General features: G+C 49.2%; 4 protein-coding genes across 4 annotated transcripts; 3 read left to right on the forward strand and 1 right to left on the reverse strand.

The window, feature by feature from the left end:
• Nucleotides 1-6,907: 6,907 nt before the first annotated feature.
• LOC308040563 (cytosolic 5'-nucleotidase 1A-like) lies at nucleotides 6,908-11,126 on the reverse strand (the record flags this gene model as incomplete). Its single annotated transcript, XM_080344644.1, has 6 exons — nucleotides 6,908-7,210; nucleotides 7,761-7,939; nucleotides 9,003-9,125; nucleotides 9,691-9,820; nucleotides 10,185-10,352; nucleotides 11,082-11,126. The coding sequence occupies 6 exons, from the start codon at nucleotides 11,124-11,126 to the stop codon at nucleotides 6,908-6,910; spliced, it is 948 nt and encodes a 315-aa protein (XP_080200770.1).
• Nucleotides 11,127-14,940: 3,814 nt separating this feature from the next.
• SYT8 (synaptotagmin 8) lies at nucleotides 14,941-19,502 on the forward strand (the record flags this gene model as incomplete). Its single annotated transcript, XM_080344932.1, has 9 exons — nucleotides 14,941-15,010; nucleotides 16,618-16,752; nucleotides 17,115-17,272; nucleotides 17,417-17,512; nucleotides 17,751-17,918; nucleotides 18,134-18,301; nucleotides 18,503-18,620; nucleotides 19,046-19,179; nucleotides 19,269-19,502. 9 exons carry the CDS (start codon nucleotides 14,941-14,943, stop codon nucleotides 19,500-19,502), a joined length of 1,281 nt encoding a protein of 426 aa, XP_080201058.1.
• Nucleotides 19,503-35,172: 15,670 nt separating this feature from the next.
• TNNI2 (troponin I2, fast skeletal type) lies at nucleotides 35,173-36,857 on the forward strand (the record flags this gene model as incomplete). The annotated part of the gene is made up of 5 exons (XM_080345599.1): nucleotides 35,173-35,217; nucleotides 35,496-35,624; nucleotides 36,038-36,127; nucleotides 36,270-36,446; nucleotides 36,759-36,857. Exons 2-5 carry the CDS (start codon nucleotides 35,502-35,504, stop codon nucleotides 36,855-36,857), a joined length of 489 nt encoding a protein of 162 aa, XP_080201725.1. The 5' UTR covers nucleotides 35,173-35,217; nucleotides 35,496-35,501.
• Nucleotides 36,858-37,492: 635 nt separating this feature from the next.
• LSP1 (lymphocyte specific protein 1) lies at nucleotides 37,493-91,109 on the forward strand. Its single transcript, XM_080345921.1, has 11 exons — nucleotides 37,493-37,959; nucleotides 65,941-66,093; nucleotides 69,560-69,649; nucleotides 72,851-73,040; nucleotides 74,030-74,161; nucleotides 77,678-77,721; nucleotides 77,895-77,976; nucleotides 78,347-78,487; nucleotides 79,045-79,125; nucleotides 79,988-80,102; nucleotides 89,804-91,109. Exons 1-10 carry the CDS (start codon nucleotides 37,880-37,882, stop codon nucleotides 80,075-80,077), a joined length of 1,083 nt encoding a protein of 360 aa, XP_080202047.1. The 5' UTR covers nucleotides 37,493-37,879; the 3' UTR covers nucleotides 80,078-80,102; nucleotides 89,804-91,109.
• Nucleotides 91,110-113,232: the final 22,123 nt, after the last annotated feature.

Raw genomic sequence — 113,232 nt, forward strand, 5'->3', positions numbered from 1 at the left:
CATGGCCCTCCTCTGGACCCCCTCCAACAGGTCTGTGTTTTTCCTTGGCACTGGTGGTTTTGGAGCTGACAGTGCAGTGCCTGCACACCAGAGGACTCGTGGCCCCAGCAAGGAGCCAGGATTACTGCATCCAGGCCCCCTCAGCACCTCTGTGGTTTGTTTGCCCTGATATCAAGGCCGTGAGAGGTGCAGCAGGGATGTTTAACCAGCAGCTAGAAGCACGTCTGGGTATTTATAGACTTCAACCACGAGAGTTGCACCTTATTATCTTCAGTGGATAGACTTGGCATGAGCCTGGGCTCAGGGGGTTTTACACATTTTTCCCTGTTTGTGGAGCATGACCTGGAGTGCTGCGGCTGAGGCATCTGGAGCAGGCAGAGATGTGCGAGAGATGGCCGAGAGACCTGTCCCTCCTCACTCCTATATCTGGCAGGGTGGATGAACCCCTTTCCTTGCTGTTCTATCTCCCTGGACAGGGGGTGAGCTGGAGTGCTGGCCACAGCAGCCACAGCCATGGGTGTGGGGTGACGCGCCCGTGGGAGCGGGCGACGCTTTTGCAACCCTGATCCCTGCCGGAGAGGATTCCCAGAGGGAGGTCGGATGACTCAGCCTCGGCGGCTCCTGCAGGGAGTGCACCCCAGCCCCAGGAGATTAGGGTCCTCTCTGTAGGTGATGCCAGGGTGTGCCACTTGCCCTTTGCCATGCAGATGGGGACCTGACATCACGTAGTTTCACTTTGTTTTTTGGGGGGGCTCTTGCAGCTCCCCCTCCTGCAGTCTGACAGCACTCTGGCAGGTATGCTATGGCAGCCTCCTTCTCTTTGCATTTGGCCATGCATTTGCCTTCACCCTTTCCTCCATGTTTCTTTTTATTTATTTAATTTATTTGTCACAGTGGTAGCTAGTACCCCAGACTGTAATGACCTGAAGGGCAAGGAAAGCTCCAGCTCAGAAACACCAATTGTTTTTTTGGCCAAGAGGTGTTAAATGCAAAGCTGCAGGTTGGATTTCTAGAGGATGAATGTCGTCTTCAAGTTCAGAAAAATGTTTTCAGTATTTTGAAGCTTGTTGCTAAAGGAAAAAAGAAAACTATTCTTCAGTCTGAGCTGAGCAGAGCTTACAGGTGTGCAAGCCCAGGCAGGTCTGGTTGCAAACACCCTGACTCTGGGGCTGATGTGAAGCTGCTGGATGCCGCTAATTAGCAAGGCCTGATTCACCGGCCCCAAGCCCCCGAGCAAAGCGGTAGTAACTTTTTCCCGGCACAGTGCCAGGATCTCGCCCACTCCCAACACCATTTCCTAAACAGATGTAGTCTGCAAGGCGAGGGTGCATTTTCCAGTGGCACTGGTACATCCCAAATTACACCCTTTTTCTGGGTAATACCTGCAAAAGCAAATCTGAAGGTGCTTTAGTAACAGCTCTGGCTGATGGGAAACTTGGGAGCAGGGGAGGGATTTCACTGATCATGGCAAAGGGACTCATCCAGACTCTGACCACCATGTCCCAGTGCTGCAGGCACTGGGGGAGATGTCCTGGGAATCACGGGTGGTGGCAATTCCTGGTCTGTCGGTGCCGGCTGGCTGGGGCTGGTTTGGAGGCAGAGCTGGCTGGCAGCCTGCTTAAACATTCTTTGGCTGCCAGCATGGGCTTCCGTGACCTCAGGGAGATGCTAAGTGGAGTTGCAAAAGGCTTAGGCTGGGTGGTAATTGTTCCCTTGGTGTCTCTCCCACCACAGACCCTGATCCTAGTGGCAGGTGAGCGCAGCTCTCTGGTGGCCAGGTGTCACGGCTGTGTGTCATGATGGGCAGGAGCCCTGACCATGGCTCCATCCCCCATGCTGTTTACAGCAGCCTTTGAGCATGGGGTGCTTTCAGCCCAGTGGACCTTCTCCATCATATCCTGCTCTTCAAGCCTTTTCTCTGGCTATTTAAAAAAAACAAAAAGGCTTTCTGCAGCAAAAGGCTTATGGTCTTCAAGCCTGTGAGCTGCCTTGATGTCTTCTTTAGGGCTTATTCGTACGCTGCCGTGCCTCGCCTAGCTGCTGCCAAACACAGCACCATTTGTCCCCACATCCCACACACTCTGTGGCCCTGCCCAAATCCCCGGCACTCTCGTGCCTCTTGCCCGCACCTGACTCCACTTGGTGTCGGACATCCTTCCGCATCCCCCAGCCCATCCTCCCCCATGGCCAGCGACACACCTGGCACCCATCTCAGGGAGGAGGGGACCTGCCTCACCCCGGCTGCTGGCCCTGGCTGCTCCTCAGGGTGTTTGCCTCACCCAAGTTATTTTGCAGTAAGCTGAAATTGCTGGGGATGGGCAACAACAACGCCGGCAGGCATCAGCAGCAGGCAGCGTGACCGGCGGCTGACGGGATGGCGTGGTAAGTGGCAGTGATGACACCAATTCAACAACTCCCACGCCAGGATGTGATGAGGAGCACCGGGACCCAACTCACCTTGTCGCCCACCTTAAGCAATCCCTACCACGGGCCCCAGGGCTCCGCAAACCCAGCTTGGGGCAGGGGGTTTTGGTTTGCAGGAGGTATCCTCCATGCACAATGCCAAGAATTGCCTCCAGCCTCATCCAAGCATGCCATCCATCTCATTTTCTTCACCAGCTCTAGATGCTGTTTAATTATTTCATTTAATTTCCAGCTGAGGTTGCCTGAAGAAAACCATCATTTATGCAATTACTTCTCCTCCATGTGACAAAGCACCAAAGCAATTGAGTTTTCTGGTCCTGGGAGGAGGGTGGGCTTGGAAAGATTAAGGTTAACACCTCATGATGATCCAAGGATTAGCTTAATATTGCAATGTGTTTCCATGGAGTGGGAGCAACCACCCAGCTCCTCTTTGGTGAATGATTCCTGACCTCCTGGGGCAGGTGCTGCTCAGTTAATATGCCCATAAAGGCTTTTAAGCCCCACCTATTTATTGTCACCTTTCTCCTGAGCACTGGCTTCACCTGCTGCCGCAGCTAGCATTTTCCAACGTGCCTGCCTGGGGTTATGATCTTGAACCCATGTTTAAGCACCTTGGCAAACACAGTCTGTGGCTTTGCACACCCGCTCTCTGAGCTTCTGCGCGTAAAACACCTTGTTAATAATTATTTGCAGCATGGGACTTCGTATCTCAGCCTCTCTGGCTGTGAACCTCTGAGCTTTTCCCAAAGAGCTCTGCCACTGGGGTGGTTTACGGTTAAGTGAAAATGTGGAGATGCTTGACCCATGCTTGTGGCTGAAGGCGATTGTAGGTTATGGGTGGAGGGAGGTGCGGGAGTATCCCTGGCAGACACCACAGCTGTGCCCAGGTCCAGCAGTCTCCAGCATCCTCTCCTGCTGCAGCCAGGAGACAATAAAGCCAAACTACTTGGACATTGCCAATGCAGATGTCTCTTAACAGCTAAATATCTGACAGTCTTCCCTTCCTGCAGCGCCACCTTTTCATAAAAAATTCCTTTCTTTCTCATAGTGCTAAGTTGTTTGGGGTTTTTTTTAGCATTGCAACTCTGACTGGTGCAGTGAGTGGGGGATTAAGGGCACACTCCTGGGCAAAGGTCTCCTGCATACTCCACGGGACCAGCTAGCTGCAGACTCCAATCCCTGGGGTCACGCGTCAGCCCCGAAACAAGGGCTGCTTGTTTGGCACTGCTGGCAGGGCTGGGGACAGTGCAGGAGGCAGCCGCCTACCTGTGGCTGAGCTTCCCTCCCCACACAGGGTGGGTGTCATGGGGGTGTCCCAAGCAGTGGTGGGTCAGTGCTAGGGGGAACTCCAACCTTGTGTGTGGGGTTGCTGAAAAGCAATGGCTAGAATCAAGTGAAGGTCCTTGGGGTCCCCTTTGGACCTCTTTGCACCCCTTTGCATTCCTTTGTTTCTTTTCCCAGAGTGGAAAGCTGTGAAACCCAGCAGAGCTCAAAGGGAGCCTGTCCCTGTGGGTGACATGGTGGTGTCACCTGCTCCTGCCTTGCCCTGGTCTCCCAAACCTGAGGTAAATTTTAGAGAAGCATCCTGAAACCAGCCCTAGCACCAATCCCCCTTTGGACTCTAGCTGCAGCAGGAGACCCCTGGGCACCAGCAACCCATTGAAGGAGGGAGATTGAAATGCCAAGACCCGAGGAACATCCCAAGCATTAATTAACTTATAGATATCTCCAAGTCAGAAACAATGTTTGCCCTTGCAGCATGGGGTGAAGCTGCAGAGGTTCTTGCCAGAGGGTGTTTTTGATGCTGCATCTTTGGAGCAGGGCAATAAGGAGCAGTTTTGATGCTGCAAATTTGAGCAATGGCCGAAAGCAGCTGCACTTGGCCCCATATGATGCAACCCTGCAAACCCTGAGTTTCCTTCCTTTTTTCCCATTTTGGGCACATTTTGCCCTGTCATCCCACTGTGCTGACAGTGCTGGAGGAAGGCACGTGGTGCTTTCCCCCTGCCTCAGCAGCTCACATCCTGCAAAGGCTCACATGTGCCTGCCCCCACCACCCTTGACTCAGCAAATTCCCTCTCGGCCAAGGCATTGACTGAGATCCTGCTGGTGCTTGCCAGACAATGGCAAAAGCGATGGGCCAGAGTAGCAGAGGATGTCCAGGACTACCACCAGTGCCACCACTGCCAGGTCCATGTTGCCACCAAAGCAGCCAGCCATGCACCATGAGCAGGGCTGGAGATGGGTGCTTGGATCTTTTGCACTGAGCCTGGTGGTATCTGACCTGCATAAAAGTGGGATGAACACCTGTACTTGCTCACCGGGAATGTTTTGAGCATCACGTAATTAATGTTTGCTCAGTGATTGAGGCTGATGGGTACTTAGCGTTATTAGCGAATGATGAGTAGCTAATGTTGTTGCTGTTGTTACCTCGAGACATCTAATTTCAGCATCTGGACTGAGCGAAAAGGCCTAGGGCCAGACTGCCAGTGCCAAAACTTTGTTGGGCTTTGCATCTTTGGAGATGGCTTCCTTGCAAAACTCTGTGCATGGGCATGCCTGCCCTGCCCTACCCTGAGTTTGGCCCTGTGTGGTGGCCATGGTGGCAGGGACAGGACCAATGCCAGTAGCACAGGAGGGCCAGCAGCTCGCCTTGACAGGGTGAGATTTGCAGGGCCCCCTAAGCCCAGGGTAGCAGAAGGGCATAGGTTTGGGGATGCAAGAAACTCGGCAGGCAACTAATCCAAAGCCCACTGAAGGTTTCTTGTGTACTGAACCCAGCTCAATGCGTACATATGATAAAAGAACCAAATGTCCATAAAGGAGAACCAAGTTATCCCATCTTTTCTCCCATGCTGCTGAATGTGGGTATGAGGGACAAGTGCTCACATGGGGATGCTCATTTATTTATTTATTGGGGAGAAAAAAGCATTGGCGAGTGACACTTGTGAAGACTTTAAAGAAAAATTACTTTCTGATTGTGCTGAGATTAAAAAAACTAAGCCACCGTCCTCTTTATCTCCTCGGTCCCTAATCCCACTGCCACCCAGCAGGCACTGGCCCAAGCAGCCAGTTTGTATTTTATTATGAAGTGGCTTTGGGAAGCTCCTGGGGGTTCCGGGCTGCCCTATCCCCAGGCAGCACAGTGGCCTCTAGTGGCAACTGCTCGCGTCTAGCTCTGGGGAAAGAAACCTGCAAATGAATCCTGGGGCGCTGCTTGCTCCCCGGGAAAATTAGGAGCAGAGTCCAAACTGCTGGAGGAGAGGCACCAGTGCACAGTGCATGGCTTGGTGCCGGGCAGGGTCCTGAGCACACCCATAGACCCCATATGCCCTGAACAGTCACACAGAATCACAAAACGTTTGTGGTTGGAAGGGACCTCTGGAGGTCATCTAGTCCAACCCACCTGCTAAAGCAGGTTCACCTAGAGCAGATCACACAGGAATGCATTCAGGTGAGGTTTGAATGTCTCCAGAGGAGACTCCACAACCTGTCTGGGCAGCCTGTTCCAGTGCTCCAGGACCCCCACCCTCGCCCTCCTCCCATGGCCCTGGAGACCCACTGAAGCTCAGGCCCAGGCACCCAATCCTGCCCTGGCCCCGAGGTGCTGTTCTGCAGCCCTGGCCCCTGCACGGCTGGTGTTGCAAGCAGCCCCTCTCCTGTGCCCTCTCCTGGCAGGATGCTGGAGCTACATGGCAGCTCTGTCCCCTGGATGGAGCTCAGACTTGGGTTGCAGCCTTGTCCCTGGGCCATTTCCTGCAGGTCCAGGAGCTGAGTGTTCTACAGGTCTGGGTTTCCTAAGGGCACTCTGTGAGCAGCCTGCATGCCTAAGGAAAGGTGACATGTGCTATAATCTCAACTATAAGGGAGAACAGCTTGGGCTTTCTTTCTTCAACCTGGTCACCCATTTCTTAAAAGTTTGTAGGTCCTTTACAGCTTTGAAGTCTTTCTCCCCCTGCTGAGTTTGGCTGGAGCTGTCTGAAGGACTTGCTAGCACATCGGCCTCCAAGCTGCATATGTCTGGTGAAGCAGAGACTTGAGGGCTTCCTTTGGGCAGAGGTCCTGGGCATAAACCTTGGAGACTGTCTGCGCACAACCAAAGCTAGCATTTTTAGTGCTTGGTTTCATGCTTCCTTTAGTTCATGGGGGGCAACAGTTTCATTTATTTCTCTGCAAAAAAGTCCCTAGCTCCTACTGGATAGATAGGTGATAGTCCTCAGTGTCACAGCAAAGGTGTCCTTCCTTCCTGGAGTAGTTGCATTTTTTGGCTTTATCCTAAGGCCTAAGAGACCTCATACCAGGAGCAGAAATGAGCATCAAGTTGAGCCTGGTAGCCTGTGCTCTCATGCAATGCTCTTGTACCCTTTCTGTGAGGCTTGCTTGCTGCAGGTTAGGACATCCTTCCCTCTCCACCAGCAGGTTTGCCTTCACCTGGCCCAGTCCTTTGTGCTGCTGAGAGGGAGTTTTGCCGGCCTGCAGCCCATCAGCAACAGGAAGGGACCCAGGCAGAAGGTACACCCACATCTTGAGCTCCATGTATGTTATGAAGGCCATCGTCAAAGAAAATGTGGGGCTGGATCTGGGCGAGGATGGGGCCCTTGGGAGCCCCATCCATGAAGAAAGCCTCATCAATGGCCAGACCCCACTCCCGGAGCGTCTTGATGGCTCGGATGCCCATGTCCCGGCCACTGCGGGCAGTCACCAGGTAGGTGCGGATGGGAGATTCTTCCTGGCTGAACTTCTTGCGTATCTTCCCAAGGTGCATGGCAAAAGCCTTCAGGGGACCCTGGAAGCACAGCAAGACACTTGGGAGTAGGTGGGAAATAAAGAGACATCCTCTGTGCCTGTACAAGCTACTTGTTCCTGTTTCAGGGTTCCTCAGGGCTTTGCAGAACACAGGGACACCCGTGCAGTGCAGGATTGGGCAGTACTGGAACTAGTGCTCTGCGCTTGAGTGTTTGGGAGGAAGGTGAGTAACGTGGTATTCAGTCTAAACCCTAAGTGACCAGGAAGGTACATTGCAGTGAGCAGTGCCTCTGGGTTCGAGTTCTCTAGGCACTTGTGCAGCAAGAGGTCCCTGCCTACAAAAAGTAATCGGAGTTAACTACAACCCTGGATATTTGGGAGCTGATGCTCACTTATAGGAGACGTTGAGGCAGAGCCAACTCTAGAGGGACTCTAGATTAGCCCCACAGCAGGGACCAAGTGGTGGATGCAAAGAGAACCTGTAAGGATTTGAGCTTTTTTGGCTACTCATGCCAAATCCCACATGGCAGAGATGCTCATGGTGGGTGCAGAGCCTGGGGGTGCCCATCAAAGTGAGGTGGTTTACTCACCTCTCCCATGGGCACGGCCTCCATCGCCCGCTCGTACTGCACTGCACCCTCCAGCCCCTGCTCCCGGAAGACCTGGTCTGTCTCGTCGGAGAAGAGCACAGCGTCCCCATCAAACACCACGCGGAGAGGGGTGCTGGGGGCCTGCACATCCTGCTGGAAGACGAGCGCTGCTGAGACCCCTGTGAGACAGAGTAAGGTGAGGGTCAGGAGGGACAGCCCCTCCTGTGGGCAGCTCATGCACAGCCAGGTCTTCCCCATGCAGTACATCTGCTGTGGCCCCATCCCACACCACAAACGTTGGGGTCTCCAAGCCAGGGGGCTTTCTGTGGAAGTCAGCCCAGCCTTTCTAGGTCTGTGTTATTCCCCCATGGGGATGGGCAAGAAAGTGCTGCTGATCAGAGACTAATGTCTAGAGAGACACTGAGGTTTGCTAAAAGATGATGGATGGTGCAGGCATGAGCAGCCCACCTCCGGGTGCTTGCTCACCCTGCCAAGTCTGGCTTTAATACCCAGATTTAGCTCTTCGTGATGTGAGTAATAGGGACTGGCACCTCCACTTGATTGGGGCAATTGGCTTAATTACAGGGCTCTTCCTGCCCGTCCTCATCCATGGACCCAGGCCACTTGTCAGTGCAATGACTCTCTTCGAGGAGGCTCCAGGAATGTGCTATGTAGCAAAGGAAAGGCCAGGCTGTAGATGGCTTGCTCCTGACCTTGAAGGACCTTGGCCAGCTGATGTGCTCACACCCAAGCAAGTTAATAAGGAGGTGATTAACCCCATTAGAGCTGTTGGGGAAACTGCACTCCCTCTGATCCAGGTCAAGCATGTGCTTACATCTATCACTGAGTACATTGTAATTCTGCATGTACCAAGAACGCAAATTTCTATAACATCCTCACAAAAGTGCTGGGAATCACTGATGCACTCTCATTGATTCAGGGATCTGCAACAGGCATTTAAATGTCACGGAGGGAATGACCAGCCCATGGCAGAGCTACAGCCAGAATTATGCATCAAGCACTCGGTGACTTGTGAAGGCATCTGAGAAAGCCTGATGTGTTTGCAGGCTACTAGCGGGGACAGAAGAGAGGACTGAACTGTTCAGGACTGTGCTGGTAATCATTGTGCCATTCATCTCCTTGCCTCTGTGAAAGCACAGGCTCTGGTGGTGCCTCTTGGTACTGAGCTGCTTGGGGTAAGTGTGGTGGGTTTGGGGATGTGGGACGAAGGGGAGAACACACCTCTCTGGAGGGCATTGCAGACATCTGTCCTGTCAGCTGAGAGGAAGAGTTTGACGCTGTGAGATTTCAGGTACTGCGTGGAGTCCTCATCGCTGACGAAGCAGAACTTTGAGATCTCCAGGCCTTTGGGTCAGGGGATGCAAGCAAAGTCTGTTATGGGGCAACATCCTCCATCCTCCTCGCAGCTCCACCTTCCCTCACTGCTTTGCTGCAGAACTCAGGGCATTTCATTTCCCAGTGCTTGTGTGGAGAACCCTCCCATATTCTTGCTGCATCTTCTTGCCCTATTATTCCTACAAAACTGCAGAGTGCAGTTAAATAGTCCCTTCACTCCTCCTTTAAATGAGCCTTCCTGACAGCACTCAGGGATTTTTTTTTTTTAAGAACTCCGTTTCTTTAGGAGCTGCCTGAGGATGCCCAGGCCATGCAAAATTCTGCCAGACCCCTTGGTACAAAGGATATAGCCGAAGGGAGCCAGGTTCTGCCAAGGACCCTGTGTGCTGGGTGTGCTCTGGCACCCTGAGCAAGGTGCATGGGACTGGCAGGAATCGGGCTTGTTTCTGAAAGAACCCCTTCCTTTCGCATCCCTTGGCTCTGTACTTGCCACTGATGCTCCACTGTGATGCCTTATCTGCTTTGCAGCCTCCCAGGGAGAAGCAACTACCCCCAGCAGTGGGGTCCACCTTACCGTAGTGCTTGGCGCTGTTGACAATGCACACGCCGCTTTCTGGGCTGTTGTTTGAGAGCACCAGGATGTCAAAGAGGTTTTTCTCTGCTGGGTTGCTCTCCAGGATCTTCTCGTTCACATACTGTGCTGCCTATGAGGTGAAGATGAGACTCTTTTGGAGGGCTTTGACAGGGCTCTATTGCAATTGAGAGGGGAGTGGTTTGTGCTGCATATGTCAGCTATGGCAAGGCTAGCAAGTTATGGAGAGCCAGACAGAGCAACTATCCTGCAAAAACCATTGCCAGGAGGGCAGGAAGCAGGATACCCCACTGCAGGGAGGTGGCTATATGGCACTGGAGAGGAGCACAGGTCTCTATGCCCAGCAACAAGGCCAAGAGGCCACGACAGCCACACCTGCACCCCATGAAGGAAGCTGAGACCTAAAGCTGGGAAGGCTGAGCTTTCACCCCATCCTGCAAGTGTCTGCATGTGCCCCAGCCAGGCACGGGGCTCACCTGGATGAAGGCGAAGGCTGTGCCTGGAGGCAGGAGTTTGTCCTGGTTGTCCTGCTGATGCCTCGTGTACTCCTCCTTGCCTTTCTCCAGATAGAGCTTGTGCTCCTCCTCTAGGTTGAAGATGGCTCTGGTGGTCACTGCAATGACCAGTGCCTCGCTGGGATCTTTCTGCAGGACAGGGAGGAAAGAGGGGTTGGAGGACAGCAAAGAGCGAGCTTGGGGAGGTGGGGTGAGCAGAAGGACACAGGGCTCCACTGACCAGGATGGTGGTGTTGGGCATTGGAGACATCACCCATGTGTCATGGTTCTTGATGCCAGAGGGCCTTTAGAGAAGAGGTACCAAGCCCAATTTTCATCTTCAGGCCACCAAGGATGGGGCAAGCAGCTGTGAAACCCTAACCTGTCTGGTGAGTGCCATATGCTCTGAGGACAGCACACACCAGAGGAGGTTGTTTCATAATTTTGGTGTCTGTGGGCACAGCACAGCCACGGTTGCCTCTTTGTGCTGAACTGAGCATTGCTGGATTCCTCTGTAGGTATTAGTGGTTTTATCCTTCATTTTTGCCTGCTCTGGAGAGCCTAATAAAGTCTCTGTACATGTACAGAAGCTGCTGCTTTCTCCCTGGCTGCTCCAAAGTGTAAGTGTAAGCAAATGCACCCATCCTGTCCATGCAACTGGAGGTTCAGCCCTGCAGCCTCTTCCGATGTGGAAATCACATAGACCTCATTAGGACCAGGTACCCAGCAGCCCTGGGACACACCACTTCTGCTGAAAACTAGGCATAAACAATTTGGGCCACCACAGCTCCATGTTGTAGTGTATCCTCTCCTGCAGTGGCATTGCAAAACTTGCTTTAGAAATACAGGATGCGTGTTTTGTAATGAATAACCTTTTACCTGTTTCACGTGGGTGTTTATGACTGTGCTTTCGGGCTCTGACATCTTCGACTTTCCTCCTCAAAGAGAAAATATACAATTAAACTGATACATTATAGTACAGCCAATCTGGAGAGAAGAGTGGAAAAGAGACAGAGGACATCATACCCATCAAGTGGAGCAGCCCAAATGAATCTGCTTCTGCTGGCAACAGCTCTGCCCTGAGAAAATCTAGTCTAATATGTCCAATTAAATATGATGAAAAAGTGGCTTTTTAACCCAAGATCACTGTTTCCCTGCACCCTCCAAGAGTATTTTTCTCAGGGGCATCTGCTGAAAATAGTTGTAGAGCTCTTTTCCCAGAAAAATAAATCTGCTTTTATGCACCTAAAATGGGGATTCGAGATTGACTTGGTCTAAAAATCCGAAAATAGGTCAGGTTTTATGGGTAGGCTTCTGGTTCACATCCTCTTGCCTTTCTTGCTAATTTTTTTTGTTTGAATGGTGAATTTGTATTCACAAATATGCAAATTCACTGATGAGCAGTTCATTTGCAGCTGTTAAAGGCCTGAATAAGTAGAGACGAGTGGTGAGGGCTTGCGTGCAGGATGGGACCCTGCTGATGGGGCTGGTGTGCTCCTCCAGAGCCCTGTGAGCCAGCCAGGCCCACACTGAAGGTCTCAGTCTAGGCTGTGCTAACCCAGGTCTGGCAGATGAAAGTCACCGCGGGTTACATGGTCTGCCTGTGCTTAGCAGCTGAATAAGAAATCACATTTATTTTTGTACAGCCAGGTCCTGTGTTTTTGGTAACCATCATGCTGTACACTTTTTTTTCTATGCACTAGTCAGTGTTGGAAATGGACTTTTAGGATTCAGCCTGTGGGATGGGAACTGCTCCCATTCCCACCAAGGGGGATGCCATGGGGATTATTTCCACCCAGCAGCTCCCACAAGTACACCGTGGGGTTTCTCTGGAGAGCAGGGGCAGCAATGACTGTTCTACACAAATGTCCTGGGAATAGCAAGAGGGTTAAGACCTCATTTATGAGTCCATGCCCTACCTGATTACTGGCTTGGGGTGCTGTGCAAGCACTGATGAAATCTGGCATACAGTATAAAAGGCAAGTCAGGGTCTCTAGGAGGACCTTTCTTTTGCCCAAATTTTCTTTAAATCATTTTTGTTCTTATTCAGGGGCTATGCAAGGCATTGTCTGGGCTGGTAGGAAATGCACGTGGCTGCTGCCAGCCCCAGGAGCTGGGGCATTGCCAGGGGGCTTGATGCTTGCATGTGCACTCCCCAACTGCTCCTGGGGTGGAAAGCCCCGCTGGCAGGGCTGTGCCCCCAGCCAGGCATGCCTGGAAAGCCAGGAGAACCAGGAAAGCCAGAGCATCTCTCTGCTTCCTCCATCCACACCCCATGCTGGGAAGGGGTCTTCTCCAACAGAGCAGGGCAGATGGTGGCAACCACCAGCCAAGATGTCTCCAGACAAGGGTCTTCTGAGCAGAGAGAAGTTTACCTCTAACCGAATTTCAGCCAAGCACTCTTCTAAAAGTGAAAATGAAATGAGAGGAGGCAATGGAGCAGCCCTTCCTGGAGGGAGAACACCACCTCTAATTTCGGCTCTTGTCGTTCCAATTGCCCCTAACCCAGCCTGACTTCTCCTTTCCATCTACCTACCTCTAATAACGGCAGTATTGTTCATATACAGATATGCACACAGGCACCCATCTCCGCTGCAAGCCCCCCCATGCCCGCAGTGCGAGACGCGTAGGAAAGCGTCGCAGGCGGATGCTGGCAGGTCCGGCAGCTCCACCTGCAGCTGCGGACGCGGAGCAGCTCCCGCCCCCCGCACACACCGGCGCTTCGCTGGAGACAAAAACCCGAACTCACCGCAAGCGCTGCCTCCGCTCCCGGCGCAGCCTGTCTGGTGGCAGCAGCCAAACTTTGCCCCAGATGCCGCCGTTTATATTTCCCCCTCCCCGCGCTGGCAGGAAGCTGGAGGAGCCAGGCGGGGTGCAGCTCCGCTCCCCGGGCTGCTGGGATGTGTAGGCAGCGGCGGAGCTGGCGCCGTGCCCGGGCCAGGCTGCATCCGCCACTGGCATCGCGCCGGCGGCTCATGGCTGCCGGGGCCGGCCTAGGACACGGGCACGCTCTGGGGAAGGGGCTCAAGTTCTACTTTTTGGGCCTTTTCGGAGCTTGTGCTCAGTCGCCACTCGCCACTCACAGGCGCTGCAGCGGTGTCTATTTCTGTAGCCATGGTACTTACAGCGCGCTGAGATCTCTGTCTTCCCAGCCCTCAAATACATAATGGTTTTGACTGAAAATATAGGAGGATCTGTTCAAGAGCGGCTTGCAGATAATGCAGGTGTATGCAGGGAGCTGAGCCAGGGAGAAGGGCTGGTGCAGAGTGTGGCAGGGTGCAGTGGGGACTTGCCACATTTGTAAATTTACTGTAATGTTTTCAGGTCCCCTTTCCTGTCTTTTCTGGAGGCTGCCTGTTATGTACCACAGGGGTGATTTTTGGGCTGAGACCTTGCTCCCCTGGGCAGGCTGTGCAGCACCCAGCTGGGCAACGCTGGTGCTGGCCAGGGGCAGGGGGCTGACACAGAGGGGTGGCAGCCACCCTGCAGCTCTTCTCCTGCCCAGCCAGGGCACATCCCTGCCCCAGTGCTGGAAGATGGACCAGAGCAGCAGCCTCCTCAGCCTGGCTCCTGCCAAAGAAGCTACTGATATGCTCAGCCTTTAGCATGTATATGTAAACCCCCTTTCCCTGACTGATTTTATTGGGGATGTTCCCTTTTCCCCTGCTCCTCTACGTATTTTTCCTATATATCCTCAGGGACTGCCAGTTTAGGGCAAAAAGTGTTTTGGCATCTACACATTCCTCTTACCGAGGTTTGCTGCAGCATCATCTCCTGCTCCTGGAGATGATGCTTTTCCTCTGAGCAGCAGGAATGCAGGGTGCTTCCACACAGGGCTGTGTTTCAGGTGGCTGAGAGGCAGCCCCAGCACCTCTTCCATGGCTGGTTGCCCATTGTGACAACACCTTGGTGGTCACAGGAAAATCTGGCAGGACTGGTGAGCTGGAGTAGTTGAGCAGCACTGGGACAGGTCTGGTTTCTGGGGTCTCTCCCCTCACATCAGTGTCAGCCACTGGTCACCTGTGGCATCACTTCCTGCTTCTGGCACTACCCCAAATGCTTGGGCTGACTTTGCTGAATTGGCAGCAAGCAATGGAAGTGTGCAAACATAAATTTAATGAGACAGGGATGCCAGTGAAATTGCTCCTGGCCATGCTCCTGGTGCTGCTCTAGTTAGTGCTGGGGGACAGAGCCACCCAAGCAGCGGCATTTAATCCCATCTGTCCTCCCTGCCATGTTGGAGCTGAGCATCTCTGTTCATCCCCACTGCTGCACGCATTTCCCATGCCCTCACATGGTGCCCCTGGGAGCCAATGAGCTGGGCTTCCTGGGTGCAGAGCTCCTCTGGGATGGACCCGTACCCTTGCAAGTGTCCATCCCCTTGTGCTGAGTGTCTGCAGCCACATGGTCCAGCCCAGTATCACTGCAGAGATATAACTTGAAGAAGCAAATTTGCTGGGCTGCAGAGCCTGGCAGCGATGCCCACCAGCTTCTTGCAGGCAAGAGGGCAGGTTTTGCTTCCTGGTTTGGCAGGGAGTTCCCCGCTGGCTTTTCATATGCGTGAGCACCTCTTGGGTCAGTGGTGAGGTGGGGCTGACAGAGCTGCTGGGGCCACCTGGTTCCTGGGCTAGCAAAGCAGACTTTCCTGTTTTGGCCGTGACGCACAGACACCATCTCCACAGTGCCCTTGGCTCCGTGTCTGGCAAGGTCCCATCTCATCCCACAACATGTCCCTGCCATGCATGGCAGCTGGGCCAGGAGTCTGCACAGAGGGAAAGGGAGACTAAGGCTGAGAAGGAGACGTGACGGTAAGTCGGATTTTGGGACTCTGATCAAGAGAGGGTGGAAGCGAGCAGCAGGGATCCCCCAGCTCCTTTTGCAGGAGCTGGGAAGCTCAGGCTCCCTGCAGAGCCCATCGAGGTTGTACTGCTTTGCCTGTACTGCCTCTCCTAGACTGCAGCAGGGCTATCCCCATTGTCCCCAAAACAGTGGCTCAGGTCACCCCACGGGGCTGGGCTGAACTTTTTTTCTAAACTGGGGCAAATGACAGACTAATGTGACACAGCCCATGGGGATCTGGCAAGGAAAAAGTGATCAGACACCTAATTCTGTGCTGAGTGGGCACCTGCTCTCCTGCATTGCTGCGTTCTCCTACTGCCACAGCCTGGCACCGGTCATTAAAGCTGCTGGCAGCAAGCCTGTGAGTGGAGTTCAGGTGTACAATGGTACAGACCTCCCAAGTGGCGCTGGGCAAGCCACTTAACCTGCATACTGTTGCTCCAGAGATGATGCTGCAGGGATGATAACAATTCCCATGTCCCTCCAGCCCTATACCCACATGCAGCAAAGCCCACTGCTGAAAAAATCAAAGGCTTGTGCTGGCTTTGTGTGCTCAGGGGAGGGAAGCACAGAAGTGGTTTCTCCCCGGGAGGATCCCCATGCAAGGAGCCATGGCCCTGCAGGGTGGGCAGAACATGGGCAGAGCACAGGCACAGCAAGTCGGTTTTGGCTGCTTGAGCAGGGACCTGCTTGGACACAGTGCCCGCAGCTGGGGCAGCCAAGGCAAACAGGCACATACCTGCCAGTCTTGGTCACAGCAGTGGGTGCTGCTGGCACTGTGATGGCTGCAGACCCCTTCGCCACCCAGCCCAGCTCCTGGTGCACCTCTCCCACTGCTGCTCCTCAGCCAAAAGGAGGTGAGAAGGAAGTTTTGGCTACGAGGAAGCATTTGTTGTAGAATAAGAGTCTTGCTATGGGGAGAGCAGTAGTGAAAAACCATTCTGCTTTAAATTTGAATACTTCCCTTAGGCTGCGTCAGTGTTGCTATGTGCACAGGTTGGGCTTACGCAAAGTTTCCAAACCGACATGACCCCAGCCTGGTGGCGCCACTGCCACCTGCAATTTGGGCACCAGACCCACTGCAAGCCCAGAAGCAAACCCATGCACTCCTCAGCCCTGCAAGACTGGGGGAAATAGCCAAAAAGGGGTGTTAGCTAATGGTGGGGTTTGCCTGGGGCTTAGCAAACCCTTCAGCACATGCTGCCTGGCCAGGGAGGAGCCAGCACAAAACAGCTCTTGTCATTTTTTCCTCCTACAGCCAGGTGATTCCTCTTCTCAAAAACAAAGGAAAACTCTCACATCCATGCCCGCCTCCCCCTCCCCCCCCCTACTCCCTCCCCTTCTGAAGGCAGGCTTGCAAGGATATAAATGTAGGGCTAGCTGGCACAGAGCCCTCCCTGCCTGCTGCTCCCTCCTGCTCCATTTCACACCTCATGGCCAAAGTGACCAAGCCCTAAATACCTACACAGGGCTCTATGTTTTAATTGTGTTTGCTCTCACTAGAGCCCTGGGCCACTGGCAGCACACGCGACTGGAAAGGAAATCTCCACCCTGTTAATTTTGTTTGTGTCCCCAGGTCACTCCAGCATAGCCATGGTGGTGGCAGCCAGGAAAGGCATGATGACGGCCTCACCGCTTACCGGCAGCCCCGTGGCCATTGCCACCACGGCTCAGCCAGGCTTCCTGGATGGCTGGCTTAGCCAGATCCCATGTGAGTACAGCAACACTTGCACTGCTCTCTCACACAGAGTTATGCAGGGAGGACTCCTTGTCTCTGAGGCTATGTATCCATTATTCACCCCCTCCAAATCCCTTTTTCTAGCAGGGTCCATTGAGGTGGGGATGCAGCTTAGAGGTACCATGCTGGTCCAGGAGTGGAGGGCATCCTTGCTGCCCATTTGGGGAATGGTCTCCAGCTGCAGCCTCCCTGCATGGGCCCTGTCCAGGATTACAGGGGTGATTCTGAAAGTACAAATCCTTAATACTGAAGTGCCAGGAAGGGGTTTAAATCCACTCTGGTTTTGCTTTGGTTTAACTCTTCTGTTCATCTCTGCTCCCTGAACATTGCACCAGTACCCAAATGGGCACTCATTGCTGTGGCTGTGGCAGTGGCCGTTCTCCTCCTCCTCTTCCTCATCTGCATCATCAGGTGCTGCTGTGGCAAGAAGAAGCCCAAGAAGAAGGAGAGAGTCAGTTTGCTTCCCGTCAGTGGCTTCAGCGCGCCCTGCCTTGTGCGTCCTGTTTCCCCTCTCCCCTGCCTCCCTCCTCCCCAGAGGTTTGCTCTCACACTGCCCAGTCCTGTGGGTGGTGGGAGCACAGCATGGCCAGGGACAGGTCTGAGCATGTCCTGAGGGTTTTGCTGCTCTCTGCCACAGGTCCAGCCTGAGATGGAGGATCTGGAGCGGTGTGCGGAGCAGACAGGACGAGGAAAGCTGCAGTACTCCCTGGAGTACAACTTCCGTGTGCAGGAGGTGGGGATGCTTGTGGCTATGGCGTGGCAGGGAAAAGGCTTTGCTACTGTATGGTCTCTCTTTGCTCCCCACCAAGGTGGACCACACCCTCTTGCATGTCCCCCCTACTCACAGCCTGACAAGTCTCACACCCACATGGCTAGAGGCATCTTTCCTGCTGCACATGCTTCCCACTGAGCCCCTGGTCATCTGCCCCATCCTTCTCCACCTGGTGACTTTGACCACTGCTCCTTTCAAGCTGAAAGTCGGCGTGAAGCAGGCAGCTGAGCTGAAGGCCATGGACAGTGGAGGCACATCTGATCCATACGTGATTGTCTACCTAACATCTGATGTGAAGAAGAAGTATGAGACCAAGGTTTACCGCAAGACCCTGAACCCTGTCTTCAATGAGACCTTCACATTCCAGGTAAGAAAGTACAGCTGATGATGGTTTTATAGTCTCATCAAGAGCATTGCATGGGCACTGTTCCCCAGGCACAAACCTCTCCAGGTAGGCAGATGCATTTGCAACTGAATGGGAAAGTGTTGGAGAGAAAGACTTGTATTGCATCCACCACCCCATCCTGTGGGGCAGGGTTGCCAGTAAGCAGTGAGTCTGGGCTCTTGGGTCTTCCCTTGCAGGTACCCCAGGCAGAGGTACCTGAATCCACACTGGTGATGCAAATCTATGACTTCAATCGCTTTGCCAAGCATGACATTATCGGTGAGATCCGGCTGCCCCTGGCCAGTGTTAGCCTGCAGCACGTCATCGAGCAGTGGAGTGACCTGGTGGCAGCCAGTAAAGTGGAGGTTAGTCCTGTTGGGTTGGAAACTCTGCCGGGAAGAGTGTACTGTTGCTTTTACTGTGCTTGCCACCACCCCCAGAAGCAGACCCTTGGGGGCAAGCATGAGGGTGGGTGAGACCCGAGAAACCTGGGTTCAGCCTGATGCTCCAGACACAGGTGAGTGAGCTCCTCTGCCTGGTGCTCACCGCTGGCACCTCTCCATCAGGAAGAGCAGCTGGGTGAGATCTGCTTCTCACTGCGCTACGTCCCCAGCACTGGCAAGTTAACGGTGCTTATCCTGGAAGCCAAGAAACTGAAGCGGATGGACTCCCATGGGCTCTCAGGTCAGCAGGGACTGCTTGTGCTCAGATCTCCCTACCCCTGTCCAGGTCCTAATGAAGGCACCTGGAGCTAAAAAGCATTGAAAGCTCTTGGTGCAGGGACTTGTTTCCCTCTCCCACCACCATACCATGCCCTTGGCAGGCTCCTAGCTTTCCCCAGCACAGATAGCCCAGATTTGGGCAGAGCTGGAGGTATCTCCCAAGAGGAGGTGTCATTGCTGGATGGTACGGGAAGCTCGTGGCGGGAGGAAGCAGGAGGACGTGAGCTCTGGGGTGGCTGGCAAGAGGAAGAGAGATGGATGCTCACCATAAGGAGTGACAAGTGGGGTGCCAGGCTCTAATTTGAAATGATCCAAGGAAGCTATTTTGTGGCTGAGATCCTCAATTAAAATTGTCACTTGTGCCAGCTTTATCCTCCCTCTCCTCAGATCCTTTTGTCAAGGTGCATCTCATCCTGAACAGGAAGAAATGGAAGAAGAAGACAACAAGTGTGAAGAAAAACACCTTAAGCCCTTACTTCAACGAGGTGTTTGTTTTTGAGGTGCCTTTCAGTCAGATCCAGGTGGGTTTCCCTGCAGCACCCAGGAGTGAGCAGGTCCCCACTGCAGTGAGCCCCCTCCTGCTGACCCTCTTTCTTTTGTCACCTACCAGAACGTGGACGTGGTCATTTCCGTCTGGGATCATGACAAAGTGACCAAGAACGAGCCCATCGGCAAACTCTTTCTGGGCTGTCGGGCCACGGGCAACCAGCTGAGGCACTGGTCTGACATGCTGTCCAACCCACGCCGGCCCCTCGCCCAGTGGCACAGCCTTCAGCCCCCAGATGTGGTTGACAAAGCCCTAGGGCTGAAATCCCACCTCAAGCTGCCCCTGCCCCCCAGATAGTTGGGGGGCTTCTCTGGAGGAGAGGGTGGGAGGCGTTTGCGGACGGATGGCGGGCTTCTGCTCAGCAGCATCTGGACATGTTGGTTCAGCTCAGTGTCAGCAGATAGTGGGCTGAAGGCTCTTTGTGGCCAATAACTGAGCTGACTGCTGGTGCAGCTCATGCTCTGTGCGATGCCTGGAGCAAGGTAGCTCTGCACCCTGGAGCAAGGCTGCATGTGGAACAGAGAATACTGGGGGGGCTGGCTTGTCCCAGCTGCTTATGGGCTGGAGAGACAAATACACAGATCTTCAAGCTCGTGCAAAACCACTGAGTCTGTTTATATTTCTAAAGCAGAGGATGAATGTGCTGGCAGCATGAGGTGGGAAGTTTCTTTGATTGTGAATAACTTGGCAAGAGGCAAGTTCTTGGGAGGGCCTTATGTGTCCTGGGAATGCTTTTAAACAAGTCTGAGATCTTGAAGCATGGTAAGAGGCTTGGGAGGAGAGAAAGAGGAAAGGCTGGCAAGGGAGGTGTTTGAGATACAACACTAGCCCCTTAGTGCCTCTGTGATAACCATGCTCTGTGTCCTGACTAGAGCCTAAATGAGACAGGTAGGTCAGCCACTGGTTGTCCACACAGCTTCATTTTTAGCCTGTTCTCAGCCCATTCCGACTTGTGCACCCCAAGATGCGACTTAGAGACTGGGGCTCAGCAGTGACCATCCCCACGGATGATGCAGATGAGGCATCACTGTTGTCTCCATCCACCCCATGTGGTTCTGCTGTTCTGCTGTGCTGGTGCAGTAAGGTTTGCACTCCCAGCACCTGGGGGTGCTGCCAGGGCAGAGTGGCTGAGGCTCTCACTTTCCTGCCACGACTAGTTCACACTACCATGTTGGAGGCTGAGTTGCAGCCCTCATGTCACTTCTGGGCAGGTTTCATGTAATCTGTGAGGTTTTTGTGGGCCCATGTCCTGCCCTCCTTTGTGGGACCTTGGGGTGAGGCTACATAAGTAATGATCCTTCCTAGAAAGATGAGGATATCAGAGAGGTGCCACTGTTCCTACTTGTCCTTGAGTTCGCTGCAGTTTGGGGTGGCTCTGGAGAAGCTCCTCTGAGCCACCTGCAGAACAAAGGTCACTGTATTTGCCTGGAGAAAGGAATCGCTCTTGCTGTGAAATACTTCTGCTACAAAGCAGTCATAGCACATGGAAGATTTGGGCTCCTATAATTGTATTTCTTCTCAAAAGATAAAAGGAAAGTATAATAATAATAGCTGTTGCCTGGGCTCTGGAGGGGAGAGAGCCTGGCACATTAATGAAGAGCAATTAATATTGAAAAGCAGTTAATCTGCAATTACGCAGAGCTCCACAGAGACACCATCTGAGAGTTAAACAAACATGGTGAAGCTGACTAAGATTATGAAAACTCTTGATAGAGATTAATGACTTGGGCTCAACTAGGAAAAGCTGCTGTGTCTGCTTCTCGACAAATCTTCTCCAGGGTTTGCCATGGCCTTGAGGAGGGAAGAAATGACAAGGTGGTTTCAAGATGGCTGTAACGAATGGAGTGTGGCTTCTGCTGGGGAAACAGCATCTGCTGGCGGCTGCTAATGAGATGGAGAAGGAAATCAGTCACCTGAGGAAGGACTTATAAAGGGATTCTTTATAGTCTCAACCTTCAGCCTCAGCCTTAAGTCAGACTGGAATGGGCTATCCAGAAGGAAACATCTCTGAATTGGGTTAGGAGTGCCAAATCCATTGCCAGGTTGTTTTTTGGTGATGCCGTGTGGTGATCTAGGGCCATGCAAGACCCAGAAGAGTTTTGGAGGAATTTGGAATGGGTATTTTGTTCGGTTTTTTTTTGTTTGTTTGTTTTGTTTTGTGTTTGTTTTGTTTTTCTGTTTTGTTTTGGGTTGTTTTTTTTGTTAGTTTGGGTTTTTTTTGCTTTGTTTGTTTGTTTGTTTTTGTGTTTTGTTTTGGTTTTATTTTTCTTTTTTTTCTTTGTATGTATGTTTTTTCCAGCTCCTTTTTTGAAGTCGTGCTCTTGACGTTCACTGCAGAGTTTATGGTGGCAGGCATAAAAGCATGTGCATCTTAGCCCCAAAATGTACACAGCTGAAGAAAGTGCAGGGATATCTCCTGCTTGAGAAATGTTACCCTCAGTACCAGTTCCACCACTTCTCTGTCCAGCTTTGGCCTCTAAAGCCTGAATCACCAGCACAGTCCTGGGTGAGCAGAGCTGGTGGGGGAAGCCTGTGGTGCTTTTTGGGGTGAAGCTGGGGATCCTGGCAGTGAGCATCTGGCTGGGGCAGCTCTGGGCACTCTGGGCTGAGCCTTAGTGCTGTTAAACTCAGCAAACTGATTTGTTTGCTCAGGAGGGTGAGGTGAGTGGGTGGGGATGATCTCCATCCAGTTGCAGTTTTTAATGCAGCTTTCTTCCTCCATCATTGCTTTTCCTTCTCAATCTGCCTTGTACTCTTAAAACAAGGCTCTGAGAGCTTTCCTCTTGCAGGATCCTCCTAGTATCTGCTGGCAACTCTTTGCAGCAGGGCTGGTAGAGCTGGGCATCATTTGGTGGCTTATTTCGCCCAAGGTGATCACAGCCTGCTTGGGACACTGTTCTTGGGAAGGCACACTTGTCTCGTGCGCAAAGTATCTCCTTTTCATGTCCCCATGGCCTGGGCAAGGCTAGCTGTCCCTCATCCACCAAGGCCAGATGTATGAGCATCTTCTGTTTGACCAATGCTCCTTGTGTACTTGGAGGACCTGGAGCGGGAAGATTTCCCTGTGGAAGATGCAACAAGTAGGGAAGTTAAGGAAGGGGGAAACCAGCTCCTCCTCAGCTTGTGACTGTGCTGGATTCTCATATCTGCATCTAGAGGGCAGGGCAGGTATGTGCTTTGAGCTGGGTCTCTGTCGTCTGGTCTATGATTCCAGTTACAGCCTCACTAGGCAACATTTCTTCTTGTGGAGATGAAGTGTGTGTGCAGGAGTGAGTGGAAGCTGTGATGCTGTGATGCAAGGCTGTTACTGCTGTGCCGTGATGCTAGGGGTGTCCAGGCGGCTTTTTCCCGAGGCAGGAGCCAGCCTTTACCTGATCCTATACCACAGGGGCAAAGGGAGTTTGCTAGTGGGTTAAGAGGGACAAAAGCAGGTATCCCAAACCAGTCTGCACGGTGCAAGTTGCCACAGTGGTGAGTGGGGAGTTTGTTCTTCTGCTTCACTCAAGGGATAGTCTCTCTGAATTTAATTAGCAGCTTTGCAGGTCAGTGGCATGGTGAAAAGCAGGGCTTGGGCCAGGCAGAGGTCTGTTAACAGAGGCAAGAAGTACTGAAAATTAAGGTGTTTGATATTAAGATTTATAATCTCAATCATTTACATCCAGATCGAAGTCTTCTGACCTCCAGAAGTCCCTCCCAAACCAAATTATTCCCTTGTTCAGTTATTTTTATGTTATTTGTCCCTGCACTTCAACAAATCAAGCAGGAGAGCCACACTAGAAGGCTGAGCCTTATATGTGCTTGTCACCATTCATCTGGCATGAGACAAAAATGATTATGGACTGTCATCGTTTAGCCTGGGTATGGGCTGGCTGTTCTCCAGACACAGATTTTTTTGGCTCATCTCACAGTTTTTTGAGATTTGGAGAGTATCTAAGCTCTTCTCACCAGGAGCAAGCATGCCCGTTTTATAAATATTCATTAGCTAGCATCATTATGTCTTGCAATTTTATGGGCAAAAGGTGTACTTTGCCATGCATGGTTTTCTTTTTTTTTAAAAGCTCCACCTCCTGCTTTTGTGGGTTCTGATGCAGCTTTTTCTTTTAAACCACATTTTTATCCTTTGCTGTTGCAGGGGCGGGGAAGGGTGGTAGGGAGCAGGAATATATGAGGATGCCTCCCACCTCAAAACCCAAAGGCAAAGCCAGGACAGTTGGCTTTTGTCTGAGGCTCTTGCAAAGGAAAGGGGGTCCCGACAGCAGCTGGGCCATGCGGCCAGCCCAGGGGGAGGCTGGCAGTGCGTGGTGGCAGAGGAAGGCCCCATGCAAGTGTCATCCGTGGCCGCTGAAGTTCGTAAGGCGGTGGGAGGAAAGCTGGTGCCTCCCGGCTGGAGCAGAGGAGGGGAGGCGGGACGCGCTGCAGCCAGCCGTCCCTCACCGGATCCCCGCTGTGTACCGCTCGCTCTCGGGGGGCCCAGGGCCACGCTTCCCACTGAAACTACATCTCCCAGGCTGCCCGGCACGCTGCCCCGCTGCCGGCTCCCCAGGGGTCTGCTGGGGGGATACGGGGGGGTGAGACAAGGGGAAGCAGCCGCTTCCTCGGCTTCTGCCACCCACAGCATCCTGCCCTTGCCTACGGTAAAGCACTGAAGTGGGGGGGAAACTTTGGTGAATTGTCCTGTGCGATGCGGGGCTGGAGGGGCGGCAGCCATCCTCCAAGTGGCGTCTGGGAAACTCCGGTGGGAAAGGGGGGTGCTGGGAGAGGTGCCGGTGGGAAAAAGGTAGAGGGGAGAGGTCGTGCCGGGGTGCTGGGGTCTTTGGGGAGGGCGGGACGGGGGCTTTGTGCTGGAGCCGGGCGCGGGGAAAGGGCGGAGCAGAGGAGGCGGCGGGCTGGTGCGCTGCTCCTTGCGGGTGATTGCTTCCTCCTCTGCCCTGGCCGAGGCTGCTGTGGATGAGACTTTCAGTTTCTCAGAGAGAGGCGAGGAACCCTGCCCCTATCCTTACCCTTATCCCTACTCCTTTCCTACCTTTCCCCCTTTTCCTACTCTTTCCCCCCTTTTCCCTACCCTTCCCCCACTTTTTCCTGCCCATTTCTCCTGCCCGTTTCCTCTGCCCCTACTGCTGCTGGGGCTCTTGCACCTGGAACTGTTCCTGTGACAGACTGGGCTTGTTTTGCTTCAGTCTGGTAACACGGAGGTGTTTTTAGGACCACTTTACATCTCAGTGCACCTTTCACTGCCACGGGCAGGAAGGGAGGAGGGTTTCCCTCATGGGGGTAGCAGCCTCCTGCCCCAAACAGCCTGGTCCAAGGAACAGGACTGAAAATGGCTGTGCGGAGATGCTCCCTGATGACTCCTTCCATTTGAACTTTGTGGGCAGACCTAAAAAACCTCAATCTCCCATTTCTCCATATTTCAAGTCTCGGCAGGATGGAGCCAGGGGAAAAGCAGAACAAGGACTTCATAGCTTTCACGCTGCTGGGCAAGAAATGCCCCCCAAAGAAGCTTGGCATTACAGGTGAGTGGGTACCCATCCGTGATGACTTGTTGCATGTCAACAAGGTGGGGATTTCTCAACCAGCCTTGCAAACTTCACACAGAGGTGATGAAACTCCTGCAGGCACTTATTGCAGTTCAATTTGAGCAGAAGCAAGCACAAAGTCAATTAAGAATAGGAATTCAACAGAACTGAAATGAGTTCTCACCCTCCAAACAGCCTGACACATATCTTAAGTCCTGTGAGCAGTGTCTGGGAGGATGGTAGATTTGCAAACAAGTGTTTCATCACCCTGCTTATAAACATGGACATTGCAGATGTCTTTCTCTGAGCCAGTTGTCCAGGGGCAGCAAGCCCTCTGTGGGAAATAAGCACCTCAAGTCATGAATCACTCATAGTTAGCTTAGGTTTGGAAAAACTGCACCCTTGGAAGAGCCAGTGATGAGCCCATTGCCTGTGATGGAGGTGGCTGGCTCAGCTGGAGGCCCCTTCCCAGTTGGCATCTGGGTTTACCCTGGACGGAAAGCATTTTCCTCTTAACTTACATAAAAGTCAGAGCAGTTTAGAGATAGGAACCTGAATTTTGGCTTGAAGGCTGTAACTTTAAACAGTCCAGTTAAAACGCTTGGCCTTGGTGTTATAAAAAGCTAGTGAGAAACTTTACTTTGGATGTGACAAAGGACACGTTCGTATCTGCACAGCCTCCTTTGAAGGTCCCTCTGCATTGGTTGCACTCATCTCACACCACCCCTGACTTTTGCACATGTGCTAAACTCAGGTTTGGTTCCATAGGGGAAAATTCATGTCACAGATACCCCCTGAATTAAGCAGCATTGGGGATGTTCTTGAAAGATGGTTGGTGGGGTTGGGTGTTGAGTTTTCCTGGCTCAGCCCTCTCCTAGTCTGAGCTCATGCCATCCCTTCCCAGGCCTGATTGTGAAGCACCTCCAGAAGACCTTCCAGAGGCCCATCTCCTTGCAGCTGTCTTCTCCCATGGCTGTGTCTCAGTGTTGTGCAGGTAGGTGAGGCTGCCAAGGGTCTTCACAGCTGCCATCTTTTTTTATAAAATGTGGTGTCTGGGAGGTCGCATAGCACTTGCAAAAAGCCATTGAGCTTGAAATGGATAATTTCTGGTGGGTCATTCCCTATGTGGCTACTGGTTTGTAGGGCCATTGTTGACCTTGAGGAGAGAAAAGATTCGTGATTTATCACTTTTTCATGAGCTCTATGGCCATTTTTTTTAACTACCACAGTGTTTTTGCTGCTGCTTTGTTTTGGCACAGTGAGCCTGAAAGACCTTTTGAGAGCAGAAACATGTTGCAGTCATACTGATTTGAGCACACAGAGGTCTCAGCCTGTTCTCCAGACATGTTCTGAGTCATGTCCTGGTCTTTAGAAGGTCTGAGGGCATACAGACACATGGAGGATTGTGATCAGGTGTCAGGTCACTGTGGTAATACTATCCAGGGGCAGGCTTGGTGGGAATGCCAGAGGGATCACCTCCTGGACACATCAGTTGCTGAAGGCCTGGGCATGGACCAGCGCTGGGCAGATGTGTTGGCTGTTGCCTTTCCAGAGGACCTGACAACTCAGCCTGAGGCTGTGGAGAAAGCTGTGCTGTGGTAGTGTCCAAGGCGCCTTCTGGTCCAAGTGTTCTGGGTGGAAATGGGAAAAGCTCCTGCGATGCATGAAGTGTGTGGCTGAGGCTGAGCTGGGAACCAAGTGACCTTGATTCTGGCTGTGAAGGCAAACTCTCCATTGCTGTAGACTGAAGCCCCTGGGTGCTAACATGGTCAGAAGGGGTGTCATCCAGAGGGGTTTTCTGTTGTTTGCCCTCTTCCTGCAGCTGCTCTTTAACCCTTTGTGTTTTCAGTTTGAAATGCTGTCCTTCCTCCTGGCTTCAGCTTGCAATGAGTTGCAAATCCCTGCAGCAGCCCACACTGAAGAGTGTCCCTCTGGAGTGGAAGAGATCATTAAAATGCCTTGCTTCTCTTCAAGGCCAGTGTTTGTATCAAAAGCATCTCCTATGGGTACTTGTGCATGACTGTATGGAGTTGTTCTGTTCCTACAGGATCTTGTCCAAACTTGGTGATGAGTAAACATGAAGTGCATGAAGAGAAGGGTGGAGATGTGGTGTCTGAAGCCCTGCAACCTGGCACACACCGGACACTCTGCTTAGTACCATCAGCGGGAGGGGACGACTGCTCCAGCATGCCAGCACCCCAGGACTGGCAGGGTGCTCTGCAGGCCCAGGTGAGCCTTTAGGGTGTGGTTGTACTTGTCCCCATGGAACAAGATGACTGGGTGTTTGGGTTGGTTATATGCAAGGTCTTCAGGATCTCTAGTGTCTCCAAGCTCTGCTGTAGGCAAGGCCAACTGCCAGCTCATGTCTCCTTGCTTGTGCAGCTGGAGAGATGAGTTTCAATGGTCTCACCAGTCCTTTCCTTTTTTTTTTTTTGGCAGATGGAGGTCGCTGAGAGCAGAGGGGCAGCCCACAGCACTGGGTCTCTGGTTCAGACATCCATTTCTTGTGCCCATAGATCTCCTCCCCTGCCTTGTCCAGTGGGCTTTCCTTCCAAGACCAAGCTCACCAGCCACTTCTCCCTCTTCTCACCACTGTCGTGGGGCTCTGAGACAGATTCTAGCCCCATGCCCCCTGCCAGCTCCAAGAAATACCTCTGGGGGAGCTGGAAGAAGAACTCACATCCTGAGGAGCCCATTAGTCTGAAACCAAGGGGGCTTGCATGTTCCCTCTTCACAGGACCCATCATTGCTCGGATAACTGACTGCATCTACTTGGGGAACCTCAACGCTGCCTACAGTGGACGGGCGCTGTGCACAAACAGCATTGACAGCATCATTGATGTGAGCAGCCTGCCCAGTGACTGCAGCCTGAGTGTCATCCCCTGCACCTGCCAACGGGGAGGGTTCAGGCACAGCTGGTCACGTCTCAAGGTCGACATCCAGGCTCCACTCCATGGGGATAATCATGACATGGGGCAGCCTTGCTTCCAACACATCAACAACTGCATCGAAGCCTCACTGGAGAAAGGGAAGCGTGTCCTCCTCCACTGCAGAGATGGTTCCTCTCTAGGTCCTACTTGCGTCATTCAGTACCTGATGGTCAAGCACAGCATGAGGTTGTTGGCAGCCTATGAGTTGGTGAGGGCGCGGTACCCACTGAACATCCAGGAGTGTCATCAGGATCTGCTGGTGGGTTTGGAGATGTCCCTGCAGCCTGGGAGCATCAACATCATGTGTCTGAAGCACTCCTTGTCAAGAAAGATGGCATGGAGCTAAACAGACAGGGTGGTTGTGTTGTTTGGCAGCAGCCCTGAAGAGGAAAAGCCATCTCATGGGTGAATGAGGTGACTGTAGCTGTGGGGTATGTTGGACAGTACTGGCACAAGATGCCAAGGCATTGGCCTTCCTTTGTAGCAGTTCCTAGAGGCTGGTGTTGGCAGAAGAGTATGGTGAACTCTTTTAGGGATACACTGGGGGGAGAGGGAATGTTGTGGGCAGGATGGAAGCCATGAGCTTTGCTTTGGTCTGATATGATTTTGAGAAAGCATAGAGCAGTCAGACACTGGTTTGCTCAGCAGTCCTGTCTATGCTTTTACCATAAGCACAATTGCTGCTGAGCATAAGGCTTTTTTTTTTTTTTTTTTGCTAACAGTCTCATCCATAGAAATAAGATTTAGTGTCATCTTGGTGTCATGTCACTCCATGGTGCCTGTTCATTTAATATGCGTAGGATGTTGAAGAGGAGGCAATGTGTAAGGGTGTAAGAGATGGCCATGAGGGACAGCTTGCGTGTATCCATCAGCTTAGTCCTTCCAACATGTGGTGGTTCCCTGGAGGAGCTTGGACCGAAAGTGCCACATCTGAGACTGTCTAAAGCATAAGACAGAACCTTCTGTATGTACCAGGTCTTCCCTCTGGCCTCGCAGGATGGTGAAAGTGCTCTGGGAATGGTGGACCATACCCATGGTGTATTCCTTTAGCATGAGCAGAGGGGAACAAGGTCATATGCACCACAGGAAAGGCACCCAAGTGTGAACAATGTGTATATTCCTGGCCCCTGTGCAATACCCTCACTCATATTTCATATTGACAGTGATGAGCACTTCTCTGATGGACTTGTCTGGAGCTTTTTTATGTCTTCCTTGAGTTTTTTTGCAAGGAACTTGTTCATTTGTCACTCAATTACACTACTTCCTTTGGAAACCTCTGTCTTTCTTAATGTTAACCATAGGTCTTAAGTATGGGTTGGTTTCTGCTCACCCTGGTACTACACCTCACCATCCACTCCTTCCGTATCCTACAAACACAACTGTTAACCAAAACTTTGCTAATGGGAGTTCTTTTTTTGAACTCTCTTATTCAACTATTTCAGGCAAACATTTCCTTATCACAAGGTGATAACCAAAACCTTGAACTCAGAGCAAATCTCTTTTGCTATGCTGCATGCCTGGACTCCAGGAGGTTAGGAAAGCCTTTGTTTCACAGGGCTGAAGGAAACTCCTTGGTGTGGGGAATATTTGAATGGATACCTCTGCCAGTTTTGATTCTATCACCAAGAGCAGAGCTGCTCTCTGGAGGGCTGGTGGGCCAACAGTGGCTGGAATGTGTGTATCTGTGTAGGGAGCTAAAGAAAATGGCTGTAGAGACTTTGGAAAGAGAAATAAAGAGTTGGTTTGACTCTAGAGTTGAATGTGGCTTATGGAGTTGGCACTGAGAGGAGAAGTGAAGCGGCTAAGCTGTCTCTGAATGGGTGATTATGGCTGTTGGCTGTTGAGAGTGGCTGCTGTCTGTCTGCAAATGTGTTTGCTTTGGTCTCTTTTTTGTTGTTGTTGTTTTATGAGAAACTGGCAGAAATTCCTTCTGCCAAACTGTTTTTTGTTGAAGTCCAGATGGGAGATGGGTGCCATGTTGCCTTTACTAATGAGTCTTCTTCAGCAGCCGCAGCAAGGGTTGTTCCTGAGAGGCAGAAGCTGCTGGAGTTTAACCTCCATGTTTTCTAGGTCTGCCTGGAGCTGAAGACCCCTGTCTCCCAGAGAGCTTGCAATCTGGGGGACATGGATGTGCAGGAGGTGAGTGGGGAGGAGGGTTGGATTGGGCTGATCCTCATTACAGCTCTTCCCAAGCCTGGCTCCTTCACTATGTGCTGACCCACAGCCGTTACATGAGAGCCCAGAATAGGGCAAAACCAGCCCAAACCTCTGCTGAATCACATGTTCACTGTGCATTTCCAGGAGTCTTACAGTGGATTTGAAAGGGGATAGCTCAGGTCTACAGGCCAGCATACACTGACACCGGGATGTTCACTACCTAAACCATCTACCTCTTGACATTTCAGAGGGACAAATCCTGAACGGATCCAGCCTGGCCCATGCTAGAGTTTTCTCCATCCTCCACCTGCTGCCAGGGCAAACACCAGCAAGACACCAGCCCCACTTGCTCTTCCTTCGCTGGCATCTGCAGCATTGCTTGAATGATGCTAAAGGTGGTGAAACAGGAAGCCTGCAACAGTGGATCTGCTGCTATCTATTAAAGATCTGAGAGCCGCCTGGAAAATATTGTCAGGGCCATGTCTGAATCAGCCTAAAAAACCCCGGCTGAAAGGCGAGGGAGCGCCTGGGCTGGGGGAGGAGGGCAGGAGCTGTTTGGGTTTCTGTCTCCATGGGATCCTCACACACACACACACTACATGTGCTGTGACAGGGGCTGGTAAATATTTCCAGCTACATTTCCACCTGACTCTCTTTCAGACCCATGGAGATATGGGTCTGGGTCATCCAACAGTGGGGTTACCTTTCTTGTTGGTAATGTGGGGCTGCTCCGCCATGCTCTGTGGCCTCTCCCCAGCCCTTGTGCTGCAGTGAGCCTTGGAGCTGCCCAAGTTTGTTTTCTAAAAAACTATTTGCATTGTAATATTTCACATGGGGAGGAACTACAAATGTTTCCTGTGTGGTAAGTGAAGTTAAAAAAACATGCTAGTGATGGATGGCTTGCTCAGGTATTGCTCTTGCACATGCTATTGGCAATTGATTGTGGGGTGCAGGCTCTTTCCCCTCTTCATTCCTGAAGGGCTGAGCTGCTCCCAAGTGCTTGGAGGCAAACGGAGTTGGGCCCTTGTCTGTGTCTCCAAGGGGAAATTTTATTAGAGGCCTTACAGATGGGTGGTTGTGTGCAGGGAGCCTGGGCTCCCACCAGTCTTGAAGCCATACCTAGTGTGGCTGGTTGGTGGGAGGAAGAGGGAGGAAAGCTCCCTTCTCGGCACTCCTGAGGAAAAGCACCTCTCCGGCCCCTCTGGGTGGCTCCGCTTGCCTACCCTACGGATAGAAGATGTCCTTCCCCTCCACACGCCTCGGCTTCTGGTGGCTGCCCTCTCCTGCAGGGCTGCCTGCCTGGCCTGCCCCAGCCAAGGGAGGTGCACAGGGGACTCTTGCACATCATTGGTCTGAGAAGGTCTCCATGCCCTTAAAAGAAGGTGGATTTTCTGCTGAGCCACCCGAGAAGCCCTTTTATACCTCCTTACTCAGCCAGCTGCCTGCGGCTCGCCAGTCCGTCCTGTCCAGCCAGCGGGACTTTCTGATTTTCTCGTCCAGACTTGGGTGAGCCGTTTTGCATGTCTCTTAATGACCCAGCTTGCTCTTAGGGGGTGACGGGGGAGCAGATTCACTCACCTGAGTTTTACGGAGATAAACACCGTGTGGGGGTGACCTGCTGGGAGAAACGGGGGTGCTAATAAAACCTTCTCCACACTTTGGGTGTTGGAGAGGGTCTGTGCATTGGAAAGTCTCTCTCTGTCTTTTCCAGTGACCTTCTTTCTCTTTGGTTTCATGCCTTCCCCTCCCATGGCTGGTTCTGCTCTCCAGCTTGAGTAGCGAGGGCAAGCAAATCCGCAGGTTCCCTAACACTGACCTCCCCAGGGCCCCAGGGCATGGGACCCTTCCATGTGGCAACTCAGTGATGCTTCCTACTTACACCCCTTCCTCCAGCTCCCAACACGGTCCTTGCAGTGCCTTCTGCCCAAAAAATACCCTCAGACAGGGACTGACATCCAGATTTACAGCCTGGCGTTGTCCCCTTGCTTTCTCAGCACTTGCAGCGTCGCTGCTGCTGAAGTGGGTGCATGTATGCGTGGGGCAGGGATGTCAGTAAAAATAGCTGGCGTTCCTCGGCCGCCCTGTCCCTCAGCTGTAGCCCAGGCACCTGCGGTGGCTTTTGCTTCGTGTCGCCCCGACCTCCCTGAGTCATGGGGGCTGGCACCAGGGAAAGGCTGCCGTCCGAGGAGACAGCTGCAGCTCCTTCTGCAGCTCCCTGCCCATTTTTAGAAGCACTTTTCCCCCCTCCTCCCTAAAGTAATGTGATGGGCCTGCACATTTTCCAGGATAAAATTTCCTTGGCCCTGGAAGCTGAGCCCCCATTAACACTTCACCTCCTGACAGAGCCTCCCAGGTTTGCAGGCTGTATTTTGGGGGCTTGCCTGCTCTGCAAAGGACCAGCTTAGTTTGGGCTTAGCCAACACCCCTGCATCCTTCCATTAGAAGATACAAGCAGGAGATACTACTCTACTAGAAAAGTAAAATTCTGTTTATGGGGAAATAATTTACAACAAAACAAAGGTGCTTTTCCATCTCTTCCCTAATGTGCTGCGTTGTACCCATAACATTTCTGCTCAAAGGATATGCAAGGAACTGTCTGAGGAAACTTTGTGCCTTTGCCAATTCAACAGCTTTCAACCTTGTTCTATGTCACCTGTGCTGAGGCTGTTGCAACAGGCTACTCTGCCCCATGCAGTGGATGCAAATACTGACATCAGCATCCTCTGAAGTCCTTCCTTGTCACCTGGGGTCACTGCCAACCCTCCACAGGCTTTGGGGTATTTTTTGTTCATGAAGTGGGGCAAGACTGCACGGCAAAGTGAAGCAGTAAACTGAAAATAGCTGTTTTCTTATCCTCCTTTCTGCATAAAATGGCTTCCTGGGTGTCAAACAAGAGATATAACTGCAGGAGTTACTGTCACAAATCTCTTTTCCTGCCCCAGTACCCTTTGGTCCAGTCCAGAAGTCCCCTAATGCTGAAGTTTGTGTGGATATGAGTAGGCACATGTTTGGCTCTCGTCCACAAATTGCAGCCTAGTTCCCTATATGCTGAAAATTTGGAGAAGTTGAGAAATAAGAGCAAACCTGTTCCTCTTTTTTTTTTTTTTTCTTTTTTCTTTCTTTTCCCCTCCTCCTAATGGAATCTGGCTTTGTTTTTCAACCCAAGAAAGTCACCACCAGCATGAATAATTGTGAACCATTTTTCTTGGTTTTCATTGCAGGCTCACAACCATCTAAAGCAAGATGTCTGAGTAAGTTCCCATTTTTTCTGACTCTAATATGTTGTTGGCATTTAAAAACTTTCGTTCAACAGCCAAATTTTTGTGTGTATTAAGATTCCTCTGCTTGTTTCCAATTTAGATGCTAACTGCCTTTTTCTCCCCTTTCCCCTTTCTCTTCTTTCCCTTCCTTGTCCATTTGCTCTTCCTGAACAGTGAAGAGGTAAGTGTGTCTTGCTGGGGTTTTTCCTTTAGCGATGCTCGTGGCATCAGTCCTGGCTTCACCATTCCTCCTTATGAAGAGCAGCTGCTGGGTGTGGGGAAGGGTGGTTAATGGCAGGGCTTGCTTGCTGACTCCTGGAAAAGATGGGAAGGAGAGGAAAAATCCCTTTTGAAGGTGGCTTGGAGTTAGATGCTTTTACTTCCTGGCTTGGAGTTAGATGCTTTTTCTCCTCCTTTTCCTGCTTCCCCAGCTAGCCACGAGATGGTGCTGGGAAAGCAGTGGTCCAGAGCCGCCTTTCCTCCACCCATTCACCATCCAGTCTTTGGCTTACCATCCTCTCCCTCTTCCCCTGCCTAGCCCCATGTTTTCTGCCCACTGAGGGCTGCCGAATCATTTCTCAAAGGCGATTCAGGGAGACCTGGGTCCAGGGGAGCATGAGCAGGAGGAAGGCTGCATCCTTAGCAAGTTCTCCCTGGTTTCTGACAGGGCCAGAGCAGGACTGGGCTCAAAGCCTGGGCGTGGCTGGGGAAACACAGGGGAAAGCATAGGACAGTTGTGTGTGGCTTTGTCACTCCATATCGCCTCTTAGCAGGTTGCTCCATTCTTCATCTCTGCTTGGCATCTCCTCATATGTCCAGAACACCACAACTTCAAGTTTATCCTCACTGAAAGAAAAAAAGGATTTCAGGGACACACAGAAGCTCTACAATATGGTGCTGGTGTCCAACAAGTGCTTTTATTCCCATCAAAGCCAGTGGCCCTGGAAAAGGCTGGGAAGGCACTTTTTGCTGCAGTACCAGTTTTCAGATAAAGAATAAGCCCTGGCCTAACAATGCTCGAGGGATCTGCTCTGTTGTGGACCATGACCAGATTCATATGAGCAAAATCCTCCCAGTTAATGGTGTACTGCATCCCTGAGCTGGATGCCTTTTTTCTGCAGAGCCTTCCGGCCCTGTCAGGAGTACCTTAGCACCATTTGTATATGCAAAACATCAGATTTTGTTACATTTCACTCTGTAGGTCCTTATCCACTTCCTCCTCTATGCAACACAGACTCACACCCAAATGCTGCTTTCTACTCTTCCACCACAGCGTATCAGATGTCAGGGTGCACTTCCCCTGCCTCAACCACAGTCAGCCTTGCTGGGTCTTCTGGACAAAATGTTGAGGAAACAGCTGCAATGCAGTGGCACATCAAGGTTATGACTTCTTTTACAAATAGGAGACCTGCTGCTGCTGCTCCAGCACATCATGGGTACAGAAGGGCTGGCTTGGTCTTCCAGGCTCCCCAAATTATTTCTCACCTGGGATCCCAGGAAAGAGGGAACTGGCTTGCATCTTGCAGCCACAGCCTTGTGGCCCTCCGCCTCTCCTGGCCAGAGCAGCCTCCAGGCCTGCAGATCTTGTAGTTGTGTCTGTCCTCCAGTTGTGATGAACCTTCAGCATCACCTGTGCTGGGCTTTTTGGCTCCAAGAAATTACACAGCCTTCATGTTTTCACCTGCCTGGCCATCATTCTCACCAGGTGTGCCATGGGCTGTTCAGAAAGACATCCCACAGCTCTCGAGTGCTGTCAGGCCTGTTGGCCTGAGTGCAAAGCAAAACATGTATTTGCATGAAGAGGGAATTAATGAAAAGGTTAAAAGTACCAAGAAGCCAAGTTTGAAATGATATTTTATATTTTCTGGAGGAACTTTGTAGGTTTTAACTACCTGAGGTTAGCAAAGCTGGGTTCAGTATGAACCCTCTTATTTGAGTGACGTTGTTTTGGAGACCAGCTGTGTCTTAACCCATCCATCCCAGCTGGAGCCAGCTCCCTGGCAGGGCTGCAGGTCCTCGTCAGACTGTGGGGTTGCATGGAGAAGGGGAATGGGCAGGGGAATGGGCATCCAATAACCTGCTTTTCTCTTATTCCTCCCACTTGCAGAAAAAAAGGAGGGCAGCTACTGCCCGTCGGCAGCACCTGAAGGTATGTGGCACTGCTGGGGCTGAGTGAGATGTGTCCCAACCATCCTATCTCTCATTCTGAGCCAGCCAGCTCTTGGCACTTTCCCTCCTGTATGAGGCCTCCCATGCTCTTCCCACTCCTTATTGAGTCCTCGCCAGTATCCCTTTCTTGGAGATGCTGGTATTGATGTGGAGCTCCCCAAGCTGCCTCTCCATCAGGGCTCTCTCTCCCTTGCCAGCCCCCCCTGCCCTCCTCCCTTGCCTTCACGCTGTGCTGACCATCCTTCTGCTGCCTTCCAGAGTGCTATGCTCCAGCTTGCCGTCTCTGAAATAGAAAAAGAACAAGCTGCTAAAGAAGTGGAAAAGCAAAACTACCTGGCAGAGCATTGCCCTCCTCTGTCGCTCCCAGGATCCATGCAGGAACTTCAGGTAAAGACTTCTTTAAGTCTTTCACTGTGCCAGAGAAGAAAGGATTTGGCTCCATCAGTGAACCTGGTGGATTTAGATCTTTCCCATCTTGACCTCCTTCTCACCTTTGGGGGCCCTGGAGCTGGCTGGATGTGGAACTGGCCTGTGAGGCAGCTGGGGTGTCTCTGCAAAAAAAAAAAAACAAAGGCTCTGGCTGGCAGGAAAGCTGTGTTTCTAACAACATGTTGAGGCAGCATTTGCCTGAAGCCAGCAGCATGGAGACTAGGAGCTGGCCTGCAAGCCACACTTCACCGTCTGGTCTTGGCCCCATCTGGTCTTCTGGACTGTGGCCTTTCAGAGCCAGAGCGGTCAGAAGAGAGTAATCATGTGTGTGGGTCCTAGCAGTCAACATCCCTCTCTGCTTTTCCTCCCAGGACCTGTGCAAAAAGCTTCATGCCAAGATAGAGTCAGTGGATGAGGAAAGGTATGACACAGAAGTAAAGCTACAGAAGACTACCAAGGAGGTGAGATTCCCCCAGAGACATCCTTCAGGGGAGTCTCCAGCCCATCCTTTGTGCCTCCCTGCACCACTTGGGTCCATCTCACGAAACCCATGCCCTCTGCCCTGAAACTCCCTCTGCCCCCTCCCATTTTGCCATTTTGCAGCTGGAAGACTTGAGCCAGAAGCTCTTTGACCTGCGGGGCAAATTCAAGAGGCCACCCCTGCGCAGGGTGCGCATGTCTGCCGATGCGATGCTGCGGGCCCTGCTGGGCTCCAAGCACAAGGTCAACATGGACCTCCGAGCCAACCTGAAGCAAGTCAAGAAGGAGGACACAGAGAAGGTACCCATTCCCTCTCCTCTGTGCCCATACATGAATTGGCCTCCATTTTTTGAGGCTCATGCCTCCCTGTGTGACAGAGAGGGTTGAGGGTGAGCCTTTCTCCATAGCATTCTTCCTGCTCAGTATTTCCTCTTCTGGCAGTCATGATGTTGAAAAACAAGGGTGCAGCCCCAAAAATGTACCGCTTGGGTAGAATTGGGTTTCTCTAGCTGACACAGGGTTTTCCATGGGTGGGCGGGTAGAGGGCCCTGCCTGGGTGGATTGTCACCCTGGAGGGCACTGCTTGCACCCATGTACCCATCCCACCCCCAGGAGAAGGACCTCCGTGATGTTGGCGACTGGAGGAAGAACATCGAGGAGAAGTCTGGCATGGAGGGCAGAAAGAAGATGTTCGAGGCTGGCGAATCCTAAGCCCTGATCTCTCCACACCCATCCTCCTTCCCCACCTGTCACTGTCATCCCCCTCCCGGCTCAGTTTCACCAGCTGGATGCTGTTCCTCCCTGGTTTTGCAAAGAGCTGCATCATGGCAGCAGTGGTGTAAATAAAGCTTTGGTGGGAGAGGCGGGTGTTGCCTGCCTGGGGTCCGGACCCTCATCCATGCCATGGTGACAGCAGGGTCTGCCCCCACTGAGGGGATCCTGGTAGGGATGGGGAGGCTTTGGTGGGGGCCATGCTGCGGGGATGGGGGACCTCTCTGTTGTTGATTCCAGCAAAGCTGAGATGCTCATCCCTCTGGTTGCAGGCAGGAAAGGGTGAGGCTGTGCCACCATGCTCTGCTGGCATCCTCCTGCCAGGCTGTACCACCCACTCTTGGCCATGTCTTCCACTAGTGGCAGAGACAAAGAGATGAGTGTCCAAGCCCCAGGAGGTGTTGTAGAACCCCCACGCACAGTAGTGACAGCAGGAAGCTGTGGGGAAGGAGCAGAGCTGGGCAGGGAGGTGAGGGGTGACAGCCGCAGGGCAGGAGCAGACCCTTCGGCTCCAGCAGGCTTTGAGAGGCGCCAGGTCAGGACAGCCCCAGCAGCTCCTGCTGCAGCACCTTGGTACCAGTGCACTGTAGGGCACTGTGGTATAGAGATGTTGGCTATCCCCAAAGTGGCATGGGCAGGTGGTGGAGTAGTGAGTCACTCCTCTGTCCTTACCACAGTGGGGATGTCTGTGTCTCCTGCTTTCCCCTGGGTAAGCCCAGAACTTCCCTATTTTGAGATGTCGGCAGAGACAAAACCTTAAAATGTTCCCAACGGTTTAGAAAAAAAAAACAACAAAAAACCTCCAAATTTGCCTTCCCTCTGCCCCTCACCCATCCCCCCAAACCCTCAGCCCACGAAGTTTCCGGCACAGCTCACTTCTGCTGTGCACAGGAAAGCAAAACGACGGCAGCACCCTCGCACCAGAGCTGTCTGTGGGGCCACTGTGCTGGCCAGGGGAGAAGATGTCAGACTCGGAGGGCTGCCAGGAGGGTGCGGAAGGTGTGAACCAAGTGGGAGACGAATCCTCTGGGGAGAGTGAGAGGTGAGGTCTGGGATCCCAGTTCCCCAACATCACAACTGCCTTCCAGTCCTGGGAAACTGGGAGACTGGGAAACTGGGGAGTTGCTGGTGGGAAAGGATGATGCATGGCCAAAACCATGATGACCCATGAATCTGAAATGGGTCAGATGCTCTGGAAGGCTTTTCACAAGCTCCTCCAGCTAGGGAGAGACTTCAGCATTCTAAGGGTCTCATCCCCTTTGAATTTCAAAGCCCTTGGGAGAGGGGTGATCCAGTGGGGAACTGCAGCTCCAGCAGCAGGCAAGCTCAGCAAGGAGTCTGGTAACCTGGACCAGCTCTGCAGCTGAAATCAACCCCATCTTTAAGACCAGTGGGTGGAGATCAGCTGCCTCCTCTAGCAGCAATGGCTGGGCACATCTGATTTCTTGCTGTGTCCTCTGTGTCTCTAATGGAATTAATCTGGCAATGTTTCAGGCTGGTTGCTGTAAGGTTATATATCACCCTGTGCCTTCACTCTGCTTTGTTGCTTTATCAGCAGAGATTGTAAAATTTGGGGTCTGTTCACTCCAATGCAGACAGCTTTCCACGGGGGATAGAAGATGACAGATCAGTAGCAGAGACCATATCTGTCTGTGACGGAGGTAGACAGAGATTTGGCCAAGGTATATCACCCAGAAGTACTCAGATTTGGACTGGATTCAGGCTGAGCACCCAGGGAGCTTGGGGTTGCCTGATTTTTCACCTCCATCTTCAAAGCTCGCATTAGCATTTCTCCACAAGGCTTCTTAAAGGCAGCGCTGTTACTGTTGATAGGAAACAAAAACCCTTGAGTGACAGTGAGAGGAGAAACGTGTGTCATCTCCTGTCACCAACGGTTGAAGTAAGTGTTTTGGCTGACACATGACAGCAATTAGCCTTGGCTGAAGACTTGACTGGAAGCTTCAAAAGCTGCTGGAAGGCTCCATGCATGGCTCTCTGCTGAAACAAAGGGGAAGCCTTGGCTGCTGGGGGAGTGCAGAGGTTTCCCAGTGTGATCTATGACATTCCCAGCATTGCTCCAGCCTGGCTGTGCCTCCATTGCAGGCTCAGCTCACCTCGCAGGAGCAAGGAGCAGATGCTGGGAGCAGCCCAAGGCAATTGATTCTTCCTGCTCCCCCTTTGCTGCAGCAGGTGCAGGTGTGTTGGCACAGCCGAGGCCAGTGGTGGGGGCTGCTGGTGGGGCAGGGGCAGTTTCTCTTCTCTTCTCTTCTCTTCTCTTCTCTTCTCTTCTCTTCTCTTCTCTTCTCTTCTCTTCTCTTCTCTTCTCTTCTCTTCTCTTCTCTTCTCTTCTCTTCTCTTCTCTTCTCTTCTCTTCTCTTCTCTTCCCTTCCCTTCCCTTCCCTTCCCTTCCCTTCCCTTCCCTTCCCTTCCCTTCCCTTCCCTTCCCTTCCCTTCCCTTCCCTTCCCTTTTCTCGCTGGAGTCGCAGCTAAATAAGAGGGTCTCTGGAGGGGTCTCTTCTGTAGCACTCCAACTCTTACAGTCTTCAGAAACATGTTTAAAAATTGTGTATATGAATAACGACGGCAGGGTGGCACATCCCTTCGTCCCTACCTGCATTTTAGAATTGTAATGAAATATGAAATTTGAGGGCAAAAGTAGTGAGCAAAAATAACTTCCTTTTTGCTTTAAAAATATGGAGAATTACTTTCCCTCCCAACTTGTGTAACAGTTTCACGTGCAGGTCTAAACTTCTGCTGCTTTTACTTACACTATTTAAACGCTTGCTGGACTCTGGTGATCTCCACTCCCAAAATGGAAGAAGGAAGCATTTAGTTGCTGTTTGAGGCTACTTCTTCTCACTCTGTGGCTAGCTCAGCTCTCTGATCTCCTCTCCTTGAGGACAAAAATGTTTTCAGGCTGACCTGTGTGGATGGAGTCAGGGCAGTGTTCCTATGACAGCTTAAGGCGTGCTGGAGGTGTGAGCAGTGAGTCTTGTGATGCAACTGCAAGGAAAGTAAATCCCAAGGCTCCCTAGTATAAACGCACAGTGAGTAGATATGGGGAGAAAAAGGGTGCTGGGTTTGCTTAACCGAGAAACCTTACCTATTTAACTGTGTGCAGGGTACATGGAAGACGAGCTTGCATTAGAAAATGTCCTGAAAGTCCTAATTTAGACATAGTTTACCATTTCCCCATATAAATCAGGACATGCTGGCAAAGTCTTGCTGACACTAGTGTATCACCACCTAAACCAAACTGATGTTATGTTACTTTCCATGAACTGGAATTGCTATATAGTAAACCACTGCACTGTGGGCCTTATGTGAAGCATTCTCAAAAGAAATGAGAAAGTGGGGGATGAGAGGATGGAGAGGTGGCTGCTCGGGTTGTCCTTGATGGTGGTTCAGGATGAAGGAGTCAGCTCTCCTGCCTTGACAGAGGGAGGCTGGGAGCCTGAGGTCTGGGAGAAGCCTGCCTTATAGCAGGGCTAGATAACCCAGTATGTTACTCAGAGGATTCTTCATAGAGCTCTGCAGTCTTCAGGCAAGTTTCCCTTGCATATAGGGTCTGAGATGAGAGATTGGCTTCTCCCAAATTCCCCTGTCTCCATCCTTCTGGGGCTTCCCACCCCTTGAGCTGCAGGGAGCCCTTGGCGGCCCATGTATGGTCACTGCTTGGGGAGAGGCTCTGCTGTGCCAGCAAGCCCCAGGCTTTCCTTTGCCATGTCTGTCCCCAGCTGTCTTGAATTCTCCAGATCCTTGGAGGAGTCTCGAGGGTCCTTGCTAGGATGACTGCTGTTGCTAAGTATACCCGTGGCTGGAAGGCGGTTGTCTGGGAAAACTGATACGCAGAGAGTCTTTGGACCCCATGGTGCACTGCATTCCTTAGAGGAGGGATGGAAGGGTGACTGATCCCTGCTCAGGAGTAACGGGTCACAGTTTGACCCAGCTGGGCTCATTAAAGTGGAAAAATAGTAGGGAAATAAACAAGGGAGGGCCAGATGGATAATTTAGTGAAGTTGGGCAATACTATAGTGTCTCAAAATTGGATATAGGTGCTCTGGCAGCGGCATTAGGGATACAGACCTGTCTCTAATTATAGAGAGGTATCAGGTGCCTCCACTGCCCCTTTCTCCTTGAAAAAAAAAAAAAGCCTGGCTTGCCTTACCTCTGAACTTATTTTGCAATGTAAAACTATGGGTTTGGAGGTGTGTGTGTTAAAGTAGGGAATTGCCCAGCAGCCTTTATTTGATTTTTAATTTTAAACCACAGGAGACTCTCTGCTGGCTGGAGGGCTGACTGTTTTAAGACTCTTGGGGTGAAGAATGTCTCTGAAGCTTGTGGGAATCCCTTGTGCCTGGATTTTAGAGAGACGGCTGTGGGGAAGGCTGGGCTGGCTGTCCAGGAGACCGTCCTGGGGGCTGCTAGGAGGAGGTTTTGCCAGACTGGCATTTCTAGGGTGGGGTGAAAAAGCACTTCTGCTGGACAAGGTGGTGCTGGGACTCCAGTTCCTCTGCAGGAAGTGGTGCAGCCCAGCCTGCACCCCGGGGCACCCGGCCCTGCTGGCTCTAGGGGGCCCAGGCAGCCCAGGCATTTCCTGGCTACACCCCACGAGAGGGCGAGCTCTGCTCAGCCTGATTTGTCCAAGAGCACTGATAGATCTGCAGCAAAGGGGAAAGCGGAGATGTCCAGACAGAGTTTTGGGACATGGCAGGGCTTTACCGTTTGCATGGAGCAGGCAGGCACCCCCCAGGGTGGCAGTGTCCCCAAGGGCGAGCTGCTGTCAGGGAATACGATGGCACTTTGGGACAGGGTGGCATCCTGTCCTTGGGTCAGATCAGAGTCTGTTTGCAGCTGTGCTGCCCATGTGGGTTAAGCTGCATGGGCTTTCCCAGGTTTGCTGCAACTGAGATAGGACAAGTGCTGCTCCATAGGCATGGCTGAGTGCAAGGTGTGTGGAGGGCTGGTTTGGGAAGGTGGGAGGAAAGAGAGTTTCTTGTACCTCCGTGGTCTTGGCATCTTCCCTGCACACCTGGGTTTTGTGTGGTGTGCTGCTTCAGAGGATTTCAGGCCTTTCCCAAAATCTGAAAGCCCTTTTCCTAGCAGTAACTGGAAGGGTAGAAGGTATCACAGCTGGTGCTGTGGCAGTGAAGTGGTTAACCTCGGCATGCTGGGCCCCTCTGCTCTGACCCCAACTGACCCCCTAACCCAGCCCAGGCTGATGCTCTGCCTGCATCCTCCCTTCGCATCCGTTACCCCCGTGACCCACACGCCTGGCTGTGGGGTCTGTGTGGTGGCTGAGTGGGCTCCTTGTTACCTCAGGGCTCTCCCCAGAGCTGGGCTTGCTCCAGTTAGGCACCCATGCAGCCTAGCTGCTGCCTCCGTCGGGACACTGACTCACATCTAGGCATCCTGAGGCCTTGTCAGCGCTATGTTTGTGTTGGGAACAGCTTTTTTTTGGGGGGGGGGGAGTTGGGAATCCTAGCCTTAAGAAAGTTGTTGCCCAGACTCTAGGGTGGATTGGTGGCTGCCAGGCTCTGGGGACTGTAATCTGGCTCTGACTGGCAGTGCAAACCTGCTGTGACCCTCAGGGGCTCAGGGGAAATGATGCTTTGCTGCTCTCTCTTCATTCTTCATGTGCAGCCTTGCCAGTACAGACCAGCTATGCGAACCTGTCTGGAAGGACAGTGCCTGCTCTCCTGGCACAGGTGAGGGAGGACTCTGCTCTGCCCAAGGCAACCCAGTTTGTGCAGTAGCTTTGACCTCTCATAGCTGCAGTTCCTATTCCCTTAATATGAGTCCAACAAGCTCCTCATCAGGCTGAGTCTTTGGGCTCACTGAGGAGGTACTTTGGCATCATTTGAAGCCAAATGCATGGAGAAAGGGTTCTCATGGGGCAGTTCTGTTCTCCTCAAGCCCTTCATAAGGAGAAATCCTGAGGATGTACATCAGTGAAAGGAAGACATAGTGGTGTATCTGTATGATAGGGACTCAGGGGCCCCTTCACCCAGCTTGTGTTCTGGATCATTTTAATCTGTTATATGGGCCAAAAAAATGCCCTAGGTGGTGCTGCACATGCTGGGAAGGCAGCTGTCATGCATGGCATGACTGCAATATGATTGGTATGACAGCAGCACCTACAGCGCTCAACCAAGGCCAGGGTGTCACCATGGTGGGTGCTCTGTGGGTATCCTGATGGCCTACTGCCTCGTGGCAAAGAGGACAGGCTATCTCTACTGCAAGGCCAGACAAGTGAGGCTGAGATGTTTAGGAAGAAATGCCCTAACTGTAGGATTAGCATACTGTGGATTGGGTACCCAGAAGAAGTGGTTTCCTGTTGGACCCACGTGACATCTGCCAGGCCTTGGCAGGTGTCTTATGGAACCCAAGGCATCCTCTGTGGCACTTGACACCTGTGTTTAGGCACCTGAATTGCCCCCTGGCTTCTCAATATCACCTAGGAAGCACAGGTCACTGCTGAGATTTGAGCTGACCTCTCCTGAGGCTTGGCCAGATATCTTGCAGTCCTCAGCCTGTCTGGGTGCTCCACAGAGGCGCAGTCACAAATGGGTTAACCATCCCTGCTTGGAGCCCGTGTGTGTTTTCTTTGCCAGTGTATCCATTCTAACACACACCAGATGTGTGAGGCAGCCTCTGGAGTGTCTTAATCCCAGGTTTCGGCACTCAGAGCTGTCTTTCTCATGGGCAGGTCTGCAGCAGTTTTCTAGGGTCTCCATTGCTGCTTGTGCACAGCATGAGCAGGGAGGCTGGCAGTCCCCATCCTCTGCAGGAGAATTTGCAGCAAGGCAGGATGAAATATCTTCTGTTATTTACTGCTTTAAACAAGTCACTTGTGGGATAGGCTGCTGGAGCTGGCAGCAGAGCTGATGATGATAGCTCCATCTTGAGTCATACGGGGTGAGTGTTAAACCCAGGAGCGACTTGTGTTCACCCTCTCTCAGCAGATCAATGGTGATTCACACCAGCCTGGTGTGTCTGGTAACTGTCCAGGGAATACATGGCTAAAGAGGAAAATACACGAGCTGTCCCAGCTGAATTTATTAATGAATGGAAATAGCAATGAGTGGACTTCTATTATTAGCTTGATTTGTGACGAGCATCCAGTGGTCTAAAAACTTGAAGCTACCTGGGAGCAACCACTCTGAGATATGCAAGACTTGGTTTATTTGGAAGTCAGAATATTTGGATTTCTCTTGCTATGCCACAGATGTGTGGGCCCAAATGCTTTTGCTAGTGTACATCAGCACCATCCAACTGTCTGCCATAAGGCTGTGCTGATTTCCATCAGCTGGAGGTCTCCAGTTCTTTCACTTACATGCTCATTTTGAAAATAGATCCTTTACTAGGGATTAATTCTGCATTGCCAAGAAGTCTTTCTCCCAGCTCTAGGTATCTGTTGCTTGCTTCAGCTAAATACACAGTATGTGCAATGCCTTTTATCAAGCCCTTGCCAGACAGTTTGAAAATATGGTATCTTTTTGTGTGCGTGTACATGCATGTGCTTTTCTGCTGCAAAAGCACTTTTCCTTCCAGTGAAAGCTTACTCTGGAGCCATTAACATTGACAAACTCTGAACTATTGACAGACCCCAAACAATCATCACTGCCAGCTCTTTGGCAGGGGCAAAGTTCTCCCCCAATAAAATTGATGTCAATAATTATTTCCTCTTAAAATAAGTGCATCCTTGCAGTTGTGATTTAGCGTCATGTATCAGGAGCTGACAGCAGTGTGTCTGAGCTGAGCTGTCCTCAAGGACAGACTAATGTGAAATATAGGCTGTGCACCCCTGCTGCGGTGGGACTTCCCCTTCCTTGGGGTGCCATTTGTCTCTTCTGCTGCTTTTCTGCTCCAGTTGCCATAATCTCTTGCATACAGGCTTAGCTGCCCCTTGTGCAGAAAGGATCATCTTAATTTTTTGCTGGGCCTCACTTTGTAGCATCAATGAGTATCTTCCCCCTTGACAGAGGCAAATGTTGGTCTTCAGGCTTTTTGGGTACTCTTGCTTGCCCTTTTGTAACAGATCCTATCTTTTGCCCAGCTCAATGAGGGAGGCATGGATGGATATTGGCAAGCTGAGATCAGATGCCTTTCCCCAGGACAAGGTGCAGCTTGAAGTGAGGGTGTAGCTTGGCAGCAGGAACTGTCAGATGATGCTTGGAGGTTCCTTCTTGTCCATTAGTTTACCCTGGCCCCAGCCTGGCAGTGTGAGGAAAGTATTAATGGCTGCTAAAACTGCTTGTGTTGCATAATGTGATGTTACATCAAAGCCTCCAGCCAGCTGCAGATGAGCTAATAAGTTTATACCAGGAAGAAGCTGTATTTCAGTTCTTGAAAGCTGTGCTGGTCAGCTCAGCAGTGTGGCTGGAGCATAAGGCAGTACTCACACAGTGGTACTATCCTACAGCCTGTCAACGAAATGTGTTGCTTGGCTTTGGGTTATGCTTTGAAGATATCACACAGATGCCACTTGGTGAAGGAAGATGGTGCCTCTATTATAGGTTGTGCTCCTCTTACGCTAAACTTGGGAGATACTGGGAGATGACTGAAGATATCTTCAGTTGCCCATTAGTGCCCATCTAATCCACCTAGCCAAAGCAAAGGCCATTCCATTTATTTTAAAAGGACATTCAAAGTTCAAATTAATTCAACAGCTTTCCAAATCTCAGTGAGCAAAGACCAGTGAAAAGGCAATGTGATGCTGTAAGAAGGCCTTTTTTAGACATTTCCTACAGTGTCTGCTGGTGGGGGGACAACCTCTTGGCAGCAATTGCCTATGGCTTATTCATCTTGGCTGGAGCCCTTTGTCCTGTTGCTTGGCCCTGAGGTGGAGAGGCACCCCAAAGAGACGAAGACAGTCTCCACAGGGCCAGTAGTTCTCTTGTCCTGTAATGACCCTCCTGTGTGGGCTGGGAGTGTCTTATCTGCAGCCATTGTTTTGTCTTCCTGTCTCTTTCCCAATGGTTTTGTTGATTTAACCTTATATATAGATACGGTGCACCCTGCAGTAACCAAGCTGGTTCAACGTGCTGGACTAGCTGTGCTCCTCCAGAGCTCTGCTGAGTCACATGGCCTTGGACCTGGTCTGTAAAACCCAGATGGTAGCTCACCAGAGTGACTCAGGTGGTATCTCTCCCTGTTTGCACAGCACACAGAGCAACAGGGGCTCTCATCTCCTTTAACCATTCTGGGCTGCCCAGTTAATGCTTACACTACCTCTCTTTGCTTTCTTCTTCCCCCTTTTTAAAATCCAGTTTTCAGATGTTCCTTTTGGTTCCTTCTCCCTTGATTCCCTCAACCTTTTTGCTCATTTGTATCACCCCTGGAGCAAAAGCATCTTCTCTTATAAGGTTTGTAAGCTTGCATCTTTGCTTCTCACTGAGCTTTAGATTTTAGGATGTACCCATGAAGTGCCCCAGAGAGAGGGTCCCTCCTCCATTCTGTGTGAGGGTGAGGGATGGCGGTGGTTTAGAGGAAGAGGGGTGCTCCTTCTAGATCCGGCTTCCTCTCCCTCTAGCACGTCTGCCTCTTTGGATATCATAGGAAGAAAGTCATCACTGATCCCAAGCCAAGAACTGCAGACTTATTATGAGATTGTGTTTATTGACTCTTTGGACCCAACCCACAATTATACATGTTCTTCATGGTAGTCCTCTGAGTGCATGGGCCAGACAAAAGCTCTGAGCCAAGACAACTCCTGCCTACAGCACTCCCTCCCTCAACACCCATGGGGTCACATGTTGGCTAGGGAATGTCCCCTCCCAACTCATGGCCAGGGCAGAGGAAGGCTTGCTGAGGAGCGTTATTGGGACTGGACTCCTTCCCCTGCACCCTGAGCTAACTACATAGATGGGGTGCTCTGCACTCCAGACAGCACACTTCTGGAGTTTGTAACAAGCTGTTATGGTGTGAAGGAGACAACATGCTACTTTTGTCTGCTAGACACCCTGTTTCCTTGGGGTTATCTCTGGATGCCTGTTTTGGCCTCCGTATTTGGCTGCCCAAAAGTGAGTGCTGGCATAGTAAGCTGGACTGAGCTAACTGGGAATTAGGAATGAAGGTGAGATGGGCAAACCCTATTCATCAGGCTAATGTGTAAACCACACAATTTACGCAGCTGATGTACCAACTGGTGTGCACCTCTCTCTGAACTGAGGCTTCCAGGGAGCTGGGCGACTGCTGATGTCCACCAGGCTGGTTTCAAAGTGGGGATTGCTAGTGCATGGTGAAGAGAGGTTGAGGAGATGTTGGGATAGGGAGAGAAGTTTGGGATTGCAGAGGGAAGGATGTATCACTTAAAAGGCAAAACAGACAGACCCCTCATCTACTCCATCATCCTAGGGGGGCTGCTGGTGGAAGTGCAGGGTCTCTGGCTGAGACACGGATGCTTAGTCCTTGCTGAAAAGGTGAGGCTGTTTCTGCAGGAGCATCTGCTCTGGGTGGGATCCTACAACTGACAAGCAGGCATGTACCTCTGAAAATAACATGGGCAGCTGATGGCACCTATAAAGGACTGGCCTTTGAAGCAGCTGTACATTGGGACTTACACTGACAGTGCTTTACATCCTTGCAATATTGGAGAAAATTGCTCGGGCTGCATTTCTTTGCTAGCAGGACTAGAGTTTTTTTTTTTTTTTTCCTAGACCATGTGTTAGCCTCCAACTGATTTTGCAACTAGTTCTACATAGCAGAGTGATTGTGTAATTAATGGGAAATGGTGCGGTCCTATCTCTCTGGGACTCCCGCCCTCCTCCTCACAGCAATGGAGACACACTCACTCCCCACTGGCGTTTCACCTTCTCTGCTTTCCCTGCTGCTGGGAAGAGCTCTGAGAAGCATTCTGGTGTCCTGTGGAGTGTTTCTGGGTGCTCCAGGCATCTCTGCTCCTGTAGTGGGGTGCAGTTTTGCTGCAGAGATTTATGATGGTTTTCCTAGCTTAAACTGTGCCAAAAAATAGCAGATGAATTAATTCTTTGTTTTTCTTCCTGTGTCCGCTGCACTCCTACCCACTTCCTGGTGGGACTGGGAGGTTTGTTTCTGTGAAAGGATATGAGCAGCTGTGGGACTGATGCTGACCTTACTGTTCTTGGATACATGGTATGACTCTGATGCACCTGGGCTCGGCAGCAAGTGCGGGAGGAGAGGGGACAGAAGGCGCCTCTGTTCTGCAAGTTGATGGTGTGGGATTTCTCCTGCACTGCTCTTTCTCCTTGGTCCCTTAGGCCCAGGCTTTGTGCCTTTGACTAGTGGGTTTAAATGCTCTGTGCCCCACAGAGATGGGGATAGTGAATCTGTCCACATGTCACTTAGTGCACAAGTTCTCTCCCTTCCTGCAAACTTTGAGTTTAGAAAGAGGGTCCTGCTCTGCTCTCCCTGTGGTCCTGTAGGACCCTGCTAATGCTGGAGGAAGGATGGGTTTTCTTGTCATATCTGGTGTCAAAGCTGAAAGCCAGAAAGAAGGGCAGGGAGAATTCCCCTGAGGTCAAGTAGCAGCACAGCCACCTTGTAAAAGCAGGAGGATTTTCCAGGCAGAGTTCAGTACCGGGAATTTCTCTCCCCAGAAGCAGTGCAGAGCTCAGCAGGCTGCCTGTTGTAATGGAGGGACCCCTTTCCTCACTGCTTTACTTCTGGTGTTTCCAAATGACCTTACCACCTTAGACCAGTAAGAGCTAATGTCATGACCTCTCTCTTGTCCTGGATTTCATCATCCAAGCATGGTTTTTCTCAGCCCTGTTCACTGAAGGCCCCCATCTCTCAAAGGCAGTCAGTCCTGGGCTTAGGTTGGAAGTCTGCCAAGTGCTTGCAAGATGAGGAGTTCATGCTGGCATCCTCCAGAAGGCAAACCTGGGCGTGGAGGCAAGGCTCTCTTCCTGGGCGAATCAACAGCTTTTCCCTCTGCCTGTTTACACAGAGGATCTCATCACTGTAGGTAGTGGTGTGCCATCACCTCTTCCCCTTCCCACACTCAGCAAGCTCCTGCTTTCTCCTAGCGACAGCGGCTGCATTCCTCCTTGCCCCCGCCAGCACCCTGAAGGTCGCCCAGCATCTCTGCCTGAAATAAGAGTGTTGCTGTGATTTCATTCAGCCCTCACTTGTTGCTGGCCCATGGCTGCTAGCTATGTCTTTGCCTGCCAGGACTCCTCTGTCTTGCATCCTTGGCTGACTTGGACCATGAGAATCAGTGGCAGGTTTGGGCTGATTCTCTCCAAAAAGAAAACCCTGTAGGTGCATACTTCATTTCAACTCTGTGGGTAATTGTGGTGAAGTCAGTAGGATTGTTCAAATGCTTAAACCTAATTACTCCTGTAAGTACTTGCACGGCTGGGACAGGCTCTTTTTGAGCAACAGAGACCTTTTGTGGTGGTTCTTTTGCATTTTCTCACCAAATTTAGAAAGAAAGAAAATGCAGTGTGACAGCATCTGAGTAGCCCACCGAGTGAGGTCATTATCAGTGTCCGTGCTTAGTGGGTTTTCTTGCTCCTGATCGTTTAGGGGATAGTTAGTAAATACCTGCAGAAAAAAATAAGGTGTTTTGAAATGAAGAAATAGTGGAGTGGAAGGCAGACACTTCCCTCTGATTTGGCTTTAATGTACTTCCCTTTTATTGAGATTTCTGGGTGTATTTCATGGGTAACTTCTCCATTTCAGCTTACCAGGCAGCAAGAAACATTTTTGCAGAAGTAATTAAAACGAAACATGTAAATGAGATGAGAGGCACTGAAAGCAGAAGGAAGGTGAGGGTCTTTGCAGGGTGGTCCCATCATAATAGTTCCCATCTTGGAGAGAGCCAGAGGAATATTCCCACTTACTGTAGGGGAATATGGACAGGCCATGCCATGAGCGCCATGATGTATAAGGTAGGACTGGAACTTGCTGGGTGCAAGTCCATGTGCCAGTTGGTTTGGTATAGCAGAAGATCTCTTCCCCCCAAAAAAAACCACATGTGGAGTGGGAGATGCAGGTTAGGGAAAAAAAAGACTGGTTTTTGTTGTTGTTGTTGTTTTGGTTTTTGTTTGTTTGTTTGTTTGATTTTTTTTTGTTGTTTGTTTGTTTTTTATCCCCAATACTGGTCCATGGTAGCATGAGAACACTCAACTGAATGCATGGCAGATGGTCATTTTGTTTTAGCAGGTGGCAGTGTTGATAGTTCTTCATCAAACACTCACACACCTCTTTAATGTCCTGAAATATCAGTGTTTCATGGAGGCAAGCCAGACTTTTTTATCCTTGCCCAGTTTGACAACTGGGGAAACTGAGGAATGGGAGAGTCGGTCAGTTGAGCAGGTGAGGGGGAGGTTTGAGAGCAGAAGCAGACTGCATGCTTCTTGCCTGCCTGGGGCTGGCTTTCCCCAGAATCCAGCTGCTATCTCCATCCCAGGAGAACATTTTTCTCTGGTGCAGTGTTTCCAAGCACAAAGCCTCTCTTGCATTATTGTGGCTGTCTGTTCATCTCTGGGCATGCGGAGACTGGAGGTGAGCCCTTCACTGGAGACTTCTGCTGTGAATGGACCAGGAGTGATTTACAGCCCGCTGAGCGCAAGTTGCCAACCTGGGTTTCTGCTCCCACGTTGCTTTGTGTAATAAGGGAAGCAGTGGTAAAGGTGGAAAAAAAAGGCGGGGGGAGGAAATATGGGGGAGTGGGACTGACTGAAGGAAGGAGGAGGGGGCAGGAGAAGACGAAAGAGGGACAGAAGAGGGTTAAAGCAGAGGAGGGAGGGGGAGAAGCCCTTCTCTCTGGGGATCGAGGAGCGCCGGGCTTTGTGCTGCGGGACCCGCCGCCGGCTGCGCTCCGAGAGATTCTCCCGTGACACTTCCACGACGCGGAGGGGGAGGAGGAGGAGGTAGAGGTGGAGGAGACAAGCCGGGGGTGTGGAGCAGGGGGGGCTCGCAGAAACAAAAGGAAACCAGCTGCAGAACTTCCTGAAGGCGGAGAGGGGGGACGCGGGAGCGCGCAGCGCCGGGCGGGCGGGCAGCTGCCTGCGGCGCTGGGGAAGGGGGCGGCAGCCGGGACCCTGCCTGCCGCTCAGCAGTAGCCACCATGACCAGCGCGATCCTGAGGAGGAACTCCAGCAAGCAGGGCCTGCAGAACCTCATCAGGTGAGAGCCCACCTGCCCGCGGGCGTCCGGACCAGGCTGGCTGCTGCCTGCAGGGGCGCGCCTCTGCCCGGGGGTCGCGGCTGGGGGTACCGGGGGAAGAAAGGAACTGTATTCCGGATGGACCGTCTTCATGTCCCTTTAAATGAGCTGAATTTCTTCCTCACCCCGGCTCTCCAGCAGACGCGATGCGTTAGGAGGAGGGAAAATAGATACCCCCCCTCTCCCCATCCTCCCCAAAAGCAATATGAGAAAAGCAGATTTGAACTTACTGATGGCTTTTCCAGGAGCAGACAACTGAAATAACTGAGCACAACTGTACTGTGACACTCACCTGAGCCGGCTGATTCCCCCCTCTCTCTGTGCAAGGGATGTCTCAGTATGTGTCTTTTTGTGCCCCTTGAGCACTGAAGGCTTCTGCCTAGAAAAAAGGATTTTTTTTTTGTTTTGTTTTTTGTTTTGTTTTGTTTTGTTTTTTTGTGTAGGAAACGTACGCTGGGCATGCTGTGCTGTGCATTTTCAATTCAGAGATATGTAAAGGGCCAGATCCTCCCAGTGCTGAAAGCTGACATTGCTCTTTGGATTTAATTGATCGTAATAGTGCTTTGAACCTTTCTCTCAAAGTAGAATTGCCAGGGCAGGGAGGTGGACGGTTCAGTTGGGTTTATTCCCATTTCTCAGCCAGGGCTGAGCTGGGGAGGATGGCTACATTGTCTGCTGGTGCTAGGATTCCCTTCCTCACAGTCACTCTGCTTTTCCCTGGGGGCTTTTCAGTGGGAGCTGGAAATGCTGCTTTCCGCTGTGGGTCTCTGGGACCCTCCTCAGGCTGCCGATTCTGGGGAAGCTTATTCTGTGCCATGCTGATGGCTCTGACTGGGCAGAAGAGGTGCACTCCTCACCTCTTCATGTCTAATTGAGCAGCTGGAGGGGTGAGAGATGCAATTAGGGAACGCTGGACTTGCATCCCATGTCTTAGGCACCTCTGGGCTCCCTTGTGCTTGCCAGTATCAGCTGGTCTACATCCCAGCTGGGATGTAAAAGATGTCAGGGTGGAGGTGTGGGGGTTATTTGGACAGGCATTTTTCCAGTCTCTCTGACCTTCTTCCAGGGCCCATTCTGGACTCAGGGGAGTCATCAGAAAAGCTCCCACTGCTTGCACGGACCCCTGGGATGGCAAGTGGGCAGGAGGAGCTGACTCCTCTTTGTTCATCTCCTGTTTGGCCTATTGCACTCCTTCCCTGGTCTCAGCCCAGAGGGACTGGGATCTTGGTATACAGATCTCTGTTTCAGAACAGGGCTTGGTCAGGGGCTCATGAGAGGTATGGAAACCTCTGTGTGGGTGTGCAGCAGGCAAGGATGAGCTCAGATTTGAGGCCAGCTAGTACTGAGAAGGGTCAGGCAAATGAACTGGGGTGGAAATCACCTGAATGCAGCTGTGTGGCAACTTATTTTGCAGAGTGGCACATGGAAGGGGAGACAAATGGTGCTTCATACACACCAAAAGGTCATCTGAAGATCCGTCCTCGGCACAGCCCAAGCCAGAGGTCTTTTCTTGTCCTTAATAGTGGCTCCAAGTTCCTCCTGCTGTGGATAAGGGACTTTTGGTGCTCTAGAGACTCACAGGGACTTTTGCCATAGGAACTCTGGGATGACTTTTGTCCTGTGCAGGGTTATTACACTTAATCTGGCTGAGGTTTGGCTTTGTGGCTGTGTTTTCCAGTCCCACTTGCAAATGAGGAGGCAGGTAGGATGTGAAGATATGTGACAGATTTCATCCAGGTTTATCATGGAATCATAGAATGGTTTGTGTTGAAAGGGACCTTAAAAATAATCTAGTTCCAAACCCCCTGACGTGGGCAGGGATGCCTTCCACTAGACCAGGTTGCTCAAAGCCCCATCCCACCTGGCCTTGAACACTTCCAGGGATGTGGCATCCACCACTTCTCTGGGCAGCCTGTTCTGGTGCCTCACCACCCTCATGGTGAATAATTTCTTCCTTATATCTTATCTATATCTACCCTCTTTTAATTTAAAGCTATTATACCTTGTCCTATCACTACATGCCCTTCTAAGAAGTCCCTCTGCAGCTTTCTTTTAGTTCCCCTTGAGGTACAAGAAAGCTGCTATAAGGTCTCCCCAGAGCCTTCTCCAGGCTGAACAACCCCAACTCTCTCAATCTGTCTTCATAGGAGAGGTGTTCCAGCCCTCTGATCATCTTGTGGCCCTCCTCCAGGCTTACTCCAGTAGCTCCATGTCCTTCTTATGCTGGAGGCCCCAGGGCTGAATGCAGTAGTCCACGTGGGATCCCTCCCTTCACCTACTGGTGACACTTTTTTTGATGCAGCCCAGGAGACAACTGGCTTTCTGGGCTGAAAGCAGCCATTGTTGGGACATGTTGAGTTTCTCATCAATGAACACTCTCGAGTCTCTCTCCTCAGGGCTGTTCTCAATCCATTCTCTACTCAGCCTGTATTTGTGCTTGGGATTGCCCTGACCCATGTGCAGGACTTTGCACTTGACTTTGTTGAACTACATGAGGTTTGCACAGGCCCACTTCTCCAGCCTGTCAAGGTCCCTCTGGATGACATCCCTTCCGTCCAGCATGTCAACCACACCACACAGCTTGGTGTCATTAGCAAACTTGCTGAGAGGGCACTCAGTCCCACTGTCTATAACCCCAAAGATATTAAACAGCCCTGATCCCAATACTGACCCCTGAGGAAAGGCATTCGTCAATGGTCTCCGCTTGCACATCAAGCCATTGACCACAACTCTTTGAGTGTGACCTTCGAGCCAATGCCTTATCCACCGAGTGGTCCATGTATCAAATCTGTGTCTCTTCAATTAAGAGATAAGGATGTCAGGTTGGACAGGGTCAAATACTTTGCACAAGTCCAGGTAGGTGATGTTGGTTCCTCTTCCCTTATCCACCAGTACTGTAACCCCATCACAGAAGGCCACCAAATTTGTCAGGCATGATTTGCCTTTAGTGAAGCTATGCTGGCTGGCACCAATCACCTCCTTATTTTTCATGTGCCTTAGCATAGGTTCCATGATCTTGCTGGGCACAGAGGTGAGACTAACTGGCCTGTAGTATCCCAGGTCTTCCTTTTTTCCCTGTTTAAAAGTGGGGTTTATGTTTCCTCTTTTCTAGTCAGTGGGAACTTCACTGGACTGTTACAGCTTCTCAAATATGATGGAAAGTGGCTTAGCAACTTCATCCACCAGTTCCCTCATGACCTGCAGATGCATCTCATCCAATCCCATGAACTTGTGCACCTTCAGGTTCCTTAGATGGTCTTGAACCTGATCTTCTTCTACAGTGGGAAGTTCTGCATTCTCTCAGTCCCTGCCCTTGCCTTCTGCAACTTGGGCAATGTGGCTAGAGCACTTGCCAGTGAAGACTCAGGCAAAAGTCATTGAGTATCTCAGCCTTTTCCATATCCTGGGTGACCAGGTCTCCTGTTGCCTTCTAGAAGAGTGCCCACATTCTCCCTAGTCTGCCTTTTTTCACTGATATACCTACAGAAACTTTTCTTGTTGCCCTTGACATCCCTGGCCAGATTTAATTCTATCAGGGCTTTAGCTTTCCTAACCTGATCCCTGTCTGCTCAGTTTCTCTATATTCCGCCCAGGGTACCTGTCCTTGCTTCCACCCTCTGTAGGCTTCCTTTTTGTGTTTGAGTTTGTCCATGCAGGCCTCCTGGTGTTTGTGCTGGACTTCCTCTTTGTTGAGATGCATCACTCCTGAGTTTGGAGGAGGTGATCCTCGAATATTAACCAGTTATGCCCAAATAACTCCACTAATGCTCACAGGAATCAACAGGAGAAAAGGCAGGATCTGCTCCATGCACAGCACATCCTATTTTGCAGTTATACTTTCTTGCAGAGCAGTTTCCCTGCTACGCCCAGCCATGGGGCTGGCTCTGCAAGCCCTGCTTGCCTGGGTGCAGGCACAAGCTCCTTCAGTCTGTGAGTGACTTGAGGCTCCTGGCTTGAAGATATATTGCTGTCAAGATTGCTGTGCTCTGCTTTTATCTGTCCCAAGGTGACTGCAGGCAGAGCGGTTACACTGCGTAGGCTCTTCTGATATGCCCAAGTGCATTGGTGACCTGGAGCACAAGAGTGAAAACGGCTGCTCACATTCATGAGCACTGGGGATTTTGGTGTGATGCCAAGATTTACCTGGCTGCTCCTGCTGCAGAGCATCAGCAGGGATAACCAGGGATTTACCTTCTCTGAGCACTGCTCAGCCAAGGGAGCTGCTTCCCAGGCCGTCCCATAGCTGAGCTGAAACCAGTGTTAAAGTCTTGTGGATTTTGGGTTGAAGAGCTGAATCTCAATGCTTGACCATCCAGCCTTGTCCTTGACACAAAACCTCAGCATTTCAGACAAAGTGGCCCATGCCCACATGTGGAGGAGGAGTCCCTGGCTGCCGTCACGCAAACATCAGTCCCAGGAGCCAAATTTATGTGAAATGGCTTTTCCGTGGACCATGCTGGCAGATTTAGCATAGGCCAGGCTTTGGGGTGGTTGGTGTGTGCTGGAGAGCAGTGGGCTGCATCAGAGGCACTGCAGGCTTAGGTGCTGAGTCAGCACTCTGGAAAACATCCTTCAGTTTATCCTATCCTGAAGGTGGGCTGGAAAGATTAGCCCCCTGTGTTCCTCTCTGCCTGCCACCAGTGGACACCGACCCCTTTGCAGGAGCGTGCCATTTACATCTGAAAGGTTGGAGGCTGAAAAGAGCCCAGGGTTTTGCCTTGGACTGAAGAGCACAAGAGCACAAATGGCCAAGTAATTACCTGGGAAAAACATAGGGAAGAATAGGCAATTGCAGGGTTATCTACTTCCCCTCTTTTGCCCTGCCTGTTGCCTCTTCTGGCATAGTCTCTCTATAGGGATACGCCTGGGGAAAGACTTCTCCCTTTTGTAGCATGTTAACAGTGGTGATCCCTCACATACTCACAAGACTTTGGATTTTTTAAAGCCCTCTCTAAACATTAGCTGCTTTATCTTGTTATTGTGGTCTGTTTTTCCTTATCCTTCTAATGAATTCCTATAAATAAGATAGAGATCCAGCGCCTGTCATGTCGATTCATTCAGTTCATTATCTGCTCCTGCTGGAATTTTACTCTCCCTCTATTTATCAAGCCTCGAGTGTTTCACAAAAGAATATGGCTGTTTAATTAACCTACAAATCAGCCTCTCTGTAAATCAGCTGTGCCGCTCCTCGAAACTGGATTATTAGGCCTTTCTGTTGACTCTGCTCCCGCTAAGTGCTGCGGTGGATTGCCGTGGTCACCTCCCCATTGCTGGGTTGGTTGTTGGTGCCTGCTTGGGGTCTGCAGCTGTGGGGTGAAGTGTGCATATGGATGGAAGTGTGTTAGAAGAGCTGCCACTCTCATCTCAGCTGATTTGGGTTTTATCCAGCGCGTGGGTTAATCCTGGGTGTCATTAGGAAGTGAGCTGTGGTCTGTTCTTGGAGAGAAAGGACAGTTTTCTTGCATGCTGCTTGCACCCTTCTTAGCACAGTCCCAGATCAGGGGCTCCAAAGCATGGCTGCTGCACGGGCAACAAATAAGAGAGTGTCTATAATTATATGTCTTTGCAACACCATAGAGTCTGAAGTGCAAATAATGCTGTTGGGGAAGCGGGACTGAATCTTGAGGACGAAAAGGCTCAGGGGAAGAAAATGAGTCAGAAAATTAGATTGGGTGAGAAACCTAATTATTTCCTCTGTAGGATGGGGCCTTTGCTTCTTTATCTTCTGTGGAGCCATTAACATGGGAAGCCAAACCGTGAGATCTGAAATCACGCTCACACACCGTGTGTTTTGTCTCTCCATAGATGATGAGATGCTTTCTGCCTCCAGTCGATGCCAGCCCTCGTGGTCCTGGTGCCCACAAGGCAGCTGCACAGCCTCTTCTTTCTCCCTGCAACATGCTGCTGCATCATTGAGCAATGCCATGGTGATGCTCAGTGTCCCCCAGCATTAGGGGAATCTTTAAAATTCCCTGAACACCTTGAATTTTAGTGCATGTCGTGAGTGTGATATTTAGTTTGACGGGGATGTGGGGGCTTTGCCCTCTTCTGTGGGAAACCTTCCTTTCTGCCTGTGCGCAATGTTTCCTGGAGCTTGCCAGGATGTGTCTCAGCAGGGAAGATGCTACTCCAGTATTTCTGTCTTGACCTCCTCAGGAACAAGAAGCTTGGAGTGCCTGGGAGAGCTGGATGATGATTTGAAAGGGAAGGACATTTTTCTGGAGAGTGTTTGATGCCAGGACATGGTCTGGGCATGATTTGTTGCAGTTACTGCCTCTGAGGGCTATTGCAGCATCTCTTCATCCCACCTGTCTGGGTTGTGGATAGGTGCAGGGAGTGAGGAAAGCTTGCCCTGAAGAAGTGAGGGAGATGGGGAAAATCAATGTGCAGAAAGAATCCATTAGCAGTGCTGATGCATGGTGGAAGAGGGAGGGATTCTGGTATGGGGACAGCAGGTGACACAAGGTCTTCATCAGTCTAATTCATACTTTACAATGCTGCCACAACCTTTCACAAGGAGCCTGTGGTCCCTGCAGGGCTCACCCATCACAGTGCTCTCCTTCCCAAACCCTCCCTACTTTCATGTGTTTTTTATTGGCCTTTTTTTCATCCCTTTGTGTCTCATGGCCTGGGCCAAGGCAGAACTCGTGGGCACCCTTGCTGACCCCGCGAGTGGAAGGCAGATGGGAAGGAAGAGGTGACCAGACACCGCTGGTGGAGAGGAGTGTCTGGGAAAGCCCTTTGGGCCAGACTGATCGCCCAGCACTGGTGGGGCAAGTCCAAGGGCTTTCCACATCTGTCTTTGGTGATGCTTGCAGAATGATGTCACCACATTTTTCAAGCCAGGAGGGACCTGGGGCTTTGCAGCCCAGCCGAGCTGTGGGGCAGGATGAGGGTAAGAGACCAAGCTGGTTCATGGTGGGTACCCACTCCCTGGGTACCTCATAGGATGCCCACCTTCTGCTTTCACTCCAAGGAGGGCAGCTCATCTTTCTCTCTCTAGTGATGACAGCTCACCCATCCCGTCTGAGTACCCTGTGGATCCATTCCCAGATTTTCCCAGCCCTGGGGCATTTTTCATCAGGAGCACTCCATCTAAAATTGACTTCTCCCAGAAGCCAGCTGATGGTTTTGTTTGTTTGTTTTGTTTTGTTTTGTTTTTTCCTTTTAGCCTTTCTTGACTCAAACTTTTACCTGCTCTCAAGCAACTGGATATATAGGCCCTGAACTTGAGCCCTTGGAAATTTTGGGGCTGCAGCAGCAGGTTATCTGGTGAAGTGGAGAAGGACCACCACACATCTGAGTATGGTTCAGCTGGAAAGGGCACTGGATGGGGACACCGAGGTCTGAGGCTTTGCAGCTGGGATAGTGTGTAAGAACAAATTTTCAGCTTCCAGACTCTTTTCCTTTCTCCCACCATTTGTATGACTGAACTTGTTTGATTGTATGGGAGTTGCAATCAGTATTTTCGGACACGACTGTTTTTTCTCATGAAGACAAGCTGCCTTAGTGCAGCAGGGACCAAGGGCTTGATGCTGACTTGGGTTCCTGTTGCAGTGCAACTCATCAGGAATGGCCATAAATGAAGAGAACCTCAGCTCTCCCAGGGAGTGGAGCAGTGTCTTCCCACGGCCTCTCTGCTGCCTCTTACCAGTGCTTCGGTAGCAAACTCCCTTCTGCTGCTGGGGGCTGCAGGGGTTGCAGAGACCGAGTCACCCTGAGGTCTGCCTAAATGAAGGACTCATGACCAAGCCAGTGGTGCTATAAAAAGCAGCATGCCTGGTACAAATCTCACTCTTAATCCCAGCTTGAAGCAGGGGTAAGGCTATTGCTTGCCTCCCTAGGCTCAGGCTTGTTTTCTAGCCTGGATGCATCAAGGAGGATGCTGGCTGACTGTAGCGGAGGCAAGAAGGCTTTGGAGGCTTGCTTCCCTCTCCAAGAGGGAAAAAATAAAATATAAAACTGGATAAGCCAGTCCAAACCTCTCTGACAAGTCTATTTTCTCCTCTGGCACGCTTCTCCCTTGCAAAAACAGAACCCAGACTTCCGGCACTGTTGAAAAAACTCAGATTTCTTGAACCTTAGGGCTGAAATGGAGAGACCGTGAGAAAGGGCTTCGGTTCGAAGTTGTATGTGGCACCAATTTCTCACACCTACTGAATACCATGGAGTGCTGAGAGGGCTCAAACTCCAGCCATTTCCTCCCCACTCCCCGCCAAATTCCTGACCGGTGATGTTAATACATTACTGCACCAGCCTATCTGTGTTCTAAGGACCCACAGTCCTGGGGGTGCAATCCGTCATCTTGTAAGGGATTCGTTTGGATTCTGTCTGCCATGATTAAAACCAATAATAATAAAAAGAACCAGTCGTTCCCATCGCGTGCCTCTGCAACTGGGCTATGCATCACCCATGGCATTTGGGAGTGTGGACCACCCCTGTGCCATTCTGGAGCCACTGTCCTCCAGGTCTGGAGCCTCCTCCAAGGTCTGCTCCTGCCATTCGCCACCAGCTTTTTCAAATGTCTCTTGTTTTGCTTGTGGAAGCTGTAAATTACCAGCTCAGGCCTTTCCCTGCCTGTCACCTCACAGTGGCAGGTCAGTTTCTGCAGGGAATTTAACAAAGGTTAAACCAGGCAAAGTTTTATACCTGGCACGTGTGGATGCTTGGCTGCACATTTACATATTCTTCTTTGGGCAGAAATGGGATGTCCTTTTCTGAAGAAACCCCCAGATTCTTTTAAAAAAGAAGAGTAGCTTGTATTTTTAAGGGGGAGTTAGATCTCCACTGTGCTGCCTGGGTTTTTGTTTCCGTTTCTGCTCAATGAAAGTTCAGGCTGTATCATATTCTGTTCAGATGCCTTGGCATGTCCTTATCACCCTGCGTGTGACACCTTTCTGCAATCCCGAGCTCCAGTGCATTGGTGGGGACAGGCTCTGCAGCTGCCCCTGGGTGTGAAGCGGCTCTACCCTGCTGCTCACGTCTTGAAGGCGAGCTGTGATTTATAGGAGAAACGGGAAGACGTGGCTGAGACTGCGCAACTATGGGTGGGGTAGGGAAGCTTGATATGAGAAAAAGGCTGAGGATGAAGCATATATACACATTTTTTTTCTCCCTCCCTTGTCCCCCTTCTTGTTCAAACTCTGTAGCCTGAACTCTGAATGGAGCCATGCAGCTGAGGAATTACATGAATGTAAGTAGGGAGAGGCTTGTGCAGCATATCTGGCTGCCTTTGACTGACTAGCTGATATTTCAGAGCTGTGATAGCCATCTTCCCCGAGACTAGGCTGCAGTAAACTCCAGGCGGTGACATAACAGTTTTTTATTTTATTTATTTTCCCAGTCTCCCTGTATTGTACCGCTCTCCAGAGCCCCTTCCTTATCCAATGGGATGATTACCCAGCTGTAGTCTTTGCTATCAAACCACATTACTCCTAAGCCACAGAAACCTGTCCATCAAGAAGCGTAACTGTTGCTTGCTGTCTGACTTACGATAGCCATACTGTAGATGCTTTGCCAGCCCATGTCCCCTGGTGTCAGAAAGCACAGCTGTGGTTGCTGGCATTCAGCACTAGCTTCTTGACTGGGTATTTATCAGGGGGTCAGGATGTCAGCTGGACGTCTGCTCCATTCCCAATGTCTTCCTGGCTTTATGGTGACCTTGGACAAGCCCTTGGTCTTAGAGGGGTTGAGATGCTGAACTCTGATGCCTAACACTGGTGCCCTACAGGGGTGCCTGCAGAGTGAGGCATCATCAGGGACACTGCTTTGAGGCAGCCCATATGTGATTTGCAGGAATGGAGAGACACTAAGCCATGGCAGTATGACCATGCATTGCATCCAAATGTCCTTACCCATGACTCCTGCAGTGGTCTAATACCAGTTGTCCTGAATTATGTGAGCGAAGGTATTATCTGGGTATTTCAGCATACTTGACTCAATCATACAGCTTCATTATATGCCATTTATAAGAGATTGATAAGTGACTAATTTGTTGGTGGAAGGTCAAGTGTGTGAGGGAGATGCTCCACTGTAGCCTTTTAAGGGTGTCCTCTTCCATTTCATGTGACAGTGAGCTGCGCCCCTGCCACATCTGGGCCCTTTATAAACAGGTGATAAATGAAGTAAAGCCCAGCAGCTCTGCTTGGCAGCAGAGGTGAACTTGTTGACAGTCCCAGGCTGTATTCTACACCAACATTGTATCTGGCACCATGACAGGGCAATGAAGGCTGCAATGGACTACGTAGGAAGGGGAAGTTCCCTTGCATAGATTTCGGGCATCTCCCTTTCCCCTAACCTCAACAGAGAGGCCAACGGGATGTCTGCTGGGGGATGCAGGGCCACCCTTCCCAGTTCTTCCCTACTTCATGCAGCCAAGTTTCTTGTGGGTGACGTTTTCAGTGGTGGTAGATGCTGTTGGTTTTTACAGGTGGTGGGGCAATATATCGTCTGGGAAACAGCAGTTGGCATGCCAGGGGTCGCACACAGCTCCTCCTATACCCTGCTCCCAAAACCTCTTCCCTTGTGAACCCTGGCTCTGTGGGGGCAGCCTACCCGACAGAGGCAGTGACCAAAGTCAACACTGTTCTGGCCTGATACCCTGTTGAGCTCAGAAGACAGGAATGTCCAGTGTGCTGGTAGATGGTTCCTGGGTTTTTCTGGCTCAGTTCTGCAAAGCCCAAAGCGTCTGGGAGGGATTTCATTTTACTTTCTGGAATTAGCTTTAGTGCTGAAGGTTGGTTTTGAGCCAGCAAAGCTTCCTTTGAGCTGTCGACCATGCAAAAGACTCCTTGAGTCTCTAGCATTTCTCTTAAACACAGATCATCTGGTGCCAGAAATTTCCCTTGCCTGAATATTATAATATCCTCAAGCACTGGTGAGGAATTGCCCAAAGGAAACATGACCTTTCCAGCAACGCTGGCTAGTCTGGAATCGGTGTTTGTGGCCATGTGGAACAGTGCAGCCAGAATGTGGGTGCCTGTATCGTTGTTCTGCGAGAGAAGGACGTGTTTTGTAGGGCGAATGGAAATAGAACCCCTCCCTTGGCTGGGGGTCTGAAGGGAGCTGAAGTCAAAGGCTGGATCTGAAATGGGCAACTGGCCACAGTCAGGGCAGAAGTCTGAGCATCCCAGATGCTTGGCAAGCTGTGACTCCATGGCTAAAGCTGAAACAATGTGCTTTCAACCCATCCTTAGACCTGCAGGATCTCGTCACCTCCTGAGGAAGAGATAAGCCTCTTCCACAGAGAGTCTCTTTTCACAAACCAAGACCTCCGAAAGCTATTGGCAGAGATGTAGGTACCACATAAGAGAATGACCTGGCTGAGTGATGAGGTCTTGCTGGAGCAAGCCTTGCTGCAGCTCCTGGCTGCTGGGGCAGCAGAGCAGTCTCTGCATTCCCTTCTTCCCTTCTCCAGTCCCCCTAATGTTTGTGTGAGGGAGTGAATTTCGTTTCACCTCACATGAATATCCCTCTATAGAGGCACTGACTGGATGCAGGAGTGCAGCATGCTGTAGCTCATCTTGCAAGTCCTCGAGCTTCAAGACTTCTTCCTTCCCGTTTCCCTGTCCTGTGTTGGGTGAAATGTAGTGGGGAGCTCTCAGTCTCACCAGCAGCTATGAGCCTGCTTCTTCCCAAAATTTCCCCAGCCTGGGACTGACCTGGGAAAGTACTGGCTGGAGGTGAAAGCAGAGGTACACAGTATCAGCCCAGTCGTGAAGTGCCAGGTAACTATTTCTAGAAATGGGAAAAATGGTTGTGCAATACTACTGTGGGCTGAGCATGTTGAGTTACCAAAAGTGATTGTGAGCAATTAGAGCAACTGGGAGACCGCGACCCCTCCTTAGAAAACAGAACCATTTGGAAATTAAATCTTTCCACCTTTTTGCTTTGAAAAGCAATTTAACAGCTGACCCCCTCCTCACACTTGGGCTTGTCCAAACTGAAATGGCACATTTGGTCTGCGGTCCAACAAACCTTTGTAGCTGACCCAAATGCAAACACTTTGGCAAGATTTAGCTTCTCATTTGTTGAGGTTTTGTTTTTCACTGAAGACAAATATTTGTGCTGCTAGGTCAGTCAAAAAGGAATCGTCCTTTTCCCTCTGCTTGTGGGTGTGACTGCAGAACCCCAAAGCATCACTTATTAAACTTAGCTCCACTGCTAGACTATTTGAGCATTAGAAAGAGCTCTGAACCTGCTAATAAACTGATTTTAGGTGTTTGCTGGAGAGTTCTGATATTTCTGAACGCAGGGTGAGTGGGGGCTTGTTGGGGGCTTTACCTGCAGCCCTTATTGCTAAGAGGAACAGGCATGGACCTTCCAGCATCACAGCCCCACCAGGATGCTCAGGGTGTCTGACCTGCATCCCAGCAGGGTGGCGGGCAACTTGGAGGCTGGTTTGCTCTGCGGCAAAGAGAGCTGGGAAAGATATTTCCTGCTTTTGCAGAAAAATCCTTCTGCCCAAAACAGTCGCCCCCAGCCCTGTCCTCAGCCTGTTTGGAGGATGCAGGGACAGAATAGCGAGCCGGTGAGGTCATGGGGAGAGAGTTAGTCACATCCAACTGGGAAAGGGAGAGGGCTGCCAACCAGTGTTGCTCTCGCACCATGGAAAGCTCACGTGGTTTGGAAAGGACCCCCTTTGGGGTCCCCGGGGCACCCTGGCTATGCTGGGGGGTTGGTGCAGCACTGCCTCTGCAACGGCTTCCCAAGGAGCTGGAGGAGGGAGTGAAGGAATTAAAGTAAAATCTAATTTGTTCTGGCATAAACATGGACCTTGCTTCTCGTAACTGGGGCAATATGAGCAAGAGGGGGTTAAGAGCCTTTCTGAATTGGAGACTATCTGGAGCTGTTGCACAAGGGAGGGAGATCATGGCAGAGTTTAATGAATGACTTCATTTATATATTAAAAAAAAAAATCAACAACACAGTGGCTTCCTGCCAGGTCCACAGACAAGGGTTTCTATGGGAACCTGGGAGAAAACAATAAATAGGAGTGTGGGATGAGTAGAAAAAGGAGGAGGGGAACTCGGGCTCTGGTCTGGTCTGCTTTGTCCCCCATGTAGAGCAAGGTGGCAAGGCATGATGAGGGGGAAGAAAGGGAAAGGGCTGCTGAACTTGCTGCTTGCAAAAAGACTCCACCCAAAATAAGGCCTTAATTACACAGTGGAAGAGAGGTCTCCTGGCCAAGTCCTGGGATCTATTTCAGTCCCTGCTCCCCCATGGGCTCAGTGAGAATGGGTGACTTGTCTCTGTTCAGCTCCACATCCCGACTCTACTGCCTGAGGGGAGGTGGGAGTTTGGGAGGGCAGGGATGTGGGGTCACCCTCTGCTTCCTGCCGGGGTGGTGGTGTGACCAGCAAAAGGGATGCTGCTGCCGCTAAGCTCAGCAGTCCAACCTGCTGCAGAGCAAAATAGGATCTGAATTAGCCTCCCTTGGAAAGGTTGAAAAAGGTAATTAGAAAAGCCAATTTGTTCTTGAACAAAATGTTTCAATCACATTTTTTTTTTCCTTTCCTTTGCTGGGAAAGGGGGGCATCTGTCCTGAACCTCAAATGAAAACAGCATCTTAGTGAGACCCAAGAGGGATGCAAGAGCATGGTTCATAGTCCAGGCCATAGGCAAAGCCAGGCAGGCTGGCACTTCTGGGCTCTGCTGAAATCTGCCTCTTGTTCACTCAAACTGTACTGAAACAAGGCTTAGCTAAGCCATTTTTGTTCATTTTTTCCTTTTCCTTTCCACAAGCTCTTTGCTCCAGTCTGAACTGATGTGTCTCCTACTGGGCAGGTTCATCCTATAGAGACTGCAGTCCTTGGGCTGTGCCCGAAGCAGGGAAGGCACAGGTCGGGCTGGGTCCTGCTGCTCGTGGGAGATCACCTTCCTGGCTCCCATGTGTGTGCCTTGTACAAGAGCATTTCTGATTTCTATAAATAGACTCGAAAATGCCAGGCAAAACAGCCTTCATGATCTGTTTTGCACCTGGCTGAGCCAGGGGTGAGTGGGGTGAGGGAGCACTTGCCCCAGCAGCTGCTCCAACATCTGCCCTGGCATCAGTCCACAAGCCTGACCTGCTCTGCTCCATCTGCCATTGCAGACCCTTTGGGTGAATGGTGACCCTGCCACCCTGGCCTGTCCCTTTCTGCCTGCATCCCAACTGGTGCTGCCAGCGGTGAAGCAGGAGCTGATCCTACATGGAGACGTCCACTACCACTGGACGAGGAATGTGGCAGCCACCTTATCACTTCCTCAGGGATGTGAGGGCCATCCTGCTGACAGAGGTGTTATTATCCAGCAGCTGAGACACCTGGGAAAAGCCAGGGCAGGTTTTTCATCTCTGCAGAGGAGGAAGGAAGCTCGGCAGGGCCAAGCAGGACACAGCCGCTGTCCTCCGCTACTGTTCCCTCTGCTCCCGATCAGGCAGGAACAGCTCAGCTGCTTAAGGAAACTCACGCTCTGGGGTGCAGATCTCGCCCTCCCTGGGCCAAAGCTTGACATGGGGGCATGGCATTCCTTGCAGCGCTGCAAGACCCCCCTCCTGAGGTGCAAAGCTGCTTTGCAGAGAATGGTGCTTCCCAGTGGGCCTGTTGGGAGGTGGTTGGTCTGGGAGGAGGAGAATATGCACCACATGTTCCTTGTGGTTGGGAAAGGCTCTCCTGTACACCTCTCCCAGTCCGTGCACATTGGCTGGTCCCGCTGCAGAACCATGCTGGTGGAGGCAGGGATGCTGCTTTGAGGACCAGCACTCATGCTGGGAACGCTCCTCTGCAGGAGCCCCCTGCTTGCTGCAGGAAGCCCCAACACCTTGGGGAGTTATTGCCAGGTCTCACAGGCACTGCACAACAGTGTTAAGGATGGGTTTTCCCTCTGGCAGGCTGACAGCACAGTGGAGCGTGGAAGATGAGGAGGAGGCGGCAAGAGAGCGGCGGCGGCGGGAGCGGGAAAAGCAGCTGAGGTCCCAGGCAGAAGAGGGCTTGAATGACACCAGCTCCTGCTCTGAGAGTGCGGGTCCAGCACAGGAGAACCAGTAAGAAATATTCACGGATAAATCCTTCAGACACACACTCTCTCCTTGCAGCAAAATCTTCCTGCATCCCCGGAGTTGGCGCCTCTGTTGTTTGGGTTCATTTGGGGAGATGGGGAAGTTCCCTAATAGGTTTGTCTTGGGGCATTTAGCCCGGACTAACAAATAGTGTGTTTCTAGTTTGGGCAGAAAAAGCCAGAAACCATGCTTTTTTTTTTTTTTTTTTTTTTTTTGGCTGGAGGCTGGTTATTTTACTGCCCTGAGAGTTTAAACTAGGACAGTTTGGGTTAGGCTGAGCTCAGGCAGGGAGTCCCCATCGCCAGGGATTTCAGTGCCTGGTTAAATTTCAGCTTGTGAGTCATCCTACACCGAAACTAATGGAAGTTCCTGATGTGTGCAAAGACACGTGCCTGAGGATGTGATGCACAGCCCCAGGCAGATCATGGCTGTGGTGGCCAAGCAATGGATCACCACTCCTGGCCAGGCTCCCTGCTCCTCTCTCAGGGTCTGCTGTCCCAGCAGTGGGGAGCATGGAGCAGCTTCCGAGCTGGTGCAGTTCACAGCTCTAAGGGCTGAAGTCAACTTGGTGCTCTAATTGGGCAAGTCTTAAATGGAAATAGCTCAAGAGGCATTTATGGAGATGCTGAGCTATCTGCTGTCAGAGATGGATCCCCTGGAGATGGGTTAGGATGGCCACTCACATCACCAGCATCCCACCGCAGCCTCCTTGTGTCCACAGTTCAGAAGCCCAGGTGCTTGGGGCTGGCACAAAAACCATTCTGCACTCTGAGTTGCCCAACTTTGCCTGAAAGACCCCAGTCTTCCCACTATTTGTGTGTTCAACCTTTTTCTAAATATATTAAACACAATGGAAAAGTGGCAGCAGGATTCGGGATTACAGTCAGAGGGATGCAGCAGCTTCATTTTCCTGGAAAAACAGCAAAGCTATTTATAAAGATCTTTTTTTCCATGAAAACATATTTTTTTTCTCAGATATTTTAAAAATTATTTAGTACCTTTTTTTTTTCTTTTTTTTTTTTTTTTTTGTCTAAAAGTGTTGCAAAGAAGCTTCAAAATCTTTTGTGGAAATACACTTGGTGATATTCTGCAGACAAACCTACTGCAGTCTGCCCTAAAAGCAAACAGAAGATCTGGAAAGTAATAATACTTGTTAGTTTTTCCATACGCCCCTTCACACAGAGGCTGGAAAATAATTTGTGAAGGTCTTTCAAATGGCAGACAAGATCTCTGGTCTCTGCTTTGCAGGGAGACTCTGTGAGCAGCCTCGGGCACAGACCAGCGTGCAGCAGCCCCAGCAACCCTGCTTGCAGGCTCCAGTCCCATGTGTATAGGTGTAGACACACTGCTGACCCCACGGGACCCTTGGTGTTGCCCAAATCTAATTGTGTGCTTAAACATCTGCAAAGTGGATAATGACAAGGACTTTGCTCCCTGCTACATGATGCTTGATCTTGCTGGGCCAAGCTTCACCAGAAGGATGTTTCTTCTTTGGCTATCCCCTGGTTTCTCCTGCAGCTGCTGACAGCCACCTGGGCTTGCTCATGCAGCCAGGGTCAGCCCTGACCATTAATCTTCTAAAAAGCTTTGCTCTCTCTTGTGTAAACACTGCCCCCTTCTTCCCTTGTCACTCCTGTTTTGTGCAAACATACCCTCGGGATTTCCTTACACCAAAGGGACAGAGCAAAGCTCCCCGCCCCCAAAAAAACCCTCAAACCAAAGCACAAAAAACCCCCCAAAACCCACTTGTAAAAATGGCAGGTTTACAGGAAAGACATGTGGGAGCCAGAGGGATGTGGATCAGCTTAAGCAGAGCTGATGGGGCTGTGCTGGCTCGGTGCTTCCCCTGGGGCTATGTTTGCAGAGGGTTACAGGGAAGTGACCAGTTTTCAAACAGCATTTGGCCAGTGTCCCTTGGTTTCTGGGAGCTTTTCTGATTGCCTGAGAATATGTTTGTGGCTGGGGCCACAAATATCAGAGCAGTTCTTCTTTGGGCATCATCAACACTGCAGCTCCCCAAATCTCTGACCTGAGACTCAGCAGATCCATGGTCTCATATTAAAAAAATCATGCTACAGTTTGGGTTGGAAGGGACATTCAAAGGTCATCTAGTCCACCACCTCTGCAATGAGAAGGGACTTCTTCGACTAGATCAGGTCTCGTCCTGGTCCTGCATCAAATTTTCTGAGTGTTGTCCTGGGACATCCACAAGCTCTCGCTACATGCAGCAGAAAATAATCCAGCCTGGGCTGCGTTGTCCTAGACTGACACAGCATCGCTACTCGGCAGTCTAACAGGATGCTGAAGCATGGCAGGAGCTAGGTAGTGCTCAGACTTGTGGCTGAGCAGCCATTTTTGATTTACCACCCCTGCTACCCTCCCTGATGAGCCTGGCAACAGCACGTCTTTTTTGGAAACCCTCAGCTGCTGCAGTCAGTTCAATAGGAGTCCCAAATCTCAGAGAAATGCCCGTATTTAATGCACATGTGGTCATGGAAGAGGCTAAGCATCTCCTGACACCTCCCAAGAGCCCAGAAGGGCAAAGAGAAGACTCAACTGCATTTATTATTTATTTTGAATCTCTGAGTTTTAAATGAATCTGTGTGTCCCACATCCTGATTCCTACTCCCAGATGACTGCCCTGCATCCCAAAAACATCTGTGAAACTACCACCTCAAGCCGATGCTTGCGACTTGGCTGCTCACCTAGGACCCCTGGCTGGGAGGTGATTCTCCTTGTGAACACAAGGAAACAAATACTAAGAACTCACCCGTTCCTGTGTATGGCCAGCCTGCATCTGGTGCCAGCAGCTCTGTGCCCAGGAGGGCTGTGGCTCAGTGCTGCAGTGAGGTATTCACAGGTGGGAGCCAGAGTCATGCAAGTGCACATGACTGGCTCAGTGTTGTAGGGGGAACATAAGGATTCAGTCTAGAACTTGAGCCAGTGTCCTAATCTTTGGGTCTTCATTCCTTTCTCACTCCTGTTCAGGCCAGCTCCTGATGATGTCTTTTCTATGGGGCTGCGTACAAGGATAGGACAAGCAGCAACACCTCTGGTCCAAACAAGCTAGGGCCAGCTCCGATGCAGAAGAAAACTATGGACTTTTTTGGTTTTGATGTGCTGCTTGCCTTTTGCTCATCTGTGTGTGGCCCCAGAGACCAGACAGGCAGTGGGGTGCTGCTGCTGAAGACACGGAGTTGCTCCTTCCTCTCCGTCTTGTTGTGATGCCCCAAGAGACCCCCTTTGTACAAGGGCACTCCTAAGCACATGGCAAAGGCATCTTTCCTGTAGCAGAGGATAAGGCTTCAAATGGGATTTGGGAGCAGCCAGAGGAGAGAAAATGCAATAGCTGGAGGGACAGAAGGATGGTATCAGGTTGGGGCTCTTTTAGGCCAGGTTTAGATTGTTTTATGTCTCTCTTATACTAATCTTACTTCTTGTGGTGTTTCAGCTATGACTTTAAGCCATCTGGGACGTCAGAGCTGGAGGAAGATGAGGGGTTCAGTGACTGGTCCCAGAAGCTTGAGCAGCGCAAACAGAGGTGAGTAGGACACAGCTGTACTGAGGGGAGGGAAACCAACATGCCCAGCAAAAGGACCGTCCCCGAGGCAGGGTGACCAAGCCCAGGTCAAGCCTAGCATGCATAAGAACAAGGCCAGAGGCTGGAGCATCATCGGGGCCAAACAGGCTCTGCACCACTGGGACGGATGCTCTCTGCCTGCTGTTTGGGCTAGTGGGGAGGAACAGGCTCAGGGGCTGCCCCAGGCTTCAGGGATGTTTGGATTGAGCTTTACACTCCAAGCAATGGCAGCCTGCCAGGACGCTTGGGTTTGGAGGAGCGACAATAGGAGATTTAAGCCACCTGAGCTGCTGCAGGGGCTGAAATGGCCTCTAACATAATCCAGGCCAACCTGAAAAGCTGTTCTAAGTTATTGCTGCTTCCTGACTCATGTCAGCATAGTGGGTGTTATGGCCCCAGCCCACCTTGTGCTTAACTGCTCTTTTAACGGGGGAAAACAGGCAGCAGAGAGCCCTAAGAGGTGCTTGTGTGCCAGCTGTTTAGTCCTCATCTCCCATCACTCTCCTCTTGCTGAGCTGAATCAAACTCCTGCTTTAACCACTTTCCTCGGACACCTTCTACCTGCATGTGAACTCTGTGACACAGCTCTCTCAGCAGCTTGATTTTATCAGGAATTTTGCCCCTGTGATGACACAGCCTCTTCTTTACCCCTGAGACTGAAAAAATGCCTAAGATTAATATTTACTGCTGAACAAATAAATAGAGCTTGCCTCTTTCTTACTTTTTCCCAAACACTGTAGCTAAACCGCTCCACAAGCTGTACCTTTGCAGCCCTGACCCTACAAGCATTGCTCAAGCATCTTGCTGTAGTGTTGATTACCACATCTGTGGGAGCAATTAGAAATCAGCCCCGTCTGCTTTTCAGCATGCTACCTCTTTTTCCACCCCCCTTGTAAAGAGCTTGTCTGGAGAGAAAGGCTGCTGCTATTCAGTGCTTTTCTTTCAAAAGAGAATTAGCTGGAAGGGTTGAGTTAACCTCTCCAGAAAATCCTCCTTGGGTTTTTGTGTGATGCTTGTGTTTATTCCGTAGCAAGGCGGGAGGGTACTGAGCAGGGCAGGTGGCATCTGTGGCAGGTGAAGTGCATCAGAGAGGGATGGTGTTTTAAAGACACTGGCTGTAGCTGAGGAGGCCTTTGCCTGGAGGCTGTTTGGGAGAGGTAGCTGGAGGGGCTTGGATTCTGTGGGCTTGCTGGGCCTGTTTCCTAGCAGGTGGCTGTGGCCTGTGAAGTTCCTTCAGGAGCTTTGCCTTTGCCCACCTGCCTCACGCAGAGGGTAAGCTTGGAGCGTGGTGTGAGCACAGATAGGTTCTGTGTCTGGCTGGGGTGCCCTATGCTGGGGCACCCTGTGCTGGTACAAGCAGCACTGTGGCTGGGGTTTCCTAACTCCCCTCTCTCCTGCTTAACTGAATATGGAGCAAACCCTGTTTTTTCATGTGAAGGATGTTTAGGTGCTGGCTATGAATGAGGAAATAGAGACAGCTGCTATCCTCTGGAGCTAAAACAGCTTGTGTGTCCCCTGAGAGCCTTGGTGCTGAGGGATGTTTTATTTTTGGTTCTAGTTCCCCACTTTGTGGAGGGAGATCCATGCTATCAGCTGCATGCAAAAGGATGGGAGCTGTGTCAGACTAGCTGTCTCCCATACGAAATTGCTGTAGTGCAGAAGACACCCTGTACACTGCATCATATTTGCTGGCCTTAATTTTTAATATGAACTTTCACTTTAGCTGGAGGCATTGCTGGGATCCTGGTTAAGAGGAACTAGTTACCTAGGCCTTCATAGCCTGTTCGTTGCTGGTGACTGCACTGTCGTGGGAGGGTGGTTAGTAGCAATCCAAGTGAGCCAGCACAGGCATCAGCTTTTTTCCCATGTGGTCAGTGAGGAGGGCTGAACAGTATCTGTCCTGTGAGCTGCCTTCCCAGCACCAGAGAGGTGGGTGGAAAAGTGTTCCTTGAACTTTTCTTCATGTTTGGTGAGGCAGAAGCAGTGAGTCAGCCTTGCCCTTTGGCAGCTGCCTGCTAGCCAGCTCTCTAGCCTTGCTGTCATAAGCTGGTTGATTTTCTAAGAAAATGGTGGGAGGAGAATGTTATTCTCTGGCTGGGGAAAGCAAGATGGCAATAACATCTTGGTGCATGGCAGTGAGCCAAGGGAGTACTCTGGGGTTACGTGCTCCTACTGACTTTCTGCTAAAAGGCATGGGCTGCTCTGTTTTTGCAAAGCCAATTGTTTAAACATACTCCTGGGTCTCCTCTCTGTAGCCTCAGAGACCTGAAGGAATCCTCTTGTAAAAATCTTGTAATGTTTTTTTTTTTAAACCTAAGACAAGGGGTGATGCTGGCTGCTTTGGGACTCTGCTGGGCTATGACATGAGTGATGTGATTAGGGGTGTAATTTATTCCAGTGGGCAAAGCTGAGGTTTGCAGTTGGGCATAGATATAGCATTGCCTGCAAAGCACTGTACCTTGCAAACAAACAAAAAACCCCACATGAGTGGCTGTGCAGCCTTGTCCTGCAGTTTAGCTTCAGCCAGGGAAAAGGGGGATCTTGGGAAGCACATTCACGTATCATTGTTGGATCCCTATCCAGCAAGAGGCTCTGTTAGCATGGAAAATTAGTTTAGGCAGAGGAAGGCTGCATTTGGTGCTCCATGTTGAACTGATGCTGGGAGCCATGGAGGTGGTGTCAGATGTGTGCTTGTGCACCAGGACCATGGAGCATGCTGGTTCATCTGGGATTTAGGCTATGGCTGAGCAGAGAATTGAGCCAGCACTACATCATGGTGGTAGTGTCCTCTCTGCCTAGGGTCTGAGCAGAGGCCAGGACTTTGTCTTGTTCAGGTCTCTCTGATCCTCTTGTTTTCCTGCAGGTCTCATCTGTAGTGAGGCTGGAAAGATACAGATACCTTCAGCTCAGCCACAACACTTAGTTGAGCTGCATCCTGGGCATTTAAAGTGTGGGAGTGTGATATGACTGCTGTTATATCTTGGTGCCTGGAACTGGATGGGACCATGGAAGTAGCTTTGAGCCTTGGTGTGAAAACACCCAGCAAGTTGCAGGCTTGGGGGAGTGATAAAATTGGATTTCTAGAGGTCTGAGGCACCTGATGGTGTCTGTAAGCTTATAACAACATGTTTTGCTTCTTTGACCTGTCTCCCTGACCTCTAGGTCTTCACAACAGTTGTATGAAGAAGAGGACAGTGGTGTGAGGGAAGCTGAAGTCAAACTGGAGCAGATCCAGCTAGAAAGCCCGGAGGAGATCCAGGAGGAGAATGTGGTCATCAGGGAGAAAGAGAGGCTGTGCCAAGAGGAAGAACGGGTCCAGGAGCAGGAGGAAGATGAGAGAGCTGAGCAAGAGGTGGGATCAGGAGGATCTGACTCTGTTTCTGCGGGGCTGGTGGGAGAACTGGGGCTGGGGGCTGCTCTCCAAGAACAGGGCTCACCATTGCTGCTTACAGTGCTGGGTGTTGAGCCCGCATAGATGTGCTGTCCTGGCATAACCTGGGGCTGGTGTCACTTGTACCTATGTGCTTTCTTGGGATCACTGCAGGCAGCTTCTGCCCTCTTCTGAGGGCAGTGTGTTTGCTCCTAGATCTTGTGGTGGTTTAGTCATGTCCCTGTAATGCTGAGGGGGAAAGTGCTACTATTTCTCCTGTGGTTTTCTGGGCAGCGAGTAGCTCTTCAGGAGAACTCAAATCCAAATTTTACTGCTTGTTTTTTATCTCCCCAGCCTTTATTGCACTTTTAGAGCACTTTGGCACTTCTAGAGATACTTTAAATCTTTCATTGCTCCCAGCTGAGCTTGCTTTCTTTGCTCTTCTGATAAGGTGTAATTTCTGATAAATGATGGAGACAAAGCTAGAACCTGAGTGGTGTGCAAGTTCATTAGGGTGGCTGAGCTGCAAATATCTTCTGTTGTAAATGGATTTTTTGACTTGCTGAGGCTAGTATGCGTTTTGTATTTGAACTTTGTGTGTGATTATTTCTAGCTCTTTATTCTAAAAGCAGCTGTTTTCTATTCTTGTGGCCTCTAAATGAGAAATTCCCATTTTCTGGTCTCAATAATCTAAGAAATCTTTATTAACTGATGCAAGGACCCCTTTCCATATCCTTTTGGAACCTTGAACCTGCAAAATTTCTCTGATATTTCTGCCCCCCACCCCTCAAATTAACACAAGAGCTTCTTCTTGGTTGTTTCAAAATTAGATGATGTGAACTTGAAGCTTCTGTGCTCACGTTTGTTTAATGTAAAGCAGGAAGCCTGGAAGACAGGAGAAAAATCACTCTTGTTGCGCAGTAAGTGCTTTGACCAGCTCACTTCCTGGCTTGTTCATTTTCTGCACTCAGGAAAAGAAGAGAAGGAGAAATGAAGAGGAGGAAGAAACACCAGAAAAACGCCAGAAGGCCCCAAGTCCCGCCAGCCTGGAGGAGGAGGAGGAGGAGCTGTGCTCTGACCACACTGCAGTGTGCTCCACCAAGGTTTGTGTTTCTGGGGCCTCTCTGGAGGATTGGCAGCTATTGCAATAGAGCATCTAACTAATGGGCTAGATAGCCATTAACTAATTAATTAACTAATGGGGTAGATGCCCCATTCCTGGAAACACTCAAAGCCAGGCTGGACAAGGCTCTGAGCAACCTGATCTCATTGAAAACATCCCTGCTTATTGCAGGGGTATTGGACTAGATGAACTTCCAAAGTCCCTTCCAACCTAAAATATTCTGTGGTTCTAATGATGAGGAAAGATGACCAGGGACTTGTGGTCATGTAGGGTGTGAATCCTGTTATTCCACTCCTGCTACAGGCTGGGACAAATCACTTAATCTGTTTCCTTTGTGTTGCTCAGCTGTCAGCTTCCTCTCCTCCTGCGGTGTCTGATTGAGCTGTTGGAGGCTGTAACTGTCTCTGTGTATACTTTGCCAATCACTGTAAATGTCTAAAGTTCATTGAGGACTCCAGGGAATATTGTAATACTGAGAAAGATGTCTGTGCTTTAAGCTTGTGAATTTGGTCAAAGGCGACACATGAACTCAATCAGAAAATGAAATTTCCCTTCCTCCAAAAAACCCTCAAAACTTGAAGCACTGGAATTTCCCTGTCTTTCTTAGAATAAAACCAGTAAGTATGATTTAAGTCTTTTTTTTTTAAACAAACTGGGATTCCTGGTCTCTGAATCATTGTATCCTTCCCAATCACATCTGTCTGCATTGATGCTCTTGTGAAACTTCCGTTTTCGACACCACCTGAATTGTATCTCATGACTTCTGTTGCATTTGCTACAAATCCTCGGTTCTGTGCATGTGCTTTTAAATACAATAGCTACAGATAAGTGGTTTCTGTAGTGAATGGCTTTTTGTCTTTGTAAGCCCTAAGCTTACAAAGTGAGGGTAATGGTGAGGAGCCTGGGTAGCCTGTTAATCTGCTCTTGGTGTAATATTTCCTCTTTTGCATTTATATCTGTGCTATTGACTTCTTAGTCAGTATCTCCTGGATGGGCAGGATTTGTATGAGCACTTCCTTTTACACCAGTAAATAGATCATAAAAGAAGGGTTTAATCATCTTACAACCATTGGATTCTTGCTCTTGGTGGAGGATTTAATAATCTACAGCCATCAGATTCTTGCTTTTTACAGAGAAGCCTTTTAAAAATCGATTAGAGAAGGGAGAAAGGGTGGGTTTGGATGCAGGCCATGTCCTAGTGATAGGTTTGAAAAGTGGGGTGGGGGTAGCCAAAGCATATCCCCAGAGTGGGGCTGGTGGGGAAATGTGGGTAATGCTTCCAGTGCCTTTTATGTGCTGAAATTCTCATCATTATGGCCCCAAAGCACACTAGCTTCCTGACCTGAGGTTAACTGCTGATGCTAGGATTAGCCCAGGGAAAGATTTAGAAATATAGTCTCTGTGTTTTATAATGGTGATGTCAGAGCTCACCAATACACAAAGCTGAATGTAAAGCTGTACAGGAAAAATGAGCTTGGGATTGTTCCAGAGGAGGAAGGATCTTTATACCCCAGCTAGCAGGGCTTTATATGAACACTAAAAATTAAACACGTTGACCACCAAGAAGGCGTTTTGACTTGGGATCGCTCAGCAGAAATACTTCTTGCAGTGGAAAGACAAGAGCATCTGCAGTGGGCGGTGAGCTCCCCTGACAGCTGTGGCTGATGGAGGCAAGGTGCACTTCTGGGGCAGGTAGATGTTGGGGTGCAGCATAACAGGGTGTTTGGGGTTCAGAGGTCCGGTGTGGCCTAGGGGCTGAAATAGATGTGTGGTGTCAGGGGGAAGTCTTGTACCAGCCTGGGATGCTTGTGAGCTCTGAGTTCTGAGGTTGGCTGAGTGGGCAGCTGTGATTTCCTCTGGCCTTCAAAAAGTACTGTGGACAACAGAAATGCAAGGAATTGCTTGTTGCAAGGAATTGCTGTACAGGGCAGGGAGAGGTGATCTCCAAATAGCTGAGAGAAACTTTACTACCACCTAGACTGTCATGCTGAGATCTACTGTCACCTACGGCCTTTTCTAGGCCACTCCGTGCTTAACTTTATGCTTATTGGAAGCACCTCTTGGAAGCACCTTGTGAGTGGTTTGCACCTGCACAGCATATCTCTGTCAGGGTTGGCAAGGTTTTTTTCCTATTGATATCTTATCTACTTGTGTTTGAAAAACTGAGACATAGGCTGGGGTCTACCAGATTCCCCTTTCAGGTGCTGTTATACCCTATGAGGTGCCAGCCTGTGCATCAGTATCCCAGAAGAAGGAGCAACCCAATTTCTGAAGTCACAGCTCAGAGGCAAGCATCAATTCCTGCAGCATCGAACAAAGGAGAGAGCCGTCAGACAGCCTGGCCAGCAGAGAAAGCTGGCTGATGGGATATCTGTCATGCTGCTGTGTTGGGACCCTGCAGAGTGACTCTCCCTGGCACATCTCTATTAGCCAGGGTTGCACTGTTTGTTGGTAGTTGTGTTCTTCTCTAATATGCCTCAGGCTCTTGGGCACAGCTGTTAAATGTGTCCTGTCTGTGACACTGTCTTGTATTCTGCTTAACTAAAATTTAGCACCAGCATCCTGAAGGCATTTTAAAATGAGCGCTTAGTGCTGCTTTTTATCTACTGACTTGGTGATGTTTCCTGTGGCACAGGCAGCAGTGGCAGCAGTTATACAGGGAGAGAAGGCTCCTTCTTACTTGATTGCTGCTCCTTGGCTCTGTGGGAGCTGGTGTTAAGAGTGAGCTTCCCCTTTGATTTCAAAGTGATTTTTTTTTTTTCTCTCCTAGTTCTCATTTCCTGGGGCACAAAAGAGATGCGAGGTTTAGCAACTTTTCACCTTTACTTTTTTCAGTGGTTGTGAAATGTTTACTTGCTTTCCTGTCTTGGCCAAAGCATTCTTGCACAGGAGCCTCTTGTGCAAAATTCTTTCCTGATGGCTTGACCTGAAGAGCTGCCTTGCAGTGCAAGTGAACACATGGAGCCAAATGTCTATGATCCTCTGGTGTGGATAAGTCAATGAAACTCATACCTGTGCTTCTCTCATGCTTAGCTCCTGTTCTTCTGCAGATGTGGCTGGCAGTGCTTCTAGCTTTCCCCCTTGTCTTTCTACACTTGCCACTTTCTCTGTTGTGTCTGGCTAGGAAATCAAGTATATGAGAAAGATACTTGGTCCTCGAGCAGAGGGAGTAGAGAACATGGTTCTGGTTGCTGTTTCAGCTGTCAGTCAAGCTGCACATTGTTGGTTTGTCCCTGAAACTGGTTGGATTGCTACTGTGCACTGATGCTTTTGGTTGGGATTCTGCTTACCTGCATTAGAAGGGAGAAGGAAAAGGGATGCTCAATGTCTCTCTGACCAGTGTGGGAACATGGAACTGAGTCAGGCATTTCTAACCAAAATCTGGGTGGGGGCTCAAGGAAGAGAAGTGGTTGCATTATGGTCAGCTGAGGTGACCTAAATCCATCTGAGGTATGTGGAGAAAAGTGATACATTTGTCTTCTCTCTCCCACTTTAGATCATGGACAGAACTGAGTCACTGAACCGCTCAATAAAGAAAAGGTATTTCTGGGGTTGACACCTGGGTAAAGCAGGTCCCTTCCTGCAAATGGAGGATGCTGGAGGGCCCTGCTGTGGGGAAGGGCAGGAGTGACAGGCTGTCTCTGGCTCTCAAAGTCCTTCCTTCAACTGGAGGCACTGTGTGAATCACCTTAATCCTCTTCTCTGCTCTCCAGTAACAGCATAAAGAAGACCCAGCCTCCCCTCCCTGTGTCAAAGATTGATGACAGGCTGGAACAGTACACTCAGGCTATTGAGGTGGGCTTCTGTGTTGTCTCTCTGTCCCCACACGTAAAGGAGCTCCTTTGCCAGGTGTTGCTGTCCCACTATGCCTCTTAGTCTTACCATCTGGGAGGTGACCACTGAATCACTTGCCCTTAGATGGGAGCAACTCTTTCTCCTGTCTCAATCTCCATCCACAGCATAAAGTAGGTTTCTTTAGTGAGCTGTCCCATCCTTTTCTCCTCCTGTTCCCTGCTTAAAGGGTGGGAGTATCTGGCAGGAACTAGCAAGACCTTACAACTCTCCTTTTGTAACATCTTGTCCCTGAGGACCTCCAATTACAAAGGAGAGAAAAAAAAAAAAGCACACTTTCCTCAATGGTGATATTTCTCTATTTATTTTTCAGACCTCTACAAAGGCTCCAAAACCTGTCCGACAGCCCTCTCTTGACCTTCCCACCACAAGCATGATGGTAGCCAGCACAAAAAGCCTTTGGGAGACTGGAGAGGTTGCAGCACAGTCTGCTGTGAAGTCCTCACCCTGTAAGGTATGGATCTTTTTTTGAGATGGCAATAAAATCAGCTGGTGGGGAGAATGCGTATATATTGTGCAGGGACTAGGACTGAGCTCCAGTTGTTGAACACGAAGTTGCAGGTAGTACCAGGATGATAAATCTTGTAAGCTTACAAAATTCAAGAGAGCAATGCATAATACTCTTTGTTAATTTCACTTTTTGGTGGTTGTGAGTGGGGCTGATTCTGTAACATGTTGGTTGCAAATCTATGTTTATCTGAGCGAAGTTCCTTCCACATAAAAAAGCCTTGATGTTAACATGTCTTAAATAGTTAACAAACTTAAGAAAATAAACATCTTGGATCTCTCACTCTCTTCAACAAAAGCCTGGATGAGAGAGATGAAAACATAGGATATACTGGGAATAGGAAGAAGTTTCCAGAGTCATGGGTTTTAGCTGCAGCTGCCATAGGTCAGATGATGTAATATAAATAAAAAAGGAGGTCAGATGTGTGGGTTTGAAAGAGACGTGAACAAAGGCATGTTCAGCAGTGTTAGCAGTGAAGAGTAATGAGACCATTATCTTCTCAGGATATTGTGGCTGGAGACATCATGAGTAAAAGAAGCCTTTGGGAACAGAAGGGCAATCCCAAACCTGAGACCAATGTCAAGGTGAGTTAGTATCTGTATGAGTATGAAAGCATGTGCTCTACTGTGAAAAAGAAAAGAGCTCTTGGCTGGGTTGTCGAAGTATTGAGAAGATGTTCTGTAGGGACAAGGGCTGCCTGTATCTATCAATACAATAACATACCTAGAAGCTCTTTCTAACAGTGAGCTGCTGTCGCTTAAGGGCTAGTGAAAATGGGGGCAGAAATAATTTTATAACCAGTAATACTGAAATGTCTCTTGAATAGCATGACATTTGCAGCCTGTGGGTTGGGAGACCCAGCCTTCTAAGCTCAAACTGAACTGTTCTTGTTATGCTTTTTAATCTCACGAGTAAAGAAAACATGCAAAATCAAGTGGAACCAAACCTCAAACAGTATCAACACTTGCAGATGAATCTGGGTTTTTGTGCCTACTGGTGCATTTGTGTGAATGCTTATTAAAATGCAGTGAGCAGCTGCTGCTCAAACTGTCCAGGCTTGAAGAGGAAGAACAAAGTATCTGGTTTGTTCCTGGGTCGGTACTGCTGCCAGCATGTGGTAAATGAAACTGGCTCTTGTCATGGGTGAAACCAACCCTGAGGCTCTTAAATGAGCATTCTCTTGTGGTGCCCTGACATTGCATCCTCCTTTTCCTATTGCACATCCCATGGTTGCTGTTACCTTATGCTTATAGAAAGTGGTGGTTGGTCTATGCAAAGAGTTTACATGGAAGGGGCAAGAAGGGAGTACAGAGGAGGCTGTTTCAAAGCCCTCTGGGATTACAGACAGCTATATCACATGCTTCTCTGGCTTCAGTTATTTGATCTTGACTGCTGATTTGAGGGAGAAAAATGCTGACTTTGGCTCTTTCTTTCTCTCCTGTTCAGTCCACTCCTTCTGGCAAAAAGTTCAAATTTGTTGCAACAGGCCATGGCCAGTACAAGAAGGTGTTGATAGATGAAGCCACAGAGCAATAGTATGCCTGGAGAACTCATTAACCAGGTAGGTGGGGAATGACCTTGCACTGTGTAACAAACTCCTGTTTCTGTTGTGGCAGGATGCTGGGGTTGTTTCTGCCAGCTACGCTTGGGGTGAGTTGGAAGGCAGTATATGATAACAGCTGGAGCCTTGCTTCTGAGCAGATGCCAGACTTTCTGAGCTGGAAGGGTGTGGATACACAGTGGGGATTCGTTTTGGTCTCTGGCTTTCTGATGCTGCTAGGACACTGGATACCTATGTTAGCTTAATCTGTGGAATAAGTGCCTTGGCTACTGCTGTTTGGGTGATGATGCATTTGCCTTTGCTAGTTCAAAGGAGCAGTCTCTCTCTGTTTTTTCTTATGCTCTTTTATGTTGTGAGGAATAGTAGATAGCTGGAGGTTGTTCTGGCTGACCAAGGGGGCTGGTGTACTCCTGAAATTCAGATGCTTCTCAGGTCTAATTTCCTGATATACTGAATTAATCACGGGAAAAACTTTTAATGATTTCAGTAACCTCTTGGACCCAGTTCATAATAGGCTTGTAGTGGGGATGCTGTGCTGAGTAGACCTACAGAGCAGAAAGGACTGTCCTCTGATGTGCAGCAAGGGGGAAGGCAGAGCTGAGTTGCTCTTTCTGTGCCCTCTTGCAATGGTCTTAGATCTCATGCTCATATTGTGTTTATGTTAATAGATGTCCTGATGTTATCTTGAGTGGATGATAACAGAGGGTTGCGGCAATAAGGGGGAATGGCGTAGAGGGAGGTGATAACTGCTTGAATCCAACCGGGCAGCATCTGGCACCGAGAGGAGAGGAAGTTGTTGGGAATGAAAACAAGTTTGATCTCTTTTTTTCCTACTATAAAAAAGAAGCTTTATTTCATAGCCAACATTATAAATAGCTCAGTCTGTTACAAAACACCTTTTGTTTCTGAAATCTTCTGGGGCTGTGTTCCTTTTTTTTTTTTTTAATTTTTCTTCAATGAATTGGTTTTTGAGTGTAGCATAAGCCTAGATGTTTTGTTTTGGTTTTTTTTTTTTTTTTTAATTTTCGTGGTGCCCATTTAGAAGAGAAGCTTTTTTTGAGTGCTACTTTGAGATAGCAACATAGCTTTGGGCAGGCTTGGGTTTGCACTGCTGCCTATATTCACAGGACTTGTATCCTCAACTTGTTTCTCTGCCTGTGGCTTTCAGAAACCTATTTTAAGGTCTCCTCTTTGATCAGTCCTCTTCTTTTTCCTGAAGTCTGTTTTGATGCACCAGGTGGGATCCTCCTGAGCTTCAGTTCTTCATAGCAAACAGGTTTTGCTGAGTTGTCAGCAGGTTTTGTTTGCAAGTAGCTCGAAGGAAAGTGCCCTCTGCTCTGATCCTTTTCTAGTATATCTTCTTGAAAGGCCAGTGACTATCATGTGATGTCCTCTACGATCCACCCAATGCTCCAACCAACCACTGCACAGCACTGTTGCCCTATGGGCTTATTCACAAGGAAGGGTTTTTTTGACTGAGAATAGCAAAATTACTGCAATAGCTTGAAGGATCTTGGCTTGTTTCTATTCTTGGGTTTTAGCTTGCTGTTTTGTGTGGTGAGAGGTCCCTGCTTCCTCAGCTCCTCTCTAGCCCCCTGAACTATGTTCATACTTTTTTCCTACTGCTGGATCCCTTTGTGATTGCCTTTTTCCTCCCAAGCCCTTCTGGCTCACCCCCATGTCACTCACTCAACACCACCTCATCAACTTTTCTTCTTCCTCGTCCTTCCTGGGCTGCAGGACCTCTAAGTGGGCTGCAGAGCAACATGTTTTCTGTAAGTAGCAGTTTGGGCTCTTACCAACTGCCTGAAGCTGTTTGACACTGAAAAACAAGCAAACTCTGTGCCCAGCAGCATTCCCCTTCCCTTGCTCAGCACCACAGCTCAGGCTGGGACATGCTGCAATGGGTCCCAATGCAGAGCCACTGGTGGAAATCTCCTCTTGCCTCCAGACATCTGTTTTCTCCTCTGCAATGCTCTCGTGCCAGGGGCTGTCTCTGCAGGACTTGCCATGCTTGCTGTATGTCTCTGTCTTTCACTGCTGGGGCAGAAGGGCTAAACCATGCAGCCAAACCTGCCTTCTTCTGCTTCCCACTACAGGCATCACTCTCCCCACTGGTGTTTGTCCATCCTCCATCCCTGTGCAGCAGGGCTGCATTGTGGATGTGGCCTGGTGGGAAGCCCAGTGAATTTGAGACATAAGCCTTTCCTCATTGCCACATGTGAGAGTTACTAATCTGTTCTGGGTGGTTGTCCTTGCTGCAGGACAAAGTGGATTAAAGCACAGTTGCTTCTGGAACCATCTTCTCTGGCCAGATTCACTTAGCCTCCCAAGTGTAATTGGTGTTGGCTGTGCTGCTTCACACAAATGCTGTGGATCTTGTGCATTCAGACTCTTATGCATCAGCATCTGTCTGTCTGTGCTACAGTAAGGTGCCATTTTATTGCTGTGTGGTAAGGTCATCTTTATCTGCATTAGGCTTTCTACATGTTTCAAGCTGCACTCTTTTTGATTTTGTGTTGCTGTGTGGATCTTTTGTTATAGCCTTCTTTTGCAGCATTTTGAATTATCCTGCAAAAGCTTACCTGGGATCCACTCGTGGTTACTGGTGTGTTTCCAACCAACCTCTTTTCAGCTTCTTTTTGGAAAACTGGGGGATTGGAGAAATCCTGACTTATGCTACTGGGGTTATTATTTTTTTTCCCTCAGTCCCTTGGACTAGGTAAGGGGTTACAAATCAGGGGATAAGACCAGCAAAGTGAAAACTTCAGTGAAGGTTTGATTATAACTGAGCTATTCTGATAGCATAATCTCAAAATTGGAAGACTCCAAAAAGGCAAAATGGCCTTTTGGTTTTGTTTCTAAGTCTATTAGCAGTTTGACTTGGGGAAACTTTGGTCGGCTCAATATCCTCTGCACACGAAGAGAATGTAAAGAGCTCTGTATTGAGTTTCCTATTTGGACTAAACATAGCAATCCTATATTAGCTCTGTAGGAACATCCTGGCATATGACAAAGTCCCTTTGAGAAACAGAAATAGCTGATCTCCAGCTTCCATGCTTGTAAGCTTGTTGGTGATGGAGATGTAGAGGGTGACTGTAATGCTGGAAAGCACAGCTGTCTTTTTGTATGGAGAGAGTTGGGGATTTTGTTTTAAATCCTTTTTTTTTTTTTTCGGGATATCAGGTACCAATAGGTCTGTAACTATCATGATGTTGAACCTGAAAATGAGGTGGCACGCTCTTAAAAGGAACCCCCAGAAAATAGCACCTTGTTAAAAACACAGTTAGATACCCACCAGCTGAAGGAGGCTCTTGCTGGTTATAATGAAAATGCTAACCCCCAGCTATACTTAAAAAGCACTGCAAAATATGTAACAGAATTATATTACTGCAACAAAGTTAGTCTTTTGCATGCTACCATTTAGTAGACTGACCTAGGAGGACATCAAATGATGATGCCCGGTTTTTTAGGCAGGGTAACTGCTATGTGAAAGCAGGATGGATCTTATACTGTCCCTTGCCTTGGGTGAAAGGATGAGTTTCCACCTTGTTTTCAGTGAACAGGTGTGGGGTGCCCTCCACAGCACCCTTGGTGTAGGAGCTAAAAGAGCCGTGTAGCCTCTTTGAGTTCAGTTTCTAAGATTCCCCAGAGGGGATGTGAAGCAATGCAAATTCCTTCATATCTCATCAATTTGATTTTGTCGCTAGGATTTCTCTTGTTCTTAAATAAACACAATCAAATACATTCAGATTCCATCATTCTCCTCTAAACTGGGCTTTTTCTACAGGCAATTCATCTTCACTGTGTGCCTCCCCTCTCTTCCTCATGTTACTGCATACAGTAAATCCACAGCATGAGGCTGCTGGCTTGGAGGTGTTTTATTTAATTTTATTTTTTCCTTATGCTTGGCTCTGCTGGGCAGTAAACCAGGTCATAGGTTCTCTTCTTGCTTGGTGCCCTGTAGGAAACTCCAGAGATGTGGGCCTGGTGAAGCAGCCTGGCTTCAGTTGACTGACCACCCCGATGCCGTTCTGTTAAAGCTCTTGGCATGCTCTTCAGCTGCTCTGGATCTAAATCGGCTCACCTCAAACACGGTGGTGATTTTTGACATGGGTTTGGCAGCCAGTTCCTTCAGTTTCCGGGCATCAAAGCGTGGCTTATGTAGAAGGATGGGTAAGCGGCGGGGAAGAAAGAAGCTTCCTTCCTTCTGTGACTTCCTCTCTTCCGCTTGCTGCTGCTTCTCCTTGTTGACTGTCATCTGGTATAAAATAGCATCCCACATCCTTGTGGCCCTTGATTTAAATGGCCTGTGGTCTTGACTGATGATTGCTTGAGAGCTGTCCTTCTCCTTGCTTTGTTCCTCCTGTCCCAGCTTTTCTGGCTCGGGCTCCGGGAAGCTGGGTCCTTCTGGCTGCACCAACAAGTGCTTCCTGAGGCGATACCAGCCACCAGCACTGGCTCTAGAAGGTCTTGCTGCTTCTGCTGATGATAATGCTGGTTCAGGTTTGAGGGAAGGGCTGGTGTTTGGTAAACTGGAGGTCAACTGGGGTTGAATGATGTGTTCTACCTTGGTGTCTGTGGAGGTGGCCCCTGTACTGCTAGTTTGTGCTGGAGCTGCTATCTCTAAGTGTGCTTGATTCCAGGGGGTGCTGGGTGTCAATGGTTTTAGGATGTTGACATCTTCCTTGGGTAATTCAGGAGCTGTCTCTGACCCAGATATTTCTGTGTCACTTCCATGGGTTGTGGGCTTGTTGACATGGACATCAGAGGTGCTGGGCTTGGGTGAAGGGGCCTTGATAGACTCTGCAGTAGGAGCAGGCTTGGGTGCTTGATTAGGAGGCTCTGCTTCTGCAGCAGAAAGGAGAGGAGGCTCCAGTGTGGGATCTGTGGTCTTGCTGTCATTGAGCAGGGTGGTTATCTGCTCTGGAGGTGGTTCAGAGCATCTTGCTTCAGCTGCTAGAGGAGATGACCTTTTGTCTTCATGGCTGGTGGTTGCTTGCATCTGATTTGATGTGGGTGTCTTAGCCCTGGGTGGCTTGACGCTGTGAAAATAAGTGTGCACCTTGGTGATATAGGTAACCTCTTGTGCCCTTTCTTTACTGGGCATACTGGAAAGAGGAGCCTGAGGCAAAACAGATATCGAAGGGCTGCTTGGAGAGGTGAGGTGGGTGTCTGTGCCTTCAGGCTGCTGTGGAGTCTCAGGAGCTCCTGGCCTGTGTAGCAGAGGCAAGGCTGTGGAGGTTGTGAGCGTGAGGTGTTCGGCAATGCGCCTCTGCTCGGTGACCTTCAGCGTGAAAGGCTTGCTCTTTCGGAAAGGGGAGTGGATGCGGTGAGTGACAGGCTTGACCGTGACACGGGTTGGGAGGCTGGCAGAGGGGGGTGCTGCAGTTTCAGGGATCTCTGGTGGGAGAGCACTCTCATTGTGCTCTAGGTCAGAGCTGGCCTCGTTCACAGGTGAGAGGCAGGACCGAAAGGACTTGGCTGGCTCCGAAGCTAGGACTGCATTCTTCTTGGCTGCTTTTTTCAGCAGCTTCTGGAGCCGCAGGTTGTCCTTCCCAGGCTTTGGTAGGGTGGGAGGGGGAGAAAGGTGGTGGTGGTGGATGGGAGCAGGCTGGATGGAGGATGATACAGTTATCAGCATTGTCATCTCCTGGAAGAAAACACAAAGCTTAGAATTGGTGTGAGCTTAGCCCTGGGGTAGACTCAAATGTTCTTACATAAGGCCTCCTTTTCCTCTCTCCAGAAGCTATGTGTATGGAGTCAGTATTGTAGGAGAAGAGCATCAGTCTTGGTGTCCTTAGTCTCCCAAGGTAGTCTCAGCCAGTCTTGAGGGTGGTGCGACAGAGCAAGAGATGTATTGAGAGGAAGCTGTATTACCAAACCTGGAACCCTCCTACTCCTGACATTAACACAGAATCCAGTGAGTGCTCTTTGGCACCCCGGATGTTCGTGTCTCGGCAAGTCCTAATGGGATTTGTAAGGAAAAGTCAAGAGAAACAGAGCAGGTCTGAAATTTTGAAGCTTTGAAACATTCTCCAGAGGCACAAATCAGGAATGTTTCATGACTTTCCAAATTCCAGTTATTAATACTCTGATACCATGTTATATACAACAGAACAGCCATAAGCTGCATGTATCATTTGAGTCAAACTCAACACTGGCCTTGACTGATTTCAGCTGACAGAAATTCATCCCTGTGAAATGCAGGGCTTAAAAAGATGTGTTTATCTGGTAAGAAAGTGGTTTGTCACAACACTAACTCTGACTGGTCTTTCCTTGCTGCATCAAGCACAGTGGTGACCTTCTCCTGCACTCAATTTAAGATAAACCCTAGCTTTCTCTTTCTTTTGGAGAGCATTGCCACTGTTCTGACTGCATTATTCATTCTTCAGTGAAACAGACATGGTTTGTGGTCTGGGTTGGGTCTTATCCCCAATGGCAATTGCACCTGGACCCCCTTTGGCCAACACTGCTAGTCTTGGGGGAATGCACAGCTGCTTTTCCCACTCTCTGTTGCTAACTCACTGTCATCCCCCATTATTTCTGGTAAGCACAGGTCAGATTACCTGCACAGTGGAGCTAAGGGCCTGTGTTGGGGATAGAAAAACAAAACTAGTCTTCGTTCTTTTTCTCTTCCTGAGCAAGGCTGGGGAACATCAAACACTCTGCCTCTGACCTGCAATGATTCTTTGGCAGCCCCTAGAAAGAAATCTGACTCTACCCTGGCTCTTACTCAGCACAGACTTGCAGAGTTTTGCTATGAAATGAGGCATAAATCACTGAGCCCCTTAATTCCCAGTGCTGGATGCAATTGAGCATCCTGAAATGAGGAAGAGGAGGTGGGGTGATGTCAGGGTTGCCTAGAGGGGCAATTGCTTGTGCTCTGCTCAGTTCCTGGTGGCTCCCAGTTAGTGTGGGTGTGAAGTGTGATACCTACTGTGCAGGAAAATTATTCTGAATAAAACTCTCAAAAGTGCAGAACAGTTATTTGTGCTTGAGTGCCCAGTGTTGCCTTTGCCTTGCAGTGCTGCTGTCAGCACTGGGCTGGGAAGCTGATCTGTGCTGAGCAAGTAGATGGTGTAATTGCCAAAACTGGTTGTGGATGGGGGAAAGAAAAGATGACTCTTCTTAAAACAAAAACCAAACCAAACAAAAAAACCCCTCAAATGTGCAGCAGCAAATAGAGGCACTGAAGAGGTGGCATGTGGGAGACAAAGCCTTGAAGACCCACCCCTCACCATGGTGGATGAGCTGTCCCCCAGAGCAGGCTGTGGTGGGCACTGTCTGGGCTGTGTCTAGCAAGTGGTGCAAGTGATTTCCTCAGCACAGGAAAGACATGGACCTGTTGGAGAGGGTTCAGAGAAGGGCTACAAAAATGATCAAAGAGCTGGAACAGGCTGAAAGAGTTGAGTTTGTTCAGCCTGGAGAAGAGAAGGCTCTGGGGAGATCTTATTGCAGCATTTTAGTACTTAAAATGGGTTTATAAGAAAGATAGGGGGTAGGCCAAGGGGTATAATGGTTTTAGACTAAGAGGGGAGGTTCAGACTAGATACAAGGAAGAAATTTTTTATAATGAGGGTGGTGAAACACTGGCCTAGGTTGCCCAGAGAGGTAGTAATGCCCCATCCCTGGAAACATTCAAGGCCAGGCTGGATGGGGCTCTGAGCAACCTGATCTATTTGAAGATGTCCCTGCCCCCTGGTATAAGGGGGTTGTGGACTAGATGACCTTTAAACATCCCATCCAACCCAAACTGTTCTGTGATTCCATGATTTATTTCAGCTGCAGGCATGAAAAACCTCCTGATGTTTTGGCAAGGGGGCTCAAAGGGATTTGTGCCAGCTGGGGTTGACAACTGTTGGGCATTCCCAGTGGCTTATCAGCTTCATGCTTTAGGCACAAGTCTGGGATTAGGACTTGCTCTGTTCTAAAAGTTACTCTTACAAAAAAGCCTGTGCTGGCCCAAAAAAGGCTGAGAGCCCATTTGTTCATCATATACCCGCTCTCCTTCCCGGCCTTGTGGATATTCTTGATTTTTCTGGGTCAGAAAACCAAAATGCCTCCGTTGAAGAGGTGTGTAGTTTCTTTTGTGCAATTATTCTGGTTCTGTTTGTAAGGGAATTGGTAACTGCAAGTATGAATTTTATCTGCTGCAAGGCGAGTACATGCATCTGATGTTAGGATTGATTGTGGAATGATAGTGTGCTCCTGTTTAATGTGGTCTCATGGACAGCCTGTACCACAAGATGAGCTGTGGTCTAGCAGCACTGGTAAACCAGAATTATAAGGTGGACCTGCTTCAGGCTTGTGCTGGTAATAATAAAGAGGCAGGACAGTGAGCTTCTCATATACTGATCAGCTCTTTTACTGTTTTCCTTGTCCTATGGACTTCCGCACCCCAGAAGAACACAGCTTTCCCACATGGGTCAGAGCAGGACCTTGCCTGGGATTTTTTTGCAAGATGCCAGATGCTACTGAGGAGGACATGGGGGTTCTGGAGTGGGAAGTTTATTATATAATCTACATGCACCAGGAAAATTTTCCTCTCAGAGGCTGCTTTGTGCCCTATAACCTCAAGATTTGTGGTCTCTTACAATAGTCTGTGCTATTAAAATCACTCTTGTTTCTATCTCAGCATCTCATCTGACTTGAAACCTGCTGTGCTGTAGGACTTGGAGACCTTGTGGGAGGTAACTTCCACGGCATGTGACTGTGCTGGAGTCTGTGTGTTTGCCTAGTGAGGCACAGAGCTACTAAGAGACAGCAAAAGGAAATGAGCTCTTAATTTATTTGCCTCCACTGTCATGCTTTGTTGGAGTCTCCTTCAGAGCTTTATGTGCTCAGGAGAAGTTCTGCAACAAGCAAGAGTTGTGTCTTTCCCCTTGCTGCATTATGAAGCAAAAGCAAAGGGACAGATAAACTTGCTTTATTGCCAGGGAAGAAAGACCAGAACTGAAAAACCAGGAGCAATGGGGAAAACACTGCCTGAAAAAGTTGGCTGGCTTTAGGATAAACTGGAAGAAAACTGAGCTAGAACCTGAGTCAAGGCTTTCAAAGGGTTAAGTTTCCTTGCTGCTAGTTGAGTGCTGGTGGGTGGAGGGGAGCTCACCTACTCTTGGATCCCAACTGTTCTCCTGAACTCTGCTCCATCTGCAATCAACCCCAAAGGGGGAATGGTGGGGAGACTGTCAGCGTGGAGGAGTCATTTATCATGTGATGGAAAAGTCATTTGTATGCTGGAGTCCCTTGGATGCACCAGCTGTCGCATGTGGAGCAGATCGAGAGCTGCAGGAACCCGATACTGCTGCAGATGGTCCCAAGCAGAGAGCTGTGGCAGCCAAGGGCTGTGGGAACAGGCTTTCCACTTTAGTGGCTTTCTCGGGCTGGAAGGAAAACTGCTAATCTCCTCCTTCTTGGGAGGAGGTGCCTTGGGCAGGAGGACATCCTTCCCACTGCTTGGGCAGCCGTGACCTCTGCCGGGCATGCAGCTCTCAGCATCTGCTTTGCCATGGGCACATAGCATGGTTGGCTGTTCTGCAGCCAGAGTTTTGTGGGTTGATTCACAGGGACTTATGGCAATGGGTGGGAGAAAGCCACCTGTAATTGCTGGGCAAGATGCAGCCCCTGTACACTGCCTAGGGTATTGTTCATGGTAGGCCAAACAGTATGCATAAACTTCTTGTTTTCTTGTCTTGCAGCTGAGCTTGGTCCTGGCTTGATGCAGCCCTCAATGCCACTACTTCCTCTGCTCCACAGAAGATAATTGAAGGACATTTCTCTTCTCCTGCTTGATTTCAGACTCCTCCTATTGAGGTGTGAACAACACCCCATTCTGCCTTTGTCTGGATGAAAGGAACTAGATCAGCTGGCACAACCCATCCCTGTTTTAACGTTCTATGTGACTCTGGCGTTTGTTTTTTTTTAATCCGGCTTTGTTCACTCTCTTCTTAAGCATAGGAAGAGAGGGATCTGATGGCCTGCCGAGCTGGCCAGGCTTTTGCTATGTGATAAATAATTTCTACATTTGAGGCTCCTGGTGGCTGGGTGATGGGAGAGAGGGAGCTCAACAGAAAACTGGTAAAAGAATCAGTGTTTGGAAGGAGGGCAATGGGCAGATCCTGAGCTTAAGGGGACCACAAGGACTGCTTGTCACTCTGTTGGTGCCAGCTGTGAGTAGAGTATTCCCCTGTTTATAACACAGCCTGTGTTGCTCTACAACGTTTGTGTTGAGGGACTTCCATCTCCTGGTCTCTCTGTGTACATCAAATCATATTCAACTTAGTCCTGTGGTGGTTTTACTTTTTTGGCTGGTTTTTTTTTTTCTCCCCCCTCTAGTTCCCAGCTCATCATTTAATAACAATTATGTACCCATGCCAAAACATTCCTGCAACTTTTCCATCCTGATAGCGGCAATGACAGCTTTGTTTCAAATAGCTGCTACCACCTTCTCCGTGTCTAACATGGGTTGGAGGTCTCCTTTCCCAGCTGAGCAGTGCAGTATTATTTCCCTTCTCTGGGAAAGGGATTTACTTTTCTCTAACCCATGGGATCCAGTGCCACCGATTGAAACCTTCTTTCTGAAAGTCAGATGTGGCAGGCACGTTGACAACCTGCCTGCTGTGTTCCTAGAGGTGGATGAGATACCCAGGAAACAGCTGCTTCTCTTATGCTGGAAGCTGTCTTGGTGAAAAGACATCCTGGTGATGGAGTTGACCCACCCTTCTTTGGGGAGGTCAGGCCTTGCTGTGAACATGGGGAAACTGAGCCTCTGAAGACTGACACTGTGGCCTTGGGCCTGAGGTCAGTAAGTCAGGGCTCTTTCTGAGCTCTTCCACATCTTCATACTTCATTGTGTTAGCATGTCCCCAAACTACTTCTTAAACTGTTATTCCTGCCCTCTTCCCACATCAACATAATTTTGCAACTTGTTTCTGCTGTCCTGGAGTGAGGGCAGCTTCTCTCTCCTCCTGCATCAGTTTGCTTTATGCTTAAATTTACTGTGTGTCCTGGATTTTTTTGTAAGCATTTAATAAAATTTGAGGAAGATGTTTAACAATGGCAACTCTGAGGATTTTGTTGATGTAGAAGCTTCTGCAGAAAAGCTGTTTTCCAAGACTTTGCAACTCTCTGCTTAACTGGAGGAGAAGAAACACCAGAGTGACAGACAAGACAAAAAGGAACTTGATGTATGCAGGCAAGTGGCTTTCTGTGTGGCTCCTCCATTGAGGAGATCATTGTCATCTTGCTGCATTCTTCATAGTTATTGTGGGTAGCTGACTGTAAAATGGGAATGAGCAAAGTTTTGGTGAACGATGGAGCAGCATGTGGAAGACTTCTGATGGAGGCATCAGCTAGGAGAAGCAGAGAGCTTAGTTCCACAACTAACAGACCTGAGCAGCATCACAGGCTTCAACCAAAATGTCAGCTATTAAAAAACACCCCCACCCCCAAAACAACAGTAAAAACAAAACAAAAAACACAAAAAAAAACCCCAAACAAACAACAGAAACCCCAAACTCTCTGTAGCCTACTTGTATGGCTGAGATGAGGTCAATATAGCTGTCTGTACAGGAACACTCTAATGAGCTGACTACCCTGTCTGGAACCATCTAATGAGAAACCTTTTTATGGAGATGACCTTCCAAGTAATAACACTTCTATGGTGCAGAGGCAGAAAATAGTTTGTGCTGTCTTTACCTGTGCTTTCCTAAAGTGCTGGGAACAGGAAAAAGTTCTCATATATCACTTCTTACTGTCATCTTTCTGCTTATTGGTACCCTTGTCCTCTCTATTCTTTGCTTCAGCTTCTCCTGGAGGTAAGAATTAAAGGAGTCTGCGCTCCTCAAAGAGCACTGAGGAGTATGGACATAATCTTATCTCATCTCCCACTCTTCAACTCTTTCTCTGCCATGCTGGAATTTTCAAGTGTGCCAGGGCAGTGGCAATGGGGTATATAGAGATGTACTAGCTTGAGGTGAAAGCAGCAGCAATGGGGTATATAGAGATGTACCAACTTGAGGTGAAAGCAGCGCTGCTGTGCCCTTGCACGCAGACAAACTGGTTGCACCATTTTGTTTCAACTTTGTTCTGCAGTTGTCTGGTGGAAAGGATGGCCAGAAACTTTTCTGTTATTATTCTTGTGCCCTGCCAGCTTGGCAAGTGCAGAAAAGGCCCCAAAGGCTGCATGTGTGAGGTTCCTTCTCTACAGAGGGTTAATTTGCAGGGCATATTTTCCCCACATAAGCACATGTGGACCTAGATGTGGTTTCAACAGAAACAACTGCCATAATTAAGGTTCTGGCTGCAGCACAGAAATGAGCACGATGTAGAAGCTCTCTGGGGAGATAGGAGTGCTTCAGTGGCGGTGTGGAACCAGGGAAAGACCTGGTTTGCAGGTGATGTTTGTAGCTATTTGAGATACCTGATACCTATATCTGCTAGGGGAATTTTTTCCACAATTAAATTAACTTTATGATGTGCTCTTTCTCCTCGCAAAATAACATGGTGTGCATATGGTGGGGGGAGTGTTGATGGGGTTACTAGAGTAGTAGAAAGATGCCCCAAAGAAGGGATGCTGCAGCCCAGGTGCTCTGGGTGTGTATCTTGGGCTATGCCAAGAGAGGGATGAAGGCTCGTTTCTCCCATCAGTAGCAAGTGAAGGGTGTTGTGGCTGGTTTCAGAAGAACACATGGTATCTGTGAAGTACCTTCTGCTCACCTCTTGCTAAAATGACAAGCTCCTGCAGGTGAATTTGCTGTGGAGAAACCACAGCATGATGACTGTGGTGATGAAGTTATGCAGCAACCTTTGTAAAGCCAGCCTGCTTCCAACTCCCCTGTGCAACTCTGTGTGTTGCTGGGACCTGCACTCTCCTAGGGATGTGAAGAGCACTTCTGGGGACTCATCTTGCTTGTGTGAGTAAAGGAGAGCAGACTGTGCCTCTCTGTAGCAGTTAACTGGTCTGGTCTTATTCAGTAGCTGACTGGTCCCTATCCTTCCTATGTTTGTTTTTCACAATATCGTATTTTTTGCAGCATTGGCATATCAGAGGCTCTCATTGTAAGATCTTAGTTCTATCTTTTTATGAGACTGTTGCATTTTGAGCACAACAAGGACAAACTGAGTTGTTGAGTGAGTCTTTCTTGCAGGATCAAGCTTCACCTCAAAGCCTGGTGGAGAAGAGCAATGCTTTCCAGATCCCTATATCTGTTGGCTACTTGTGTTCCTCGTTCTGTTATGCTATCTCATTCCAAATTACCATCCCCTTGGCAGGTCAACAGTGCCTGAAGAGAGTGGCTGGAACTTCTATGTGGGCTTTCAGTGCTCTGACCTTGAGGCAGACGCCAAGGTGTTGCTTCTCTACAGTCTGTTCTTTATCTGTCCTGTCTGTTTAGATTATGCAGAAGGAGAATGTCATTTTGTACAGCGTCCATTCTTCAATAAATCTGTGGGGGCTACAGTAATAGTGAAATGTGCTGCTTGTCTTTCTATAGCAGGCTTCAGTGCCTCTTTTTTTCCCAACAGACTTTAATGAATGATTCTACATGAGCTTATACAAGGTGGGATTGAAAAACATGGCTCACAACCGTGGCAATGCCTACTGCTTGCAAGCTGTAAAACAGCATTATTTAAACTTGGGGAAAGCTTAGCTGATGGAAAATCCAAGACTGTTTTGAACATTATGTCTTTATATAGTACTTGTTTTGCTTTGAAATGGGGAAGCTAGACTTCATCTGGGTCTCTTTCCAGGTACAGAATAATTATATGTTCAGTTTTATGACCATCCTTTTGTATATATGCTGGCTAATTAACAGATCTCTGCTCAACCCTTCCTTGCAGCTCTGTACTGGGCCTCCAGTGAGCTGGTGGACACAAGAGTCTGAAGTTTCCAAGTGACTGTGTTCCTTGAGATATGTCTGCAGTTTCTGCTCTTTGAAGGAAAGGTCAGACTCAGAGACACCTGGACCTGAATGTCAGAGCTTCCCCTCCAGCCACCACTACCTTAGGGAAGGAAAATAAACAAGCTCAAAGTGTGGGGCAGCTATAAATAATGAGGTGGCAGCTGATATGCTGCTGAACAAGGCTCTGAGGTTCGTCTATTGGTAACTCTTGCTGGTTCAACACACTTTTCTCTACTGCTGCATCGTATGTGTATTTTAAAGCAGGTAAAGGATGTGTGCTAGCACAACTGGAGCTAGCATTTGCTTCAGAAATGATGGACCTGTTACAAGGATCCTATGATGATAACGAGACAGACCATAAGTGATTTTCCTGTGATTTTTGCTTTGGGACCTCTGAGGGTTTTAGTTGCTGTGAAACCATTTGATTTAGATCATAAATTTCAGAAACATGCTTAATCTCTTCACAATAACTCTAAGTAATTGTGATTTAGCAATGCTAAAGACATGCACTCTTCATCCTTCAAATAAATAGAAAGAAAGTACCATGGGCTTGAGGCTTTTCAGGGTGATGGGAAGAACAGAGGAGGAAGTTGAAGCAAAGTAAGGGGAAAATATAATTGAGATTGATATGAGCAGCCATTTTAGAGCATGAAAGCAGCAAGGTGCTTGGCTGACTAGGAGTCTTTCCCCAAGGTTGTGGTGAGGCTTTGGGTGGCTACTGTGAGCACCTCAGCTGGTCTTCTGCCTCACTCTACTCTTCTGGGGACAGCCCAAAACAGCAGCTCCGAGCATTCATTCTGGCTCCCATGCTGCTGCTCAGGCTTCATCCTCACTGGCTGTCTTGTTCATTTAGATGTAAATTGCCTGAGGATAGATGTGTCTCAAATGATCCAGCCTGGTCCCTTATCTTCAGAGAGGCATCTAGCCTAGATCTAGGGTGTCCAAGGAGGATCTCTTGAATCCCACAGGGACTGTCTTACGTGGCTAAGGCAGACAGAGTGAGCACAAAGCAAACAGTGTAGTGATGGAGCAACAGTCTACCACAAAAATCAGGAACCAATATTAACTGAAGAAAGGTGGAATTCAGTACTTACCGATGTGTAATTTGTTTCCATCAGCAATCACTTGCATGTTGGATGCATTGTGTAATTTTGTTCCGTTTACAAAATTAACAGGTCATTGTTCCTTTGAGATCATCTCAGGTGCTATTTTCTTGTGATTTTTAGAGCCCTGTAGGTAAGTTCAAAACATCAGATGGAAGAGAATATTTACAGTAGCAAATAAATACAAGAAGGTTCTCAAAAATAAATAAAATGGTTCCTTTTTGAAAGAATGAAAAGTTCCATTTCCTAAAATTAGTGTGAAGAAGGACTATTGAGTACTACCATTGCATGCTCCCAGCTTTGTCCTTGCAGAGTTCAACATCTAAAGTACTGGTGAGGTGAAGGGCAGATGATGGTAATGTTTCCAGGACAGTTATTCTGGTGGAGTGTCTCCAGGCAATGAAACCAATTAGAGGCTTTTCAAGTTTGCCAGTCAGATTTGCTGTTTTGCAAAAGTCAGGGTTGCAAAATGCGAATTTGAAGATGTTCTTTGATTGTTACTGTCCCTGGAGAGGAAGAGTGCAAATTCTAGTGCTCTCTGCTCGTTCCTGGTGAGGGATGTGCTGTATGCAGAGGGTGCAAGTGTGGAAAATGCTGCGCTTGGAGCAGAAGGAGCTTGGGATTGATTCGTTTGGTGAATTTTGATTGGGGGTTTGTGTGCAGTTTGAGTAAAATATCGGGACTGAGACCGCTAAAGTATGCTGGTAAGAATGGCATGAATACCTGCCTTTGCCCTGGCTGAAAGCACGCACTGCCTAAACGCCATGCAGTTATTTACCACCTCTTGGTCCCTGTATGTTTCAGCCCCTTTTTCAGTTGCCATCCCAGTTTGGGCTTTGCTTTTTCAGAGCTTTTCAGGAGCATTCTAGTGTGAGTGCCAAGGCAGCTGGTAGGTTAAATGTGTTCACAGGGAGATGCACGTATGCAAGAGCGGTTTCTTTGGAGGTGTCCAAAAGCAGCTTGACACATGGGTTAAGCTTGGTCCATTTTGTCTGGCTTTTAAAATGCTGATGAGCTATGCCAGAAAGCCAACTCTGAAGGCAAATTCTTGTCTCTTTTCCAGTCCCACCCTGCTAAGCCCTGTTGCTCACTGACCTACTAATGTATCTCTAGCCTGACTTTGAGTTACTCTGTCATGGATCAAGATAGCAAAGCATTTTCTGCATCAGTCAGAGTTGTGGACTGTCTGATGAGGCCGGTTCTCATGGAAGGGATGCAGATACTGGTATCTTTGGGTTGGTATTGGAGGCAAGTTCTACATTTGCTTTCTCCTTCTCTGCCTCCCTCATGACTGATGAGATCACACATGCTGCTCCTTAGAGCAGTGGTGACCTGTGGAAGGATTTGAGGGTAGGTGCTCAATCCTTCGTGCAAATACCATAATGTGATTAATCCCTGTTTGAATGATGACTTCAAGAACTCAAATCTACCATTGTCTTTTAGAAGTGCTAGTGACTTTGTGTGTCTCCAAAACTGAAAATGTTGCTGGGGAAAAAAAGACGACAATAACAACCAGAGCCAACCCAACAGGAGACTCGGGAGAAAGAAAATAAATCTCATTATGAATAAGAAAAATTCAACATAATTTTAAAGTGCCCAAGAACACATTGTACCCTACTCTGCCACTGTCACCACTGAAACCACACCAGCATAATGAATGTGTTTGCAGTATGCACTGGATGAATGACACCAAAGGCTGGCTTATGTTTCCATCTGACACTGAAGCAGGAGTTGTTTGCACAAGAAATAAGGAGGGATCTGAACATGTAGAGTTTCTGCTCTTACAGGCTAAGAGGGGATAAGATGGGGCAGATTCTCCTGCTGACTGAGTTTCACATACTACAGTCCTCCACAGAAGCGTTGACTCTCTCTCTCCATATGCAAGGAGGAGAAAAGCAGTGTCAGGAAGGTGGCTGGAGGTGTATGTAGGTAATTTGGTCATTAATAAGAGAGAGCTTGTTTGTTGCCTTTTATTCTACTTTTCATGGCCCTGAACTTTTGAGATGTCATAGAGCCACCATCAGGAGAAGGTGTTGGCACCCTGAGGTTCCCCTGACACCCTCTGGGGATGTACGTAGGTGAGCCCACAGCCTGGTGAATACTCGCTCTCCCCTGTATCTGAGCAGCTGCACCTGGTCTCTCTGAGCTGGGAGAGGGAGAGATCAGCTGAGGACCAAGATCCCTGGGCCCAAATGCCAAGTGAATATATTAGAGGAGCCAAGGGGAAAGCCTGGTCTCTGCTTGGCCCATTTGAGTTGTGTTTCAGATTCCTCAGGAACCTGTCCTAACTAGTAAAATGGCAGCAGTCTGCTGATACTTCTGTAGAGGAGCTGACTTTAAAATTGAAGGTTATTCTGATCTCTTCTTGACTAGCTGCCTAAAACAGGTCATTAGATATTACTGGGGAACAGAAAATAATTATATATAGCTATTCTGTCCTTTCTCTGAGTGTACTTAGTTGATATTTAATCTACCTTTTTATTGGTAACTGCTTCCATTAAATTTGAAAGAATGTTTCAGTGAACACAGGGCATCTACCATAACCTTGAACTGCTGATTGAACCCCACAGAAGAAACCCTTTCTCTAGGGTGGGACAGAGAAGAAAGGGGGGTGGAAACTGGAATTTAGTTTTCCTTCCCAAATCGCTTTTGTGAGTCCCATTTCCCACCTGCCTTGAATCATAGTAAAAAGTTTATAATTGAAAGTGTCACAAAACATAAAAACAAATATCCTCACCCTTGCCCAGTCAGCTTAATCAACGTGTTTTACTTCAAGTATTTCAGCACTGTTTGTGTAAGTGGATGAACATGCTAAAAACAGAATAGCTGTATCATGCAAAATAATCAAAAGCCGTTGCTTTGAATACATTCAATTATAACTTCAGAGACGGGGGAAAAAATAAAATCAGACTGTGAATAATGGAACAACTCAAGTAAAAAGTGCTTTCCTGGCAAACAGTTTTGGTTTGGGTAACAACCATTTTCGGATAATAGAAGGTGTCAGTGAAAGCTCCTCTGCAGCTCCAGCACAAAGGTGTAAGTGCAGAGTCACAGGCAAGTTTTGCTGAGGAAGGACCTCAGGAGGTCCTCTGGCCCAGCTTGTGGGCCAAAGCAGGATCTGCTTCAGTATTAGATCAGTTTGCTCAGTATTGGTTACTGGTTGGTGAATAAGGGATAGGTATTTTTTAATTTCAGGAGTTAGATCTCTCCTAGGTTGTCAAAAAGCACATTTTATGGGAAGGATATAGCTGATTTTATTTACAAACTCTGTAGTCTTCAATGAATGTAAAGCTGCAAGTAGGATTTCAGACTTAGATGGCTGTGGAGGTTTATAGATGTACTTTTACAGCACTTTTTCAGCTTGCTGGCTAAGCACCATCCAGCTGCAGGAGGCAGTGATCCATGGAAATGCTGCCCACTGACCGGTGTGCAATGCACATGGGGGCGGAGGGTATTTAAAAAAAAGAGACAAACACTTGGCAAAAGTGTGCATCTCTATGCAATTTGTAAAATTATTGGGGCTAATGTGTGTGCACTGTATTTAAGGGCATCTCTTCATGAGTGCAGTGGCTGCTGCAATAGGTCAGCCAACAGCCAGAAAAGATGAGAAGGGCTGATTACAGCTCCCCTGCAAGTGCCCCGCTATACTATATATTCCTGTGGCCCATCTCAAATAACCTGTCTGGGTGCTCCTACCTACTGAAAAAAAAAAGTGATATTGGGGTAGGTTACCTAGGGGAAACTTCTCTAGAACTCTGCCCCAGCCTCCTGTTCCTATTCAAGGAGGAACACTGGTTTGCTGTATCCTCTCCCACGTAGAGATGCTGTCACTGTAAAAGCATACAAGGCTTTGGCATGAGGTGAGCAGGTAGATGGTCTTTATGCAGTTTGGGACCCTGGTTCATGTCTGTGACCTGCTCTCTTTGGCCTTGGTGCTGTCTCCTAATCTGGCAGCTGGCAAGAGGGACTTCTCCAAAGACAGGTGCTTGCTGTGCCCTCACTTAACAAAATCTGATAGCTTTTGGTAGAAAGGAAGCAACCTCCAGGATCATCTCTCCCTCATCTGGTTCATGTGACATAAACCATAAAATGAGTCGTGGGCAATAAGCCTTGGTTGTGAACCAGATGATGACAGAGCAAACAGAGGATGTGGGCATGAGATAAGCCCTCTTCCAGAGGGGTGGAGCAGATCCCCTCAGTCCTGGGGGAAGAGGGAGCTGCACCACACTGACACAGGAAACAAGATGCATGATGTGGACATGAAGGTGCTGGCAGAGGCAGCCCATGGGATGCGCAGATGTCCTTTGGAACAGTACTAAGCAGATGGGCTGTGATTATAGGGGGTGGTGAAGGGGAAGGCAGGGCATGGACATAATGCATAATGTAATGATGGACATTGTCTGGAGGAGTTACCCAACATGTCCAGATTAGGAACTGACCTGAGTGCAGGCGCATGTGTACAGGATCTGAGGAGATGCTGCAGGTAGCAATATTTGCATCTCACCTATGTGAAAACAGATCTGCAGCAGGTAGAAATGTCTAGTTAGTTACCTGTCATTCCTGTAGCCTGCATCAATGTTACATTTTTTTTCAAGATGGTTAGAGAGAAATTTGAGTGATGTGGAGTGCTTCACTCTCACTGGTGCACAAGCAGAGACACTCCAGTGGAGGCTGTGCAACCCTGCAAGATTCTCACATTGCTCTTGCCAACTGACTGGCAGCAAATGGGCCAGACAGAAGCATGGGAGCATTCAGCCTCGCATCTGCTCAGAAGCCCAGGCGTTACATGCATTTGCACACACATGCTTCCATTTTAACTGATTGATCCAACCCCTGGTGTGGGAGACGTGAGTCACGATGCCCTCTCAGCAGCAGGGACAGTCTATAATCGGCAGGCAAAGGAGGCCGGTGAATACCATTGCCAAACCGGGTCCACTGCATGCATAAAAGGAGAAACAGCTGGGGGACTCCCCTTCCATGCATCCCTGCTCTGCTGCCAGTTGGGGCAAATATAGTATTTCTTGGAGACGTGCCCAGTTAGTGGAGCACCCAAGGAAAATGAGCCAGCGGAAGATGGCAAAAATGCTTGATGGTGCTGAAAAAGCAGCATGAAAATTGGTTTACTGCATTAGTGCTTTTGGCAGTGCTGGGGTGGGGGAGCACAGGCCACAATACCTGCCTTGGTCACGCAGCCCCATATGGGTGTCACTCTCCTTGGCAGTGTGGGGTGTCCACTACAGCTCATCCAGCTAGCAAACCTTCCGACCAAAGCCAGGGCACTGGGGATGGATGCACTGTCCCCCTCCCACCCAATTAGTAACAAAAGCACTGACTCGAGCTGGGTTGCGGGAGGGAGGCAAGGGGATAAGCTGCCCGACAGCCAGAGAATACAAGCTGGAGAGAGGATTTTTGCTCGTGCATGTTACCTGCTGAATGGGAGGCTGCAGCGCTGTGCTCCCGCTCCTCGGCTTTAAAAGCTCATCTCTACATCGTTATGTGGGGACCCTTTCCTGCAAGTGGCAGGGAAAGAGTGGGCAGGAATGGATCTGTGACCCGGGTCAAAAATATCGCCCGCTCCACAGCTCCTAAAGTTTTTCTCTGCCCTTGCAGGCTGGGAGAAAGGGGGTGCTGGAGCTGCCAGGCACACCAGAGGACACTGCTGGGGAGCCCTGCCAAGGGGAGAGGAGTGGGAGGGAGCAGATGGGGAGCTGAAGCCTGTAAGGGTTAGTGAAATAGAAACTGCAAGCTAGAGGGTTGTGCAAGGCACTGCAATCCTCTACCGGCACTACCATGCAACTGCGGAGGGTGCTGGGGTAGCTAAACCCCTGCAGGCACATAGAAGATTCTGCGTGGGGTCCAGCCATCTGGGGTTTGCCCTAAGATGTCCTTACTTAAATAATGCTTTTTTATTGTGCTAAGAAGGGCTCTGAGTTTGGCTTGAGGTCAGACAAGCTCTCTTGCTGTGTTCCTCCTTTCTTGCTTTTTGCTCCAGGTCTCCTCAAGCCCTGACACATGGCAGAGCCCTGGTGGTCTTAGCAAAAGGTGGGTGCATGCCACACACCATCCATGCACAAACACACATGTGGCACATGTGCTATGTGCTACTGACTTCTCATACGTCCCATGGCCGCTCACTTCAAAGACTGTTGGATGGCAGAGGGTCCCCAAGCCCTTGCACAGGTTCTAACCCCGTAGCACAACTGAAGCCCTGTACATGTACCAGGGCAGCAGGGAAGAGCCCCTTCCCAGCCGGGAGAGCAGAGTCTGCTGCTGTGTGTAGAGATTGCAAGAGCCGGGGTGCCACGACCGTGCACCACATGAGGCTGTGGGGGCCCCACAATTTGTTTCTGAGGTGCCTTTGCCTCATATACCCCTCTTTAAGCTCTGCCTGCCTGGTGGGGTTGTAAATATAGAAACATAAGCCCTGGACTGTTGTGTGTGTGTTTTTTTTTTTTTTTTCTCCAAACATATCTCTCCCTTCTTAGCATCATCTGCGCAATTCCTCCAGCTGCTCCTATACATGGTATGACCTTTTCTTCCCCTTTTCCTTGCTCCCCTCTCAGTCTCTCCCCCGCCCCATCACCGCTCCCTTCCCTGCCCAGCGCAGGGGATCTAGGGCCAATCGGCTCCTCCAGAGGATCAAATGTCACTATAAGTTGAGAGCTGCATCACCTTGGGACGCTCGCAGATCCCAGCCTGCCTGTCCCCTTCGTCAGGGAGCTCAGCGCTTCTCTCAGTTCCTCCCAGGTAAGTGGGAGCCCCAGCAAGGGATGCTACGGTGGGGGTAAAACCATAGAGGGGCTGAACCTTGATTTGAATAGAAAAGTATCATGGGAGGGTTGGGGTCCACAGGATCCAGGATCCTGCACTGGATCCTAAGGAAAAGGTACTTTTCTTTCCTGACTTTTGTTGGGCATCACACAAGGCTTGTGTCACCTGTAGAGACTTGAGTGCTCTGAACTCTCAAGGATCAGTGGTGGGAGAAAAGACTCTCCTAAAACCAAGGTGTGGGGGTGGAAACGCAGTGGCATCTCTCAGGGCACTTGGGAAACTCCCTCCAGCAGCAGGGGGGAAATGCTGACCTTACCTCTGCTGGTCATCCAGAGAAAGGGATGTCCAAGGTGGGAGAGTTGAAGGGCAGAACCATGGGGGAGCTGCTGGCAGACAAGTAGTGCTGTGGGGCTTGAGGGAGACCTGAGAAACACAAATGTGGTCATGGAAAACTGCCCCCTCTCACAGAAAAGATGAAAATTGGGGGAGAAACGTCCTGTGTGCATGGAGGGAAAGGAGGAAGGGGTTACATTCAGAATGGTGATGGGATGCTCCCTGTGTGCATGGCTTTACATGCCTGGTGCAGGTGACCACTCCCTGTATGTGGGGCATCTCCCCCAGCAGCTGCCCCACGGGGCACAGCTCCTCACTGCTGGGGTGAGGGGTATCCTGCAAAGGCAGGAATGTCACCAGCACAGGTGGCTCTGATGCCAGTGATTTGGGTGGGAGCTGTGCTGCTGGTGTGGGGGAGCTCCAGAGAGGTAATTGCCAGCAGGCAGCTATCCCTCGTGGGCACAAGAGCAGAGGAAAGGCAGGGGATATAAGCTAAGCACAGTTGTTGTCTCTGAGTCCTCTCTCTCAGCCTTATTGTTCCCAGCAAACCCCATGCAGGCATCAGACAGATTATGTCACTCCAAAGACAAGGATAAAAAATGCATCTTGGGGCAGGGTGTAGGGATGTTGCTATGTGTTGTCGGAGCCTGCAGCAGTGCTTGGGTCCTGCTACCCTGTTTCAGCAGCAGCATTGTGATGGGGCCTTCACTTTCCAGCCCCCGGGGAGAGAAACACTTTCTGCTGGAAAGTACTAGTCCAGAAATAAAGGGAGGAGGCAGAGGGATGGAAGAAATATACATTAAAAAAATATACTTTTAATATAGAAAAGTATATATGTGTGCTTATATATTTAGTAGATCTATTATAGATAATAAACAGGTATTTTAATATCTGTATGTATATAAGAAAATTGATGCAGTGGGTTTGCAGCGGCTCCTGCTGGGAAAGCTTGGCCTTGTGGTGCTTGATGGATCACACCCCTAGTCCTCTCCTGATAGTTGTCCCTGCCAGGTCCCACTGCCTGTGCATGGCCACTTTTGTCCTCTCCCCTTTCCCTAGGGTTCCTGCTACCTTGCCTCCCTTGTATGGCCTGGTTTGGGAGGGAATGATTGATGGGCGGGTTATTTCCAGGGATGGCCTGGAGGTGCATGGCAGCCCATTCCCCCTCCCCGGTGCATTCTCAGCTGCCACAAGGCTTCTTGGGATGTGCTGGCTCTGCTCTTTCAGCCAAGGGCAGGAGCATTTGGGGCCAAAAGGGATGTGGTGTTCTTGCCCACCTGGGGCTCATGAAAATTGGGGTATTTGTCATTTCAGCTGTGACCCACTCAGCTTGAACAAACTTAAGAAAATAATCTTTGCTTTTACCTTTAAGGGGTGAATGTAGGCAGGAAGTTTTTTGTTTTGTGAATTTTTCCCATGTGTTTTGATTTCCTTCCAAATGTTGGGCAGTATTAACTAGTTGATTTTATTACATTTTTAAACCTCAGTCAAGACCAGACCCCATTTTTCTGCCACTGTACAAACAAAACCCAATTATTGCCTGAAGGTGCTAACAGCCTTAATGTTAGGCTGCATTTGCTGTGTGTAAAGTGATTTCCACCCAAGGGTAATCCTGAGCCAGCTGGAGTCTTTCCATTGCCTTCAGAGAACTTAATCCTAACTGCTCTTAGCAGATTACTTGCTTTATTGCCTTTTGGATGTAAATATGGTTTGGTTTTGTTGGCTGCTTTGATGACACAGTTACCTATGTGGACAGTGCTGGGCATCAAAGAGCCTTTCTCATCTCAGGTGGCTGTTGGTATGATGTTCAGATGGTTGGTATGATGGCCCCGTGCTTTGACAGACCAGATGGCTTTTGAATGCCACAAAGCAGACACCTTGCTCTTTAGGTGAGACCTTTCTCACTTTCCAGCCAGGGCAGCAGCAGTCAGCGACAGCCTTAACTGCCAAATGTGACTGAATGTTTGGCCCTTGCAAGAGTGAAATCTGCATCTCCACTTGGATTTTTTTTGTCCTGCCTGCCCTAGCCTGGGGAGTTTCTGCATGTGGCTCATCTCTGCACGGATTCTGCCAATGAACTTGTAATTAATTTGTTTTATCTGGGGCCCAGAAGCCCTCTCAGGGGTCTGAGGCCAGAGATGCTGGCATTCTCACTCAGCTTTTATAGCACACGGACAGATGCCATGCAAAATCTCATTCACATTTGCAGTACTTGGATTAACAAATATGGAAGGGTGTAGGGCAACAGCTAATGTGACAACCCTCAGCAAGATGTCCTTAGAGCTAAATTGGAGACTGGATGAGCTCATTCCAATAACTGTTAATGGAAAACCTGACTGCAAAGACTCCTGTTGACTTCAATTGCCTTGGAAAGAACAGTATGTGCTGCATTACATGCCTACCCTACACCAAACAGACATTTGCTCTTTCTATGAATATGCAGGGCTCTAGAGGTGGTTTCTTCTCCAGCGTTGAGCAGAATTACTCTTCTTGCCACTGGAGTGAGAAGGAAGAAGAGCTTAGCCCAAAGCCCTTTAAAAGTTCTCATTTTTTTTTTTCTCCACCTTGGGAAAACAGAAATCTGAATCTATAAATTAAAAGCAGAATCCGTGGGAGGATTTGCCATTGCCCTGAGTCTTTAGAGATCATGCATTTTGGAAGAAGCCAACAGCTGGGAATCTGACAGGTTTCCTCTATGGGCTTTTGCCAGGAGAAGCTCTGCTGTCCCACTGCATGAACCAACATACTGTCAAGCTTTACTACTAATAGCTTGAATAATTCTGGGAGACTGAAATGAGACTGGAAACCTATTATGCTGCTATCCACTGTGCAGATAGCAAGTGGAAGTCTTTATCCTGAAGGTTTGATGATCTAGATAAAAATGACCAGGGGAGAGAGACCAGAGCTGTTGGAACATCCAAGTAACAGGAGAAGCAGCAGGAATAGTTGCAGCAGAAAAGCCTTTTGCAGAGCTGAAATTCCTCCCAAACATGAAATTCCTCCCAGGTTCCTCCTGCCTGGTGGGGTTAGAGTACTCAAAGTACCCCTCAGATTGGTTATTGCACTTGAGGAGTGGGCAATCGCAGCTACCAAGTTAAAAGCAGCCTGGGACCAAGAGATCACAACCCAGCTCTCATGTGACCTAGCAGATCACCCTCCTGTCCAGCTACTCAGATTGGGTCATAACACAACCATTACTGGCACTACTTCCATGGCAATGCTGAAATTCAGAAAGAGGATAAAAGAGGAACTAGAAGAAAAAAGTGCTGGCTGTTTATTGCTGCTTAGAACATGTGGGTTTTAAATACTGTTGGCACTAACACATGGTGTCCAGGGTCATTGCTGGGGAATGGAGAGGATCCCTTATAGGGCAGGGTTGCAGCCTATGGGATTACTGCCTTTCTCTGAAATAGAAAGCTGCTGAGCTGCAGTTGTTGCTTTGAACCTAAGTCAGCCCACCTGCTCCTTCAAGACATCTCTCATATATCAGCTGAGTAATGAAGTCCTGAAAGTCATGGCTAGGGTTTCCCAGCGAGGAGGAGCTTGGCTTTCTAATTTAAGACCTGCCATGGATTTGGAGGAAGTTTTGGGGGTCCTTCCCCACCTCCACCCCTTGGCCTCAGGGCAGCTGATGCTTTTAGGAGAGCCATAGCTTTGCACCTCTGCCATCACTGAACCTGGTGCAGTGTGCGATACCATCATGATGTTACCCGAATAGCCACACCGTTCCCTCTGACTCCAGCTGAGGCTCCGATACACACATTTAGGGTCCAGCAAAAATCAGCAGAGCGGCTGTATCCAGCCCTCGCGCTTCCACAGATGCAGCTCTCCACAGGCGGGGGTCTGCACCCAGGCCCAGCTCGGGCTGTGCACAAATGCAACCCTTGACAGCACTGTGGGTGGGTTTGCTTCTGCCCATGGTGCAAAGATTGGTTGCAATAAATACAACTGGTTATATCAATATGATTTGCCTAGCCAGGCATTTAGCCTGTTCTCATCCTAAACTAATCAACAAATAATTGTTCATTCATCAGCTGTGTAAGCCAGACACTAGTATTTAAGGCACTTTTGAGTGCTGACAAATAGTTATCTCTGGGTATATTGGTAGTCTCAGTTATGTTTTTTTAGCTCTAAGGCTTTGGAGCTGGAGCCTTCTAACTTGCAGTAGTGTAAGAGAAGGAAAAAGTTCTCTGATCTTGCCAGAATGATGGAAATGTCAGGTGGGTGTGAGAGGACACTCACCTCCCTGAGCTTTGGAGGTTTTGTAACTTAAAGCCTGGTTGATGGGGCATATCTTTGCAGTTGATCTTTTCCTCTTCCCCTCTCCTTCTCCTCTGACCTGTCTGGCAAAGGTCTGTGCTGCTCCCAAAATGGCAGTGTTGGTGGGGGATTGGCTGCTGTGTGGGAAAGCAGGTGCCTGGCTTTTTTTGTCCTCAAATGTAGACCCATCTGCTTCTGCCTTGGCATTTTCTAGGAGGCACTCCTGCTAATAACACTTTTTTTTTTTCCTTTTCATCTTTTGTGTAGAAACTCGCTGCCAACATGTCTGATACCGAGGAAGTGTAAGTAGAGAGAAAAACGCCTGTGTATTCGTCTGTTCAGCTTGGCTCCATGCAGTGGAGAGTGGGCATCTCCATGGGGTGGAGAGGCTGGGTCTGCGCCGTGCATGGCCCAAAGACCCTGAGGCAGCGGGGTAGGGCCGTCCTGGATTTTGGGTGTCTAAGGGACCATTGAAGTTCACCTGACACCTTCCTTGTCCAACAAGGGGCCCCCTCCAAACACCTCCACTCTGCTCTGCACGTCCTTGGTGGCCATGGCACTACACCTGGAAGAGGGGAAATTAAACACACAGTGTAGCGGTGGAGCCACTTTTTGCCCTGATTTAACAAGTCTAGGGTAGTACAAAAAAACCCAATGTGGTCATTTGATGTTTATGCATCAGTAGGTACAGAGAAGAGATTTAGGGCAATCATGGGATCAGAGGCATCATGGACACACCTGTAATGGTCATTTAGTCCCCTCCTTTGCCATGAGGCAGGCTCAGATCAGCCTGTGTTGTTTTTTCCAGCTTGCTCTTTAAAACAATAAAAACTTGCCAAAGATGAGATTTCGCACTTTTTTCAAGCAATCTCTAACTAAGATGTCCTTTGTTTAAGCTCTGGCCTCAGGGCAGCTCTGGGCTTTGGATTTCATGCAAGTGATGGTAGAGCAGAAGAGGATGGCAAGTGGAGGCAAGGAACAGGAACAGATCTTGAGACTGATGTTAGTACAGCCAAGGGATAAACATTGAGCAGCATCTGGCTTATCCCAAATATTTATTAGACAGCCCCAAGGTTCAGGAAGCGTGGAGCACATCTGGATTGGTGTAGGTCATTGGACTTGCCTGGCACACTGGGGCTGAGGTCCAGCTTCATCAACCCCTGCACAACACTTATCTGTAGGTATCATGTTATAGTCCTGTGGTGGTAGGATTATTCCTGGGTATGGATCCATACACACCATCAGAATGAGGAACACTATTAAAAATAAAACCCAGACCCAGTCACTTTACTAATCTTAAAATAAATGCCTGCTGGAAGAGCAATGGGAGAATAGGGGAAAGAAGAAGTAATGGACTTTAAAGAACAGGCCATTAGGTTGCTTCAGTATATGGTTTAAAGCTTGCTGATAATATGGAGTGAAAGGAATATTTATCTAGTTTCAATAACCTTTTTTCCTCTCTCACAGGGAGCAAGGAGAGGGTAAGTCTTAAATCTGTCTTTAATTGCTTCCATGCAAGCCTGCAGCATTCGCTGACCGTGTCCGTCTTCTTTCTGGCCACTGTTGACATTTTAACAAAAAGTGCTGGTATGGTTAGACAAATCTGAGGTCTCCTTTTTTAGCTACTTATAGCCCCAAATCGATGCCGTGGTTGTGGGGTACACTGCTGGTTTTTGTAAAGACACTGCCATCTGCTGGCAATTTATTTGTGGCTTTTGTACATACTGTTTTCTGGTTTAAAACATAGAAACCCAAAATATGCATAGAAACATATGTTTGTTTTCTTTGCTGCTTTTTTTTTTTGTTTGTTTGGGGGTTTTTTTCCTTTTTTTTTTTTTTTTTTTTTCATATTCGGGGGCCCTCAATGCTACCTCTTTCCTTCTAATGTGTGTGTAAACCTGAGCTCCTGTTGCCCAAGAACAAAATCAATACAATATTGCCCTCCTCTCCTTCTATAACTTTTTCTTTTTTTTTTTTTTTTTTTCCCCTTCTGAAAGTCATTTTATTTGCTATTTTACTTGCTGATTGGGAAGTGGCCTCTCAGAGGTCGTCTTGCCTGGCAACCCTGGGAGTGTAATGGGCTCTGCCATGGGTAATGTCCTACTGATGAGTCAAAGCTGATGGTTGATTTGTCTGCTTTTTTCCTCTATTTCAATGCAGAGGAATACGAAGAAGAAGGTAACAAAAAAACTTGGAACGTAATTTATCCTTCTTTGATTCTTAGTCCTGCTTTTTCTTGTCTGTATTTCACCCTTCTCTTTGGTGTTTGCTGCTAAAGGTGATCTGAAACACTCGATCAGTAAATCAGTCAGAAACCACAAGAACAGCCAAGCTGGGGCTGTGATGTGCCAAGCCTTCACGTTATGGTGAAACGCAGTATTTGTATGAGCCATAGGGGATGGCTGTAAAGCTGAGAGTTAACCTGTTCTTAAACTCAGAGAGTTTTAGAGCAGGTCTGGCACAGAGCCCACACAAAATGTCACCTGTGACATCCTGCCTTTCTCATGTTGGCAATGTCCATGTATTGAGTTTAAACTTTGAAACTGAAAAGAAAAGCAGGTTGCCCAGCTCCTGGGGAGCATCAGACAGGGTACTGCTGAGGACAGATGAGGTGATGCAGGCAACTGACTGGCAAAGATGAAGTTTTTTAACATGCTTTTAGCTGGCAAAAGCTGATTTGACAAGCTGCAAGAGACAGTGCAGATCTAGAAAGATGGAGCATGAAAAGCCCTTCTCACCTGAGTTGCTTCAACTTTTGTAGGCAGCAGGGAGAGGAAGAATTTAAAGATCTATTGGTGTATTTGCTGGGAACTTTTGACACATTGGCTTCAGTTCAGATGAGGGTAGCTGCTGGTCCTCCATCCTCCACTTTACCAAGGTGTCTGGGACAGGGGTGAGGGCCAGACTCTGGGCTTTCTCCTAGGATCTGCCCTTAGTGTCCCAGGGGTCAAAAGGAAAACTCTTTATTGGGAGGTAGATTATTGGCATGTGGAGGGTAGGAGACCAGCTCTGAGACAGCGAGTTGCCCCTAAGCAGAAATATCCACCTTGTGGATTTTATACACAGCAGCTTTGGATTCCCCCAGATTGCTGCAACCAGCTAATTCCCATCAGTGATGGTGGTAACAGAGCTGTGACTGTGGCCGTGCTAAGAGTATTTCCTGCCCTAAAGTATATTATCCTTATGTCTCTAATTCCCCCAGCATTGCTCTCGAGGAAGCCAAGGGCTCAAAAAAAGAAAACAGAGACACCAAATGAAGTGCCTTCAGTCATTGTCATGTCTCTAGTCCTGCCCGGTGTGGCAAAGCCTGGGAGGTGAAGGTGCTATTCATGCCCCATCCTTCATGCCTTGTCAAATGTCCAAAGAGTAAGCAAAGGGTGTTGCTCCTACAGACAAGCCTTCCTAAAAGGAGAAGCATTTCTTCTTGCTCTTCTCTTTCCTTCTCTGTCTCCTTTTGGGTTTCAAGAATTTAATGATTAATATGAAACTAATAGGCAGGTGACTTCCTTTTTTTTTTAATCTGCATGACCTTCTTCCCTGAGGTGTATTTTTCTCCTTGCTTTCTGCTTTGGCTTGATCTTAGTGCTATCTTCCAAAGTCATCCATTTCCTTTCCATATAACTTGTCTCCATCACTTTCTAACCACCTTTATTTTTTTTCTCCAGGCCTAAGCTTACCCCCATACCAGTTTCTAACAGTTTTCTGTTTTCATTTTCCTGCTTGCTGTTGCTTTTTGTTCCGTGACACTTGCTGCCTGAAGCTCATGAAGAAGGTATGTGACATGGCTTCTGCTTTCTTTCTCTCTCAGTGTGGAGGAAGAATGTGTGTGAAGAAACTCAGAGCAAGTGGCTCACACCCAGTGGCCAGGACTCAGTCCTGAGCCACAGACATCAATGAAATGAGGGCATTGATGTCACTTATTGGGCTGGTAGGAAAACTGGCTTCTTTTTTTTAAAAAAAAAGTATTATATGTAAATACATGCATATATAAAATAATGTATAATATGTAATATACACACACATAATTTTTAGATATGTACACGCACATGTGTGTGTGTACATATATGCATATATGTATATGGAAACAAATATATATTTTTTTTTGTCTTACAGTTTTTGCTGAACTGCTTGCCTTTTTTTTTTTTTTTAATTTTAAAAATGGTGTCAAGTCCCTTCCTTTATCTCCAAAAGTTTAGATTTTTTTTAAGGGAAGGGGACACATTGAAAAGTTAGTATCCATCTGTTGAAACTCAGATATGAATTTATTTGGAATTTCAAAAATTGATAAAAGTTGGTGAAATTTTTCACCATTTGAGAAAAACACTTAAAGCAAAAGAAATGCAGCAATTTTAGTTTTGGTTAAAAATTCACCAAAAATTAGTTTCAGGAAATTTCAGCCAGCTCTAATAATGAATAAAATATTGAATGCCCTTAACATGGTTTCCATTTGTGGTCACATTCCCATATTTCAGTAACATTTATAACCCCATGATATTCCCATAAAAATGTTAGTTTTAATTCTTTCTCACCGTGTAATTCCATCATTGTGTATTCTTACCCACAATGGCTTGGGAGCTTGGCAAACCTCAAGAATGTTCCAATAAGATATTTCTTGTTTTAATGTTCTCCTCCTATTCCCTTTGCTGCTGTTTTCCACCCGCAGAAGAGGTTCAAGAAGAAGGTATGTGAAACAGCTTCTCAGCCTCCCCTTTATCCCACAGCAGCGCTTGGTGACGATGTGCATCTAGATTTTGCAACGTGGTAGAAGAAAACAAGAGGCAAGAGAAAGATGGATCTGCAGGCAGAGGGCTTCTCCGCTCCTTTGCACACGTTGCACTGAGGGTCCCCCTCACATATCTGTGCACACACCTCCACTGTGGTTTTGGGGAGGGAGCAGCAGGGGAAATGCAGATACTATCCCCTCATCCGAATCACAGCAGGCACCTAGGCTGAATTTTAGCCTTGAGTGTTTTAAACACCTGCCATGGAGTAGCTGGGGCCTGATTGTAAAGGTTTCTATCGGATGTCAACTGGTTTCTCCTACATAGCTTGGCAGATAATGATTTGATGGATTTTGAAATCAAAATCCATCTGTAGTAAGGTATGTATGTAGCCGTATGTTGCATAGTACATATTCTATAATATGTAATATTATATATAGTATATTGTATATATTATAATTTTATAAACTATAATATATAATATTATATATAATATAAACAACACTTCAGAAGGCAGATCTTGTTAGTTATTTCTATGTAGACGCTGGCAAGTAACCTCAGTGGGCTCCCCGTATTGCACATGGCATTTGCAAGTTGGGACACACAGGGCAGAGAGGGGCTGGAACAGAAACTCACCCTTTGCACATGAGAGGTCTGGGATGTGGTGCTCCAGGAAGGAGGAGCCAAAGGGTGCGTTGGTTCCGAATTTGCAAAGCTTTGTGCTGTGGATATATTTGAAACAAAGATAAACTGTTTTCGACACCATGGGAGACCTGCTCTGGGTGGTTTTCAGGGTTTTTACAGCATCCAGGTCCTGAAGGTTTTACATTTCTTGTACCTGTGCGTGCTTTGGTTGCCTGTCTCCATTTTGTCTCCTCCTCTGTTTTTCTATTTCATACCCTCTGTGTTTTTTCAGACCCCTCTGTTGCATTCACACACTCTTTAGTCTAACTGTTCTCATTTTCCATCTCATTGCTCTCCATCCCTGCCACGTCCCACCTGATGAAGCTCATGAAGAAGGTATGTGTCATCACATTCCAAATTGCTCCCCACTGGCTCCTTGGCAGTGGTGGGGGATTCAAGGATGGTGCAAGAGGAGCAGGATTCAGTTATTTTGCCTTATTGATTCTGTTGTATTTGCTTTCCACCTTTCCCCCCTGACCAGCTCTGCCCTAGGATAACACATGGGAATGATCTGAGTGAGGGGTCTGGCGGATGTTGGCTCAGTGGTAACTCAGCCTCTCCTGCTGTGTGTGGAGCTTGCCATGAAGCCCATCCAGGCAATGGCAGTAGGCTATTCCTCTAAGTCTGGAATTAGAGAGAAATTTCAGTATCTATTATTTGAGCTTTCTATGAGATTTTTCCTCTCCAATAAGCTTTTGCTTCTTCCCTTCACACGGTGAAGTTGTTTCTCAACCACACGTGCCTCAAATTCCTTCCCTTCCTGGCCATTAGCGCATGCTTTACTGGGATAAAACTTTTCCCTCTGGAAAAAGTGTTTTCAGCCTGTGTAATATCAGCCCATGTAATCATGTGTTTCTCCTAATGTTCCTTTGCATCCTGTCCTGTGGCTCTTCCCACCTATAGCAGCTCAGGAGGAAGATATGAGACATGACTCCTGAATTCCCATCTTTCGGAGTAGACTCTGGCTTAGCCAGTAAGCCGTAAGACGGTACAAGGAAACAGAAGTTTAAAATAGGCAAATTAATACAGAATAAAACTTGCCACTATTTTGGTTTTTTGTGCTATCTTCCCTCATGTTCTGTCTTGACATTGGATGCACTGGCAATACTAAGTGGTAATTATTGCATGAAAAAAAAGCATGAAAACTGCTGGGAAATGTAAACCTCTTAAAAGGATGAAGACTGAGAAGTCTTCGCTCTGAGATTGGTTGGGTGTTCCTGGAAGGCTTATTTTGGATGATTTGTGGTGGACTGGGCCTCTGGACGATGTGCAGGTGTGCCCGTGGTCAGTCTGCTGCTACAGCAGCTGCTGATGGTGCAACTGTGGAAGGATTTGCCCTTCTTTGCTGGGCTGA

This window comes from Nesoenas mayeri (genome assembly GCF_963082525.1).
Source record: "Nesoenas mayeri genome assembly, chromosome: 5".
NCBI classification, from domain to species: domain Eukaryota; kingdom Metazoa; phylum Chordata; class Aves; order Columbiformes; family Columbidae; genus Nesoenas; species Nesoenas mayeri.

Coding starts and splice junctions, on each gene's coding strand:
- LSP1 (XM_080345921.1), top strand. CDS start 37,880: ATGTCAGACTCGGAGGGCTGCCAGGAGGGTGCGGAAGGTGTGAACCAA. Junction 78,488..79,044: donor TGAAGTCCTCACCCTGTAAG/GTATGGATCTTT, acceptor TTATCTTCTCAG/GATATTGTGGCTGGAGACAT. Junction 79,126..79,987: donor AACCTGAGACCAATGTCAAG/GTGAGTTAGTAT, acceptor TCTCCTGTTCAG/TCCACTCCTTCTGGCAAAAA.